The sequence below is a fragment of the Salminus brasiliensis genome, chromosome 5, assembly GCF_030463535.1.
Source record: "Salminus brasiliensis chromosome 5, fSalBra1.hap2, whole genome shotgun sequence".
Lineage (NCBI taxonomy): Eukaryota > Metazoa > Chordata > Actinopteri > Characiformes > Bryconidae > Salminus > Salminus brasiliensis.
Window position 1 is genome coordinate 26486310 of NC_132882.1, and position 144179 is coordinate 26630488.

The following is a 144179-nucleotide window of genomic DNA, read 5'->3' on the forward strand; positions in this document are numbered from 1 at the left end:
CAAAGGTTCATAACCTCAGCTAAGAGGAATACCCACCACCAGCACCAGATCCCTCCAGTTTTGCTGACCCTTACATAGCTTTCTGTATTACAAAAATACACATTTTGGCAAGCTCATGAGCATTAACAGCAGGAAGAGGAAGTGGGACCTTATAGGTACGTATAATTTATTATAGAACTGTGCAGGAATTTATTTGTAATATTTTGCCTGAGAGTGGAGGACACACCCAATATGCAAACAAATTACGCCAAAAGCCTATGGGAAAGAAAAAAATAATCAGAAAGGTTGTGTTGCAGAGGTTTTATTGTCGTTTTTAATCCAATTTTATTTTATTTTTGTAAATGATTTTTATAACTAGCTAAGAGTCATTGTTTGGGGAATTTTTGCCCAGTTCTCCTTTTAAAGGCTTTTGGTCTGTGAGATCCTTAGGCATGTATGCCCTTCTTTACTGAGGTGTTTTTTAGGCCCATACAATGTGGCAAAATATATACTGCCATGGCTTCCACTTTGACAACTAAATCTACCTCACTTTTATGCTGGAGTTGACCAGTTGGCAACACACTCCACGTAAAAAGAATTGATTGATGGACAGCAGTAAAAGCAATCACTCTTTTCCCTAATTGATCCACTAAAGGGAAATGGCAAATGAGTTGTTTTTGAAAGTCAAAGTTGGGCCTATTGCCAAATGGTTAATACTGTTGTCTGAATGTAAAAATATCCTCATTACATTTCACCAAAGATACACTACTGTTTTAGATAAGTTCTCCAGCACTCTTCAAGATGGTGTTGTGATTTAGATCTTAATATCATAATATGTTTCAAACATGGCTGAGCTGTGTCATCACTTATTGCACATATACACTCTTTGCTCTAAAAACTGATTCAATTCATTGTTTAACAAAAAAACACCTGCAGTGATTAAATTTCCATGCTTTAAATCTAACATTCTAACACAGCCCAAAGGTGTTGGCTTCAGGTTGGATTCAGATTTGGTAACTGGGAAGGCCACTGAAAAACACTGAACTTACTGTAATTTTTATTAAACAAGTTAAAGAGACTTTTGCTTTTTGACCTGCGCATCATCATGCTTAAGGTCTCTGTTAGAAAATGGGTAAACTTTGTCCATGAAGGGATGCACATGGTCAGCAAGAATACTCAAATAGGCTTTGGCACTCAAGCAATTATTGATTGGTATTATTGCCCAGATTACATTCCCCTAAACTATGACACCACTTTCACCAGCCTGGACTGTTAACCATGAATTTAAGCTTTTGTTGTTAAAGTCTACCATCTGTGTGTCTCGGCAGTCAATTTCTGTCAATTCCAACCAGTCTGGTGATTTTCTGTTTATCTCTCTAATCAACAAACTCAGAACTGCAGCTTACTGGATTTATTACATCATTCTACTTTAGTACTTAAGAGACTGTTTTGTTGGAAATCTCAGGAGATCAGCGGTTCTAGAAATACTCATATCAGCCCAGCTCTCACTAGAATTTATACCAAACCGAAAATCACTAAGATCACATTTTCTCCCATTCTGATGGTTGATATGAACATTACCTGAAACTGCTGGCCTGAATTTGCGTGATTTGATGTATTACCCTGCTGCAATACGATTAGCTGAGTAAATAATAGCATGAATGTGTGAGTGTGTAGGTCTTCCAAATCAATTGCTTGGTGAGTGTGCATGCTATATACTGCATGTGTTTTCACTGCATTTGCCATAGAAGCATATCACATGCAATATGACACTGTTCCTGTTTGTTAATAGGAAGCATACACACAACTTCCTATTAACAAATCAATTTAAAACTCAATTATGTTCTATACGGGTGTGTGTGTGTGTGTGTGTGTGTGTGTGTGTGTGTCTGAGAGAGAGAGAAACAGAAACTGTGTTTCATTTGCCAGCCTTACCAGCTTCAACAACAACTTATTAGCAAGGGCTTCCATGTGGAAAGGTTCCAGTCCATTGATTTTCTGCACACTGTTTAGTGCAGGATAAAAGCAGCACACACACACACACACTGTAAGCATAAAGAATGGAACCACTATGGAACCGAATTGGCAATAATCTACTATCTTCATGAAGTCTATGCGCATTTCCACTGATATGTCTAACTGTTATCAGCTTTTGAAGAAGACACAAACACACACATTAAAAGAGTCTCAGAGGAAATACTCAATTGCAGTAAACATGTTACCCATTAACATGCTAACTCAATATACCTGAACCAATATAAGCATCCATAAATAATTAGACTGTGACACTATTTGCTTGTATCTGAATTGAAATAATGACTCAAGGTGACAGTGTAGAATGCCATTAGAGCTTTTGGGGTGTCCTCCAGCTTTCCTGGAAGGTTATTAGTAGCGTAATCCAGCGCTGCTAATGTTTTTTTATATTTTTTGTCATTTATTAGCCCTTAACATGTCCACTTTTAGGGAAACATTGTACTAGGATTGCTTGTACATCCGTGTAAGGATTTGAATGCATGATTGCATTGTCATGTGAGCAGCAGTGAGGTCAGGTACTAGGACTCTAAATGGTCCAGCGGACTGAGGCACTGCAACTATGACCTGAGGATGGTAGTGACTGCCCAAGAGAACACAATTGGCCTTGCTTTCTCCATATGGGTGGATGGCTCTCTCTCACCAAATCACTCCAGTGTGATGCTGGCTGGCACAGGCATCTGCTAGCCGATGTATCAGAGCCATTCTGTTGGTGGTGCTGTTGTATGATTGTAGCTGAATACATGTATCCCAAATGAATGTCTTTAAGTAATTGAATTAGAAGAGGTGTCTCCATATGTTTAAACAAATAGTGTTTGTATTAAAAAGCTGTTATATGAGATAATTAATTGAAATGTAAATGTTCTGAACTTATAATCAGTTTCATTTGCATTATATGCTTGAGTACAGATCCAGAACCACAAAGACTGCATCACTGTCCAAATTTCTGACAGACATTACATGGACATTATATGGACTTCAGCCATATTCCATATGGGAAAGTTGTGGAGTTGTACATAAATTGCTAATAAATAAGCAGTACATATTAATTTATTGATTATTCACAGCACATTGGGAAAGTGTTTGCTTTTAATGTGAATTTTTCACATATATTACATACATATATTTAATTAATTTATTAATTTTTTTGATTGTTGCAGTAAAATTCACCTACCTCCTTCACGTCTTTGATTCTGAGTGGTAATTATCCGGTAAAAAAGAGTTTATCTTGCATGTAGCAGTTTAACACCATCTTTTTCAGTGAAGAGCATTGGCACCATTCAGTCCACCCACTGAAATAGATTGTTTGGCTAATTTTTTCTGGGACAAAATCTGATTGGACTGGTGTTGCCTGGGGTTTAAAGATCTTAAATTAAGTGATTTAAGTGAAAACAAACCTTAACAATGAAATAAGACTATTACTACAAAACAAACAATACAAGCACTATAAGCATGCATATGTTGTTTAATAAAAATAAATGACTTTACACCATTTGTATTTTACAGTTTCTAAAAATAATTTGGCCATCTTTGAAGGTTTAGAAGGCCCAGAGGGTTTCTCACTAATACAACCAACTTTATTTCAAACACTAACCTTTGTTTCAGATTATTGGTAATAGTGAAGTCATAGTCATTGGTTCACTATTAAATACTGAGTAATTATTTGTTGGAAAGTAATGATGTATGTGTCAATGCAGCACTATTCATTAGTTCCTGCTTAGCCCCAGCATAGTAACCTAATAACTACTAACCAGTACTGTACAGTGTTACCTGTAAAAAAAAAAGTAGTTTTAGCTTCATGAGAACTTGCTTGCCTGTCCCTTACAGACCACAATACAAGATACTAATCAAGGAGGGCGTAATATCATGGAGGAGCTCGCTACTGGTGGTATTGGTTGTTTATGTTATTAGGTTAGTTTTAGGTTATTCTGTTCAATTGTTTCTAAAGTGTGTTCAGTTTCAAGTTATTAGTTCAAATTAGTAGTCAGAAATTATTGAAGTGGACTGATCCCCTTTTTCTTCAGTGTGCAGGCCCAGAGATGGGAGGTCCAGTGCAAACTAATGCTGAAACTGTACTGCCACTCGCTCCTGTAGTGATCCTACCTGGTAAGGACAGTTCTTCTTTTACAATATGTCCAGACTTGGCAGGTCTTGTTTGAGTAAAACCCTCTGTGTGAGCGTTAACTGCTCCAGTGAACTGTCCAGCTGTTTCCTTTGTCATTCTTAGTCTTTTCAAATAATGCAGTAATCCAGTGCTGTGTGGTGTTGAGTATATTTCAAGTACATTAGCTGTATCAAAATAATCACACAGAAGCTGTTCAAGCTTTTAATCAATCCATTAAACTGTAGTTAAACCATTTCAGAGCACTGGTTTCAGGGTAGGATAGAAATGATACTCATTCCGAGAACTTTTAGTGAAGTCGATTTTGAACCTTTCCCGATCTTTCCCGACTAAAGAATGCTGTGAGCCTGTTAATCAAGGAAAGAAGAGGCAGCATGACCAGAAGTTTCTGCTGCGCTTCTGGGTTTCCAGTGCGAACATGAAGAAACCTTAAGGCCAGCTACACATCCCTGGTGTTGTGTTGGACAAGGTCAGGATTACACCGATACCGTGTTGGGCAATATGGTGTGATGTATGTCTGCAGCATTGAACAACTGCATGCATTATAAAACATGGATTATGCAAACTTTAGACAGTCCTGCACATTACAATGAAATATAAGTAAATAAAGTGTAAAAGATTTTGAACTGATCCTGAATACTGCTTCATTCAGTCTATTATAATAATGTTTGCATAAATTGCATAGTAACAAGAAGTTGATTAAATTGCATTATGCCATTTATTTAATGAAATGATCTTGTCTTTAACATATGTTCTTCTTCTTATAGTTTACTGTCGCAAAAAACGTAGTAATCATATTTATTAGTTCAGTTTTTGTTATGATATTCTGCTTATTGTTCATTCTGACTTGCTCACAAACACCAGAAAGGCACGTTCTATTCTGGTCCTTTGCTTTTACCACTGGGCTGTTGTGTTACATTTCCTTAAATAGACTGTTTATTATTGTACTCTTATTGTGGCCATGTTGTCCACCCTACACACCAGACTGCATTCTCTTTTCTGTACAACCAAATGAGACTCACTTGCAGCCTTTGGAACTCGGTCGGCTGAAAAACTGTGGGCCCATCTTCACCCGCTCGTGGATGTACACTAGTAAGTTGCGCTTTGAACTAAAGTATAAAAAAGAAATTGTATCTACCTGTACAAATCTGACTGGATACGTCACTTATAAATTCAAATACAATTCAATTTAACTGACGAAATGTTTTAGAGGGAAATACTCTTCAGTAATCTTCCACAGTAAAACTTAATTACAGTTTATTGTCAAATTATTAGCTATTACATATGTTTTATCGTGTGGTGTTTGTGCCTTCTCTGTAGCCTCCCGACCCGTTCCGCTTTATGTGGGGTCAGCACAAAGAGCAGCACAAAATCATCACTGAACAGCAACATCAACCTGAACACAGAGGAGAATGATTACAGAAGACCAGCAGGATGACAGAGAGATGATGAAGACCAAGGAGCTGTACTGATGTGTCCACAGCATCCTTAATAATTTTAATCCTTTAAAGTTTCAGCTGCTGATGAAGCAGCTGACTGAGCTGCTCATTGACACAGAGGAGAAACTGAAGGGTCATCAACTTGGTGTCCGAGAAAGCCATCGCAGAACCCAACTTCTCAGAGACCAGACCCAACGATGACAGTCAACTCAGCAACATCACTAAGGTAATGCCTCCAAAGGGTCATGTAGTGTGTGAAAACAGTTACAGTTCCCAAAATATACTGTTCACTCCCCCTGTCCGTAAATGAAAACAAAGCCAGTTTTAAATCCCTTGTTTTATTATGTGTACATATCCATCACATACATCATCCTATTCAGCCTACAGCAGTTAAGCCCCACCCATTCACATTTTCATGAGAAATGTTTTAGCCAGGACTGCAATTTGAAAAAGTCAGTCAATCAGGAAAGAGCTCATTTAAATATATGAGTGTTAAAGGTACAGTTACAGCTTGTTTAATTTTAGGGGATGAAGCGAGGTTGGTAAATGGGTCTGCCTGCTGAGAAGACATTTATGCAATGTAAGGGTCTTCTTTTCTTCTCAATCTTCCCAAATAATGCAGCAATCCAGTGCTGGGTGTTGAGTATTTATCAGGAATATCAGCTAGCAAGGATATGAGCAGTATTGCTTGTGTATGTAATCTTAGTTTGTGTGGGTCTGTGTTTAACTGCATTCTCTCTCTGTCATGGTCAATAAAGTGTGTGCAGGACCAAAACAGCACCTCTCAGTGTAACGGTGTGGATCCCACACAGGACAGCAGCACCCTTGCCTGAGAGTCCATGGGTCTTTCGTTCCAGCCGTTGATCAGCGCTAGCGTCCTACTCAATGACTTGTACTACAAAGGGGTGCTGTTGTATAATTGTATAACAGGGCTTGGTGCTTTGTATTAAAGAGCTAGTCTGGCCTAAAAGCAAATGTATCCAGTTTCCTGTCTTTCTGTCAGCAAAGACTGTTTACTGACTGTTTACTGTCAGTTTTACACTAGAGCTCCATGGCTAAGGTAGCTAACAAATAATTGGAGTGGAAGGTAACATGGTTCTTCCATTACTATTAATAGAGAAGGTATTGGTAGCTGAGGTCCTTCACAGATCAAAACCATGTTTGTGTTCACCTCTAAAGAAGACCTCAGCAACAAGAATCCACTACTACACCACTAATACATTTCTAAAACATTACTAACACATGAATAATAATCAGGTTATTTGTCAATTAGATTTCAATCGCATCACTCTATCGCCTGGCCAATGAGCCACCCACTATAGCCAGAACAGTAATCTCCTAATGAAAAATCACAACTTAACACCTTTACTTTTACCTCTTTAGCCTGCAGCATTTTAGACTCATTAGCACTGGCATTATAAGAAGGTCTGATTCTGGTCTGAATGCTCTTTCAAGTCCAATACAGGGGAGCCAATCAGAAAATAACTCTTTTTTTAGAAATCCACTGACCGACTGACTGGATACTTCTGAGTGCCAGCTTCTGAATAAAGTCCAATGCCAACACAGCTCATTTTCCATCTAATTTTTATTTTGCTTGATTTTGTTTTTCTATCTTCAGTGTCTAATTCCAATAGTTAGTTTTCCCTGTGCTAATATTGGCACATTTTATACCCCAGAAATCAGTGTTTAATGTTACTCCGCTATGTTGTAAGTAGGCAGGGTTTCGCTTACGAATGAAGTGACTGACAGTCTTGGTTGAAGGAGATGGCCTGCAGGACCTGCATCACATGTTTTTTACATTAAGTAGTTGAGTTGTAGTTGAAGTTAGATGAACTGAACTTTACTGTTGAAACCTTACACTTACTTTCCAGTATTACAAACAGGGAATTCAAGGGAAACATCTGCTCTGCTTCTGCACTGTAAGCTCAGTGAAGGCAGTCTGAGAGATACTAGGAGCAGGGGCTGGGTCTACTCAATGTAAAGGCAAGTCTGGCTCTGCCTCTAGACTTTACTTTGCAGACTCTGGTTCTGGGTCAAATTTGACAACATGGCAGACAATTTTGGCTTCATTTCTATATAACAATATATAAATATGTATTTTTAAAGAACTTGTGAATAATACAACAATGCAATAAAACAAATATTAACTGATTTGAATATACTGTATAATGGGAGCATATGGGCTTCTCTAATTGGTATAAAATTCTCATTAAAAACTAACCCCACTGTAACTACAACCCAAAGATCGCTGGTTCAAATCCCAAGTCACGGCTGCCTGCCATCAGCAGCCAGAGCCTGAGACAATTTGCCTTGCTCTCTGGGTGGGTAGACGACTTCAGTGTGATACAGGCTAGCATGAACGGCACTTTCCTGTGCATTGGTTGCCCGGTGACTTTGCATCGGCGGCAGTTCGCAGAAAGGCGGTGGCTGGTTGCGCATGTGTCGTAGGAAACAGGTGTCAGTCTTTAGTCTCCCAGTATAGTGAGCATTACATGTGATGGGAGGAGAAGAGAGTACTAACGAGTGAGTTGGGTAATTGGCTAAAAACCTTAAAATAACCAACTAACCTCACTGTGTGGAGGATGTTCTTTAGCCTGGCTAGCTAGAGTGATCCAAAAGATATAGGTATGAATTCTGTAGCGTATGCACTCAAAAAGTCAACACTTTTATTACACTTAACACTGTAATTGTACAAAAAGGTTGCATTGAACGTTGGATCAAAACAATATGCAGCAGCGCTGAGCTCTTGTTATCTTGCAGAAGAGGAGAACTCATAGCGCTCCGTCACTTTATGACAAATGGTTTCACAAAGAGAATCTAATGTCCAGATGTTATCTGCTAGGGACTAAGAAACAAAACAGAACAGATATGTATTTGCTCCAGTCTAACATCTTACCAAACAAGGCTAGAAATAAAGCAGAAGTGAATAATGGCAGTCTTAAGATTTGGTCCCTTGTCCACCTCCATTCAGTATTTTCCCCTGTCACTTGCTTTAGTAATGAGCTTATTAATATTGTGAGTGTCTCGCCTATGTCTTACTGCTTTACTATAAAGATCTGGGGATGTTTTTTGGGGACTGAGATGCAATTAACATATGCAATAAACAAAAACAATGTCCAAACATAGATAAATGGAGGCAAAGTGGGCAAACAAACCAACAAAATCACAGTCCAACTGAATTACATGGTTTTTGGCCTGGACCCCATTTACACACATCACTGCTTTACTACATGCTTACAGCTTTACTTAAATGGCAATAGATGGCTAATAGTGTCAGTGAGGGGTAATGTGTGAAATTCAGCACAAAGTATTAATAGAACACAGCTTCAGGTCAAAGCACTACACATATATGCAGTCTGCACACACATACACACATGCAGACACATATATGAAATAATTGCTGTGTGCTAAAATAATAATTTCACAGCTCTTGCTGAAATCATGTTGGTGGTTGAACCTGGTATGGTGATGGATTAGAAACTTTCAAGCCAATGTAATGAGCATGCTTCTTGCCCACAGACCAACACACAGTCCAGAAGTATTTGGATAGTGACAATTTTTGTAATTTTGCCTCTGTACACCAACCCAAAAGATTTTACATTATACATCAGCTTCAACTCAAGGTGTTAACTGCGATTTTTACATAGCCCCTAAATGTTATCAGGCTCAAAAGTAAGTGGACAAACAAAATATTTATAGATGAATGTCTGAAGTCTGTAACCCATGGATACAAAATGCTGTTTCCTGTATTGAGATTCTTTGTCAGGCCTTCGTGCAGCCTTCAGTTGCTGCTTGTTTGTCAGTTTTCCTACCTTCAGTTTTGTCTTCAGTAAATAAAAACCATGCTCAATTGGGTTGAGGTCAAATGACTGACATGACCATTAAATAAATGTTCCATTTCTTAAAAAGCTCTGTGGTTGCTTTCGCTGTATGTTTTCTGAACAGTCTGTACAGTGGCCATCCTATCAGTTTTATAGTGCTCGACTGACTCTGAGCAGTGACCCATTTCCATTGGCAGTCATACATCTCATGTCCTAACTGTGCCTCCACCACGTTTGACAGATGATTTGGAATGATTTGGACCATAAACCTTTCCTTTCCTTCTACATGCTCAATGCTATAATGGTTTCATCTGTACAAAGAATCATGTTCCAGAACTGGGCAGGTTTTTAGATGTTTTCAGTCAATGTAATCCGATGTTTTTGTTCTTGGGCGTTACCAGTGGTTTGCATCTTAAAGTAAACCATCTGTACTTAGAGTCTTAAAGGTGTCTCTTAATGGTTGACTTTGGCAATGATACATCTACTCCTTGAGCTGTCCTTGGGTTGTGGTTTTTGCACCCAAGAAAAAATCATCCACTGTCGTTTTTTTTCCCCTTGTCTTCCAGGATTGTTAATGTACTCCTTCTTTTTAAAGTAGTTGTATTTTCTAAATATTTAATAGGATATTTTTGTAAAACAAAACAAAAACGGAACTAAAGCTGGAGGATTACACATAAATTGCATTTTGCTTGCTTCATTTTTAATCTACTGCATTGAGAGGCAAAAGTACCAAAAATTGTGTCATTATGCAAATACTTACGGACCTGACTGTAAATATCTTCATGAGATGCAGTCAGTCATAGTTAAGGCCTCATGTGATCATGGCATAGAGGTACAGTTTAAAGGCACAGTGCCAGTTGAATCATTGTGTCATGTCTTTGAGAACTTTCTCCTCCAGTTCAGCATATCTCTTCAGGAGAGGCCCATAAATCTACAAAAACACCAAGCAGAAAACATTATCAATAGATAGCACATAAAGTACTGCAAGTTGCAAATACTGCCAGCTTATTATTTACTACTACCCTGTATCTACATCTAACAGCTATTTTACAGCATACCTTACTGGACTAACATGATGTTGGTGGACAGTGATGTTTATTGTTTTGCTTTGTTGCTGGAGTTTAGACCTTAATAGTACCTTGTTGTTGTACAGTCAGAGATTATAGCTCATTCTTCTCCATGCACTGTTTGCGTTCACTATTCTCTTATTCTTATAGCCCAGGGGTGCACAAGTCCAGTTCTGTGCAACTATCAAACTTTGCTGGAGACTGGCCTTCCAGGACTGGACTTGTGCACACCTGTTCTTGCCTGTTAACAGTGGTCAGGTTCTGATCATAAGACATGGATCCTGGATAATGATGATTGGTAGACTGTTCTCAACACAGCAGTTCTCAACCCACTGAGGTGTTTAAACTCTAACAACACCACTAAGAGTGACACACTGTTACCACTTTAACACACCACTAAAATGTTGGGCTCTGCAGTGGTGGTCCTTTCCATTAACAAAGCCGGATAATTGTGCAGTAACCTGTAGACTACTGTAACTGAACATCTACAAATTGCTATGGTGTGTGCAGCTGATAAAATGAGCATAGGTACTAAATAAGCTGGCAACTCTGGGTATATACTTTGGTTTAAGCATCTGTGTTAGTGTAGAATGATTTTTATTTTAAGATGAAAGTCTGAACCAAACCAATTAAACACAAATAAATAAAGTCCTATAGAAATTAACTAAGGTTGCATAATGTTGGAGCCTTCAAAGGCCCTATTGCACATGGCAATTTCACACTGTGGCAAATTCTGGTATCAGATATTACTGTTCAGCCAAAGCTCAATATGCATGAAAGACCGACCTATGTGGCTATACAATGTGCACTCGCCGTCGTAGCTGTAAGATCATTTAGGTTGTTTTGATTCAAGTTTGTCCTTAAAACTACATTAAATACCACTGACCATCACTGTATAGACCTGGCCTTGGAATAAACACAGGGCATTTTTGATGCTTTTAATCATCCCACACTGGCCATCCGAAGTGTCAACACTAGTCCTCGCTCACTGATTTGATGCCTTGACTCTTTGATCTTATTTATTACTATGATTCATTCTTACTGTGGCTTTTAGACCACACCAACTAAGAGCTGCATGGAGTCTTCAGCAATAATGTGAAATAAATCAATAATAACTCCTGACACGCAGCACAGCCTCACAGCCATTTATCAAACCTCTTTGACTTTACATACCAAAGTATGAATATGTGGGTTGAAAATACATACAGATGTCTGAATGCACAGATTTCATCAATTTGTCACAAACATGCAAAAAAGAAGCATGCAGATCCTGCTAGACGACACACTGCAGTGGCCTTGATATGTGGACTAAATAATGAAATTATCGACACAATGCTTTTGAGGAATCTGCCTAATAAATGTACTACTGTGTAGTGTGCAATGTGTATGTTTTCTGCAAGCTGTTGTCATGTGATGATACGTATATATAAATAGTAAAAATAATAAATAATAAATAGTAAAACATGCATGGTAAATAATGCATGGGGAGCTAAGCTAATAAACCATTTCCTCGTAGACAGCCTACTACTGCAATATCGAGAAACTAGACAGCAGCAAAATGAGAATTGGCCTAGTAGGCCCAAGCCCTTCTTCACTGCTTAAGTTTACATTCAGTATCAAAATCTTACACCAATCAGCCATAACATCAGCACCACCTGCCTAATATTGAGAAGGTCCCTCTTGGGCTGCCACAACAGATCTGACCATTCAAGGCATGGACTCCACAAGACCTCTAAATGTGTCCTGTGCTATCTGGCATTTAGGAGCCCACCCTGTCACAGGTTCACCAGGTATCCTTTCTTGGTCCAGTTTTGGTAGGAACTGACCACTGCATCCCTGCAGTGGTCCTACAAGACCTGCCTGATGTTTTGAAGATGTTCTGACCCAGTCGTCTAGTCATCACAATTTGACCCTTGTCAAAGTGGCTCAGATTCTTATGCTTTCCCATTTTCCCTGCACATCACCTTCAAGAACTGACTGTTCACTTGCTTAATTTTTTCTTTAACATTAATCAATCAAAACCCCAGATTAAGCGATAACCTTAATGGTGAGGTGTTTGCTAAGCACAGTTGCCTCCTGAGCCATACTTCAAAATATCTCAACGTACACTCTTAAAATTAAAGTTGCTACAAACAGTTCTTTAAGTGATGCCATAGAAGAACCACCTTTGGTTCCATAAAGAACCATGGTTGTCGTAAAGAGAACCTTTAAAAGACCCCCAAAACGTGCTCTTGATGTAAAGGTTCTTTATCAATTGAAAAGGTTCTTCATGAAAAAAGTGGTTCTTCTATGGCATTGCTCAAAGATTATTTTGTAGCACTGTTATTTTTAAGATTGTGTGTTCAGATATTTTGTAGTATGGCTCAGGAGGAATGAAGAACAATCTTAATGTGAAACAATCATCAAACATTCCATTAACCCTGAAACCAGCTCAGTGTTTTATCTTACTTACTACATAAGCACAAGATTCAGTTTTGTTTCTGTTAAGTTCTGGGCTTTATGTCCTCTGGTCATTCAGCAAGTTGGTGTCTACTACTGTAGCTTTTATCTTCTTCATCGTTATAGAGATTTTGAGGTAAGATTTGACATGGTTAACCTTTCCAGGCTGCCTCCATTTGGATCAGTGAAGTTAGGGTTTCTACCTGTAGCTTAGTAACAGGCCCAAATGCATCACCAAAGAATCTCACAGTATGAGTGATGATCCTACATCAGTTTTTATTACGAACTAGGACATCAAAGTCCAAAACAGATCCTAGATCAGCAGCTCTAACTTGAAAAGGTTTCACGCTCTGGTCCACAGGGTTGGTCCACAGGGTTGGTCCACAACTTGACCTTTCTTTGACTTTGACTGTCTGTGTGGCATGTATGGTATATATGTACCGAAAAACCAAAGGCCTTTAGACTTATATTAAAAAAATCCTCGGCAGGCACAGGTCAGGGTCGGCCATTTTGTCTGTTCAAGGTGGACCTGTGTTTTGAGTTGGGAGAGAGCACATTTCCCTCCCTCTGCCTCTCTCTCCCTTGGTAAATTGCTTTCTGCCCCTTGACATGATCCATCCATTTTACGCTCTGGCAGCCCATCCCTGGGGCATAGCAAGAGAAATATGCTGTGTGTTACACGCCAACAGCATCCTCAATATGAAACTGTGACAGACGCCCAACTGGAAGTGAGACGGAGCAAATGTGAGTAAGATGGAGAGGTGAGGGAAGAAACACATGCCAATTAAAAAGTGAAAAATTGGTGTGGACCCTCTACCTCCCTCCCCATCGACCGGGGTCAACCTCAATAAGGCCAGTTAAAAAAAAATGGGCTTGTGTTTCCAGAAGGCAGTATGTTAGAGAGTCACTGGATTAGTAATCCAATTTACATTTGTATAGCCAGAGAGGATGTTTCACTCTCAAAGTCTATCAGAGCGCTGGACCCCTGAGCTAATCTCTCAAGTCTGGGTCGGCATGGACGAGGTGAGGAGGTTTTCTCCAGCCGGAGGTGGGCCACACTAGAAGAAATGTCATTAACTAGAAGCTTTTCTGTAACCTGTATGATTCTAAAGCCAGAAAAGTGGAGCACTTTTGGACACTTTTGCGAGCACTAATTAGGCTTGGTAATTGATTCAAATGGGGCAATTAATATTAAGAATAAAGAACAAACAGGGAGTATCCCCAGGTATAGAATACCCACCCTCTTGCACTGACCACAGTATTGCGGGCTATACGGTTAAACATCATACATCAGGAAAGAAGTCTCAAGTGGATCAAATTGGCTATATGTCATCGCTGTTATAACAAAATCTCTAGGACAGCTTTGAAGTATGAACCCAAAGGTAAGTCTGACGTAATATAGCTCGGCAAAACCCAAATGTCACACTACCACTCTAAATAGTATGCAGAAAATAGTTCATTACCTGTTATTTACCACACAGGTGCCATGGATTGCATTTCTTCAGTAGTTTACAACGTTTTGTACAGCATATGATAGCATACTATAGCAAAACATTGCATAGCTTTATTTTTAGCATTGTAATATGAACACTTTCTTTTTTGTAATCATTTCTGAGTCTTTCTAAATACTGTTTCTGTCCTCTGTGTCCTCTTGGCACAGTGTGCAGTTATCTAGCTGAGGAGATTGTAGCAAGTCGGCCAGGGTTAGCTTTTAGCCTAGCATGGATACCCGCGGCGGCCCTTCTTAGAGAGGTGCTTTTTCTTGCCGGCTGGGATTCTGTTATAGCCTAGCATGGATATCCACAGCAGCCCACCTGCAAGCTGTGCTTCCTTTTGTTGACTACAGTTAGCTTTCAGCCAAGCATGGATACCTGCTAGCTTCCACATTTTCCTGAACTAGCTGTTGCATTTACCGTGCCACAGCTTTGAATTCACTGGTGGCCTGAGTGTATATAAACTTTGATGGCGTAAATATAAAAACAGCTCTGTTTTAGTTATGCAAGAACTTCCTTTGAATCAGGTTCATGGTATGACACTTTCAAGTACCAAGCGTTTTATTCGACTATGCCAATAAAGAAAATTACGTTTTTCTCCATTGTAGGACATCTAATACAAGGAAGCTGATATGTCTAGTGGAAAAGGCTACTGGGCCTTCATTGATGTTGGTACACCATTTCTAAAGTTAATACAACAGGTTTTAATTGGTCCATCCATAATACATTTGCTATACAATGTATATAATGTGCCCATTATTTGAGGTTTTAATTCAATAACAATAAATCAATAAAATAGAGGCACACACACACACACACACACACACACATACAAGTGACTCAAACAACAGTTTTGCTCGCAGGCTATTTCCTTTACATGCCTTTCAGGCATGCCGGTGAACTGCAGGTAGCTGTCATGTTTGTTTTCTGCATATTTATCATCTGTGGATTATTTCAATTGCTTGGTTAAAAAAACATAATAAATAGTAATCTAGCACAATTCACTCCTTCCTGCACTTTAATGAGGCATCAGCATTCTGACACCTGAACATATTTCCTTTGGATAGGAGCTGACACGCAAGCTGCCACTGCAGTCCCGCTGGGGTTTGGCGAATATAGCACAAAATATGTCAACACGCAGCAACAACTCCCTATGTCACAGCTTAAAACTACCCAGATAAGACAAATGAGTGTCTCTGGCAGACATCCGCGACCCGCCAGTATTTCCAAGCGGCGCATTCCCTCCAAGAACTAAAAGTGATTGTAGTTACTGTAAGCTTCCCACGCAGCTTTCCACATGTCGGTCTGACATCAGTAATGCGGCTGCTGAAAGCAACGGCTCTCCAGGTTTCATGCGGACGGGCCTTCACGTGGAAGAGGAATTGAAAGCGACAATGCCATTAAATATCAAAAAGGGCCCTTCATCAAAAGGGTGCCTGGAGTGGCACACACTCTACTGCTGAGCTACAGAAGGAGAGAAAACAGGGCTGAGAGAGACAAATTAATAGCAGTGGCAGTCATTTCCCTGTAGGCTTCAGTACACTGTGTAACGATATTATGAGAAATAATCAAAGGCGCGAGAACAAAGTGGCCCATTTTATCCAGTCTCCAGCTCAGGGAACAGGTTCAGGCTAAGGTGAGCCATTCGGGCGATGCCTTTCCACCATTAAAAAAATAAACCCACTCACCACCTGTGATGCACTGAACAGCAAAAACAACAAAAAAGACATTTCTAATTTATGTACCTCAGAAACCATGCAGTATGTGCTACCCCATGCATACTGTATTCTAGGAAGGGTTTAATCTCTCATTGTTATTTATGTATCGTGCTAAATAATGCACACAGACACCACACTGTGGTAAAATGTATTCTCAGCAGCAACACAGTAGAGTTCAGTGCGAAAACAAGCCAGTCTACAGCTGCATTGGACATACCCTTCATTGTGTCTGTATTAGGAATGCATGATTCAGGGTAGAGTGGAGGTCAAGCTAGCACATTTTGGTTTTTGCTAAATATTACAATAAAGTTGTGTTTGAGCAATTATAGTCATATTAGTACACATGCAAGCTCCAAAGAAAATCCAGACATTTGCCTACTGATGACAAGGTTCGTGAGCAATCAGCACAGATGTCTTCATCCCTTTGCGTCTCTTTGAAATTAAGAGCAGCTGTGCATCCTCTGGAGATGATGATGATAATCATACAGAAGAGATGAGTCACATGCCAAACTCGCAGCTCACTCCCACGGGACGCCAGTATCATGCTTCTGTACTGATCTACCTTTGTGGTGACAGCAACAGCTAACTGCTTGTTTAGCGCAAGCCGCCATCGCAAGATCGATCAGCACACTGTGATGCTTCTGTCGCGCTAAGAACATGAAGAAGCGCCGAGCGGTCCCTCTTCCTGACGCAATCCAAAGAGGCGACCTTCAGTGGTGAACACAGACGAAGCATCAACATAGAACAATAAACATGATTATGATGTTTGCCACTGAGCTGTCAGTGGGGAAACTCATGCATAACGATGAGGCTTGCGTCCAAGTCCACCTCTGCCATGCTGTTCTGGAGATACGACGGAAATGTATTTTTTTTTGGTGTTTGTCAAATGGAGTAGTCACTCCATCACAAGCACGATCACAGAGCAGCCAGTGACAGGTAGGGGGGTTTTGACAGCGGAGTCCGACATGAAGGGCTAAGCAAACTGCAAAACTCTATATAAAATTGTACAATTCGCTCAAAAAAAGGCTTTCGAAACAAAAGGATCTGTAAGGTCATTAAATCAGAGATTTGAGAAGTGCAGAGCTGCTGCAATTCGCTTCAATTTTGGGAGCATTGTAGTTTAGTAGGTTAAAATCTGCATAAGCTAAAGCAGAGTAAGCCAAACTTTACCCATAAGTCCATGTGTGGGTATAAAATCTAAGGAGTTAGTTTGTTACATTCATTATTCTCCAACACTACATTATAGCTAGCACAACTGCGTGGAGGCCATACGTCAGCCTGATTAGCTCTTACTGCTTCCATGCTTCAAATTTGCACAATATCCGCCAATCTCTTTGCAGACATGCAATGATTCAAACTGATGACTGCTTAACACTCTCTGCTCCAGGTGTTTTTTGTACTCAATGTTAACAAAATGAATGAGTGTACAAATTCAACAAAATAAAAGTGTATGTTAAAACATATAGTTTATATTGTAACAAAATAATAGCATAATATTTAAAATATTAATAAAAGAGTGTATATTAAAACAAAATGTAACTTATATTTTTATAAAATAAACAGCTGTATATGTTAATCAAATAGGAGTGCATATTTTAACAATATAAATGAGTGTATAACTGGCTACAGTCCGTTCTCACATTCCAAAATCATTGCAGTTCAGTCACCACCAGACTGATGCATCACAATGCATTTTTACACCTCTAATGGATATAGAGTGAATAGATCGGGTCTACTGCCAGTCTTGACACACAACCATCCATCTGTGATCATCTTTAATGCTTCCGAAATGAGCCTTTGCTAATGAACTGTATACGATGTGCACTGAAGCCACATTCCTTCCCCACGTAATTAAAGCATGGAAGTGGCAACATGAGCATTTTTTAATTGGAGTCTCTCTTTCTGCCACACTCCTATCAGTTGATTATGTGTGCCCTCAATGCAGTGGAATGATATGTGATGCTTGGCAGAGTGAGAAACGCAAATTAATTTTCATCACAGCACATAAAAGAATTATTTCACAGTCGAAACTGGGGTAAGAATAGTCAGAGCCGTAAGGGAGAGGGCACAGAAAACCAATTCCAAATAATTTCTCATTACCACTGCTAATGTCATTATTACTAGTTTTATCAGCACCATTAATGGGGTAAATGCATGGTTATTCATACAGTGTAATACAGTGTAATCTAATGAACCCATAATAAATCTTAAAACCTTGTTTTATGGTTGAGAGCCTTACAAGTAATCAGATAATCTACTGATAATGTTGTTTAATTGAGCAATCAGGGTTTTGCAAAAAGAATAAACAATAAAAAGCTTGAATAGAAACCATGATAGACTCAGTGGAAGCCACACACAGCTTTTCAATTATTCTAAAATATGCAAATGGATAAAGATAAACTAGGGATCCTTTAAAAAGACTTAAATAAAATATATAAAATTAATGTGTCCTTCAGAGGCTGTTTCTTACTCTAAGACAGACTAGTAATAAATGATCTTTTTATAAATAAAGTCTAGTCAAATAAACTGTAAACTGGACCATTCTAATCTATCAAACTCTATTCCACTGCCTATCGACACACACTCTAAGCAAAAAAGGTTTCTACATGGTACTGAAAAATGTTCTTTGACTTGTATCCCGTTTGGTGCTCTATAGAACCATTCGCTTTAAAAAGGTTATATTTAGAACCATCTATGATGAGTTTTCCAACAATCTGAACCATTTAACCAGGCTAAGACCAATTAAAACATCCTATACAGCATCCTACTGGATACTGAACCATTGCCTTTACTAAAGAACCCTTGAGCTCAAATCAAATACTTTTTTTCCCACAGTTTTTCAAGGTATACGACCATATAAGGCTGGGATACAGCAAATCTAGTCTCCTACAGTTTCTCCATAAAATTCCAGTGTATGAATAACACTAGTAACTCTGTTCACTGGTGTAGGAGAGAGAGAGTTGCACATTAGGGCGGAATAATTACATTAATCACAAACAGCAAGAACTTATTCAATTAATAGGATTTTCTAATAGGATTTATGTGAAAAAGGGTTGTTGCGCATCAGAACTAGCAGAGAGCGTCTGTCAACTCATCTCAGAGCACAGATTGACTCCTCGCTCTATCTCTCGCTTTCTCTGATTGACTTTGATTGACTTTGATTTTGTTTGCGTGTGTATTTAACTGAGTGGGCGAGACTAGCTGTGTAGCTGTGTAACTGTCAAACACAGTAAAATTACATTTCTGATTCTCAATAAAGTAATTATGAGTACTAGAGGAATATCACAATAAAGAAAACTGATCAAAACTGAATGAACTGTTAATGTGGCGAATGGTTTTAATGGCAGGAATGGATTATTAGGGTACTACAAAAGAATTTGTACAGTTTGGAGGCTGTAAATATAAGGTGTTTCATCTTTAAAGGTTAACACTTACGTAGGTGGTGGGTTTGGTAAAACTTGGGCGGCCTCCACTTTTTTTAATGCTGTTTCTCAAAATAACACCGAACAAATTTAAGTCTGGCTGACTGAAAGCCCACTTAGATGACTAGAGAGACTGGTGACTAATGGTAGAGTGACTGCTGTTGAAAGGACAGAAAGGTGAAAGATTTTTCCCATGATATTGCATCTGTATCCCATTCGCTAGATCTAGCCCAGTGCAACTGCTGTTGGCTAACTGCTCAGACACAAGTTGTTATCAACAACGTGTCAGTACTAGCGACTGGTGTTGGGAGTAGCATAAAGCTGAAAAGAGAATGGTTCTACCATGTTTTGACCCGGCTATCTAAGCTTAGATAAGTTAGTTACCAGGCTAAACAACACAGGACAGACCATGTTCCAGCTAACTGAAGGAAAGCCTCTGAGAGCGCAGAGTGGAATAAATGGTCTTCTGAGACAGTTTTCGAGCACTTTAGTAGACTGGTTCATCCAAGTTTGCTTGCTCTGTCTTTTGGCTGAATCGCTAAACTTGTAACTACAGTAGGCTTGTTTTTTTCCCCACCTGTTTTCAGAGACACCAATAATCACCCACCACGCCCCCACACTGTGACTTTCAAATACACATGGGGGAATGAGCTTCTTTGGCCATGTATTAGTTACAGATATAACAGAAATCTGGATAATCAGACAAGTCATAATTTTGAAATACCATCTTGCTGAGAAGCAGGCAGGTCTTCTAGTAGTCAGTCTTCCGTAGTCAGACAGCAATCGGCATGAGCGAAACTTAGCATGGCATGTTGCTATTTTGCTATTGGTACAGTTGAAAGTTTCCAGGTAGAACTAGTGCTTGTAAAAGTTAGTTTATGCATTTAGGTTTCTGCACATTGTTTGACTGCATACACCAAACCACCACACCCCCAATGGTGAAAAACGTACAATTAATTGTAATAATAATGAGAGCAAGGACATTTTTAACGCAATTCCAACAATCCAGATCATACACAAGAAGGACCCATGATCTGGTTGATCTCACTGATTAGATTACCAATTTCAGTCACTTAAATGAGAAAACTTTGCAGAAGGTTATATGAATAACAATCTGTAATTTACTGTCTTCAGAAACAGGAGCAATGTGTTTATTCATTTTTATTCCTATTAACAGATGGGTATGGTTAGTACCATATGACGAAGTGTCTAAGTGGAAAAAGACTTATCACTCACTTACTCACAGACACACTCACTCACTCACTCAGGCAAGCCAGGCTTCACTGCTGCTGTCAGCCACCGTCTGTGTGAGGTCAAACCATTTACATCCCAGCACTGCATCGCTCAACAGGGGATTTGCAAATGCAAGGTGAACCGCAACCTGGCCGAGTTGTTTTACCCCACTGACCCCTATGCATCTCTCCAATTACACACCAGTCTTTATCATAGCATAGCCTTGATCATCACCCGTGAGCCCTGCATTCCTGGGGGGAAAAAAATTAAGTGATCAACATCCCTGTGCAAATCTATTCAGCATTCCCCCTCCATGCTTTCAGATGCCATTTTCATCCTTTTTTAAACAGCAAACGCACTACCATTTAATTCCACACTTTTCTGTAGGCACAAAGGCACACACCTAAATCCAATACCGTTTAGCTTGTATAAGTGCTATCGTCCTCAGATGACCCACCCCCTTCTGCATTCTGAAATGCAGAAGACCGCTCTGAAAGAATGCAGAGCGGTCAGAGGTTGGCATGTAATTTACCTTTACAATCCCCACTCTAAAGGGGATGAAGCCCTTAATGAAGAAGCAGTGACTCATAAAGTAGGCCAGTGAGCTGAGACAGTGGGGGAGTCAGGTGGCGGGCAATCAGGTTTCATCTGCTATGGATTCTGGGACAAGTTGTGCTGCTGTATAACTCTACTAAAGCAGAGAGCCGGTGTTGTGCTTGAGGCAATGTTTTCAGCATGTTTTTAACATGCCCTCAAGAGCTTGCCCTCCCCATTTGCCTTTGGGGGAATCCCCAACGTCATTTTAAAGGTGCCCTAGAATACAAACTTGGCATAGTCGACTAAGAATAGTTTGTTACATGGAATTGACATACTGTGCACCTCAACAGCACTGTTGTCTTCAAGGCAATAAATAAAAAGAGCAAATTCCAAACCCCCAAAACTGTTACATAACAGTCTTAACTCATTATATATATACATCCCCAAACATTTACATACACCCAGACCATTATTCAAAGCCTTTTGAGGGCTAGTCAAAGCTGCCACACAGAATAACACAGCGGCCGCTTCGGGAGACCACCAGATCAGAAAATGGGTTGCTATGTGAACTAGGCCTTGTGACTGCAGCTTTCTCACATTCTCTCACAGTCAAGAAAAATCAAACTCTAAAGCTGAAACTGGGGAAGCAAGCAGGTATCCGTGCTAGACTAAAAGCTAATCCTTTCTCAGGGAAGAGAAGCAGGTATTCGTATTAGGCTAAAAGCTTACCTTTGAGACCTAAAAGCTTAACTTAGACTCTGGAATACTCCCAATGCTTTTGTTACAGTGCTGAAAACAAAGCTATGCTATGCTATTCTAAGTGGATTCTGTGTGCACCCCTGTGGCAACAGATAAATAAATAAATATCTCAATTAAAACACAAAACAGAACACCTTAAATAATTTAATGACACCAGTTCCTTACATTTTTAATCTTCCTGAATCAGCAGGATCCCTAAAAGTTGTTCATTATGTTTAATGGGAACTTTAAGAAGAAATACTTTTTAAGATTGTTTGAGACTATCATTTCCAAATCCTTTCAAACTAATATAATTACCAAAGTAAGAAAGTAACAAGCCAAGAACTGATTTATAAATTACAGTACACCAATGAATGAGTCTACATGCCAGTAAGGGCAAAGCTACTCTTTCATAGAGAACACAGTCATAAGTCCAGTGTTTGCTAACAATGTTAGCCTAGCATCTTCTGGTCTAAACTAAAGAAGCAAACTGATATCAATCACGTCTTGCCTGATTGACAATACCTGGGGTAAGTGATAAATCATGTACATTTTTCCTTTAATCCCAATCTGCAGCCTTAACTCAGGGTGTCTGTGGTTTCTTGGCAACAATGAAACACAGTAAAGGAGCTACATTTTGATTGGAATAATTGTTTATTACAGTTAATTCTAATAGCATAACACATTTATTGAAAGTGTATATTTTATATTGATGTTTTTATTGAATCTTGATTTTTTATGGTGATTTGATTATCATTCTGTTCCCTGTTTCTGTGACTTTTCCTTGTGTTACAAGAGGGAGTTGCAGACTGTTTACTTTACTTGACCATACTGTCCTGTGTATAGACTGTATTCTGTTTATTATCAAAACCGGGGTTTAATTTTGCACTGGTGTGTACACTGAGCTGTAATTTAGTGCTGACATGCACGTCTTGCTTAATTGCTCAATGTGTAATCTGTCCCTTGGTCAGACTATGATTTGTTCCACTGTATTCCTGCATATGAAATATGAAAGGTTCTTTTTGAGCTTAATTGTAATACAACACAAAGAATGTAATAGCAGTGGCTCGCAAATTTTCCTTGGAAAGCCTAATTGTTATTAAATACGGTGATGACACCATCTATAAGTGCCTTAAAATGCAGGCTGTGTATTAGTCCAGATGAAGCTTTGTGAGAACTCAAAATAACATAATGTCAAGGACACTAGCTGCCACATCTGTGCCTATTAGCTTAGAGTCCATTTTAAACACAGTTCTGGATGGATAGCAAATGTTCTATGGTGTTATTTACTGCCTGAACACATGCTTTCATTGCCTCTGCATCTGTTACTCATAACCAGGGAACATCAAAAGCTCTTAAAACTCATTTCAGATAGAGAAGACGAGCATTTCTGTGTGTAGTGACTATAGGGACGATAGTGATGAGATCACAGCATGCTAGCTATTGTTGGGTCAACTCTTTCATTTTATTCTTGCGTTCCAAATTAGAAATGAAGTCATGTGTTACAAAAATGCTTTAAATGAAAATATGCACATGAATTAGGCCTGGGCAACAAGGCAATAATCATATAATGCGATGGTAATGCTTCAATGACATTTCACACCATCATTCCTTTTTAAACAGCTCACTACTTTCTATAAAATAATATGCATATCATAATGAATGGAGCAACATGCTCAAAATGCTTAAAATGACTTGGAATAAAATCTTTTTCGAAGTTGCCATTTTTGAGAACTGAGATTTCTGCGTGACAGTGATGATATGCAACATTCTAGTTCCATATCAATAGGTTAAATTAATAAGATGGCCCTCCCAGAGGGTGACACCTCTCAGCATTTTCTATACAGAATAAGCATCACAGTGTAGTTCATGTGTATTTCCTGCCCCTGCGCTCCAGTTACTGCGCTACAGTTGGGAAGTGTAATTCACACTTTGAGCCACCATCTAATTAACGGACACGCTTTTCACATGCATTTCCGGACAGGCCGAGAGATACAGAACCAGGACTGAAAGTGAAAGAGGCATGTGGACTGATGTGGTATAATATTACACACAGTTTTTGATGAGAGTAGTCCGGCTGGCAGCGACAGAGACAATTAATTCTCGATAATAACTCTCATTTATGCTCAATGTACTGTGTTCATTTCGTCCGTATTTGTTTCTGATATCTTGCAGATACAGACAGAACAAAGCAATACACTGGAAATCATGAGGGCAGTGAAGCCAATAGTTCAAGAGATTAATAGTTCAGGAGATTACCACAACCTCTACCAATGTCACCACAGTTGTTGTCAGCTATCAGCAAGCAAGACACCTTTGTGCATCTCATTTAAAGAGAATTGGCACCAGCAGCATCTCATTAATGCTTGTGTTTGCAGCCACTAAACAAGTCTCGTTCAGGTGGAGCGGTTTATTACCAAAATATGCAAGGGAGAGGGTGCTTAGATGATCAATAATGCTGCCTTTTAATCAAGAAAATGTGGTAATTATTTACTGTAGGACTAACATGCATGGGTGAGAAAAGCGGGGTCATTTCAGACAGACACGTAGCAATGAAATACTTCCATTTGATCGATAAGTGAATTGAATTTTTAACAGCTCAATCTTGCAATGGAACCAATTCAGGCTTTGCTGCTGGATGAATTTCTCTTACCTCCTCTGCCCCTGAGGTTGGGGTCACGGCGAGCTGAGCTCCTGGGGCTTTTCTCACTGCTTCTGCGAACGACAACCCAGATGCAGCAACAAGTCCTGTACAGAAACAAATCAGTCAGTGAAGCGCTAGCCGACAGGTTTTACATGTCCTTTATGTCCAGCCAGCTTCCATTCAATACCCGCTGACCTTTGGACATATCCACTCTCTCAAATCACTGGGCGCAGACTCTCAGCAGAAACAAAAATGAGGAAAAGAGAACATTGAAGCAAGGTACTAAGTACATGCTTGATAAGCCTCTGTGATGGTCGGTATGACACTTTGATGTACTTACAAGTCAAGCACCAGCCAAGTTAATACCAGCGAGCTAATAATAGGTGACCAAGAAACAAAACACAAAAACTTGCAACTTGCACGCCATAGCACATCAGTTGGAAACTAAATGGATGAATGAAACGTACAGTACTGAGTACGGAGACTCAGAGATAAGTCCAGTCAGGTGAAGGTACAAATTAAAGCAGCATTGTGTGAGAATTGGCACTTCTTGCTTCAGGTCTAGTAATAGACCTATAGTAATATTACTAGATTTCACATAAATATGACTTGGGTTTTGCAGCTTTATGCCGTTCTCGCATTTTCCTGCCCACTTTAAAGAGTTACACAGTGCAGTTCGCTGTGTGGCAAACCCAGAGTGTCAAAGATAAAGAGCTATTCTCCCTATTGCAGGCCTGTGGAGCATCACAATGATTTTAAAACTGTAATTTTAAAGCAGAAAATATCACATAGTGTTTCTTTAAGACGGTAATGCTGAACCATGATTCACTTCCTTTCTCCTGTGAAGTATCACATTGATTTTAAAGCTGTTATTTTAAGCTAAAAAACATCACATAGTGTTGCTTCAAGGCAGCATTGCTGAACCACATTTCAGTTCCTTTTGGAAAAACAGCATGATCAGCGGTAAAGGGAGAGTTTCAGATATGCAGATGCAGTACGGTGTTACTGGAATTATCTTAAACCAGCAAGTCATAGGATCTTGTATAAAACATGTGAAGACATGAACACAGAAACAGCCTAAGGCAAGCAAGGGGTGCTCCCTCAACTTAATGTAGGTACACAGAGAGCACGGATACTGATAAAAAAAAAAAACACAACTGAATAGCAACAATAAAATAAACCTACCTTAATTACTAAAATGTAGCACAAAGTGCTTCACAAAGAAAGAGGTCAATAAACACCAGCATAAAGGCAGCATTTATTCAGATTTTTAACATGGTGGAATCTTCACTCCCAGTCCAATGCATTTTTACCTTCTGTGCTCTGTAAACGAGCTACAAACTACAAAGCTCTTATGCATTTCCACTCTTTCTATTTCTCTATTCGCCGCCCACTTTTGCTCTCATTAATCCTCCTCTACATGATTGCTCATTAGTGAGGTTATAGTTTGCGTTCTTTGTGGACATGAATAGAGTAGAATGCACCTAGGTATACGGCTACATAAAGTGACTGTGAAGTAATAAAGAACTGACCGTCATTCCTCAGCCTTTCAGCCGTGATCCGCCACATTTTCTTCAACCTCCGCATTTTTATAGTCAGTGTGTTGTTTGTCATATAAGCTTCTGTGACAGAACAAGAACAAGATGAGTTGTTCTGCCACCGTCTTGATGCTTGATGCTTTGGTCTGCAACCTTGACAATGGAGCTCTGATTGGTCAGTCTTATTGTAACACATCCATACGACGCAGAAAATAGAGCAGTCTCTAACTGAAACATTTACACAGCGCAGTGTAAAAACTCGGACTTAGTGTGAAAGACATTCTTTCCACTATGTGTGTTCATTTTCAAAATTTGATGCGTTTCTTTCGACTGTAAATATGAGACTCTGTGTGAATAGACCTTAAGAAAAGAACAGAATACAGAGGCAACAAAATCATCAAAAGTGTAAAAAAACAACAATAATAAAATGAAACAAATAAAATAAACAATAAAGTCCCACGTTCTGAATACCACATTTTTTCCAGCCATTATGTCTCCTGCTCTGTATGTTTGTGCATGCAATCTTAAGTATGTGGTTTGCAATCAGTTACTGCGCAACATTTCAACAGTTTGATTGTTTGCCACTCAGCTCATTTGCATAAAGTTCCTGCAGAAGCAGAGTGAGCAGGGTGAGCAGTATGTCATTTATATGTGTATATTTTAGTCTCTTGCCACATGTTAGCATGATACAGAGGGCAGCCATGGCCTTAAGGTTATAGAAGCAGGTCTGGGACTGACTGGAACTGAAGGTGGGGGGGGGGGGGGGGGGTAGGGGAACAACGCTTTCTCCTCCCTCAACATTCATGGTTAAAGTACTCTTAAGCAAGGCTCTTTTTAAGCAAAGCAAGACCCCCAAATGCTTCCTTGATGCTAAGGTGGCTGTGCACCGCTCTGAAGCTGGGTTCTCACGGCACTGCACGGATGGGTTAAAGACCATAAGAAACATACTGCTGTGAAATGGAAAAATATTAATTAGATAAGATATATCTATTAGAAAAAAAATTATATTATTTTACATTATATTTACATTATATCTTGCCTTATTTAGAAAACAGTCCAGGATGAAACACATATTATGACTTCAATGGAAATGGGTGAGGCTAAACTACTGTAGACTAAATAGGTAGATACAGGTATATCCACCTGGCTTTCACTGCATTACAAATAAATATGAAGCTTCCATTTATGGGTGGCATTTACATACTACTTTAATCTCTTTTATTTAAAATAGTAATAAACAAAAAAGTAAAACTTGCAGACGTCCCTCTAAAGAGCTTCCCAATCCAAATAGAGCTTTAGTTTTCAGTATACTGAGACCTATAACTTGAGATCTCAATATATTTAATATTATCTTGCCCTAAACATATTATTATCTTGTAAACTCTAAACATTATCTTGTTGACTCAAATCTTATCTTGGGCACCAATGTATTATCATGTGGCTTCAATTTATTATATTGTGCCCTCAATATATTATCCTCTGCTCTCAATATATTATCTCATGACTCACAATATTATCTTGTGCCCTGAATATATTATCTCACGCCTCATAATACTATATTGTGGCTGCAATATATTATCTTGTGTCCTCAATATATTATCTAATGCTCTCAATATATTATCTCGTGACTCTGAGAGTATGCTTAGCCTAATGCATTATCTTGTATCCTCAGTAACAATATCTTAAGGCCTCAAAATATTGTTGAAAAAATAAGTAAGGTTTTTACACTTTAGCCTCCAAAGTGAGCTATAGTACAGGCGAAATTTCAAACACATTTTAGTTTGACTTTCTAAAGGAAAACCACCTAAGTTTGTCATGTTTTGGGTATGAGTGATACATACAGAGAAATTTAGAAACAACAAACGACATTAGTTGATGTGATGTTAGTCAGCGAGTTTCATTTAATGTGTGAAACTAAACTGTGAAGATCTCTAGCTTTTCAAAAGGTCATATAAGTGTTTGTGTAGAACACCACAAAGAGGCCAGACAGTCAAGGATGATCAAACAGACTCAAACATTCAAGCTCAAAAGGTTTAGCTTGAAATAGCAACTGCAGCAGAAGACTGTGAAAACAAAAGACCAAATATCTCTATATGTCTACATGTGGCAGTTTCAGCCATCAAAGCTAACAGCCGCCGCATTAACAAAAGACTGCAAGAGAAAAGACTCCCTCGTTCATGTGTCACCGTTGCCTATACAACGCATTATGGCATGGTGACCTTCCGCAGGAGCTAGCGGCCACCTCTGTAACATCCACTGATTCCACAAACCCATTATCACCCTCAGCTTTTAATGAAAGGTGAAGGTTTGTCAAGGCTTTCTTTAGTGCTGTGAAATGTTGCTACCTCTGAAAAGAAGCCGCAAGTCATGGGCGAATGTTGATCTTGTCACATTCTCAAGACAGGTTCTATACGCTGTTGTTGGATGTAATAGATCCAAGTTCATTCATGCAGAGGTCTGGATATGGTTTGTGCAAGAAAGGCTTTATATTGTATCTTATTTTTTAGCATATCATGGAAAACCATTCTAACTTCCTTTTCAATAGCTAGTTTATACAATTCACATTTCAACTAAACATCAACTAAACAACAAAAAAACATCCTGTTTTGAATTTACCATGGTAATTGTGTCATAGCCATGAACCTCCATGACTGCTCCTTCAGCCTGCAACAGTTTAGCCCACTCATTCACACTGTAAATACATGGTATAAGCCTGAGGTCAAGATATGGCTCTACATCACTAAGTAGCACTGCTCTTAAAATAATGAATCTTCCACACAGGGTTAATTCTAAACCTATACATAGTATATTAATATATTCTCACAAGTCTCACAACAGTGTACAAATTATTTAAAAAAATAAAAAATGATTGCAGTATTATTCTGAAATAAGAATGTTGTCACTAAAGTTCAATTAATTCATTTAGATTGACTTATGTATTAAAGGTGTGGAAACTGCATTTACCTTGGCATATTTAAATAAGTAAAGTTTGGTACATGAATGTGGCATACTATGAACCTCAAACACTGTTGTGTCCCTGTAAAACAGAACTATAAATTCTGCCAACATGTACACACACTCAGCTCACTAGAAAAAGCTTTTTGATGCAAAACACAATGGCTATTTTATGAGAATATGGACGCAAGGCTAAAAAGACTAAACAGATTCCTGGGTGAAGCACCACTCTAAGAAAGGTCAACCGGAGGAACCACCACTGCAGTGGCAGTGAAGTGAACAGGTGCAAGGCTAGAAGCTAACCTTAGCAGACCCTTACATAATCTCTTCAACAGCACACTGAACTGAGAGGACACAGAGAGGACAGCAACATTATCTAAAAAGCTTGGGAATTAGTACAGAAAATAATTACTATTTTGCTATAAACAAAACTAGGCTATATTCATGAGAAAACCTAAAAAGACCTTTGTTTGTGAGTTCTTTTCACTTTTATTTTTTGATGTTTTGGTGGTTTTACTGTATATACCTGGTATTTATTATTATTTTTTCTATGACTGGGACATTTAGTTTTATATGTTATACTATTTTTTTCAAGATTACACAGAATATAAAACTTTAATCATGAAAACTAGTGCATCTACAAAAATGAGAAAATTGTGAAGGTTCATCTTTGTTCAGAATTTAATTCAGAAAGGTAAACGGTCATATTTTCTATTCAGTACACGTGAAGTGACATATTTCTAGCCTTTTTGTGTTTTACTTTCCAGTCTCTCAAATTATTAGAATACTTCATAAGATCAAACAGAAAAAGATGTGCAATACAGAAATGTCTAACTTCTGTCAAGTACATTAATTTATATACTCAATACTTAGAGCTTCTTTACCAGCACTGTAAGCAGGTGCAAAGATCTGCTAGAAAAAAAAACTTCATAAAGCATTTCAGCAGATGGAAGCATTAAGTGCTCTAAAATCTCCTGGTAGATGGCTGCGCTGACTCTGGACTTGATCAAATGTTGTGTACCAGTACCAACAGAAGACATGGCGCCCCAAACCATCACAGTGGAAGACAGACAGTGGAAACCTCACATTGGACTTCAGACACCTGTGATTCTGTCTCTCCTCTCTTCCTACTTGATTTTCAAATAAAATGCAAATATTATTTTCCTCCAGTTCTTTTTTTGCTGAGAGACGATGTCTCTGATTCAGGAATGCAGCAGTTGTAGCCCCTTTCCTTGGAGATGTCTGTGTCTGGTGGCTTTTGATGCACTGTCACCAGCCTCAGTCCAAAATCTTGAAATCAACTTTTCTTGACAGTCTTCTCATAGCTGAGGTCACCCCTGCTGCTTGTGCAACTTTCCCTTAATATGCTTTGATACAGCACTCTGAGAACAGCCAGCCTTTTCAGCAATGACCTTATGTGGCTTATTCTCTTTGTGGAGGGTGTAAATGATCGTCTTCTGGATAACTATCAAGTCAGCAGTTTTCCCCATGATTGTGGTTGCGTGTGCTGAAGTAGACTGAGACACACACGGTTTTTATACAGTTTAAATAGTAATTTACTCAAACTCTATATTCAATATCTCAATAATAATATTCAATAACTCAATATTCCAATAATCTGAGATACTGGATTTCTGCTTTAGTGTTTGCTTGGTCCCACAAAATAACATAATATAGGAAGTAATCAGTTTGCAAGAAACAGTTGCAGAATGTATTTTTATATAAAAGAGTTGATCAGTCAAAATTCCCTTGGTTTTCCTTGCAGTGGGCGGTATAGGCAAAAAATCCAGAGTATGTTTAAAATGGACTTAAAAAACGAATGAATTGATTGGCTAAAAATACAAACCTATTTAAAAACAGTAGGTATATCTTTGTATGTCAACAGCGACTCATTGTACTATAAATACTGAAGTGTATAACAAAACACAGGTAAACACTGAACAGGTGAAGGTGTTATTACTGCACATCTCTTTAAAACACATATTTTGAAAAATTATTACAAAAGGGTTTAAAGCGCAGTTTCACTCCAGAAACTCATTTTTCAACATTACTGTAGTGTGCTCCGAAAGTGTTTGGTACCCACATCCAGGTGTGTGAGTGTGTGTGGTTTTGATGTGTCAAAATTATGCTGGACTAAATTTCATTCTGCGCTTTTTTTCGCATAATGGTCTAACAGTACGTAGGAAATGCAGACCATAGGGCAAATTTGGTATACAAACAGTATACCAAATGAACTGGCATTCCACCCAGTACTAATGCACACACTCACAGACACACACACACACACACACACACACACACACACACACACACACACACACACACAAACACTAACCACTCATGTTACCGTCTCAAACACACAAAGAGAACCTTGGCTCTGACACACTTATTAAATTAAGCCCACCTTAGTTTACATTTTGCAGACATGCTTATTAGTTTGAGTCTGATTAGAACCCCTGAGAGATTTAGTTACTCCAGCAAAAGCAGAAACAATAGGGGTCCGCTCAAAGCGGATCACCTGCACAGCTCTCAGTGTCCCCAATCTCTCCCTGGCCATTAAAACCAGCAGGACAGCAATACTGATACTAATGCTATTAGGTCAAGGAAAAATTGAGACAGCAGTTTGCTATCTAAGTCGAACCTGTTCCACCCATCTCTATTCTACACTACTGACAGCTACTGCTGAGCATAATAAATAACCACTTACGATTAAAATTACGAGTGCTGGATGGAATAAAAATAGACTTGCATCGACCAGAATACCAACCATCCTCTATTGTTCATGAGAGGCCACTTAATGATGGCTGGGTCCAACCTAGCTCAACAACTTTAAGTTGTGCCTCATCTCTCCTCTATATAACAGGCTTATGATAAGGTCAGATGGGAAATGAGGCAATAAGAAAGCAAAGGGATGATTAAGTTGATGCGCCATTCACCTGAGGGTTTGTGTATTGATAAAGCAGCTGAGATTGTGAACATAATTTGTATTTAATGCCGGGCCAAATATACTGTCACACAGTATTTAATTTACTTGAGGCTTCAGATTGCAATTAACAATTCAATAGCATGTGGACATTCCTTCTAATGAATGAGCAACACCCTTTTCAACATGCGCATTCAAGCATACATCTATACTGTCCACAGGTAAACGCTGGCAGTAGAAGCGTAAGAGCTCAGTGACTTTCAACTTGGCACATTCATAGGACGCCACCTTTCTAACAAGTGAATTTGTCAAAGCTAGAGCTGCTCTGGTCAAGCGTAAGTGCTGTTATTGTGAAGTGGAATCGTCAGCAACAATAGCTCAGCCGAAAAGTGGTAGGCCCATAGACCCCACATTCTGAAGTGCAGCGAACATAAAAATCTGTCAACCTGGCACTTGCTGGAGTGGTGTAAAGCATACCGCCACTGGACTCAGTGCAGTAGGAACACATTCTTTGGAGTGATAAATGAAGCCTCAGTATAAGTCTAAGGGATGAATCTGGAGAGTGACGCTTTTTGCCCAAAAGAACAGCTGAAGCTGTAAAAATAGGTTTGGTCTAAACAACTAGATGAGAATGAATGCGACTTTTACGTCAATCTTCATTATACTTTCATGTGAGGGGGTAACAGACTCTTTACAGCAATGTGTGTGCGGTGTAAACAGATCAGCACAGCACTGACTAACAAAAGATATCAAAGTACTAGATACTCAAACGCAGGTTTACTTCAAGAGTATTTTGAACAAAAAAGAGTCAAAGGAGTTTCTTTAGACAGATCAGGTCTTTCATACAGTCTACAACGCTAGCATTCTTGTTCACAGCAGCCGAGCTTCCTTTCTTAGTCCTCCACTACGAAAACAAGCAAGGAAATCCACTGTTCCTTTGTGCACGTGAGAGTCAGTTCAGGCATATGATTGGCATATGAAAATACCTGATTTGAATCAGATTTGATAAGTAAACCGAACTTGAATAAAATCAAGCTTTGTCAGGTTTGATATACTTTTATAGACATTTTTTTTCCTTGTGATGCTAAAGGCAAAGGCTACTTTCAAAGAATATAGAAGTGCGGCTAAAAGTAAATACTAGCCATTGCTAATCAATGTTCAAATGTGAACAGCCAACATTTTGCCTGAAGTCTGAACATCAGTCATTTACATTTACATTTATGGCATTTAGCAGACGCTCTTATCCAGAGTGACTTACAAAAGTGCTTTGCTATTTACCCAAGAAAACCTTAGCTAGTTAGAATAGACTAATAATTAAAACATACCTCTAGCTTAGGCATTACTAAACACAATACAATAAGGTGACCATAGTACTCTATTCGGTTGGTGTGGCGCAACAGATAACACCACTACCTGCCACTGAGTTACAACACCATGTGGGAGACCAGGGTGACTATGCTGCGCTACACCAATAAGAGTCCTTGGGCAAGACTCCTAACACTACATTGGCCCTTTTCTGTAATATGAATAACCTTGTACGTCGCTCTGGATAAGAGCGTCTGCTAAATGCCGTAAATGTAAATGTATTCGCTATTCGTCCAAGTATTCTCGGAAGAGGTGGGTCTTCAGTCTGCGTTTGAAGACAGCGAGCGACTCGGCCGTTCGGACACCCAGGGGAAGCTCGTTCCACCACTTTGGTGCCAGGACAGAAAAAAGCCTGGACGCTTGTCTTCTGTGGATTTTGAGGGATGGCGGGTCGAGCTGAGCCATACTTGAAGCTCGAAGGGCTCTTGGTGCGGATCGGCTTTTGACAATTGCCATCAAGTATGGAGGGGCTGGTCCGTTCTTGGCTTTGTAGGCCAGCGTCAGGTTTTTGATCCTCTATATTTTTATCTGTATATTGAACAATATTTTTGATGCACCCCTTGAATTTAAGGAGTACACTAGCACTTAAAAGAAGCCAGAAGTGAAACTAGAAGTGAAACTAAATTTGTGAAACTAGAAAACCCCTCTGCTTCAATGCTGCTGCATACATCCAACCGTAATGGAGACTGCACAAATTGCAATATCAAGCTCATCACGACGTGGCTTTGATCCTGCCTTCTTTGCCAGTGGCTCTGGGCAGGCTGACATTAAAGACAGGTTAATCAGCACTGAGGTCGTCAGCACTTTCAGGCCACAGCAAGCACAGGCTGAGAACTACGCGTTAACGTTAGGCCTCCTGTGAATCACTATAGAGTGGGTGCCTGATGAAACCGGTGATTAGGACATTAGACGCTGCAGCTCGCAGGAAGCTGTTTGAATTAATCGACCACAGAGTCACACGCTATTACATGTTGAACGTTCCAGCACCTCACTGTTTGGTGCCTTTGTCAGGATGAAAGTACGTCAGCGCAGCACAACGTACATAATCATTTTCCTGCCTACACTACAGTGGCAAGGACAAAAAGCTAGTTAAGAGAAGAAGCTCAGTGTACAAAACATGTTCCGCTCAGGGTGACACAATGAGTTGTTATGTAAGAAGTAACACAGCTGTCTACACATGCTGTAGGACCAAAAGCTTGTGGACACCTGTCCATCCAGCATTTCTTCTGAAATCGTGGGTATTAACAGAGTGTCTGTCTCCGCATTGCTGCGGCAACAGCCTCTGCTCTTCTGAGAAGCCTTTTCACTACATGTTGGAACGCTGCTGTGAGGTTTTGATTGAATTCAGCCACAACAGCACCAGTGAGATCAGGTACTGATGTTGGGGCATTAGTTCTGGATCTGAAACACCACTCCAACCCTTCCCAAAGATATGGAAAGGAGCGTCATCATTCCTTTGCTCCACAGCCCAATTTTGGGGGCTTTATACCCCTGTGGCCAATGTCTCTCATTAGGTATAATGTGGTGCTGCACCAGATTGTCTCTTTCTACAGGCGCCGTTTTCTATGGAGATTATACAAGCCACGTCTTCGCAAATGTATGGATCGCTGTCCTTTTGTGTACTATTTCATCCTAGAATCTAATTCTATCTCTGGTCATTGTGGAATAGGGCATCATATTTGCATCCTCAGAAACCTGCCTTTTCAATGGTATATTTTTGGATGAATACTGTGAGTGGCATGTTAAAAAGTAAGAATTCACATACTGAATTTTGAATTATGTGAATGTGAATTAACAAGCAACAATACCTCTATTCTCAGAACACTTAACCTCTAGCTCAACTGTGAACAGTTCCGGCAGAAAAAGCTAAAAAATAAAACTTATTGATTTCCAACATGGACTGAGCACATGGATGCAGATAGAAAGACAGAGTAAGAGTTGAATCAGAGGTGTACTTTAGAGCAGGAACTAACAAGGAATTGTTAGTTCTGGACTCTGGACCCTCACTCACTACAATACACAACCATGGCTCACGGAAAACACACTACGGACAACAATGAAAATATTTCTTTTTAACTCACACATACACTCACATACAGATAAATATGTACATATATATATATATATATATATATATATATATATATATATATATATATATATACACACACACACACACACAGACACGCACTATTTCATCTCTGTATATATATTTGTATATTTGTATTCTGTATTTTTTTTTTTTTTGCTTATATTTCTATGGGGGAAATGGTTGCTATGATGTTGGCAGGTTGTTGCTTGGCAGTTGCTATGATATCCCAGTGGTTACTATGGTGTCTCAGGGGGTTGCTCCTTGGCCTGCAGGTTTTAGTGCTTTCCCTACTCCCAACACACATGATCCAGCTACTCAGCGCATTAATTAGCCCTTTCAGAGTCAAAGGGGGTGTGTTAAAGCAGTGGGTCCACTAAAATGTGCAGGGAAGGGCGCTTCTACGACCGGGGCTAAGAAACACGGATGTAGTTTTAAGTGAATGGTGCAGTGTGGAGGCAGTGTGGGGGTCAGGAGTGCAGATACATCAGCAGTCTCCACGGAAATGGCGTGACATTTTCCAAGCAAAAGAATCGCATCTGTTTAGTGTCTCCAAGTCTTGCTTAATTATCACAAGCATGATGCTGGGAATGTTTCATAGGATTCAAAAAAGAAATCGTGACCTATGTGGCAAGAGAGGCAAAAACTAGTCGTTTTTTTGTGCAAGAACACTGCCAAACTCAATGGAAAAAGAACAACCAAACAAGTCTAACCCAAGAATGTAGCTCCTTAAAAGCCCTTAACTCAATTACCACAATTAAGAAGGAGGGTGCATTCCATTTGAGCGGGCAGTTTTGGGAGAGCACGCTGGGGGTGGCTCAAACAAGATCAGTGAGAGCTTTAAAAGACTCTCTCCATCATGTCATATTAACGTAATCAGATTGATGAGCATGTCTGGATCAGACAGTCACTCCAGAATTATGATAGAGCACTGGTTATGATAAAGCACTGGTAGGAAGCACATTAGAAACTACAACAGAATTCAACCTCCACGTTTAACACATCCATGGCAGAGAACACACACACACTTGGTCACCTGAAGCGGTGGGCAGCCATCTCAGTGCCCAGGGAGCGATTTAGGTTTTAAGAGCCTCGCTTAAGGGTACTTCCGCCATGATTTTTTGAGAAGGCAGAAAGTGCTGTTCCTTCACCCTCAACCTGCACCTCCTGCCAGTCCAGGGGATTGAACCAGCGCCCTTTCAGTTCCAAGCTTTCTAATCTTTAGACCGTGCCTGCTTATATGCGACCGAGTAAAGGGAGAGCATATGGTACACTGCAAAAAGTAAAACTGGCCATTTTTAAGGATTGTACTGACAAATAACAAACTGCTTTGCATTGCTTTACATATAAAGTATATAATATGATATAGCTGAACTGACAACACAACTTTACATTGTGGGTTGGGTTGGAAAAGAGACCTTTAAAAGGCTCATAACCAACATGCATCTTGTACTTTTTCCTGAGGTCCACTTGAGATGTTGTGGATTTTTGTCATAATTCACCCTCATACAGCCATTTTCCAACCTCTCTTCTTTTTTTAAATAATAATTTATATAAAAAAACTACATTAACACGTTAACGAACACAATTAATCTGCTACATTAACGAACACAATTAATCTGCTAACTGTATGTGTTTACCTTTTTTACACAAATTAATCATCTCACCAAGTTGTAATCATCTTACTCGTAAGTCTCTGTCTTAACAGAGCCTAGTGACGTATTACAGCGTCGCTACTGCTGAGGTCGGGGGGGTAGATTACACTTTATTTATGCTGAAATATGGATTAAATCTCATAGAATCTCATGATTACCTTACCCCTTCCTCATCTCCCTCTCCAGCCCAATGACTGATCCATCCATTTATCTCTTAAAAAGTTATTGAAGCAATTAAAGCTTCTGATTCAATTAAACTGATCTTGGTCATGTTCGAGGCAAAAGTTCTCAAAACTTAGAGATATTATACGGAAAAACAAACGGATATCTCCAGTTTATTAGGTATTTACACATTTATTTGTTCTCCTGCCCAAAAATTCAAGGATGTGCTAGCTTGCTTAGAATATTGTTGTGATTAATGTAATTTCATCTTTTTAATAGATTTACAACACTAATAATAATACAATTACAATCATTTTTGTTAATGTGCCTATATGGTTCATTAAAAGAATTATGAAATAAAACGCTAAACTGCTACTGGCTGTATAGGCAGATACTTATAATATGACATCAAGACAACAATGTGTTGTTTATGCTGCTTAATTTTCATATATGGTTTGTTATGGACTGGGGAGTGATCCATATGTTTAGAAACATATTAGATACACCATTTATTTGAGCCTTTTTTTGTTTTGAAAATAGTAATGGTAATGAGTACCTGAAATCACCACTTGACGGCATCATTGACAGTACGTCCATCAGAATCACATTTTTTCATTATTTGCAGTCACTCACTCTTTTTTTGCCAGTTATTATAAATTTGACATTTACGCTGCTAAAAGTTGCAGTAAACACTTTTATTATGAAGATCCTAACAGATATGTTTATTGGTTAAATATGGCTGTAGCAGTGTAGCTGTAAAATCTTACCATGTATAGCTCTGTAGGCACCTCCCAGACAAGCAGAGTTGGCCACATCAATAGTGTAAACTGGAGCGTTGAAAACATCAGATAGAACCTGGGACATTGAGAAAAGATCAAAGTTTACATGTAAATACATATCAGATATTATCAATAAAAAAATATTATTAAAAAAGGGTCTAATGTTTTTTTGCCTGGACGTTCAGTTTTGGGAAAGTGAACTGACTGGTACAGAACCTTAACACTACGTGGAGGTTTATTAAACACTAGTATAATAAGTCATGATTTGACCTAGATTTTTTACTTTTTTACCAGATGTTGGCAATCAGTCAATACATGTTCAGTCTGTGTGTCCCTTTAGTTTAGAATAGGAGCAGACGAGGCTAACGCTGCTGTCAAACACTGGCCTTAGACTGACACCAATCCCATCTCTCATTTCTATATAAAAAACAAATTCTCATCATAGTTGAATAGTTGGACAGCTATTCTAAGAAACCAAAACAATACAGTTGGATGCCGATGATAAGGTAGTTCTAATTTAAATAAATATATGAAGAAGCTATATCCATGCAGCTTCACAAAATCATTTTATGATTTATATACAATCTTATGATTTAATATAAAATTTTATGATTTAATATACAATTTTGTAAGTAAATAATTTCAGATTTTGGTCTATGTTTACTGAGATTACACTGTCCAGTCTAGTGTTTGTTAGCAACATTAGCCTGGTATCTCCCCCTGAAAACTAAAGAAGCACACATGAGAAATCAACATGTCTTGGCTGATTGACTGCATTTGATCGAACACATACTATATTATCATCACTTGACATCCTGCTGAACTACTCCTTTAAAAGAAATAGCCATGAAAGATTCTTTAGGTGAGATAACTGTACCTCAGAAAGTCAGAATGCAGGTTACATACACGCATAATGCCAATTAGTTTGCCATATTAAGCACTAAAGCTTTCTAATAGCAATAGAACTACACTCTACACTGCGAGTATAGTAAGTGTAACCACATGCAGGCATACACCACCCTGCTTCTGATGTAGGCTTGACAGTAATTAAGTTATCCAAAGAGATGCTTTGTGCAAAAACTCTCTTTCATGCTTTGTTATATATGAACTGATAATGTAATGACCAAGAATCAACTAAAAAGATAATGGTGCAGTTACTCATTGTTCTTCGGGAACAGGGCTGTGAATTATACACCCTTTAAAGCAGATTAAAGCTTTAATTATTAAAGCAGATGCTCTGCAGAGATGTTCATCATAGTTTTAGCTCAATGTGCTGGAGAATGGAACCAACATAGCAAAGTTGTTGCACAGTTATTGGAAAATGTGCTAATGCACAACAATCTTGCCCAAAAAAATGCCCCAATTGCCACATTCATTCATACTAGCACAACATTAAAGCCTACATTAACATTTACATTTACTCCTTTCATCCTTTTATCTTTCTTCTGAGATGGTGACACTTTCTTCCTTCCTTCTTCCCTCTTGGCGTCGTTCTAACATAATGATAATATAATATGTGCCATAATGTGTTGCAGTTTAATGGTGCTTTTTTCACAATTTACAGCTTTTAACAACTGCATAAAAACATGCAACTGTTATTAGTTGTTTTTCATATTTGATGGCTGTCTTACTACCATAAAAATAGTGAAGACTGAACAAGCCCACACAGTTTACCTCAGATACATGCTAGTTATCTGCTTCTGAAGTGCTATATCAATTCTTTTGACAGTAGTTGTCTTGTCATTGATGGAATCTGGGTGGTTTAATTAAGATTCCAGGGACAGGGAACTAGGTACTACCATCATCAGTCAGAAGCCAGAATTTACACTCTCCAAAACTCTACCCAGTGCACACTGCCCAGTTCCATGTTCGAATGTTGTCTCCAATCCTTCTTATAGTGATCTTACTATGTGCAAGTTTCAACTCCAACCCAGATCTAACATGCCTCATGCAGCCAATCATGGACTTATGAAGGTAGTAATTATTTGGTGAGGTGGATTAGGGTTGGATTCAAAACCTGCTTGAAGTTAGCTCTTCATGAGCAGGGTGGAAGACCTCTTAGAGAAAAAGTTTGGCCACAAAAAAAAATACAATCAATCAACACGGATTACAACAACATAGGATGAAGTGGATTAGTCAAAACATGTTTGATATCTGACATAGGCTTCTCTGTTCTCTGTTGTAATAAACTGTGATGTCCAAACCAAAGTGTAAACTGAGCCCAGATGCAATGTCCCCAGGCAACCACCGCGCTCAGAGGAAAGTGCTGGGTATTTAGTTCTGATGCATCAGCTAGCAAACGGCTGTGCTGATCAACATCACATTGAAGTTATGCGGGAAGAGGGAGAGCCAAGGGAGTGAGGCCAACTGTGCTCACTCAGGCTCTGGCTGCTGATGGCAGGCAGCACGATGTGGGACTAGAACCAGAGGCACGATCCTTGGGTGAAGTCTCAGTGCCTTAGTCTGCTGGACCACTCAAAGCCCAACTGTACCCTGACCTATGTACCAACACATCCCTAGTCTATATCCTGTGGGCCAAGTTCCATTACTTTTTACTGTGTGATAAATCTCCTGTACTTCACCTATGAGATATGAATGCTAATAAATGTAGTGTTTAAACAACAATACACTGTAGCCACTTTATATCTGTGTTCTTCGTTATACGCTTGGGGACACATCTCACTCTAAAGCACATGCAAAAATATGTACAGTACATTCATAAATATGTATGCATTAAAGCCCACGGTCTGCTAACAAAAGAATACATAAATGCATTCAATCACAGCAGTGAACTCCACCCTTCTTTCAGTATGCACAGCAGCATCAGCATGCAAACATACATCTCAATGTATGAAGAGTAATATCAGGTGAGGTCAGGGTGCACTGCTTTCAAACTGAAACAAGCAGAGTTATATTCAGGTAGCACCTCAGGGATAGAAACAATCACAAACAAACACACACACACTCACACACATACCCACACAGACTCCTGCTGTTCGAGTTTCTCCATGGAAAACAACAGTTCAAAGAATGTAATTTTCAATCCTGTGAAAAGGAAGTACTGGGAAACCTACAAAACTGAGCTTTTCAGAATTTGTATCGGGGTCAAAAAATAAGCACGTATTTGTCAAGCTATTTTTTCAGTGTTTTGTTGCATACCTGAAGGATGTCCTTGTTAGACGAGGCCCCTCCCGTCGCCAGCACGCGCGTTCCTGGAACTAAAAAAACAAGAATACATTACGGTAATGTCAAATGCAAACCAGTGCCTCAGGTGTACAGCCTTCTGACTCCTCGTGCATGTGTGTGTGTGTGTGAGCACATTTTATTCCTGTATTGTTTGATGTACTGATTTGGCTGATATTTTGTAAGGGCTAAAAATGCTAATTAAACTTTATTCTATACCAGCAGCACCAAGAGAACTGTAATGAGATAAGGGCCACAAAAGTGAAGGGCAACATTCCTGACAAACATCAGTGGTATGAAAACTAATCTGCTACCAGATAAAGCAGACCACTCAGCTCTTCAGATATTTTCTGGCAGACAAAAGGCTTTAATCATTAATTGGTGCCATTAATAGCAGTAATGTATTACTTTATACTAGTATTGCATTATGAATATAGTAATTGTTTACATCAATCCATTCACCATATGTTTTTAGATATAATCACTGAACTGAATTTTAAATGTCACTCAGCAACTTTAAATTTGTATATTCAGAATTTGAATTACAATTTCATGATGAATAGACCAATGGAAATGGTCCAAAATGAAAGTTAAGGCAACATTATGCAGCGTTTTTACCTTGAAATAAAACCTTAAAAATGATTGTGATGCTCCACTGACTTCACTAACTGGGAGAAGAGGATCTCTATCACTGCCACTCCGGACTCGAAACATTGCTAACTGCTCTGTGTAATTTTGGTGGAGTGGGCAGAACAAGGCTTGTGAGTACTGTATAACGCTGCATGTGTAACCCAGGTCATACAATCCTGTAAAATCCTGTAATATAATTGTCCCACAACAGTACACTCTCAGATTACCCAGAAATGCATGTTTGGAGCATGCCCTTTGGTGGTGGCTCAAAGCACAAATTACCTGCTTCACTGTGGGGGGAGCCCATGAGCAAGAAAATACAAATTATTGCATAATTCTGCTTTAAGTCGGGCCAGCGGCTTCAGGTAATGTACACATGAACTATCAGAATGAAGGGGAAATGTGATCTCTGTGATTGTGATCCCAGAAGGCCTGGTTTAAGTGTTTCAAGCACAACAGTCTGTACAGTTTATTTAAAATGGTGTAATAAAGAAAAACATCACATGAGCGGCAATTCTGCAGGCGGAAATGCCTTTTTGATCTCAGACCTTGATTCCACTTTTTGCCAGGAACAGAAAGCTGAGGATGCAGTGGGCACAGGCTCACAAACACTGGAAAGTTACACAGCCTGGGTCGATGAATGTCAGCATAGACAACATGAATGTTTCCAACATCTTGTGGAAGATACATACACTCTATGTCCAAAAGTTTATAGACATCTGCACCCCCAGAGTTGATATTGGGTAATAACAGGGAGTTCGTTTTCTCTTTGCTGCAGTAACAATTAACACTAGATATTGGAACACTGCAGTCAGAATTTGATGGCATTTGGCCATGAGAGCACAAATGAGGTCAGGTACTAATAATGGATGGATTAGTAATAGATCAGAAATGCCACTCAAACATATCCCAAAGACATTGTCTGGAGCTCCAGCACCCTACAGAAGTCATTCACCGCTCCACAGCCCAGTGCTGCAGGGCTTCATATCCCTCTATCTACTGCATGGCATTGGACATGGTGACTTTAGACATGGCTGCTCCAGAGCATCCTGTTCTATTGGCCAATGCTTTCCTATAGTGATTAAACAAGCTGTGCATGCACAAATAAACATCAAATGTCAGTAATGAGTGCACTGCATGGCAGCTAAACTCCTCTAAATGGAGTATCAAAATACTTTGATGTGTAAAGAAATTCCTAAATCTCCAAATGTTTCACATAAATCAAAGACAGCAGCTGCCCTTTACAAAATGAACAATAAAAATTAAAAAATGGTCTAATCTGACTTGAAATAAAATTTTAAGAACATTTACTTCCACTAGAGAGAAATGCTGCAGGCACCAAAATACTGAGGCATGCATGGACATGCAAACCTCTGGTTTAGAGAGGCCTCATCAGTTTAGAGATGCCGGGTTCAGAAGAAGCACCTTATTTCTCCAACATTCTGGCTGCTCATTCTTTTCTTGCCCTGCGGTTCTGCAAATCCAAGCATAACTGTGATCCCTGTACACCGGCCTCGCTCCCCACCCGAGCCGCATGAAAGAGAGCGAGGCCCACAATGGCTTTTCTCCTTCTTGCAGCACATTATCATCACCCCGCACAGCCACATGGCACTACCCCTTCCTGCGTGCACTATTAAAACCTGTCACGCCGACGAGTGTAGCCTTGGGGTGCCAATAAGAATGAAATGGATCCAGTCTGAGCCTTGCACGATTGATTTGTTGCTTCGTTCCCGCTCTTTCATTGACCATCAATGAAGGCTGTACATCAAAGGTCGGAGTAGGGAGGAAAACCAATTATAATTACACAGAGAGAGGGATGACAACTGCACTAGCATGTAGGAGTATGGATAAAGCAAGAGAAAGAAAGAACGAGAGAAAGAATAGAAGAGAACATAAAAGTCTGCGTTAATGTAGGGCTGATGCGAGGCTTTGATGAATGGATGTGGCGATGGGGGAAGGGCTGGAGCTAAATCTACTGTACCAGGAAGAATAATAATAATAATGTAAACAGGAGAAAAAGAGCAAGTTCAAGTTCAAGCATCTGAAGCAGCACAGTTGAATGCCTTATTCTGAAGGTCATACAAAGGCATGGAGGGTCCTAAAAACTGCTTTTTGTTTATGAACAATACCAGAGCAGATTACCAGAGATCCAGAATCCAAAAGGACATTTGGGTAGCGGACACCGTTTCAGTCTTCACCCAGCGCACTGTCAATAATCTCCTGGCTATTACTATTGACAGACACAGCAGCGAAGTAAACATGTGACCACACCAAGCTGTTTACCTTTGCATCTTTCATCTTCTGAGAGAAGGAAATCGATACAGTGTTGCATGTAGGAACACAACAGCCGCAATGGCGATTTCAACATGTTCACAGAAAGGGCTTTATTTAAGCTGTGTTGGACAACTCATACTGAATATTATTCCACAGCTCATTAGGAGAAGATAAGTGAAAATTTATACCAGACTTCAAATAAAACAACAAACCAGTAATCTTTTTGCAAACAGCTTGTCCAGATATTCACCTACTGTGAAATCATCAATAGGCCACAATACTGTATTAATCCAAATGGTTCCATTTAAAACTTCTGGGATAAGCTGGGAGGTTAAGGGTGAGGTGATGTGGTGATCATCCAACATCCTAATCTCACTAACACTCTTGTCACTAAAAGCTCTAAAACCTAGTAAATGTCTTCCCTGGACAGTAGAGACTCCAACAAAAGAAAGATAAACTATTTTTAATACCCTTGATTTCAGAAGAAACAATGAATGAGAATGTGTCCCAATAATTCTGTCAGTATAGTGTAGGTTGTACCAGATCAATGTAAATGTAAATTTATATAAAAGGGTTATCTAAGGCATAAAGAATCAATGGAACTCTGTCTCCTCATCACGTCTAAGCGACCCGGCATGTTGGCTACCTGGCAATGCTGCATTGGTGGCGGTTCAAAAAAAGGTAGTGGCTGGCTAACTTGTGTTAAGTCCTTACCTTTCTAGTATCAGGAGCATTGCTAGTGCTAGAGGTGGGTTAATTAGACCCTTCAGACATGAGAATACTTTTGCAACCCCAAGGACATAAACTCTACCTGTACAGTCCTACCTGTACACGTAGAGGGACACAGGTTTGATCGCTGAACTGACACTGGAAGGATTTGGACAGTTCCACCAACAGCTCAGCTCACCTGATTTACTTTAACAAAGAACTGATTACACTGGGGGCCCTTTCTTACACCCTTACACGTGATACTCATCGCTATCTTACACCCCGCCAATAGTTATCTCTACGCCTTCTGCCTGCGCTGTTTAAATAGCAAAGGTGCTTGCGAATATATATATGCCGATGGGTGTGGTGGTCTTGAAATGAGGTGTTTTCAGGTAACTTTCTGGTGTATTGCTATTTTGGCAACAGAAAGCACAGGTGTGCCACTGACTGAAAACAACCTAAGCAGACGCCAACAGTCAGACGTTCATTGCTATCTTGGCAGTGGATTGTCAACACAGATGCGTACAGCCAAACATGCGTACACCCTAGCTTTGCGCCACAGAAATAACAATCTGCCAAAGTTAGACAGCACCTGTCTTCTAAAGGAAATGGCAAGTGACACGCTGATTCCTTTATTGCGTGCTATGCCCAAAACACACCCGTGATTAATTAATAGACTTATTGCATGTCTTTTGCATGTTTCGAGTTGCGCAAGGCATACCTTTCCCATCGTTACAATAGTAAAGACATACTGACACGCCCTAAATCAAGTTGTGCGGTGCACGGTTGACAGCTCGCCTAAATAACGCTAATATAGGACCCTAGATATTGGATGACAGCTGCTAATATCAGGGCTTCTTCAAAGAGCAACGCTCTCACATTGAATATTTAAACAATAAACACTGCTTCTTCTGATTACAGAAATATTGCCAACATGTTAGTGGTATGGAATTGAGTGACACTATGTAATAACTTTATTAAGCGTGGTACTGTACAACTGTCCATTAGCAGTTAGTCCTGAGGTCAGAAACTGACCACTGATGAGCAAAAGTGCATGCCAAAATTATTGCGAATGCTGGAAACAGGCCAACCAGCACAGACTGACAAGGAGCTTCTCAGATCTTCTCAAAGCTTCTAGGATCAACCGGGATGGCCCGAGTTAACCTTCTGCAAAAGCTCAGAGAATTAAGCAACTCCAGGCTGCTCTGAGCAGAAAACGCGAGTGAACAGAAGGAGGCAGGGACGGGTAGTGAGGCTAACAAAGCCAGCTATTCCTGATTATTCCTGCCTTTTCTCTGAGGAAAGCTCCCGTAAGAAGCCTACTGCTGCGCACACAGAGTGACGGAACGATTGAGATCACCCTTATTTGCATTAATCAAATATTTATGAAACCCGCGCCGCGCTGCTCTCTGCCAAGTGTGTTTGTGTATGTGTGTGTCGACACATTCACAGCCTTCGCAGAACACGCACAAAAACGCACAAAACGCCAACCAGGCCAGCGGTGAGTAACACCAGGTCACTGCATAATCGCCAGACCATCATGTGCACTCTTATGAATGAGCATGTCGTCAGTGGTTCCTTTTAGCAGAGATGTCAGTGACGGTGCGATACACAGGCAGACGGTGCAGATATTATACATGTCATGCTTCAACACTGGCCGTGTCTGTGCTAGCCTTGGCTCTGGCATTTCAAATTAAACACACCACTGAATCTCTACAAGCTGAATTCTGTAGTACCTACTGAATAGCCAAAGGAAAACAACACAACAAGCAAAGTGCACAAAGCTCCAACAGGCAATTTGCCTGTGGGAACAAATCTGAAAAAGGCCTTTGCTGTGGAAACATGGGAAATGAAATCTACAGAATAAACAACACAAATCACCTCATAGATCTTTAGGGGTTAATCCTCTAAAGACAGAGTAATATTAGCTAGTATTAGGGTGAAATTACAATGATATTACAATGGTAAGTGTGGGCAAAAGGGATGTCCCAAACAGATATGCACTATATGGACAAAAGTATTTGGACCTCTGTTCATTTATTTCTTCTAAAATCAGGGGTACTGATTTTACTGAATTAATCCTGCTTTTCTTGGAGCAACTGTCTCTACTGTCCAGGGAAGGCTTTCTACAAGATTCTGGAGCACAGTTTTAAGGATTTGATTGCATTCAGCAACAAGCCCAACTTCTCCATAATAATGGATAGTGCTCCATCCAATAATTTGGGGAGAGTTGAAAAGAGACAGACCCACTGCTCCACAGCTCCATACTGGGGGGCTTTAATCCCAGTCTCCAGCATACGCCTGGCATTGGCCCACTATATTTGCATATAGTAGCGACAGTAAGTTCGACTGAAAGACAAAGTAAGGAAACCTGGAAGGAAACCACTGCGCCTGAAAACAGTGGAAAACACTCCTTAGGCCATTCACTTGACTTTGTGCTCCCAGATATGAGGCTTTATCCTTTAAACCTGTGTGATTTCAGCCCCAGTTAGCTGGAACATGGTCTGCGCTGTGGTGTTTAGCCTGTTAGCTAACCGGTCTCATTTCCCCTCCCAACAAGATATACTGTTTACCCTGATATTAATTTGAGACGGTATAATGCTATGAAAAAAGTGGATACCACTTAACCCTACGGCCAATCCAAGCATACAAGCAAACATACTTGGAAAATGAGGTCTAACCCTGACCGCACTCGACATGACCTCTGGTTTTCTACACAGTTTTTGTGGTTCCCATACACTGATTGCTGCTGTTGGTACTCCTGCTGCTGATACTCCTGACAGATACTGTAACAGAATTAATCACCATAGTGATACCATCATATTCAGTCATACTGCCCATCCCCATGATTAGGCCCTATAAAAAACAACACTGTCAAGAACTGCATCACAGCAAAGTGAATACGCTTTACCAAGCAGAGAATCTGTAAACTTGAGTCAGATGGAAGCACTAAAACACTGAACGTTGAGTCTAGATTTTGACCGTAGCCCTTTCCCAGTAAATCCAAATGCTTTAAAATATACACACAAATGCAGCATGTCGACAACTCGCACTGCTCACTTTACAATTTATTTCATTCCAATCAGAGGAAGATGCCACATGTCTGCCAGTGAGCGACAGCGTATGTCATCTTACAATAACCCGACAGGCAGTGTACCAACATTCAGAGTAGCTGACAGCGATTTGTTGTATGGTTTGTGTGTGTTTTGTACACTGCTAGCAGCACCAACATAAACTGACATACTGTATGTGTACTCATCTGTGTGCTCTCTTCATCAGTACCGCAATTAATCCTAATGCTTTGGCAACACTCTAATTTTGACAGTCACACCAATAAAGCTGCTGAAGTCAATAAGGAGAGGATAAGAGAGTGAGAGGGAAAGAGAGAGAAAGACAGAGAGACAGAGAAAGAGAGAGAGAGAGATGCCTGACCGAGTGACTAGTGCAGATCAAAGAGCATGGTGAATTATTTACAGAAACATCAGGGGGGAGAGGGAGAATCAATGTCCCTTAACCAAGAGAGGGATATATAGCACATACGTCCCATCAGGAGGCCACAGAGACAGGCTGGAAATAGAGCAGGGGATATGAGGCTGAATCCACCTTTTTTCCTTCATCATTGGAAATTGCAGTCATTATTTTCATCATCATCATTATAATCAACCCATCACCACTCAGTGTAGATGCTATTTTCCTAATTTCAGGGTTGGGAGGGTTACTTTAAGAATATATGTGTCTGGTACAGATTACGGACTACACAGACTTCACTCATTAAAAAGGTGTTGTGTCAAATGGTTCTTTGAGTAGAGCCATAGAGGAACCATTTTTGGTTCCATTAAAAACCATGTTTGTAATAGAGATGTGAGACTGTGAAAACCTTTAGCATCAAGTAAATGTTCATTCTAGGGCTTTAAAGGCGCTCTATAATGGAAAATTGAATTTATCTTGGAGTAGCTAAATAACCTAAATATACCCTGGAGTAGTCATGTCTTCCCTGAAAGGAAAATCCAGCATAACTAAAACTCCAAAACCCACAAACTGTTACTAATAACAGTCTTGACTCATTTTATTGACTATTCAAAGCTGTGATGCAGAAAAAACGTCACTTTGGGAGAATATGGGTTTCGTTTTGTACAGATTCCTACAGTTTTCTGAGACAATCTTTCCCCAAGATGGCCTTTACCGCTAGATTCTAGCTAGCTGTCGGGACTGTGGCTTTTATTGTGCCAGTGTCCACAAAAGAGTAGTCTAATTTGGCAAGTGAGAGGAGAGAGATTATAGCGGTTATAAGGCTAAAAGCGAACCTTAGCTTAGTGGAGGCACCAGGAAAAGTACAGTTTGGAAGAGCACAGCTGACGTCCATGGATAGAGCAGCATGTATCGGCTAAAGTAAAATCATAGCTGATTAATTATGAATCACTACAATATTAAAAAAAAAAACAATTACAATGTTATTGGTACAGAGCTAATAACTATGCTAGGTTAGGCTGGGCTCTTGTGACCCTGTCTTGGCGTTCCAATAAAATTGATCTGTATATGTATGGAATTAATACTTTACTATATGGTCTAGATATTGACAAGATATGACAAGACATGACAACCAATTCTATTGGTCAGCATGACTCAAAAAGAGTCAAAGAAATTGCTAAATAAAAAAAATTATAATGAATATATATTTCTTTATGTAGTAATAATAGGTGATGTTACCTTACACTTAGACGAACATTCCCAAGAAATTCCACACAGAGTGACTGAAGTATATTGTCCATGTATTGCCAGCAGAACCCATCCTAACTTTCAATGGAAGTCAGTGCAAAAAGATTTTATTCCAAGACATTCTGGCTTAATTTAATTGGTCCATTCGTCATGAAAGTTTAAATGTTAAGAACAGCTGTGAAAAAAACAAAGACAAAATGGAGATAGTGACAGTGTTTTTACATGACAGCAAGGGTATTCTAAAGTGAGTGAATCAGCAATGGGACACAAAAAGTGTGATCAGTGCATTCCTAAAAAATAAAAAGGCTGTACAGCCTATTAGACACAGACCTGCTTCTGCAGAAACGATCATGAGACTTTGACTGACATGTGTATAACTGTCCCGTCCGGGCTGTATTTCTGTATTAATTTCCTAAAGGTACAATATATCATTGAGATGTTTGTATACACTCGCAAAAGATTGCTCAACCACAGAGTGCATTATTGATAACTATTGATAAGGTGTTAGTGAGCAATACTTTTAGCTAAATCCTCCTGTGAGAGCCTGACTGACCTTCAGCTGAGAGAGAGAGGGAGAGAGAGAGAGAGAGAGAGGGAGAGAGGGAGGGAGAGATTTCAGCTATCTGCTCCAGCTCCAGCTAAGAGCCCTGCGGCAAGCTCAAATGTCAAAACACCCTGAGCACAAATCAATAGACAAAGTGGCAGTATGAAAAAAATGATCAAAAAATCCTCACTGCTGTACCTTCTGCTGGAGAGATTTTTAGAAAGAGGTTTTTCCCTGATTACTTGTTCTATTATTTATTATTACTCTTTATTAAGAGAAACAAGAAATAAAAATAGTTTTGCTTATAGACCATAGTTAGACTGCATCTGCATTACAGCGACCAAGTAATGTAACATAACAGCTGTGTTGAGCTAAAGAAGAGATATCTAATAAATATGCATGACAAAAATTGATGTAAATCATACTAATAAACCAGATACTGAAAGCAATGGTTTAAATACGTTTGCCCCTCCCAGATATGTACTACTGGATCATTTCCCTTAAGAAATAAATGATCATGTCTAATTTGTTTGATTTGGTTCAAGTCATGTTTAAGCAGAAATATTGGAAATTCTGGACATTCAAAAACTTTCAAGCACAACTGTAGTACTGGCAATAATGTGATTATAATTCTTGAGGAATCATAACAAATTCTCAGATTTAAGATGTTTTTACATTTTAGATTTGATTACTTTGGGAAGATACAGGATCATTTTAAAAATCAAATCCAATTAAATTTGTATAGCACTTTTTACAACTGGTGTCACAAAGCAGCTTTACAGAATCAGTAATTAGTAAAAAGACAATAAATCTAAAAAAAATAGTAAAAAGACAAGAAAAAGACAGAAAAAAATCTAAGACCCCCGCTGAGCAAGCCAAACGTGACCATGGCAAGGAGAAACTCCCTCAGTGCTGAAGGAAGAAACCACGGGAGGAACCAAGACTCACATGGAGGACCCATCCTCCTCTGGTCAGAACTCTGTATAAATTATTGATAAAAGGCACAAATCTGAACACCAAGACTGTTATACTGTTCAAGGTATGAAACACTGAATACAAATGCTATTTACAGACTTCTTTACTATAAAATCAATCATGAATTGAAATTGTAATGATAAAGTAATTGAATTACTATCTAAAGCATTCCCATCATGCCCACCATCTCTGGACTGATTTTATCCCTCTGCAGTAAGAAGGATAGAAATAGGCCTGAGGAAGAAAAGCTACAGGGGCAGAGAGTTCCTGCAACAGTTACAGTGGGACTGACTGCCTCCAGTCTTCCCACTGTAATTTAGGGAGACTTTTTTTCCCCGGAGTCAGTGAGAAGGAGCTGCAGAATGGTTCTAAATGTTAGAGAGAGAGAGTGTGTGAGTGAGAGAGTGAGCGAGCGAGAGAGATGCAGCAGCAGAGCCGAACAGTGAGCAGGTCAGCTGGTAGTTAGAGGAATTTTCTCTCAGGCTGGGACAAACTCCCCTCTCTCAGCACCTGATCACGCTTTAATTAAAGTGTGTTTGTTTCGCCGGCTGTCGGCAGCAAGCCTCCCTGCTTGTAATGTAATTACCCTCACTGTGATTTCTGCTTCAACAAAACTGACGGGGAAAACCGAACACTCACGTACAATATAATGAGAAGAAAAGGTAACAGCTGTGCTTTACAAGGATTTACAAGGGAGTCACGAGTAAAAGTAGGCATAACAAACCCACTGTTGGCCAATAACGGGGTGTGAAGGAGGCCATTTTGTTTAGTGTACTGGTTGCAGGTTTGAGCTGCTTTAAATTTCCCTGCAGAAAGCTCTGGAGTTATACTGCATTAGGCTGCAGCGTTTGAGAGCTCTACCCTCAGCCAACAGTTCCACCTACTGCAGGTGCATTGTTGTTAGGCCTGTTTTGTGTGTGTTTGTAACAGACAGAAAGACAGAGAAACAGATGTATTGATAGTTCCTCAGACGGACAAGACATAAAAACAAACTGATATACAAGGCAGACACACAGACAAGACAGACAAGATAGACAAGACAGATCCACAGACACAAATTGTCCAACAGACAGAAAAGACAGGTCTACAGACATAAAAAAACAGATACCCAGACATAAAAAACAAAATCAGATAGACAGACAAAATAGATCAACATACAATAAAGACAGACCCACTGACAGAGAGACAAAACAGACCCACAGATAGACAGACGGGCCAGACCCACATGCAGACAAGACAGATCCACAGGCAGACAAGACAGTCCCACAGGCAGAGAATAGATAGACAGAAATACAATACTAATAAACGGATAGACAGACAAGACATGGCAGACAAGACCGATCCACAGACAGACAGACAGAAAAGACAGTTACAGACAGGAAAGACAGACCCACTGACAGAGAGACAAGACAGACCCACAGGCAGAGACACAAGACAGACAGAAATACAAGACAAATAAACAGATAGACAGTCAAAACATAAAGACAAAGAGACATGACAGACAAGACAGATCCACACACAGACAGACAGATAGATGGACAGACAAAAACACAGAGGTCCACAGACGAAAGGACGAAGAGACAAGAGGCAAAGAGGCAAAAGAACGGACAGATCCACAGACAGACGGATGGATTTTGGGAGCTTTATAATAAGGTGGGAGAATAAAAGAAAGAAGAGGAAAAGAGGAAGAAAGCAGCTAAACAAAGTGAAACTCTGGAGGAAAACTGGAGTGAGGGGAAAGAAAGAGTGAGCGAGAGAGAGAGTGAGTGAGTGAGTGAGTGAGTGAGTGAGAGAGAGAGAGAATTGCAGAGAGACAACACAAAGAGATAACACACGAGAAAATGAAGCTGAGATAAAGTGTGAGTGAACACTTACTGATCTTATAGCCCAGCTTTTGGGCATGCACCCTCTTTGCCAAGAACTGTCCTTCAACCAGAGCTCGAATTTCCACCTCCCGGGTGAAGGTAGCTACCTGTGCAGGGCCGAAGCACAAAAGCAGGCTTTAATGCAGCAGAAAAGACTGATTCCTGACTTCACAAAGCTCTCTTTCACTGCCCGGGCGTTCCCACAGATGAGCCGGGCAGCAGCAATGACCCCAGCTCACACTATAAGGCAGCCGTAAATCCCACTGTTGATTGAAGCTGCCCTTTCACACTGATCTGAGAGCGGTTTTCAGCTCTGAGTCTGAAATCGGACAGGGTTGCAGTTAGGGCAGGGCAGGGCGGTCCTAGATCAGTGGTAAAGGGCAACTTTTACCCAGCAGTTCACTCACAGTACAGCGGGCAGGGAACATATGGACATAACTGGCTGTGAAGAAACTACTGATGAAAACCTACTTCTACTACTGACAGATCTAATGAAATGGGAATTGCTCTGGTAAGAATAACAAAGAGGATAATTTTAGCCGGAGTGCACTGTGGTATATTCTGCTGATGGTTGGGGGGGAAAAAAGAGATAATATTTATTTATTTTTTATTTTTATTTTTTATTATTATTTACTTAATACATTTCTTTCTAATTTTACCCAATTTTTTCCCAATGTAAAAGGCCAATTACCCCCATTAATGTGAACTCCCCTATCACTAGCAATGTCCCCAATGTCTCCTCTGATGCATGAAGCCAGTCATTGCCTCGTTATTATATTATTTATATCTTTATAGTCTTTCATCCAGGGAGGTCCTGATGTAATCTGAGTACTGTATTTATGAGTACCAGCCGATGCAGATTCAAAATACAGAATAGCTTAAATATTAAACAAATATCCAGATGCAAACCTTTCAGACTTTTGCTATTATCAGTGCAGATTTAGTCATTTTATTAAACTACTTATTTTTTTTGAAGATCCAAACTGTCTACAACTGAGTAGATTCTGCTAGAGACTTGGTGACAGTACACCAAGTAGAGGATATGGTCAAATGGTGTAGTGAAATTTCATACCCCCTAGGTATTCCACTATCGACTATGAGTGGTGTTATTGAAAAGCTGAACCACAGCAACTTGGGAACCACAGCAACTTAGCCATGAAGTGGCAGACCACATAATGTTACAGGGCGGTGAGTACTGAGCACATAGCGGCCATAGCGCATTAAAGTAGCCAACACTTTGCTGACTCAGTAAACCTGCAGTTAGAGCTGCAAATAGGGACTCCATATTAATGTCTATGGATTTAAAATGGGATATCATAAAAGCACCGCTTCATTTAGTAACCAGGAACATTTTTATATGTGCATGATGGGGATGGTTTGTTTTATGGACTACTTATGTCAAATAACCATGGATATGCAATGATTTCACAAACCCAATCCATTTAAACATGCCTAGATTGGCCCTGATCCCCTGTATTGCATCAGGACATGCCAAATATCAAATACCAATTATACAAGTACCTACTCGTTTGTCATGCTGATCAAATCTGTGAACCCCAACTGCCGGAGGTGTGATCTCCATTGCATCAAAATAAATACCTGAACAAAAATGTGAAGGAAAAAAGAAATAAATAAATGCATGAGGTTATGGTTGATTAGTTTTATCTCATTTATCACCCCTCATTCACTGTGGCTCCTTGATGGGACCCTGACATCCCTGTGATGCGCATGAATACATCTGACCCAGTTTCTCTGTGATTAAGCCAGAGAGCGATTCACCAAATAAGCATGATTATCACTCCTCTAATGCGCTCATGGGTTACTGATGTTTTTTTAAATGTAGAGTAAATGGTGTGGAACGACAGTCACCTATGTTTTCATTGTTTCCCATAGGGACAGACCTCAGGGCGCTGGAGAAACCTTCCCATGATCCTCCGGCACACTCGTTACGGATCCTCTCTCTAGTCAAAGAGCCATTCTTATAGCTGAAAAGAACAGGAGGCATCACAGACGACAGGTTACAACTGAGGCCATCCAGGTGTATGCTAATTAACCATCAGTGAAGGGACACAATGCATTTCTATAGGTTTTTGATTACCTATTGTCAACAGCCAAAGACCAAGAAGTAAAAACAGGAAAATGGGGTAATTTTAGGGGCCATTTGAGTTGACGTAAAAGAAAATGAACGACAAGACCATCTTAGGCATTAAAAGTCAGGAAAGACTAGCGGCTGGCGGTCAAATTGATTTTTCCAGTTGCCAGTCTGGAACAATAAACAGGACAACTATCCGAAAGCTCCCAGATATATCTAGACATCAGTGGGGTACTAGCAGCCACCACAAGACTACTGCTAACACTCAGTAAAGCTCCTTTTACACATGCACTTTTGCCTGGGAATGAAGTATTGAAGTATTTACAGCAAATACACAGGAAAGAATAAAGGTTTAAGTGTGAACGTGAATTAAAATGTTGACATACAGTGGCATGATTTTCTTTATTATGCTCCTCTGCTCCACAGTTTCACATTTCTAATCAAAGGTAAGGTTTCCTTTTCATGACTCTTCCATGGAGATTTTGTTTGTGCAAGAAACTCTGTGCACCATCACTCTGGACCTTCCTGCAGGTTATTATCAGTCTTTTTTTTTTTTTTTTTTTTGGGGGGGGGGGGGGGGTTACCTCCCTTCAGCTTATGAACAGTTCTCTTGAGTTTCCTTCTTGCAGCTCCCCTGAACTGCCTTTTCCTAAAACATTCCTAGATATTACTGGTAGAATTTATTCTATTATTACTGGTAGAAATTACAAGCTGAAAATGCTTGGTGGTCTTCTTATAGTCTTTCTCTGCCTTGTGGTGATTTTTTTTCCTTTTCAGATCCTTAGCTGGTTGCTCAGAAGCTTTATAAATGCCTTGACTCCTCAAACCTTGTCGCAACAATCATCAGGAATGGAGTCCTCTAATCAGCTGATTAGCACATTGAGAATTAAAATAATTGATGCCCACATAGCAGGAGAAGATAGCAAACAAACATTTTCAGGTAGCCATTTCCTCAGTTTATAATGCAATTAAGAAATGGCAGTGAACAGGAAAAGTGAAGGTCAAGCTGCATAAACTATAAATCTCAATTTGAGCACAAAAACTTTCAGGAAGATTTAGTAGACTCTGGAGTGATGATACACTGTTCTACTGAGCAGCAACATTTGCACAAATAGGGCCTTCATGGAAGAGGAGGAATCCCCACCGAAAACTTGTGGGAAATGTTGTCAAATGAGTATGTAAACAATCATGATGCCCTTTGAAAACAATTCCTGTGGGCTAATGGATGAAGTTAAAACAGAACTTTATGGCCTCAATGCGCAAATATATGTTTACGGGGGGAAAAGGGTACAGGATTTCATGATAAGATCACCTCTCCGACTGGGGAGGACTGATCATGCTTTGGGCTTGTGTTGCAGCCAGTGGCACAAGGGACATTTCACTGGTAGAGATAAAAACAAATTTAATTAGATAAATTAGCTGAGGATGAAAAGAGGCTCCTACAGCAGAGTAGAAGGGTAGTCAAGATCCTAAACACATCACGGAATCCACCATGAACTACCTCGAGAGGTGCAAGCTTTTACAAAGGCCCTCACAGGGCCCAAATCTGAACATCATCTAAAATCTGTGAATAGATTGTCCACAGAAATTCAAAGATCTAGAAGCCTCAGTGCCTCAAAGGGCCTTTTTTACACCTCAGTCTTGTTGAGCATTTTCTGCTCATCATCATTCAAGTCATCCCAAACACTTTTGTTGATCTTGATCGCCTGGATTCTGAGGTGGTCAGTCCATTGCACTGAGAACAGCAGCAGCTTTCAAACCTGTCTTCTTCTCACAGTGGAAAGACAGACACAAACACTTACAGATTTTTCGGATCTGAATCAAAAGTGGAGTTTGTTTTCTCCTCTTTGTACTCTATATGATGGATGCAGTTTGGGGAGTCTTCCAGATCTTGGATAGTTGTTAGGAGTCCCATCTTCCCAACTTTTTCATTTCTTGTGACTTTCCCTCTTTATGGGTTCAGGCTACATGATTTTAGCCCCAATTTTCAAGTAGACTGTTTTAGGAAATCACAGACACAAATTTGCTCAGTGCTGGGTAAACTGCTCAAAGACACAATCAGAGAGGTCGCAGAGTGATCACTGATGCCTCGCAAGCTTCTGACAAATATTAAATTTCTGGACCTGTTGGCTACTATAAATCCAGTAGTGTGAGAAGTGTTGTGACTGGAAGTTAGTGCAGCAGCTAGCTACAGCCAATGAGAGCACGAGACACTGGGTTAGGAGAAAAATGAAGGTCGGGACATCCTTCTTCGTAAGGAAAAAAAACGTCTCATGCATGGTTTGTTTTTCAGGAAAATCGTGTAATTCTTGACCCTGTGACACAGATCACTAGTATAGTGATCACTAAAAGATTCCTGATTACTAGACAACAAGGTGTGTAGTGTGAAGAGTAGAACCATCTGACGACTCCTGCAGTTGTGTAGTGTGAACCTGGCGATACCTACTGAATTGTATCTAATTACCTCAAAAAGATCTCTTACAAACATGGCATTTGTATTTACTGGCCATTTTGCCATTTGAAATTAAATTAATGAACATTAGTTCATTTAGATTTTCAAAATATTCCATTGCTAATTATACATAAAGGCCCATCTGGTTTAAGTCAGTAGAGATTGAACTCCACAAGGTCGCCACAGGGATAGTGATAGTGACTTCTATAGAACAAGAAGACTTCAAAAATGCTGCATGGAGACATTCATTCAGCATAACAAAAGAGTATCTATCAAACTGCAGTCTCTTTTCCTAGCTATACGACGGTGAACTTTACTGTTGTCTCAGTCAGCAGCGAGCTTGATATTTCTCCACAGTCAGTCATTCATACACAGTGCTGGAGTTCTGAGCACTTCAATTACTCTGCTGCTTCATGCCTACACAGCGACGAGAGACTTTACAAAACCACTCACACACACACACACACACACAGCCATTTTACTGCGATGGATGAAAATTCTTAAAAAGAACGACCGCTGTTATAAGGATAGATGTTCTCTCTTTTTCTACTTCATCAGAACTACAAATAACATTATAAAAATATATATTAAAAATTATCCACAAAAATGACTAAAACATAACATTACGGACAGCCACCTGGACCATGGGGGTATTTTTAAAGGACCTACAGTGAGTCCAAGAAGTATTTGATCCCTTGCTGATTTTCTTTGTTTGCCCACTAATAAAGACACTATCCTTCTGCACTTTTAATGGTAGATATATTCTAACATGGAGAGACAGAATATCAAGACAAAAATCCAGAATATAATTTTAAAGAATATATTTTAATTAATTTGTATTTCAATGAGGAAAATAAGTATTTGATCCCTCTTGCCAAACACACTCAATACTTAGTGGCAAAGCCTTTGTTTGCAAGCACAGCGGTGAGACGTTTGTTGTAGTTAACCACAAGTTTAGCACACACACCAGGGGGAATTTTGGCCCACTCTTCTTTGCAGATCCTCTCTAAATCATGAAGGTTGGTGGGCTGTCGCTTGGCAACTCTGACCTTCAGCTCCCTCCATAGATTTTCGATCGGATTGAGGTCTGGCGACTGGCTGGGCCACTCCATGACCTTAATGTGATTTTTCTTGAGCCAATCCTTTGTTGCCTTTGCTGTATGTTTAGGGTCGTTATCATGTTGGAAGACCCAACCACGGCCCATTTTCAGATCCCTGGCAGAGGGGAGGAGGTTGTCCCTCAGGATTGTGCGGTACATGGCTCCATCCATCTTCCCAGTGATGCGGTGAAGTAGCCCTGTACCCTTGGCAGAGAAACACCCCCAAAACATTATGCTTCCACCTCCATGCTTGACGGTGGGCACAGTGTTCTTGGGGTCATAGGCAGCATTTTTCTTCCTCCACACATGGCGGGTGGAGTTGAGGCCAAAAAGTTCAATTTTGGTCTCGTCTGACCACAAAACCTTCTCCCAATAACTTGGTTCATCTTTCAAATGATCATTGGCATACTTGAGGCGCGCCTCCACATGTGCTCTCTTCAGCAGGGGTACCTTTCGGGCACTGCAGGATGTGAATCCATTGTTGCGCAAAGTGTTGCCAATTGTTTCCTTGCAAACTGTGGTCCCAGCTGCCTTCAGGTCATTTGCTAACTCCTGCCGAGTGGTTGCAGGACGATTTCTGACTGTTCTCAGCATCATTGCCACCCCACGAGGCGAAATCTTCTTTGGAGCACCGGGCCGAGGTCTGTTGATTGTCATGTTATACTCTTTAAACTTTCTGATAATTGCACCAATAGTTGTTACTTTCACATCCAACACCTTACTAATCTTTTTGTAGCCCATTCCAGCTTTGTGAAGGTCAACAATTCTGACTCTGAGGTCCTGTGACAGCTCTTTGGTTTTACCCATGTTGGAGACTTGAAATCTGTGTGATCTGTCTGATTCTGTGGACAGGTGTTTTTCACACAAGTGATTAGTGAGAACAGGTGGCTTCAGGTCAGGTAACAAGTTGATTGGGAGTGTCTAACTGGTCTGTAAAAGCCAGAACTGCTAATGAATACTAAGGGATCAAATACTTATTTCACTCCATGAAATACAAATCAATTAATATATATTCCTTAGATTTATTTTCTGGATTTTCTTTTTAATATTCTGTCTCTCCATGTAAGAATACATCTACCATTAAAAGTATAGAATGATCATGTCTTTATTAGTGGGCCAACGAAGAAAATCAGCAAGGGATCAAATACTTCTTGGACTCACTGTATATCCTACACACTTCTTGTACTTGAACTCTACGACAAACTACTCCAGCTCAGGGGGCATACATCCACCCGCCAAAGAAATGCCAACTTCCTCACAGGAAGATCAGCAGGTGAGGTCATGAATATTATCTTCAGGCACTCGAGGATGAACAATAGAGGATGTCTGTATTCTCCACAGCTCTTCTTACTGTACATCAATGACCGCACCTCTACGGACCACTCTGTTTAAATTCTGAAGTTTACAGGTAATGCTACAGTCATTGATTTCATCCAAGACAATGATGTGTCTCTGCACAGGAAGGTGATTGGACAGCTGGTCCTCTGGAGCAGTCACAACCATTTGGAGCTCCACACATTCAAAACTGTGGAGATGACAGTGGACTTCAGGAGAAGTCCCCCACTGCTAAACCTCAAAATCTTTGACAAGACCGTGACAGCTGTGGAGTCCTTGAAGTTCCCGGGAACTACATTAACCAGGAAACTGAAGTGGGATATCAACATCAATTCCATCACAAAGAAAGCCCAACAGAGGGTGAGCTTCCTGTGCCAGTTGAAGAAGTTCAACCTGCCTCAGGAGCTGCTGGTACAGTTCTACTCAGCCATCATAGAGTCTGTCATCACCACCTCCATCCCAGTCTTGTGCAGCTCTGCCACCAAACAAGATATTTACAAACTGTAGTGCATCATTAGACCTTCAGAGAAGAGAACCACAAAAAGCACCTTTACTTTTAAGAGTGCATACCTAACCTTACTTAACCCTGCACTCAGCACTAAAAATGTATGTCTGTGTGCATGTCTACAGGTATGGATGTGTAGTATGGAAGTACAGAAGCCTGTATTAGCTCAAGGTTCCCACATTGCTGTGAGAATCTGCCAGCACTCGGCCACACAAAAGTATTAATACTGATCAGAAACTCCAGCTCTCCCCAGAGGTATTGTATGGAGCTCTGCCACTCCTGTGAAAGCAGTTCCGCCGCTCCACAGATAAATGCTATGGGGCTTTATACTGCTCAAGCAGATGTTTGGCTTTGAGTCTGGTGACCAGAGCATCTCATTCAACTGGCAGAGCTTTTCTATGGACATTATCACTGTGTGGGTGCAATTGAACACCTGTGACAGCAATGAGTATACCTTAAAGTGAAAGCAGCAAATGCTGAATTCAGTATTTACAAGGACTGTCTGGATAGTTTTGGACATATAGAATATACACTATGAGCAGGTGAATACCGATGGTCTTCTCTCAAGGTCTGATGATGCACTGCAGTTTGTATCTTGTCATTCATGTAATTTACTTGTCATACATGTAATTTCCTACTGGGTGTACCTGTATCAGGGAGATATATATAGGTTTTGTAGGTGAATAGGTTCAGTTCTGTAATGGTTTGAATAGAGCAGTCATAAGCTACTGGATTCTGGAAGAAGAATAAATACACTGTGTTGCACTGATAATATCGTGGACAACACTGAATGGCTGCTGTAATAATTAAAATAATAAAAAAAAAGAATAAAGAATGTCCATGAAAGCAGAGTCGTTTCTTACTAGAAGCAGTCTTAGGAAGCCTGAGCCACGCTTTTATATATATACTGCTTGGATCAGTTCTAACATTGGCCGGTCATTTATTTAAAAAGATTTAATTTAAAAATTTTAATCTTGTCACTACAGTTATCAGTAGTGGGATTGAGTTTTAATTTTGATGTTATTATTTTTTACTTATGTACATTAAATTCAAATATTTTAACTAATTCTTAACTCTTTTTCATCCTTGAACACGGAAATTATATGATTGGGATGGATGGACAGGGCCTCAAGTAGGATGAGAAAAGGGCATAAAAAAGAAAATTGATGAAAATGATTTTTGTGTTGTGGTACATGCATGGTTGTGTGTATTAGGCAACAATGTACACATTTTTATCTGTATTTTGAGGAAAAAGAAATAAATACATGACCTAGCTAGACCACAAGTATGACCAAGCTGGTTGACCACCAAGACCAGGATCACCAAACTGGTCAACCACCATGACCAAACTGTTTTTGCCTGGATGACCAGCTTTTTTTCCACCTTAACAAAGACCAGTTTAATGTTTCTGAAACCAACTAGCAGCAAAAGCTGCTTAAAAATACTCATTTAGGGTTATCCTTTTTTGCCTGAAAAAAGGAATGGAAACACATGAACTGCATAAATACTTTAAATGGGAATGTAAAAGAATCACAAGACCAATCAGGGTTTTTTTTGTTTTTTGTCCAATTAAAGCCTGACAAAAGAGAGCAGGTACCAGTAATGTTATGTTAGCTAGTGTGCTCTTTCCACCACCATTATAAAAACCTTACAGCAATGAGCTACAAATCAGTAATGCTTTCTATGTAGACTTGTTTCATATTTTTCACAATTGCTTTCATATGTGTTGCACTAGGGTTTTTTGATTCCACCCTGAGAATAAGAAAAAATGGAGAATTTTCTTGCAATATTTCCATTATTTGATTCAATACATTTTAACAACTGGATGGAAACCTGGCTACAGCTGCCTACCTAAATGTTCCTGGGTCTATCATCTCAGTAATCTAAAAAAGTAACCCAGAAATGTCTTAGCTGTAAGCGGTTAGGACACTTTACCAGATCAAAGCCATGTAGGACAGACAGTCCACAGGGTTGCAGAAGATATGGCCCTCCACAGTAGGTCTCGGTTCCTTGATCCAAAGGAAGACAGTATCGCTTGTGCCCAAACTCACCTGTCAGAGGAAAAGAGGTCAGATGATATCAATGCTGCAATCTACTACTCTGCATTAGGCCGGCACAACATGGGCAAAACCGTACTGTGATTACACTGATGATTACACCAGTGATGTCCTGTGATTGTCTGGCATTGCTTTGATCATAATCTTTTGTTTTGTGGATTCATACCTGCATTTACTAAACCATGCATAGAAACAGTCGTCTGGAATATCTGAGATAGGTCATGATGCTCCCAGCTCACAAAAAAGATGTGATTTGCTAGAGGAGCAGTTTAATTAGGGATAATGAATAACCCATGACATACTGCGCTGTCATAGATCTCTGATTTGTCTTTAATATTATTACATTATATAAAAAACCAGCCCAGGCATTCAGCTCAGTCATGCAGGGCCTCAGTCCAGCGAAGTTGTGGGATTTCCCTTCCTAAATGCACCTCACTCAACTAATGTTTCGTTAGGGTGTTTGCACCAAAAGAAAAGCACCAAACTGCACTTTAGTTGCCCAGGACTAAACGCTGAACACCCCTGTAATAGCACAGATGTACCTTAAGTGCCTTTTCCAATAAAAAAGAACTAAACGGTCAGAATTTTGAGTACAAACACTGTCAGAGTACTTTCAGTCACAAAGAATGATTTCACTGTATTCTCTCCAAGAAAACATGTATCATTTTTATATAATAAATTTTATTTTTTTTCTGTTCTTCAAACGGTACACCTTAAGCCCATCCTAAAGCACCATTATGTAAGAATTGGCATGTCTTGCTTCTAGGCTCCCCCTACAGTAAGGAAGTGGATTTTGTGTCTTGAGCCAACCCTAAATGACACAGCCTATACATGCTTTTGCTGACAAGCTGAGAGATACAGACGTTAAAGTAATAATACAGGATTTTACACAAATATGACCCAGGTTACTCAGAATTGCCAATTCTCACAATCTTTCCCTGCAGTTACATAATGCAATATCCAGCATTCTGAGCCAGGGGTAGCAACTACAGAGATGCCTCATTTCAATGAGTGGAACATGAGCATGATTCTGAAGCTGCTATTTTAAAGTACAAATGCTACACAAACATCATTTTGGTGGACAAAATAACAAAAATGATACCTGAATAGTATCCTTTTATCTATGTACACTATATACTAATTAATTGCTGTAATTAATTTTTAGAATTTCTAGTCATATTTGGGCTACTAGCAATATTAATGTTTCTACATCTAAATAAAACCAGTAGCAAAGCTTCTTTGCTATGCAAAAAAGTACTGTAGTTATTCTAACTGCACAGTACAGAGCTCCAGTCTGACCTGACTAGCATGCTCTCACTCAACTGCATGGAAGGAAAAAGCATTTAACATAATCGTAAGCATGTGCAGGGAGCTGCTAGATGAAGGACACTGAATTTGAAGAGTTCTTTGATCAAATGAAGTTCTTTAACAGAAAATACATTAACCATTAACCCATAGCTCAAGCAGTTTGATGTTATGAACAGAAGTGTCTTCTGCTCACTGAGCTTACGAATAACATATCTGCTGGCTGGTTCTTTTAAGCAATCTAGCATCTATAACGTAGCACTCTGAATGTTTTAATCACACCTGCTGTGAGTGAAGGGTGTGCTTGAAAAAACATGGATGAATCAGATCAGCAGTGTTGTAGTTACAATTCAATGCTTTCTCAACCTTTCTGAAATCTATCAGGTTCTACTAATCAGCTCATTCTCACTTGCCCTGTTTACTGTATAGTGCACTACTTTCCAGCATTTTGTAGTGGTTTCGTAGTGCCAATTTTCAGTGCACTATAATAATCCCACAATGCACTGTAATGTGCAAACGATGTACACTAAAAGTATATGGAATACCCATAAGTATGTGCAGTGACACTCAGTATGTGCAGTGACACTCAGATAAAGGCATTTATGGAGCAGTGTTGCCAGAAGTTGGATGGACAGCTAAACCTAAAGCTGCTGAGGAGATCTGCCTTCTTAATGTAATAACTGGTTAACCCTGCAGAGAGTACATGGTTCTGCTGCTGGAAAAGGGAATAAGCAGTGATGCTGCATTGCTTATTGCCTGTTTATATGCTTAGTTATACTGCTTTAATTGCTTGCAAGTTTAATCTTATTTATGAACATTTCTGATTGCATAGAGCCATGCTTCTTATCATAAAAAATGCATTAATAATCTACCTAGAAAACATTTGGGTTGTGCAGTTTATCAAACTGCTGGTTTGGTTTACTGTTATTAAAATGCTGAACATCAGTATGTTTGCTTTTGGGGGGTTTTTGGGTAATACATTGTGTTGGATTTTCAAACATGTTTATGCTGGAAAGCATGAGGAAATCTGGCAACCCTCTATGTGACATACTCTGCTGTCTGTCTGCAGTCCGAAATCATTCACTGCCTTGTCGAATTCTGTTCCCTATAATAGTGTTCTATATAATGATCTGGATTTTCACATGTATTGGAGAGTACATAGGGCACAGTTTTGGACACAGCTATGGTTTCTCAGATAAAGTGGGTGTACTGGAGCTAGGAAAACACAGAAATGTGAAGAACAAGGGTACTGTAGGACCAGGGCCAGGGTTGAGAACCAATGAAATCTAACCATCTAACAAAAAAGAGATAATTCTGACCAAATTAAGAAAACACTCACCGCTATATCCCCCTCCTGAAGCCGCATCCCAGCCAGTGATCCTGAAATGTGAAAATCAAATTACTCTACCCACTTATTTTCACAACTGTCACAAGTAAATGACTCATCTCCCAATCTGGCTGTTTTCCCAAACTGTCGCATTCTATTATAAACATTTTTGTGCAGATGCTAAGAGAAATCAATCTCATATACCATCTTGGCAACCACAGTGATACTGACAGACAAGCACTGGGAACGTGGGGGAAGAAATGTAATCATGTTTCCAAACAAAACCTTACTAATAAAGGTGTGTGTGTGTGTGTGTGTGTGTGTGTGTGTGTGTGTGTGTGTTGGCTCGAGGGGGGGGTATCAACTGCCTACTGACATCTTTTACATGTTTTAATTTGAGCGGCAGAGGGCGGACTTGGTTAATATTTAATCACAGCCAGTCTTTCCATTGGTGACCTTGCAGGAAAAAGTGCACACACACACACATACACATATACACGGATGCTTGCTTCTGTGAGGCTAATGCTTCTCAAGAAAAATGATCCTACAACAGCATTTCAATACATCAGGAGGGAAGCTGGGGTCCATTCATTCTGGAGCAAAAAGCAATGGTTTTCAGCACGTCCTTGCTAGCACTAGTCGTCTAAACTCATCTTAAAGTGTAATGTGCTGTGGTCATTATTCAGCTCCTCTCTGCTTGTGTCACCATTCTGTAAATTATACATGGACACTTCAGCCACCACTGTATACTAGTTCCAAAACTGACAAAGCAGCAATTTATTATACACAGCAAAATGTTCCAGTGAACACATTTTTAAGCATTTTGAGTTTGAAACACTACTTTATTACACTCTTCTTGTTTGTTCAAGGTAGAATGTTTATTTTTTAGAGGAAGGCATCTTTGCTGTCACTACGGATTATATTATTAATCAATTTGTCTTGAATGATTGATTTATTTATATCAGTTGGACAATTATTTTGATGGAGCTCAACTGGAGTTTTTTTTTTCAGAAAAACAATATTTGCAAGAACAATAACAACAAACAATGCTTGTCTAGCTAAAGCCTCTAAAATACCTACTACTTACTACTACTTACTATCTCCAAAATAGCAAAATGAAAATAGCAACTTTACAGGAGCAGGAATAAACCAAGCCAATATATGCATGTATATATGTCTATATAGATAGGTAGATACACACACACACACACACACACACACATACAGAGACACACACAGACATGTATATAGACAAAAGTATTGGGACATCTGCTTATTCATTGTTTCTTCCAAGATCACAGATGTTAAGAGTCTCAGTGCTTACTGTCCAGGGAAGTCTTTCTACTATTCTTGAGCATTGCTGTGAGGACTGGATTGCATTCAGCAACAAGCACTGACAAGCCAATGAACACTGTTCCAAGGATCTGCAGCACAATGCTAAGGGGCTTTATACCCCTTTAGCGCACAGCTGGTATTAGGCATGGTGCCAATAGGTTAATATCTGCTCCAGAGAGTCCTATTCTATTGGAAGTTCTAATTTACAGGGACTCAATAGAAGGGATGCCCACATACATCTGGGCATTATTTAGCTCTCTATTTATCTGCATAATACTTACAACTAATACTTGCTAATCAAGAAGTTTGAATTTAATATCATTTTAATTGAGTTATGGTGACAGCTCTATACTACCCTATAACCTTATAGAAACAGTATGCCACATCCCTTTCAAATACAGTGGTGAAGCTCTCTCACAGGCTGGGCATCTTTCACATTTTTATTGGTCATAAAGTCCGTTTTATGCAGATTACCCTGCTGAGGCTAGATGCCATTGGTTGCTTGGTGTCAGGGTCACTTTTATGTTTATGCCTGCCAATGGTGGATTGTAATTGAAAAATGTCACCCCACCCTAAGGGAGTAATGGGTGTAAGAGAGAGTCAGGCGCTTGGCCAGGAGCCATCTGCTGTTTTCTTCATCATTCCCCTCTTTTCACTCTCTTGGTTAATGTGCGGTTTACATGCTGCTCAGAAAGAGGACGTGACCACAGCCCTCACAGGAATCATCCAAGAGGAGATGCTGGGGAGGGGGGTTGAGGGTAAATAAAACAGTGCCGTTATAGTGACATCTACAGGCTGTATGGCCACAGTGGGTCGAATGGGTTCAAAAAAGTCAACAATCAAGGCAGAGATCTGAATGATGTACCTACAATGGCACTGGCACATTATCTATTATACAGTAATGGTTCACAATACGCTACAACACAAGGTCACTTACTACAACATGACTTCACGTATGATAGAACTGCCTACTGCACTACCTCCTTTGCAGATGACATTCATATTTTCTTTTATATCAAACAGTATAAACTGCATCTAAGCAACAGAATATTTGCGCCGATATCACTGGGACTAACAATTACATGGATTATAGAGCAGTACGAGAGCGTAGAAGAGAGAAGAATGTTAAATAAACAAACACCACATTTTTATAGGACATATAGGTTAAACTTACCAGGGTTGTCTCCAGTGAAAGCCACCACTTTACAATCTTCTGGAAACCCAAAGCGCTTTACAAAGTAGGGAGAAACAGAGCCCTACGGAGAGGAAAGAAATACAAACAGTCCTATAAACAGGCACCGTTTGCTATATAGAGCTATCCTTCATTCAACACTGCCCAGGTTGCAAAATTAGCTGGAACTAGGGGTTGGCAACATTATGCCATGACACTCCATCCAAAACATCTAACAACTGCATACATCATAAAAATACATACATCATAATAAACTATTAGAGAGCTTGGAAACAACAACAAACAGGATACCCTAACTGTACAACCTGCATAACTGCCAGTAACCTAACCATTCTTGTGAGTATAGAATTAAAACTGTAATTTTCTCTCTGGTATAATATGACGACATCTGCTGGTGAGCACTGAAATACTGCGTTTGTAATTGATTATCTTGAGATAATTATCCAGACATCATTCTTTTACCCATTTTAAACCCATGCCATTTTTCCCTTTATGTACTTTCAGGGGATCCGTAAGGATAAAATATGCTAATCAATTACTGATGTTTTGGTTGTACTGGGATGGGTTTTGGTTGTTGAATGCGTCTTAATGAGGGATGGATGAGGAGAAGGAAAAAATGCTCTTTTGAATTGAAGTCAATGTAAAATAGTTTTCTTCAAGTACATTTGAGCATTTCTATTGGTCTATTCATCCAGAATCATTGAACAGTATACAGGAGCAGCTACAGGATTCCAACCATGGTGGAAACTAAAAAAGGACAAAAATGGAGAAACATGTTTTTCATTGGACAGCAGCAATATTCTGTCATGGAAATTTCGAGTGTTAGCATATCATCCACTTTTGATAATGTTCTAAATCTAACATCTGCATAGCTACACCATCACAAGCCAGAAGAAGAACAAAAAAGAGCACAATACCAGAACTGCTGTGGATGGTTTGAGGTCATTCAACTTCTCTGCCAACTCAGGTGCTGTGGCTTTCAGACACGGCTCTGACCACTGCTTGGTGAAGATGTCCATTAAATTCATCCCTGAACCTTAAAACAATCAACGACAAAATTTAAACACATTAAAGTTGGCCTCTGCTTGTAACATGCCCCAAACAGAGTAAAAGCCTGTCTGTACATTTTCAGGGACATAGAGAATCTTTTCGGGCCCCAAACGTCACTAGACAGAACACTTCAGCAGCAGTTCCATACAGTCAGTACATTACACTCTTGACTTTGACTGTTAAGTTAACAGGGAGAAAATCTAATAGAGTTTCTGTAATCTAATCACGATGGTACTGGATAAGCGTGCCACAGGTTAATAGTTCTCCAACTTGCAAATAAACATCAAACTCTCTTTTATCAGGTCAACACAGCCATATCTTTGTAAGCAATTTAATGTTTAATGTTAATAAAACATAATGACCTAGAAAACTAAACAAAATTTATGCTATAAATTTTATAAAAGATGAAAGACCAAATAACATAATTAGGAGTCTGGAGCACACTCTGTAAATGTACACTACATAGACAGAAGTATTGGGACACCTGCTCATTCATTGTTTCTTTTGAAATCAAGAGTATTAAAAAAAAGGTTTATTCTGCTTTTTTGGAGTAACTGTCTCTACTGTCCTGTGAAGAAGGCTTTCTACTAGATTATAGAGCCTTGCTCTGAGGATTTGATTGTATTCAGTGACAAGAGCGTTAGTGAGGTCAGGCTGTAGGATGACCTCATCCCAGAGGTATTGGTTGGAGCACCATCATTCTAGAGAGTACAGTTCCACTGCTCCACAGCTCAATATTAGGGGGGCCTGGCATTAGGCATGGTGTCAATAAGTCCATGTTTATCTGCTCCTATAGTTGTATTCTATTGGCAATACTTCATTACAGGGACTAGACAAGCTGTGTGCGTGTGCATTTGCAAATGTGTGTCAACAATGGATGCAACTTGAAGTAGCTGAATGGGGTGTCCATAAATGTTTTGCTATTAGCTGGTGGATAATGCAAATGTATAAAATACACCCCACTTTATATTAAGGTTTGTGTGGTTAGAGATTAATAATCCATGTAATTACAATGTTACTACTGGTGTATTTATTGTTACAAACACATTACAGTAGCAGTCTGTGTATTAGCAGTCTGTGTATATTTATTTAAAAGAAAAAGAAAGCTAAGAAATTATAATAAGACTGACAGAAAGCTTATGTTGCCTTACCATCACTGTAGTCAATTGCTGCATAGTCTCCAAGAAAGAGAGATGCAGCAAAACTACTGATCAATGAGATTCTCTAATGAAAACAAACATAAAAACAAAAATATTTCAAAAAGTGCTTTTGTTGACATTTAATATATTCAATTTAGTAAATGGCTTGCTTGGTGGAAAGCGATTTGTGCATATTTAAAATTTTTTGAGAATTCGCTCATAATGACCTACCTCTGTTTCATTGTATTTATCCATCTGGAACTGGTGGATCTTGGCAATCTGATTCCCAGTGAAACGCTATAAGGCAAGAATTTAAATACATTTGATTACACAATATAATTAATTAATTAATTTATTTTTTTGTGTATGTGTGTTGGGGACATTACACAGCAGAAATTAAGTGAAGCTGTTGAATAAATGGTCAGAATTTTCTCTCATTGCAGTGTCCATGTAGATATAAGTAAGCTAGTGGTGAATATATAAGTTGCCAAAATTCCTCATCATGACCTCAAAATATGTCTACACTGTCCAGAGCACGTGCCTGGAACAATGGACCCATGTGGTCTGCAATGTAGTAGACTATGTAATCCATACACACCTCATAGGCCCGTGACCCAGTGATGTCAGCCAGTTGTTGAGCACCCCCTACTGCAGACTCAAGGCACTGACACTGCTCTGTAGTACTGGAGTCCATCCACACTGGACTGTCTTGGACTGCAAAACTTCCCTAAAATAAGAAGAGATGTTATTTCAGGTCACTTTTCTGTTGGTCCACACAGCCATTAGCCATCCAAAAGTTTTGAGATGAGGTGGAATGGTGATCATCCAGCATCCTGACCCAATGAATGAGCAGATTTCCAAACACTTTTCCCCATATAGTGTCATTTCAGGAAATGACAGCTTTTTCAACTGGTTTAAAAATGAAATAGAAAGGCCTTAATATATAGATGTTATATTATAATACAAGCTTACATTGCAGCATTAAATACATCTTTCCAAATTCCGCCTGGACATTAGACTAAAAACATTAGATTTCCTCTACACATCTAATCAATATGGACTAAATCTTTCTCCTATTGCTGCCAGTTCTCTCCTCAAGCAGTAGCCAGGGCTCTTAAATTCAATAACAGGAAAGGAATCCCCCCACCCCACCCCACCCCCTGATATTGACATAGTAATCGATAGGATTTTAAAGCATTCCAGACCAGGGCATGCCCTTTCCTCTTATTCACCCTGTGAAACATGTTTCTGGCTGCTTTAAATACTAACACTCAATAGTTAAAAGTTGTGTAACAGCATTATGCAGGTCCAACAGGACAGATGAACCCTGAGCTCTCTGAAAGACAAGCAGGCAATGGGAAGTCAGGTTAAACATCCCCAGTGGAATTATTGATCAAAACGACCACTACCTGCAGCAAGCTGTGCAAATCTCTCCCTGGATCAAGATGCTGCAGAGTTTGCCTTGCTCCCTTTCTCCAGTACACACTGCCATGTTGCTGCAAACAACAGATAAAATGGTTGAGCCTTAATAGACAGTTACTCATCAAACGTAATGTTTAATACATTTCAATGCAGGAAACTGATCAAGAAATGTACCTGCCCACTCCCTGAAATTGCTTTTACTTTAGAGAAGTCAAAGCCAGCATTCGTCATCTTCTCAAGGATAAGGTCCAGCGCCTGGGGTCACAATTCATCACTCAGTAACATGTTTCATAGTAAATCATTGTGCAAAGCTAAATCAGGAGCAAAACAAGGCACACAAAACAGCTGGGAAAAGAACCACAATTCTGGAATCTGTCAAGTACAAGCTACAGAACTCGGGGAAAGGCATGGTTTGCAAACATACTTATGGCCATTTGTGGCATTTAGTGGATGCTCTTATCTAGTTTGACTTACAGTTAAATTGTGTCACACAGGTAGGTAAATGCCGTATTAGGAGTCTTGCCCAAGGACTCTTGGTGTTCTGTGGTGTATTTGCCTAGTGGCGGAATCAAACCCTAGTCTGCCATGGGGAAGGTGGTGTTGTTACCCGCTACACTACACCAACTGCTACGGTTGGTTTAAGGCATGTAGTAGGCATGTTCAAGTTGGGACTTAAAAGGATCTATATTCTACATTTGTCTTGTTTTGAAGTTTATTTATACTTATAATGCTTCATGGCTTGATGACCCTGTTAACCTGGTAACTTCATGCATCTTGAGTATCAGAATTAGTGTTAGAACAGTTAGATCAATTAGTGTTTGAGCCACATGTTGAGCCACAGTGTAAACACATCCATTTCTCCAAGAGACATTCCACAGCCAAAACCCCTCCCCAGCACAACCAAACACCAGTAATAATGGCCATGCAACGAGCGAATTTGCATATTCTGTCCCACACAGCATTCAGAATTCAGTCTGACTAACCAGAGAAGCATCTGACTACCAAGTGTAAATGCATGTGGCTAAAATCTTACCAGGATACAATCCAGATACTTGTCACATGATGTGACCAGTTGTAAACAGGGTCTATGTACCAGAAACAGCAAGTAATCAAGCTCAAGTCAAGCATCCACTTTTACGTCTACAGTTATTCAGTCATTGGTGAAGGCCGGGGTGTAAAAAGGGCACTCGTGAGCATGATCATAGGCGCCATCATCAAAAACTGCTGCTATGTAAACTGTTGGTGCATATGTTGCAAAAGGACTTAGTTTTAGTTTGCGTGTTAAAGCAGAGAAAATGGCAAACTCTGCTGGATTCCAACCCACAGTTCCCTACTCCTGCAGTAGGGTGCCCTATTTCTCCTTGCAACGTTCAATAGGGTGCTCACAAACTTTCTCTGCGCAACCTTTAGTGAGCCTTTGCCAAAGACCACATCAATACTGTCTCAACAGTAGTGTCTTATCCTAAATTCCGATACAGGCAAGGGCCAATCATAGTGAAAAAGTTTACTTACAGCTGTCTGACCAACATGACAGACAAGAAGATATGTGACTTATAATGTAATCCTGCCTCATATCGTTATTCACATTGATTTGTCCAGTTTGTCCAATTACTCTTAATTTAAATGAAATCTACTGGAACTGCCATCAGCAGTCAGAAAGAGCACAATTGGCCGTGCTCTCTCCAGGTGGGTAGATGGAGCTTCCCTCATTACTCTTAATCGATGTCTGGGGACCCAGAGCTTTCCTTAGAGCATGTCAGCTATACAGCAATGCTACATTGGAGGCAGTTTAAAAACAGGCGATGGCTGGCTGTGCATGTATCGGAGGAGGCATGTGTTAAAGGGAGCTACGAACGGGTGGGTTAACTGGCAGTACCAAATTGGGAGAAAAAAGGGAAACATTTGACAAAAAATAAAAATCTAATTTGGAACATAAGTTAGTGTGCTACAAAACCATGTTAAAACATGGCTCACCAGCATAAACCAGAAAACCCAGGGTTAGAGCAAACTTAGCTGGCTAGGTAATACATCCTCACACCTGATTGTACAGTGGAGTTCAAAACTCTGAGGGCAGATATGGAAATGTCTCTATTTTGTAATGTTTCTAATCTAATGTGCACAAAACGGCACAACCTTTGATTGTTTTATTTCCACGGTTAAATGAAAAGAAAATTCAAAGCCCACTGAACCACATGCCTCACATTTGAGCAGTTGGAGTGTATTCATAAAATAAATCTGCAGGGGTCCATGGATTTTTTTTCCTCACACTGGAAGGGGTCCCTGGCTGCAAAACATTTGAGAAGCATGGCTCTAGGAGGTGCTACTGGGGATAATTTCTGCCGACTGCCATCAGTCTGCACAATGTTCCCTCTCAGCTTGCCACCTTATACACGGCCCCCAGAATAATGGGACTGAATGTTTCCATGCAAATAATAATTCACATGAAACACCTGACTGATTGTGCCATTGAATGTGGACCTTCTGGTCTTCTGCAGTTTGTCTTGGCTGTGCACTGATGCCTTTGCACTGTGTGTGCGCGTATGTGTGTGAATATGTGTGGTACATGCATTTAGGTGTTTATTCTGCGTTTATAACATTCCACCAGGGCACTGGTCACTTATAGACGAACTGCGGTCTGGGTCCTTACCCAGATCTGGACCTATAACCGGTTATAACATTTTGACTGAATGTGTCTATTATATCAGAATAACTTTTCTAGCCTTCATGGTGTTGTAAATATCACACATGGCCTTACTCACTCAATCAAAGTGAGTGAAACTGTGAAGTAAATGCAAGTAATTTATTAAACATAAAACAAAACAGGAAGAAAAAAAACACAAACCTAAGAACAAAACTAACAAACGAAAACAACAACACAGGACAAGCAACACACAGCGACCTGTCATTTAACACACACAAGACCAGACAAGCAACATTAAAAACGAAGAGGCTACACAGACCAACTAGGAACACCTGAGACTAACAAGAGGGCAGGGCTACAAAAGAGACACAGATGGGAGCGCTAATGACAAGGCGGGCCTAAGGCAGAGACAAGGAACACTCACAGAGGCACGTGCTAAGTAGCACATTGGGGGGAAACCCAAAAAACTGACAGATAGGCACAATCAGGAGGAAAGTGTGACAGAAACATGTACAGGGAAGATGCGAGAGGCAGTGATCAAAGACAGTGAGAAAGTTAATGCACATGGAGACTCTAAAAACAGAGCTTTTAGTGAAGAATGGGCTTGTACATGTTTATTATGAAAGTGTAACCATACATAAATGTGTCCATGGTTATGACATCACAGCCTTGACAAGTTCAACTCAAGCTTTTTCAACAGCTTAGCTTAGCTTCCATATATGGATTTGGGAATAGATGCTACATTTTAAAACACATGTTAACCATGCTTATATAATATAGAAATATATACAATACTAGTCAAAGGTTTGGAGACATCTGGTTGACTGTGTACTGATCATTATCATAAAAATATTTGATCCAAAAGCTAAGATGATTATCTCTTTGTTTTCAAAAAAGAGGACACAGTGGACACCAGGGTATCCACTGTAGTTAGGATGTTTTGGCTGGGATGGGGCGTTTCAAGTAGGCCTAAGTTGTATGATTTGGTCACATTAAGGATATTTATTGATCTTGATGAACGAAAAATGTTTATGCATTAATGAACAATAACGTACTGTAGTGGCATGGTTTGGGGGTATTTCTAGCCCCACACATACACAATGTCATGCTCCTCCAACTTAAGCAGACTTAAATCCCCCAGCTACGACATCCTAACTACGATGGATACCGGTATGTCCACAGTGTCCTCGCCTTATAAAATGAAAATATTGTCACCCTAGCATTTGGATCAAATGTTTCTAAGCTGGTGATCAGAACACACTCAACCAGCTCTTATGATTAATAACATTTATTTAAAGATTATTAAAAGGGAAAGACAACCACCATAAAAAAGGATGATACACTACCTTCACCCACATGTGTACTGGAGAGGTTACTGTCAGTCGGTCCTCATGAATGTGCACTCCCCCCTGAGTCCTGTTGAAAACAACACACTAAATCAAACAAAAATACAATAATACATACCTTTATGTTGATTTATTACATCACAATAAGTAATAACCATGATTACTAGCTACTTGGATTAAGTGCACTGTGTGAATCAAACAATAGAAAATACATACATAAAGTGTTTAAAATATTTTTTTTGTGACACTGCTGGTTCTTTTTTATTCTCTTCCAACTTACTGAACAACAAAAAAGGAAATCATGCATCATGAACCTTAAGTGAACCTACCAAACTTCCCAAAACAGGTAATTGAAGTTTAATACCAAAAAAAGTGATCTATAAGTAACATTTGGGGCTTACCTAAACTCCCGCAGATCACCATCAAACTGGACATTGCTCTGGTTAGTAACCTGAAGGTTTCCATCAATAGCGACCACTTTCAGCTGACAAAATAAAGTGAAAGTTGTCATGTTTACGTATCTAAATTAGTGTGCTTTATATTTTTCTAACTTAATCAGTCCTGAAATGAATGGTCAACATCAAACAACTTTTCAAGCATTATTTTAGACAAATTTCCTGTTGCAGTTAAATTTCCAATGTTGGATCATGCTTGTCTTGACAGAGTTGCAGCGCTACCGTCATCTCCATCATTTGGTGTAAGGGGGTCAGGATAGCTGTCTTTTAACTCTTAATTCTAATAAAATCAATTTACCAATAAAAACAACCGTGCTTAATATTACCACAGGTTTTTAGTCTTGGCTCATGCGAATTCCAAACAGGAAGCACCTTGCCATCCCTGTTCATTTAATCAGGGTCGTGTTCACAGTCTGCTGCAATTTTTTTTTTTAGGTGCATGAGAGTGTACATTTGGCCATGCGCTTTTCCCCATCACTCTTATTGTGATGCTAGGTGGCACAGGTATGCTGGTGATCAGGCACTTTCCTCTAAGTGCACTGGCTTTCTAGAGAGACAGTGGCTGACCTCACATCTATTGGAGGGGGCATGTGCTTGCCCACACAAAACTCTCACCTGTGACAAATATGTACATTAATATGGAACATATAGATGTATTCGCAAAATGCACATTCATAAAGCTCTGCAATGATTCACCCACACAAGCTCACAAGAAAGAGAGAGTACACTTTTGCATGCATTCTTTAATGTAAACATTTTTGACTTTATGGAAATTCTTCTTTCAGATGTGTCTATATTTTTCAAACACACTAGTGATCTACATTTGTAGTATTATTTCATTCCTATACCCCATGAGGATATGGAGACCAGGTCAAAACACAGTGATATACTGTGTGACTGTGACACAGCCACAGAGGCACAGGAGAGCCTCTCTCCTCTCCTCAAGGGAACAGATGAAGTATTTGGAGTGCTTGTGTACAGTTTGGTGACATTGTCCTATGCAAGCTCTAAGAACAGCAACTCCCTCTAATTAAATACTTGCAGAACTACCCTGAGGTGTCTATTCATGACATCAGGGGAGATGTTTGGCACAACCTCTGAGAAAGCGTTGGAACACTGAGTACTAAAATATCTCAGTATGCATCACCATTTTGGTCCAGTGTCTAGTCTTCACGATTGTTTAGTAGCCTCTGGAAACTGCCTTAGGCTAGGAAAGGAGTTTCATTCCTTCCAACGTATAGGCATTTCCTCCCAGGGGCATTCCATCCCTGAAGAATTCAACAGCCCTTAAGTAAATGCTCCAAACTGATTGGATTTGAAAGTACTGGTGCCTCAAGGCATGTTGTGAACCTGGATCCTGACTTTTGTTTCAATTTGTCCACAAGCATGCATTCATTGGTCACTTCTGACTCAAGTCTTTAGCATGATGCCAAACATCATCTATAAGGGTAATACCCCAGTTATCCCAAGTGGAGCAGTGCTACTGTGTTCTTTTTGGGAGTTTGCAGGAGTGTGTTGGGAGTTGCACCTGTGATCCAGAACTGAGCATCCAACTTCAGTAACTGACATTACTAATCCTTCTATGGCTATGCAATGAAATCCACACAGTAGTCGTCCAAACACTAGGGGGTAAAGGGGACAACCTCCCTATTAAAACTGTACGCTCTGGAGCATCCATACCGAAGCCTAAGCTCCCTATGGCCGGTGACAGGCAGCGGAACCGTGTCCTCTGAACTGATTGAGCTCCATTCAACAGCTTTGAGCTAGAGTGGTATCTGTGATCCACTAACACCGAACCTCAACAGGCAGTAGAGGCTGTTAGCGATGCAACCTCCCTAATAATACGCTGGATCCGAGCTGGCGTCCACTTTTTGGGTTCTGTCTTATCAGCAGGAGAAGGCGAGTAAGGGGTAAAGTTCTTTGCTTAGGTGGTCGATGACCCTTTCATTTGCGAAATCTCCGCACGATCAGATATGATATGATATATGAGATATAGATATATCTTTAACATCAACAATCTGCGTAGCTCAGAAGAAAGGCAGGACAGTTACTCCTGAATGGTTCAGGTTCAGGTTCAGGTTCAGGTAGGTGTTACAGAGTTACTGAGCTCTGTAGTTCCTCCACTATACTGAAGTCCACCGCTCCTCTTCCGCCCCCTGTTCACGCATGTCTGCTGCACAGGCGCAGTCGAGCCTGATCGCTGGAAAAGAAAAGAATAACATCGATGTTTTCTCTTACCTGCTGAGTGCTGAAGTCAAAGCCTAAGTAGCGGCAATCTGCCGGTGCAGCCATTGTGTGTGTGTGTGTTTTGCGGGACAGTTTAACGCTGGTCACACGCTGCTCTCCTGCATTTAAAGTGACAGTACACAGCCTGATTTTGCTGAGCAAGCTGTTCACTGAACTTTAACCAGAGACACACACACACACACACACACACACACTCTCTCTCTCTCTCTCTCTCTCTCTCTCTCTCTCTCTCTCTCTCTCTTTCTCTCTCTCTCTCTCTCTCTCTCTCTCTCTCTCTAATCTTCTCAGTTCTTCTACTTTTTAACTTCTTCTAAAACCATCTAAATCAGCCTTGCTGAAAAATCCAGGACGAGCTTTTGCTGGTCATCCAGGGGTAAACATACTCTAGCCTGGCTGAGCAGTTTAGCACCGGACCAGCGTAGTGGATGTTTTCATTTAAATGGTTTAGCTGGTCATACTGTTTATGCTTGTCAACTAGCTTGGTCATTCTGGTCATGCTGGCTCAACAGCTTGGTCGTCCTGGTTGACCAGTATGGTCATACTGGTCATGCTGGTTGACTGGCATTGAAATGGTGGTAGACTAGCTAAACCATCAAACTCAATCAAAAACATACCCCAGGCTGGTCAAAAGCTAAACTGGTCAACCAGATTCACCAGCTTGACCCGCTTGAGTTGACCAGGCTGGAGTTTTCAGCAGGGAGGAAATTCATGGCTCGTCTGAAACAATTCATGGAAGTGCAAGTGGGGGTAACTACAGGGCACTGTGGTTGAAAGAAGCTTCCTTGTCAATGTTTTGGAGCATCAGTGAAAGCTGGTAAAGAACCTCTCTCTTAAAACCCCTAGAACCTTATAAGCTCCTACTGTGTAATGTAATTTCATTGAATGGGAGTTGAGTTGACTTGACTTGACTTGAGTCTACACTGAATAATCAGCTGTGCACACAAAGCTTGTGTAGCCTCCATAAAAATGCATTTCCAGTAAAAGACAGACAAGCCAAGCATATTTACCATTAGTGTTGGACACAGGTGGAATTTGGCCTCTGCCTTTAACACATCCATTCAGTGAACAAACACATGAACACTAGTGATTGAACACACAAAGTGACAGTGAGCACATGTGTCCGGAGTGGTGGGCAGCCATTGCTGCGGCACTCCCTGCCAAAGGGGCAGGCCGCAGAGCCCAGGTATCGAGCCCACAACCCTGTCATCAACAGCCTGGTGCACTAACACTGAGCCACCCATGAACTGATGGAGCTCCATTCAACTGCTCTGAGCTTTGAGCTAGAGTGGCATCTGCGATCCACTAGCACCCAACTTCACTTATGATCTTGTGTCTGAATGCAATCAAATTTGTTGTAAAACCCTTATAGAACAGGCAGTAGAAGCGGATTAAAGTGGATTACCAGGTGCATACCAACTCTTGGATGTACAGTGTACATCAAAGAAGAACTTCAGGGGGAATCATATTATCCTATCCACAATTTATGTTAATCTATATTCAAACTATCTATAATAATTAAAAACAAAACTCAACACATGCTCAAAGTTTGTTTTGAAGGAACGCTATAAAGACAGTTATTTCTATCTATAAATGTCCTCACCTTATATGTAAATGACTGGACCTTTACTCCCATATGCATATGATTATTTTGACTTAGGTAATGTGTGATTTTATCTTATTCACCCTAATTGCGTGATTGGTTGATTTTTTTAACACTGTGAAGGCATGGCTCCCTTCTATACCTCCACTACAGTGCTGGGAGAATGAATATATGTGAATGACAAAAAAAAAAAAAAAAAAAAAAAGGTTAACCATGCCTTTAATGACTGTCATCTCAGGACTCACCCATTACTTCAACAGTGCTGTGTCAACACTGGTCCTCTAAAGCCCACTACTTCTGTCCTCAACTCTGTTGCAGTGCAAAGACAAACTAGACTTTCTTCCACTGAATCAGATATATTTGAAGTAAGAGTGCGGTTTTAGACATACCACTATCACATCCAGAGCTTTCTATAAATTAGACAGTTGATTAGTCTTCCCAGTGTGTAGATCTAATAAAATACAGGCTCATAACCAGTAAACCAAACCGAGACTGAACTGATCATAATTGGGGCATTATAGATATGGGTGATGTTTTGTGCTGTACAGCAGTGTAGTATTATCATACTGCCCTCCACTTGTGATACTAACCCCCTTGTGTAGATTGTCCCAAGATTATAGAGCAACCTTGAATTGCCCTCCTTTATTTGCACATAGTCTCAACGGTGTACCAGCGTGTCCAAAGCATACAGCCACTGACTTCACACAGCACAGGTGTGCAATAAAGAAGCATTTATGATAGAAGATCAATAAAGCGGGTGATTTAAAAAAAAAGATCCATGCTAGCAGGATGTCGTCAGGCTGCTGCCCCAGCTCGGCGTGTCTGTGTGAAGAACCTGTGATAAGATCCGGAGCAGGGCTGGAGGAGGAAACGAGCGACGACGAGGCTCCAACCAACATGGATATTGCGCTTTTAAAAGAGCAGTATAATTCCAACAGAGACAAACAGAAACTGGAAACCCGAGTGATATATTTCAGAAAAGGTAAGAACTGCTCGTTTACGCCGTGAAAGGTAAGTTTGGTTTTTTTCTGTGTGAAGAATGGTGTGTTAGCTTTTCCCACTGACTGGAAGACTTCTCAGGTTTCCTGTTGGAGGAGTTTTAGCCTAGCCTGACGGTAAACTTTTATTTATTATTATTTTTTTTTTTTTCTTACTTTTTTACGCCATTTCTAGTGGTATATAGTAGTTTAAACAATTATTAAAACTACGGTTTAACTTTCTTTCAAACCTTCAAAAAAAAAACAAAAAAAAAAACGAGTCTACAGGTGTAGTTGTTGGTGTTTGTTTATGCAGTTCCGCACCTTACGTTCAGCAATCCCACTTTCTGTCTTAATACCACAGTATAGCTTAAGTTGAAGTTATGATGCTTTTGGTCGTATAAATAATACTATTCACTCATTGCTGGTTTTTATATTGCGTGAGATGTGTGCAGTTGCGTCAAAAGCTTTTCTAATAAGACGTCCTCATGAGTCATTGCTGCTTAGTGTAGGTGTTTGTCATGCACTTAGAGATCACTCCATCACTTGTCAATAAGGCTTTTCCAGGTGGTTAGCCAATGCCTTATTTGTACTGGCCTAGGTGAAACAATTATACCCTCTGTTCAACTGTTTAACTGTCCTTACATTAGCCCCTTACCTTTACTGGTCACATGGTTGCCACATAGTGCATGGAAATGCATTAGCCTAAGTCCATTGCTTGAAGGCACGTGTTCATCCAACGCATCTTGTGAAATCAAGGGTATTTTGGGGGAGTTTGTCCTTCCTTTGCTGCAGTAACAGCTTTTAGATTTCTTGGAGGCCTTCACACTAGATGTTGGATGATAAGTCCTTAATCACAAATGCCTTTCCAGCTCATTCCAGATGCACTGAATGGAGCTCCATCACTCCACAGCCTAATGCTGGGGGTCTTATGAGGCTTCTAGCTGATGCTTGGGGATTGGTGACCTTAGGCTCATGTGTGGCTGCTCCAAGTTGTGCCAGTCTTTTGGTAGTGCTACTCTAATAATGCAAATTATCCAAACTCTGTGTGTGGAGTTAAGTGCTTGTGTTAGTGTTGTGTACTTTTATAACATAGTGTAGTCCAATACTGGCCTTAATCCCTTCATTTCAGCCTGTAATGTGACTCACTTCAGACCCTTTATAAAAACACATATACCCCAGCCTGACGACTTGAATCTGTTGTTTCTCATTTAGGCCTTTTTATTAGAAAAAACACTAATTGTCTTTTGTTGTTTACTTTTTTTTTTTTTTTTTTCAGCTGCATCAAACAATGAGGAGATCTCCGGCAAGGCTCTGGTAAACGTGGTTCCCATGCGACAGGCCAGGCGCTCACTTATGAGGCAGGCATCTGTCCAGGACACTCGCTTTGATTTTGTCAGAGACCCAGACTGCTCCCCCTGGCGTACTCACTTGGGAATGTACAGGAGGACCTGCGCAGCAGTTGACGCCAATCAGCTTCAACACACCAAGGTCAAGACCAGCACCGGAGACTCTGCATCATCAGCATCCGTAGGCAATGGGGAACGCAGTGTGGAAGTCACAGATTCCAGTGGTCATTTATCTGAGGAATGTGAAGAGGTTGATGGTGACAAATGGCACAAAGACTCTAGCTCTGAGGAATCCAGGAAGTTTTCTGCACCTGAAATTTTGAGCAGACGGCTGAGCAGCGGTAGCTCCCGGTCCAATCACTCCACATCAAGCTCATACCATTACCCCTTCCCTCAGCTCAAAAGTCCCAGGAAGTCTGAGGCTGCATGCAGGCTTGGACTTTACTCTTCATTCTAATGAGACAGTTTAAGGGGGGGCAACAAGGGTTGTGCAATAAATGCTATGATACTTAAACACTGATCACACAGATTGTGATGTACTATATGTTGGTACACCAGGGGCTGGATCCACAAAACTTCCTTTTTCCCAAAATAAAACTTTATTGTAATATGTAAATATTCAGCCTTATTCATCATTGTCCTCGGAAACTTAATTTCAATCTCAAATTGGAAACGTCAGAACCTCCTTTTAAAAAAAAACAAAAAAACAAAAAACCCAACTGTAAGTAGAAGAAATTTCTTCATAAGATTGTTCAATGATCACTGAGGCCCTTGTTATTTCTATGCGTAGAGACTGACCCCCAGTCTGTACATTCCAAATAAGGACAGTAAGCTGCAAAAACCAACAACCCATTCATAGAAACAACTGTATTTACATATATCCACCTGTTCAGTCTATAGCAGAGTAGCCCCACCCATTTGCACAAAATCATGAGGCGTGATTAGGACAGCTAATCAAAACAGTGCTTATTTGCATACGTCACTGTTTAAAGCACAGTGATATAAAAAGCTGGGTTATTTTAAGAGATAGAGAGGTTGGAAATGGTGATGTAAAAATAAAATCCTGAGTGTTTTTGGAATGTAAACCCATTACAAAAAAAATAGTATATAAGTCTATATAAATAATGTAGTCTGCTACAGGTTATTTGTCATGTATTGAGATTTTGTTTCATTTTACATCTGAATTGCTGTGTGGTATGTGTGTTTTTTTTTTTTTTTGTTTTTTTTTGTAAACAATTTTTAAATTTTTTTAACACCCCCCCCCCCCCCCCCCCTTCAGTTCCTGGAAGTCTATATTGTAGTAGAGTTTGATCAGGTCGGGACCGGCCTTGTCTCAGAGGCCTCTGGGTTTTTCTCTCTATCCAATTATTTTTTTGAAAATCGTTAGAAGTTACAATTTTAAGGGCCTGCCTTTAAACTCAGTCAGTATTTTTTTTTTCCCAAGAGTGGCACTTAAAATTGTTCCTTAGACATAATTAATAAAATTCTAATATTTTTATATGAACTTTTTGTTGTGAAAAAAAAAATCCTGTTTAGGAAGTTTCTTTCTTTCCTTTCTTAAAACATGTGAATCCCGCCCCTGAACTTCAGTCATCTACAGTGACAGACTTCATTTTGCTCTGCAATGCTTAGTTGTAGAAGTAACAGCGCTGCAGTCTTGAGTGCAACAAGTGCCTGGAAATACAGAGAAGAAGAAGAAACAGCCTTAAAACGTGCACATTTTTTGTCTCAGCATAGTTGGATAATGTAGTTTTTAAATTCTGTGTATTCCATAATGCAGTAGTGGTCCAAAAAGGAGGTCAAGCATTTCTGTTTGTACTGTGTGTTTTAAACAAGCTCTTCACATCAGCAAATAATTGTCAGTGAGGTTTTTTATTTGGTTTGTAATTTTCTCTTCAGTTTCACTCTAGTTGTCCCGTGTAAACTGAACTTGCTCACAATTATCTTTCACTTTTACTGACCTCTAGTGGTTTAGTCCTGGGAAATCTTTACCATCTTTTCCTGCTCGAAGATGGGTTTTCCAAAAGCATCTGAGCGCAAAGATGGCTTTTAAATTGTTGAGTGAACATCACACTGAACACTCACTCTAACAGTTAAGATGATTCAAGCTAAGATGCTTTTGTGAAACAGGGAACTGATTGATCTGAGGTGCACAAGCCTGATCTGTAGTCTTGAAAATCTACCAAACCTTGGAATGAAATGAGGAGTTGATTCTGCAGGGAAATCACCAGCAAACTGTGCTGAATCCGGCTTCCCTGAACCAGAGTTGTTCCTGTTAGAAGAATTGTCGACAGTTATATCAGAAGTAAACATAGGTGAAAAGAAAGCAGAACCAAACTCCATATTGAAATAGAAGTACTGTAACTTTAATTAAACAATGACATAAATTACATTACACATTACATTTTTTTCCATTAAAAAAAAGAATAAAAAGTAGCATAATGTAGAAACTTGCAAAGAAGCACAAAAGCACAAAATCTGCTGAAGTAACAGAACACCTAGCACAAAATGAGAGGTGTGAGCACTCTGTACTCAATAACATGGGAGCAGTTACTGCCCCCTTCTGAGAAGACGTGCCACCAGCTATAGTTTACAAACAGGCAAGATGCTGTTCAGCATTTTAAAAGACATGAATCAATGGCATCAATTTCTGGACTTCAATGATAAACACTCAGTGGGCAGTAAAACAGTATATCCATCCAGCTAATTACTGAGAAGCCTTGCCTTGAACAAAGAGTAGAGCATTTCCTATGTGCTCAGCTGGAAGCAATTTGGCACCTTGTCAGTGCTACCTAGTACGTCTTACATGGTATCTGTGAAAATACCAAGTAAGAGGCTTATTGTTTCATATATTCCAGTGAACCTGACATTTGTCATGCTAATTTAAGTTTCACTTTCACATACTTTTATAAAATAGAGCAGTTGGGACTAAATGCACCTGTTTTGCCATAACAGTGGTTTCCGATATAAATCTAAACTTCACAAATACTGATCATTTTTATAGAAATGGTGTTTTTGTTGCTGCTCGTCCCTAAATGTTAGATTTTGTTGAATTCTTTTGGTCTGAAGACAGTATTACATGCAGGTACAGTCCAGCCTCTAGGGATCAGCATCCCAACTCTGTGAATCCTTATTAAGACAGGCCTTGGGTTCTTAACACTGGAACTACATTACACTGTGCGTTACACTGTCCATTAAGATAAGATCATCTTTTATTAGTCCCACAATGGGGAAATTCACATATATACACACAATTTAAATAAATAATAGAAGTCAAAAGCTCTGAGGAAAAACAATATTATTTAAAGATAATTTACAGATAATTGCAAATTATCTGACAGGATGTGGGCATGAATTATTTAAATAAATGTAAACTCAATAAAAATAAATAAATAATAATAAATAATAAACTAAAATGTGTTTATTCTAGGTCCCCTTTCCCGCTCAGTACACTAGGTGGCGTAAAATGTCACACATGAACTCTGTTTTCAAGCCACACACTTCCATGATACTACCAGGATTGTCGAGAACAGACCCAAAATAGTCCTGAACCTTATTTTTTCCCCCTCACGTGTACTTATTAGCGTGGACCACAATTACACTATACACGTGCTGGGGGTCTTTTTGCTGTGGACATGCCTGCTCTCCACGTAGCTATTTTCCCAACACAGCGCAAACAGCACGCACGCTAAACGCATGTGCAGATCTGTAAACCATCCACCGTCTCAACAGTGCGTTGTACACAGTGACCCGTATGGAACACGATGATACGAAGATCAGCGAGTCTGCGCAGATCTGCGTGAGCGAGCCTGGGAGTCGAAGGAGGAGGGGGGCGGTATACCACAACAACATCACATGGCGTATGTGGAGTGAGAGCGTAGCTAACTTAGCTAATAAAACCTGAAGTAAAAGAATAACAAATGGTGGTTGAACATTCAGAGCTGCGAAGAACATAGATCCTTCTTGACTTGAGGAGCTGACAAACGGTCAGGCTAACGTAGACTCTCCCTACAGTGACTCAGTCGCTTTAGCTGAGCTAAGCTAAGGTAGGCTAAGAATTCCCCCAGTCGACCGATTTCGCTTCGTTACTTTCGTTTTCACTTAAGAGTCCGTGTTATACCTTTCAGTCTGAAAAATGGCCGAGCAACACATTCAGCCGAAGCTGGTTTCGATGCTCAAGCAGGAGAAAATTCAGCTGTGGAATCCACCTTTCACCAATACTGACACCAACGAAGCTGGGACTGCACACCTGCAGGTAAGAAAATGCCTTAGCTGGCAGGCTAGATCAGCCCGCAGTGTCTTAGCTATACTTTAATATTCAATCGTCAGTCCAGCCATGAAACCCCCCATCCCAAAATCCCCAACCAAGGCTAGTTTTTCACTAGCTAGCTAAAGTGTTTTGGAAAAAAAAAAAAAAAAATAACTGGGCCTCATACATCAATGTCCAATTAAACTTGGTTCTTGAGATGTTAATTTTAAGCCATATTCCATCCAATACTGTCCTTATTAGCGCCCTTGTCGCTGAATGCAATCAATTTTTCACAGTAATGCTCCAGAAGCCAGTAGAAAGCCTTCCCAGTATAAGAGAGACAGATACTCCAACATAAGCATTTTATATACACTTTATTAGAGAAGAAACAACGAATATGCAGGTGTCCCAATACTTATGTCCAAATAGTGTGTATAGCATAATGCTGGATCCCATTGTCCAGCTCCCAAATATGACAACATTGATATAACTGTGTATGTGGGCTTCAAGTAGAAATGTCTTTCTAAGAATGATTGACGATTGAGGCCAATTGTTCCTAAATGTTAAAAGAAGCATCTCACTGACTCTCTGTTTCTCTCTGTTTCTGTGTTTTTACAGGAGCTCGCTGTTAGATATTCTAAAGAGGTCGGATTTCCTCTGCCTGATGTGGAGGTTGCCCTGGAAGACATCAGATCCCAGGCTGTCAAAAGAGGGGAAAGCAATAAGACCTACAAAGAGACAAATATTGCGACTCTCGAACTTATGTTACCTAAAGAAGTGAGAAAGGTAGAAGACATGTATCAATGTCAGTCAGTCCTGATGCTGTTATACACACTTATACACTATGGCAAGTGGAAATTAGCATTATATAATGTTTTTAATGCTAATTATTAGACGTGGTAGAGCTACAGACAGTATGCGTGCCACACAGCTCCAAGGTCTGAGGTTGTGGGTCTCTGTCAGGAGTTTGTTGTGTTCTCCCTGTAACCTCTGTGGTGCTATGCTGAATGTGCCCCTGGACATGAGTGTGTGTAAGGGAGTGTGAATGGTGAGTGTGTGTGGTACCCTGTAATGGACCCTGTCAACAGGATTTTTTTGCCTTACGCCCAATGATTCCACGTAGGCTCCGGACCCACTGTGACCCTGACCAGGAAGAATCAGCTTTGAAGATGGATGGGTTGAATTAGTCATTTACAATTCCCATCCAAGAGCTAGAACTCCCCCTGTCACACAGTGCATGCACACGTGTCACACAGTGCTGGGAGAGCTATAGCTAGCATATGCCTCCTCTGAGTCACATGAAGAGAGCCAGCCCTGTCCTTTAAAACTGCTGCTAATGTAACATCACTAGACAGCTGAATTGTTGCTTACATCAGCTAATTGATGCCTGTACTCACTAGCATCGCCCATGGGCAATTTTGTTTTCTTTAATTCCAATATCCGATCCAGAATTTTTGTGCTAATATCAGCCCAATACTGATCTTTGGGATCGGATCAGAGCCATCTCTGATACGCCATAAAATAAATTCATAAGTAAATTAGTATCCGCTAATACACACCATATCGGGATACACACCATATGTTTTCTAATATCATTTGTTTCTCTAAATAGGATAATAAAAGAAAACACCTCATAGAGACCAAGCTGGATATTACCACACAGGATCTGATAGATAGGTAAGTGTGACCCGCTCTTCTTTTTTTACAAAGTCTGATTGCAGTCACAGTGCCAGTGCTTTTAGTTCTAATAACGTTTGATCCTTTTTTCTGCAAGAATCACAGGAGAGTTTGACCTGAGACATGTAATGTTGATTGTGAAGGGAAAGACTCTGCCTCATGGTATGTATCTTAGGCAGTGAGTTGGTATCTGCCTCTTTATGTAATTGTGAAAAGCTGAGAGTGTGTTTCATCCTGCTTCTTTCAGATAAGCGACTATGTGAACTGAATGTGAAGAACAACAGTAAAATCATGATAGTAAAGCTTTGCGAAACAGAGCTGAGAAATGAAATGGTAGCGAAAGAGGAAAAGAAGCGTTCTGATGAAGAAAGCTTGCAGAGGACTCAAAAAGGTTTCCAGATTCTGTCAGAGAGAGGTGAGACCACAAGCACATTCCTTATGTGTTTACTAGGCAAATGTAAATAACACTATAATGCTACAGATGCTTTCAAGGCCATACAATGCTTTTAAGTCTTACTTAAGAAATGTGTTGGTGTATTTGTTCGCTTGCAATGCTTTGTTGCACGTTTCAGATGGTAGTGAAGATCCAGCAACCACACCATTTCTGGAGATAGCTGATCAAAAAGGCAACCCTATCCAGATACCACCCGCTGAGAAAAAGGTGAGCTAATCTTTTCTTAAGGGTGATTAAAGCAAAAGTTTTAAGATCCCTGTTAGTCAGAGTGAAATTAGTCCTCCCCAAACAATTTTGTAATCTGGTGCTTCACTTCAGACGCACCAGAAACCTCAGATTGATCAACATGTGTCATGTCCAAAATGTGCTTTTTTAGTTTTTTCCAGCAGACCTATGAGACTGTTTTAATAAATGTCACAACAACTGTTATTCTATAATTTGTATATATATATTTTATTTATATATTCTATATTTTTATATAGATCTATAAAAGAGTTTTCGCCAATGTGAAGAACACTTTAACCAGCCAAAAACAAAAAGCATCCAAATGATTCTTATTAAAACAATCGGACATAAGGGCGAGTGTGTTATCGTGAAATATCAGCGTGGCTGTGATGAAGCAGGTGCGAGATAAATAAATTGAGCTGTAAACAAAGCATTTAGTATGTCTTAATGTTAGCATTTCCTTCTGCCAAATTATAGTTCCTTAACCAGCAGCTTGTTGCTACGTCTCAAAAACAAACTCCACTCACTTCCTGAACAACCTGAAGTTCCTTCTCCAGCTCCTGAAACAAACACTGTTTCTTTTTCTCATTTCACTCATTCATTCATCTCTCTGTGGTGTTATGTAGGCTCTGATACTGGCCATGGGCTTCCATGAAAAAGGCAGAGCCCTAATGAAGCGAAAGGAATACGACATGGCTCTCGGTCACCTGCATCTAGCAGACGAGCAGTTTAGGTACAGCCTCCTTCAAAAGCCTGGAACAGATTACAGCCTGTGAATGTAATAAAAGGTACCTTTAGTTTTTATTGTTGACAAGTGAGACAGGTTTGTGATTAATCCTGTTTTTTTCTTTTTCTGGTTATCCAGTAAGTGCGGGTCTGCACTGTTGAACACTGTGGATAACTATGCAGTATTGCAGCTGGACATCGTGTGGTGCTACCGCGCTCTCAAAGCACTGTCCTGCCTGGATGATGGCAAGCAGAGGCTGCAGAAAGCTGAGGAGTGCTTCCTCAAGTGCTATGGAGAACAACAACAGAGACTGCAGCAAATTAAGGTCTTCATTGTTGTCCTCAGCCTTTTTACAATTGGGAACTTCCTGACACTATAGGAGTTCTTAGATTCAGAAGATTGGGGAGCTGTTCCCAATTCAATAACCTATTAAATACTACTTTGGCAGGGCAACACAGGAGGAGAGGAGGTTCTGTTCCTCAGGCTCTATCTGCTCCAGTCTCTGCTTGCCTATCTGGATCACAAAAATACCCAAGCTGTCGAGAAACTCAGAAAGGTATTTTGTCAGCTCATATAGCCCCCACTGAAGTAAATTCACTTCATTTATTTGTTTATTTATTTTTCTTCTTCAGCATCTTATTCTGTTATTTCTGTCTCTCTGGTACTCTGCAGGCTGAAGACCTTTACGGTCACCTTTGTCTGGATCCAGAGAAGATGCACCAGTTGATGAGTATGGGCTTTTCTGAGCAGGATACTCGGCTGGGCCTGAGAGCCTGCAGAGGCAACGTAGATGAAGCAGCCCTGCACATCATCCGGAGAAACAGTGTATGTCAGATAGATAGATAAAAGTGCACACACACACACACACACAGATACAGATAGCACAATCAATTATACACAAAAAAGTGATGGAATTGTATTCTCTGAACACTTGTCATTTATATAAACCTTTTTAAAACTAGTTCTTTTTAGCGAAATAGTCCCATTATGATTGCTTTTTTTACAACTAATATATGGAGCAAAATGCAGTGTCAGTACTTATTGCAGTAATTCTGCCCTCAATGTGGCTTTAAAGACATGAAGTGCAATTTTTATGCCCAATTGTGATCAAACCATGTGAACCATTGGTAAGTAAAGTTACATTTAACTGATACAGTTTCTTGTGTACTCTCTTAGGAGCGAAACGACATAATGCAGAGGGAGAGAAACAAAAGAAAGCGACGTCTTGAAGCTATTGAAACTCTGGTTGAAATGGGCTACAGCAAGAAAGATGCAGCCAAGGCCCTCCATGCCACCAATGGAGATGTGGATGAAGCCTACAGGGTGGGAGATCCCACCACGATCACAAATGTCCACACACCTCTGCTTAGTCGTAATTACTAAAATTTCCTACACAGTTCCATGTGGATTATTTATTTATTTATTCATTCTTTCATTTATTTGTAGCATCTTCTCGATTTATATGAAGCCAAAAAGTCAGACATACAGACCAAAGTGGATCAGGTAAGCAGCACACCTAGTAAAAGCTCCTCTTTAGTAATTATTATATTATTAATGTTGAAGGCAGAGGAGGTGATTTGTCTTAAAAACACATTTTTGTTATATTTCTGGTTATATAATCTTTACATCCAGATTGCAGTCAGTAATTCAAATGCTATTAAGACCACAGGACTTTTGAGGCCACAGGACTGTAAGAATGTTATTCTTCAGTCCGAATGACGTGATTGGGTGGCATACCCACCTGTCTACCTGCCTACCTCATGGCCACACCCTCATATATGTGCTCAGACACTCTCCAACACGCACACAAACAGTGTGTTAGGAGCTAACTTACAAGCTTGCACTGCTAATGTCAGAAAGACCACATTAGAAAAGCTTTCAGCCCAAAAGAAACTGAATACCTTTTAAATATTCAGAGGTCTAGGCTGGCCGGCTCACACTAGTTTTTTAGAGTTGGTCTTGCAGTTTTTGCATGTTTATGTCTTGTGTGCACTAAGAGATTTCTTAGAAATGCTGCTGGAGAGAAAAAAACTATGCTATATAAAAAATTACAGATTACAAGTTTGAAACATGAAATTAGGAGCACTTCTGCACTTCCTTTGCCTGCGCTGAGGGTAGAGGGGCGATGTTTTACAATGTCCATTTGTCTAAACTGGCTACAGGGCTAGGCACTATTGTTTTGTATACTGACAGATTTGGTAAAGGAGTGAAATTCAATAAATTTAGCAGTACCAAATTTCGAGACCCTTGTAGTCAGTCATTTCAGCGTCACTGGGCTGATAAGTGTTCTTGTACCAAGATCGGTCTTTTTTTATATTTTGCAAGCATTGTAAGCATACAGATTTAAAGTATGTGAATTGTGTTTCATGTTCCTTCAAAAAGCAGCTTAAAAAGAGTTAAAACATAAAACAGTAATAAATGTTACCTAATATAATATAATGTTATACAAATAGATAAATATGTCAAAAGAAAATATTGTTGCTCTCCAAAGAATAACATGTATCTTTAAAACCGCAAATTTACAGGAGGAGGAAATAACTTTCTAAACTTTCAACTTTACACAGGGTATGGGGCAGCTTCAGGGTTCAAAGGATGGTGAAAACTAAAAACGGACAAAAATGGATACGTGATTTTACATTGGACAGCAGCATTTTTATGTATTTTTGTAAAACTACATTTTTTAGAATGATAATATTTATAAAATATATAAAAAAAATACCAAGGTATCTTTGCTGGTGTTGGTAGTCCTGGTAGAAGACAGAGATGCCTTTGCTACGTCATCACATAGCGACATCAGCTCACTTCAGTCAGAATTATTAGTGCTGTTAAACATATGCATTTGATAATACTGACAAATAATCAAATAAATAAATACTGATTTTAGGATGAATTCTTATCAGCCATTAAATTATGTTAAATAGACTACTGCACAATACTCTCTTATTTCCTACTCTCAGTTGTGTGTTCCTCTGTACATTTGTTTGCCAATATATGAATGGATCTATAAATGGCACACCTCAACTTCCAGAGGGAGGCGGTGGAAGCGGCTCTGAGGGTTGTGGAAGGTGACGTTGTTCAGGCCACTCAGATTCTGCTGAATAATCAGGGGCTGCTTCCCCCAGACTTACATTCACCCTCATCTCCATCTTCTTCATCAGAGGAACCCAGCACCTCTGATTCTACAGGTTAGCAGCCAGTAAAGATGTGTGATTGGTTTATTGATTGACTAACATATTTGGCAATGACTGTGATCTCCTGAGTCCTTCTAAATGATGTGCTCAGTTGGCATTATTTATTTACTTTGTCATTTCTTCACAGTCACTCAAACCTTGTATCTCCATTTTTAAAATTTTTCATGTTTTTGACGTGATGTAAATCAGGCAGTTGTGAATCTGGCAGTTGTACTCATGATGAAGGAACGGAATTGAAATGCTCCATAATTGCTTTGAGTAAAATCTTTTTACTTCTATTGAGCTCTTTGAAAGTTTTTATGGGTTTGGAGATACATGGTTTTTACATGTTTGCACAATTTATTAGTGAAGATCCTGTGAGTTCATAGTTTTGCACATAACGACACACAGTATGTCACAGCCTGGAAACTCACATGTAAATAAATAATATACATAGATATTGTTTTTTTATTATGTATTCTAAGTGCTTTCACACCACAAGCATAACTATAGCTGAGAGATTTAGAACTAACAGCAAAAGCTTTATTTATTGTATCTGTATCAAATACATTTATGTTGTGGGCAGCCTCAGGTTCGAGTAGCCTGGATGCAGACTTGGTGAATGAAGTGTTGGAAGACATTCCCAGACATGAAGAGGATTACCTAGACGTGACTCTGGAGGAGGAGAGCGAGCTCATTGCTGTACTGAAGTCCTATTTAGAGAAGATGCTTACATCCTCTACTTGAGAACACATGTTTCTTTGAGTTGGTGTTGGACGTCAGATTAGAGCATAATGTTATCAATAGCAATGTTCTTGTTAGGGACAGAAGTTTGTTCCTGGATCATGTCCCAGTAATTGAAGCAATTTCAGAAGTAATTGAATTAAATAACAAAGTATTTTCGGGGGATTTGATGGTTAGCTTTTGTTACTCTGAAGTTCTGACCTTGATAAAGTGGGGCACATTTTGTTAAAAGCAAAGTTTAACCATAATATAATAACACTATGTCAAGGCAAAATATATAATAAATAAATATTAACTAGTAATATTTTCGGTACGCCCCAGTGTACAAGGTACATCTTTTTTTTTCCTCAGAGTCATTTTGAATGAAGTATGGCTCTTTAAATAATTCATACTAAAAGTGATTTTTTTTTATTTACCTGAAATTAGAAGTGCAGTTAAGACTTGCGATGAAAAATGCATGTATCTGAGTTGATCTTTAGTGTTTGTACTTTTTTTTTCATCCTACTTTTAATCTTGAGTATCTTATGAAGTTAAGTTTCACTTGATTTGATTATTCTGGTCAAGTTTACAATACATTTGTTCGATAAAGCATTTCTTAAATATACAATAAATGGCAAGCTTTGAGCTTACAGTGGCAGTATTTTCTGTTCATTTCAATAAATCCTTTATAGGACTAAACATTAATGCAATTAAACTGCTTAAGAATTGGTTAGTCCATCATAGTTTTTCATAATCTTAATTTTGAAATGTTTAAAATGTAGTGCCTGTTTCAGGTTATTTTGTAAGCTAGTTAATGTGGGCAAACTGTCTGCTATTTCTGTGATATGACAGTTGTAGTACCGTATAATTTGTGCACCATAATGAAACCCTGTAAAATGTGAAAATACATGCAGGCTGACTGCATTAACAGACACAAAGACACATCTTTGATAAAATACTGTGTTTTTGTTGTAGAACTTCATCGTTTATTTTACATGATGTGAATTGGAATAGTCACAGTCTGAGGCCTGGCAAAAAAAGGAGGTATGAGTGAAGAAAATGAAAAAAGTGGGATGGAGGTTTAGAAGTAGTTGACAACCCTGCGGATGGACTGGATGTTAGGGTTCTGGGCCTGCCACTCGTTGTGGCTGCAGTAGTTTCCTCTCTCCACGATGTACATACGGCCACGGAAGTTAGGCTCCTCGTACATCACCCAGCTTCGGACGAGAAACACACAGGATTAGAAGACCACCAAATCATGAACAAACAAGGTTTCATTAAACAACTGAAAAAGTGAAGAAGACTTTTAAAGCAGAAGAAAACTCTTAGGTTTATTTTCTGGTGAGCTTACTGGTCTTGCACGTCAGCAATTTTCTTTTTTCAGCATGCTGCCATCGTTGTTGTAGTGTATCAGGCAATTAAACAAACACACTCATCTTTCTTTCCTTTCTTACATACTGGTCAGTCTAGGGTCAGTACTCCTGACCCTATATGTCACAAAACCAATAACCCTAATTTTACAGGATGTTTATAGAATGACAGAAGACAGACAAAGCTGTCTATTTTTCAGATTGATCAATTATCAGATTATCAATTATTCCAGTCAGCTTCTATTCATTTTAACGTGGCATGAGCACAGATCATCTATGTGTAAGGTTTTCATGGGGGCACTTACGCTCCATCTCCAAAGACCCTGACGGAGTTCACGCAGCTCTTGCCGAAGCCACGGCTCTGCAGGAAGGGGCAGTCGTCGCACATCTCCATGCACTGACCCGTGTAGTTGCATCCCTCGAACAGCTCAATCCTGTAGTGCTCACCATGCTGTGGGTACACACGCCAGCACAAGCCATGCATTACCACAGTAGTCCTTCACAAAATTCCTCTTCACACAGTCTGAACTCTGTTTTGCCTTGAAATCACTTTAAATGAATTTCTTTCTTTCCATTTCGCATTATCTGTGTCAGTCTCTTGTTCTGTCCAAATTAGAAAACTAATTAGAGCAAGGGCCTTGTACTGAGGGAAATGTGTTATTGGAGTGACGGGAAAGCCGGTCCAGTTCTCTCACCATCCTGATGGGCTTGCAGGAGCCCATGTGGTCGTTGTGGGAGTTCCAGCGCTGGAACTCAGGATACTCTCCACGCTCCAGGATGTACTGCTGGCCCCTGAAGTCAGGGTGGTCATAGCAGATCCAGGCTCCGCTCTCCACGCGGATGGAGTTCACCCTGTTCATGAAGCCGCGGTCCTGGAAGTTATCACAGTCTCCATAAACCTCCAGCTTCCTTCCAGTGAAGCATCTTCCCTCGTAAAACACTATCTGAGGAAAAGAATGAAGCGTAGGAAGACAGAGTAGGAAATGCAACAGGAAGGGTGGTTTGGATGTTAGGTTTCCGAGTCAGGAGTGGATATAAAAAATTAAAAAGTGCTCAGCTGTAGCGCATGGACTTTGGCTGAATCTTGTCGAAAAGATAACCTTTTGCAGAACCTGTCCAACAGGCCATTAGTAGATGAAGGCCAAGAGCTGAGAACATTCATCCTTTAGCTCACTCCGCCATTTAATGCCATTTTTAAACACGAGGAAAAGAACCAGAACCAGAATTATGATATGGTTATTAGAGCAAATGGAAACACAAAAACTAGCTGTTCAACTGAATAGATATGCAGGTTTCCTTGGTGAGTTGGTGAGTGCTACCAATGCTGTACCAATGTTCACACATCTAACTACAATGCCAAAGGATGAAAAGTGTTGTTTTTATAACCTTCACCCAACTCCAAATTTTCACTTCTACAGCATCCAGTTGAGAAACTGATAAGAAATGCCTGAGACGCCATGCTGTTGGGGTGTAATGTGTGTGGGCCTGACTGGCCTTGGATGCTTACCTTTCCAGAATACTGCGACATTTTTCCACTGGATACAGTCCAACCTGACCCGCACGTACGGAAGTGTGACAGTGGAAAAAGTTGGACACCCCAATATATATGGGTAGCCGTGTGCTGGGCAGTATCGCGATGTTTGCCCAACAAAGACTGTACAATGGACAGCTTATGGCTTTTGCTTGCTGGACACTTTCCGTTCACTCTTGGCACTGCTGATTCTGGGCTTTGGCTCACCCATGAGTACAATAGATTTTGCTTTGCTTGACTTTGTGGGGGCCATTTTGCCTAGGCTACGCTTCCCTTCACAGTGTTGAATGATCAGAGGGAGTGTGTGAGAGAGATGTATCCAATAGGGAATTGCATGTGTTGGGCTCTTTTTGTGGGATGGTTGTTAATATTCCTTGTGTAACTATGGCAAACAGGTGAAAGACTGTTAATAAAAAGGTCCCTTGTTCTAGTCTTATAGTAAGTTATCTCACTTTCACTGTGTTCAGTTTCAGAATCTGTACAGCTTTATAGTTAGATATCTGACAAGCGTAGCATTATAGATGACTCATTTAAGATTCATTTAAGATTCAGTATAAAGAAAGAAAGAAAGAGGGAATGTGTTAAAGAGACAAATCTGTAGAATTGTTGTCATGGGAAATATGTTTATATTTAAAAATGTAAATGAGATGAAGATCCATATAAATGCAAAAAATGTATAATGCCTTTAGGTATATATTCTGTATAAGCACATAGGGTTGTTCATTGACAGTTTTCCATCATATACAAACTAGCAGGTATTCAAACACTGCAATGTTTTTAAAAGGGTTGGTGGAAGGGGGACCAAAAAAAAGAAAAACAGGAAACTATCTGCCATGCACTGCATTATGGTGTTGGATTACACACTCTGAAAGCAAACATGCTTTAATCGATTCCCAGGGCAACTCTATTAGCAGAGAAACCCTTCTCATCTACAGTGCATTGTTTCTTGAAACAGTTTTTTAAACTAGAGTACTAGAAATGCTTGAACCCACATGTAGATATTTAGCTTTATGTGTTATGATAGTTTAGAAAGGATTAATATGATTTATATACATTATAAAGATAATGTATTGGTTATTTTCACTTTACAATAACTAAAAGTTACTAGTTTACTATACATATATAATTATTATTATTATTATTATTATATGGCTTTAAAATATGTATTTATAAAAAAAATCCAAACTAAATTGGGCATGCAGAACCAAATGGATCAATAACAAGGCACTGGCAAATCACTTTTTACTACCCATCCATGATTTTGTAGTATATTTAGATTATTATATCGTTCATATTTTGTCATGCTCATTCAAAACCTTTTTATTTTTAGATGTTTATTTTTTGAAATAATTTGCTTCTGAAAGTTGTTCGTTATATTGTGTACATTCTTTTCTTCTTCTTGCATGACAGAGCTTAATCTAAGGTTTTCTGTTTCTGTACACTCTTAGTGGTGTTTCAGGATGAACAACATGCCTGAACCCTCTTCTTCCAATCTAATGTACCTATTTACCTTGTTCACATGCCTATGACAAGTCTTCACAACCTCCACCACCCAGTCACCTCCCCTTCGCTCTTAACAAATCTTACTCCTGCCTCCATTTACCACAAACAGAAGCCACCTGAACTCTACCTCAAAGTTCTCTCCCCTCTCTTCAGTGTCCTTACTAATCATCATATGCTGATGGCATGGTCCAAGCTAGCAAAATGTCAAATATCACGCTGCATATCGTACTGGCCCATATAACAGAGCATATTCTTAGCCTCACGTCCTCTGTGCATGTAGGTGACAGAAAAGCGGGTATCTAGGTGAATCGTTGTGCTTTATACGTTGTGTATATCAAGCTCATGTGTATTTCCGAATAAACAAAAAAGGCACAGTGAACAACTCCGGGTGTAGTGAAACAAAATGCTGCTTTTAATGATTACAATCAAAAAAGTTAAACATCATCCATTACTAAGGAGAATGAATGCTGGAAACTTTATTGGCCATAATTACTGTTTAAGAAATACAATATACAAATTGATAAGGGTTTGGGAGGACAGAGGCAGGTAGAAAAGAGATGAGGGGAGCTGGAAGGCAGGGAAGTAAGGCTTGATATTTCACCAGGTTTGGTTTGTAGTGGAGAAGAAGAGGAGACTGGGGGGGAGGGGGGGAGAGAAAGAGAAAGAGAGCGAGAGAAAGAGAGAGAAAGAGAAAGAGAGAGGGAGAAAAGAAGGCAGATAAAGGGGAATGGTGGTGTTTATTCCTATAGTGTTATCTGAGGGCTTTTCTGTATCATCCAAAAGAATATTTAAAAAAAAAAAAAAAAAGAAATATTACACAACAGATTTTTTTTTAAATGAAATGAAGAAGTATAAAAAAAGAAGGTTAAAAAGAAAGAGTCAACATTTCTATGGAGGAAAACAGGCAGTTAGCCACTTCAAGTAGAGGGATTTCCCAGTGTCCAGTGTTGTGGTAAGGTAAGGGTAAGGTGGCTGCAGGAGGGTGGACTCCAAACAGACTTTTCTGGTAAACATTTATCATTAGCTGTGCTTTACCCTAAACCTTAGTCTCTTAAAGCCCAACTTTAAGCACTAAACAAACCCTCATCCTAACCTAGGCCAAAAAAATACCCTTACACCCCATTATTACACCCTAACCATAAGATTGTATGACAACTGTTCGCCAGAAAGGTCAGTGTGTGTCCTCCGGTGGTTGGGGCAGGCAGTGGGGAGAGGGCGTAGGCTGAAGGGAGGGGAGGGGGGATTTATCTACATCAGCGAGCAGGATGTCCGCCCTTGGGGGGCTCCACCGTCCATCTTCTCAGCCTCTAAGATTATCCTCTTGAACACTTCCACTGCAGTCTGCCATCAGAGAAGCAAGAGATATCAGTTACTCACAGCTACACCCAATCTGATACACAACCAAATCACTTCTGGACCATTGCAAAAAACATGTTCGCATCTGGAGCACTCCTACTAGAGAAAAAGGGTACTCAGTTAGCCAGTTAGCTTTGCCAATCACTGCTTATAAGTAGTGGGAATAATAGCAGCAACAATTCTGTTAAAGGTAGCTTTTATCTGCCTCACTTTTTTGAGACTTGCACATACACCGTTGGGTAAAAGCGTTAAGACCATTCAAAGGAGACGAGGTTATCATGTTAAGTTCTGGGATGCATGACAGTTCTCATAGCCAGAATGTTGGATGCAGGAGAAATGTTCAGGCGTGAAGACCTGAGTGACAAGGGCCAAACTGATATGGTTAGACAACTGGGTCTGAGCACCGACCAAAACAGATAGATTTGTTGGGCTCTCCTGTTCAACAGTTGTGGGTTACCATCGACAGTGGTCTTAGAAGGAACGCCTTGGTGCCAGATACAACAGGGCATCTTCACAGGTTTTGCTGAGCCACCACTGCCCCAGCAAGATCTTCCCAAACGGCAAGACAACAAATCCATCAGTAACAAAGAGTGTGGCCACGTTCCTCTGTATTCTGTAACCCTGCCATGAACACTACTGCATTCTCACTCAGTGGACCACAGAACTCAGAACTGTGATTTTCAATTATCAGTTTGCAAGCTCAATCTCTCTGTGGACTTTATCAGCTCTCAGAAAATAGATGTGTGTATGGGATCAGGGTTTGAATCCAGGGTTTCTTCTCTACTTCTTACACCTAAGGCTGGAACTCGAGAGCAGCAGGACAGGCTGGGTATGAGTTTACATAACAGCTAAAGCCCACAAGGGAAACTGAGGCTGCAGCACTGTCACTTTCATGTAACTGTAAATATAAAATGTCAGGGATTTACTCGGATGAATACAGACAAGGATGTAGTTTCTAGTCTAGTCTGTTTACATGCACAGGACATTACTGATCTTGCTGATTTGAACAGAATCTCTGGTATGCTTATTAACGATATGGATTCTAAAAGCAAGCTGAAGAAGCGAAGACCGATAACAAGCAACCTCCGACTCAGCACTTGTGGTCCCAGTCACGTGTAGTATACATCCATGCTCACTCCTTCCCTCTCCGCGTCTCACACCGCAGTGCATCTCAGCATGCTAATGTATGACCTCATTACCATAGCAACTGCTTAGCAACCAACCCCTGCCCTTCAACCCCATTTCTCTCCACTGACTCAAAGCACTCACTCTCTTCAGAAAGCCTCACACACACTATAGAAGTATTTGTAAGTATTTGAAATCAATAGCAAAATTTGAAATCATGGTCCTGTATGATCTTGATCTCTCTGATTAACCTCTGTGCTAACCTGAGATAAGCAATTCCTACATAGCTCTTTCTATTCCCTGTGGAAACTCGAAACACTCCAAAAGTACTGCAGACCAGACTGAACATGCTGGGTGAGAGACGAGTCTATGAAGACAGGTCCAGGGACTTGGAGTACATCGCTTGCCTCCACTTAATAAGCTCCAATGTACTGATGCTATTTGCTCAGTAATACGTAAAGGGAGGAATGACTGCTGGGGCTACAGGGAAAAAGGTTTTTGGCATGAAACTTGACCCAATATGCCATTTCGGATGAATTTTAATGCTCATACCATCACTGCGGGAATGTACTGTCCCCTGTCCCATATCCAAAGTGTACTACAGTCAAAAAAACTTGCACAAACTTTTAAAACTGACAAATTGAGTTCATTCAAAGAGGATGAGCTCTGCTAGGGCAAGTTTCACAAGAAAAGCACGATTAGAGAGTGTCAGAAGGACACGGAAGGGCTGTGTGTGTGTTTGTGTTTGACTACAGGGCTGATGAGAAATTTGGACGTGAAAGAGACAGCTTGTTACCTGGTTCTCTTTTGCAGAGGACTCCATGAATGCTGCGTTCCATGATTCAGCCAGCGCTTTGCCTTCTTCACAACTGATAACGCTAAGAGGGAAGAATGCACATGAAGTTAGAGCATGTGATTAATGGTCATCTGATGATGCTACATGTTGGCAAGGTCTGTAACCAAGCAAGTAAATAGCCATATTAAATGTGATGCAATACAATAAGGTTTTAATTAGAGGTGAAAAAAATCAGGTCCAAAAAGTAAAAATCCACTTCTGGACATACATGTTCTGATGCCATAAAATAGTTACCATATGCACAAAGTAAAAAGGAAATTATTTTATGGCCACATTTTGGACCACATGCACCCTGTGGCTGTATTATCTACATGATTCGACGGGACTATGTATCAGTAGACACTCTGGATTAAAGGATTTGCATTAGAATCAAGGTGCCAAAAAAGAAAAACTACATAAATAAAGACAAGAAAAAGAAAACACCTTTTTGACACATCCCTGCTGCATTGATAATGCTTTATTTACATATCTCGTCTCTTCGTCGTCTTCTTCTAGAGCAAAACCCTTTTTTGATTGCTCACAACATAGCTGAGTGACCTTTAATAAACTAGCCTCTGTAGAGTAGAAGACCCACTCTAAAGCATGCAGTATTGCCGTGAGGTAGCAGCTTTAGAGAGCCCCTGCGGTCGGTCCACAGTCCTCTCTTCATTACTTCCCCTGCTGGAGGAACTGCAGATTGGACAGCAGATAAAGCTGAATGTGGCACTCTATATGTGTACTGCTTTATGTGGCCTATTGACAAAACTCTAATGGAACTATTGATTCAGTAAGGCCGTAGAGAACATGCACATACACGCTAAAAACACACAGACACTGGCGCACACACTCGCACTGCAGTCAATGTGGAAACCGAGCAGGTTCAGCACACTGTTCAGTGTACTTTTCAATATGCCCATTACAGAGCCTTGAGTAAATAACACAAATCAAGACTGGCCACAAAAGCAAGATGATTATATTTATATATAAATAATTATATTTGACAAGGCAAAGTTAATATCAATCAGTAATGTACTATTTAACTAAAACCGAAAACTAAATCTATATACATACATATAAAAGTATATCATCTGAACTTTAAAATCTTTATAATATCATACAAATTATATCCTGCTAAAATATGACCCCCATGAGATGTGAGTGTTCTGAAAGCCAAACGATGTATTTCTGGTCTGAAGTCCATGTCAACACAAGTACTGCAATAGTAAGTATTTGGGATATGCTGATCCAATCTAGGTATATTTTAATAGACTCAATATCGGCTATTTTAATCCCAATCCAGATCAGAATCTTTCTTTTAATCGCGGTGCTCAGAGTGCCATCTGGAAGCTTTAAGTCCTCAAGTTGAGCGATTCTGCAACTCTCAGCAGACTCTCTTATGACAAGAATAGTTAGCTCAACAGGCAAGCAAACCTACACTATATGGACAAAAGTATTGGGACACCTGCTCATTGTTTCTTCCAAAATCAATGGTATTAAAACTAGTTTCTTCTGCTTTTGTTGTACTAACTGTCACTACTGTCCATCGAGAACTAGATCTACTAGATGCTGGAGCATTGCTGTGAGGATCTGATTGCATTCAGTGACAAGATCGTTGTCAGGTCAGGATGTTGGATCCCCAATTTATTCCAAAAGTATTGAATGGAGCACCATCATTCCAGAGAATACAGTTTCACTGCTCCACAGCTCAATGCTGGGGGCTGTATACCCCTCTAGCCCACACCTGGCACTTGTCTTGGTGCCCACAGGTTCATGTTTATCTGCTTCAGAGAGTCCTATTCTATTGGCAGTTTTTCCCTGCAGGGACTAGACGTGCTGTGTGTGTGCACAGCTGAACATGTGTGTCAGCAATGGGTGCAACCTAAAGTAGCTAAAGTGGCTGAAACAGAAAGCCATTCATTAACAGGGGTGTCCAGAATTGACTAGTGGGCCAGTTTTGTCACATAAACAGACATTAGACACAGATGTTCATAAAAACAAGGAGAGCAAAAGAGCTGCAAACTGAGATACTGTACAACTGTAGGGTGCAAACTCTAAGTGTAGGAACGCTGAGGTGGATGTGCTGCCTGCAACAGTCTCTCTTCTGCATAAAACAGCCAGAGATCGATACAGTACAGGGCAGAAACTCCTCCATCTACCTCTCTTATTACACTCTCAAGCAAAACGCCTAATCGAAGCATACAGCTCCCAAGTGCTGTGCAAGTTAGAAAGTGAGAAGAGGGAAAGAGAAAGACAGAGAATATATATATATGTGTGTGTGTGTGTGTGTGTGTGAGCAGAACGCACGCATGTGTGAGGATGGTGGTGGAGCAGAATGAGAATGAGGACTTAGACCAGAAATTATTTAAGTGGGAATCACAAGTAATTTAGCCCAGGGCCAGGCTTCTGTGTGAGGATTGTGTTGAAATGGGGTTTTTGGTTTTCAGCACAGAAAAGGAAAAGAAAAGGTGTGAAGAATCCAGACACAGGGCAGCCTGTCTCCTCTTTAATGAGGGGGAATTTCACCCATTACTTCATATCCGGTGGAACAGTATGGAGAGTCAACCCGCAGATATTCTATTTCCTGTTTACCCCCTTGTTGTAGTACACGTTTTTGGAATGTACCTTAGCAGCCTGTTAGGTCAGACACAATGAAGAGACCCTTTGGAGACACAATAGAGTGACTTCATGCAAAGGTTTTCAGAAAGCTTTCTCCTGATGCAGATTCTTACCATGATCCGTCCATTATGAGACTACAGGGAAAAACAGGGCACAATCCAGCACATTTTGGTTTTGGCTAAATATGTCAACAAGCTTAATAAACAGTACTGTGAAGAGGTTTTAGACACCTAAGCCCATTATTTAAAACCATTTATCATGGCAATGAGCGTGGGTTTGCTTGTAAAGACCCCAAATCACATTAGAAGTAAACATAAATACAGTAAAAAGAAAAGTAATTGAGATTATGTGAGCTAGTTTGAAAAACAAGGCTGGACTGCAGATTTTTTCTGGATGCTTCCAGCCAGCGCATGGACGTGTTCAATTCCATCACCAGCTCATCTGATTTAACATCATTAAGCACTGATTTACTGAACCAGGTGTTGGATGACAACTACAAATAATCCTGGACTATCATTAGGAGAGCTCTGGAGTTGTTTGAGTGAACACAGTGATGTAAAACCACTACTTTTAATATGAATGTTAATTGTATTTATTCTAATTAGAGCTCAATCGGCCGATCACAGATGCAAATCGATGGTGGGGTTGGATGCCCTGTTAACCTTTCCAAGCAGACGTGGCAATGCATCACCGTGCAGGGCTTCTGTAATGTTCCTTACAGTGTCTCTCAATATGAAATGCGTATTACTTTACTTCTTGGAATCAACCACATTTAAAATGCTGTGGAACTGTAGAGCACCAGCTGTAAGAGTCTGTGAATTCCTGTATAGAACTGATCTGCGCTCAGAGTAGAAACCCAGCCAAAAACTAAACGCTTAAAAACTCCATCACTGTGGAAGTGATTCTTTTGACTTTAGTTTTGTGACTGTTGTTGCTGTACTTTTGGTAGTGGTCTGCACAGTTTGCTGGCTGTTTTGTGAGGTTAGTGGTGCTGGCTCTGCTGTGTTCTGATACTCACTGTACTGGGTTGAGTGATGTAGTCTCAGTGTGTATCTGGTTAGTGGTGTTATTCTGCTTCCCCCACAAGGTACGTTAGTTTTTTTTAAATTTGACACATTCTACAAATATTTCTGTTTGAGTCAGATACGGTTTGCAGAAAACAGCACTAGGAGCAGAGTACAACACTGCAGTGCACAAGCTCCATAGCTCCATCTAGCAGTTAAACAATGAATTGAAGTGTCCTGTGACCGAGTCTGATTCTGGCTGAAAATCGACAGATACTAAAACATATCCCATTGGGTTTTCCATTTCTAATTCTAATATATAAGTGTTTTACTGAGTTAATAAAACACTTACTGCCCAGATAATGAGCTTTTTATTCAAATTTTCACAGGTATCAGTTTATTTTCAACATAAGCAACATGCACATTCTGGAGGAAGTGCAAATCTTACAACTAAATGGGGTGGGACTACTTGTAAGAGTCACAAAGAGGTTTGCCAAAATGATGCAAAACAAACAATTAATTGTAATACAGGTATGTGATGTTAGAAGCAGAAAAGCTTTCCAACTCAAGTATATAAGAATATTTCAGAATTCATATGGGGGTTTATGGACTTCTCTTAATGTTGACTCCACAGTATGGAGGTTGTACTTAGCCTGGAAAGCTCTGACTAAAAGTTATTTAAATACTTCAAAATGATACTGTTACATGCACGAAGGGGGTGATTAGAATAACAGATATGATAAATTTGTGATCGGTAATAAAAAATACAGAGTAAATGTTAAGCTATATCGTGGATTACTGTAAACATTCACTGCAGTGAATGTTTACAGTAATCCACGATATAGCTTAACATTTACTCTGTATTTTTTATTACCGATCACAAATTTATCATAGTGAATGATATTTATCTATATGAATATGATAAAGAAACCAAAAACTACATAAACGCATTTTACCAAACATTGCTGGTGCCCTGCTCTGCAACAGATAAGCTTTGCTGCGAACTCTGAAAACAACCACCATCAATAATTCCCACCATTAGAAGACAACAATTCACCATCAGCCAAAAACAGTTGCAGCACGTTCCCTGTGTGTTCTGGGAGCTGATGCTGGGACTTGGTCTGACCTATTTATGGGAGCACAGGAGCACCAGACAGCTCCTCCTTCCTCTCCCCCAGCTACATATCTCTATGCGTACATCATGGACCTCACATGTAGACGACAAACTGCACAACCCAAACAGAAAAGGCCTGACTTGATCTATGATGGTGGAAATCTGTTTTATGAGTATATAGACAAATGTGTTCAAATGGCAAAAATAAACCCTATTTTTGTGTGCAAAAAGCTGATTTCTCTGTCAGCTTGTTAAGATTCAAATTGAATCATGAGAATTGTCACAGTACATACTTCTATCTCTCTTGCTTGCTGCCCCTTTCTTCCATTTAATAAGCTCTCTGTGACCCTCCTTGCACCAATATATCGACGAGTCAATCAAAATGGCTCAACGTAACATTTCTTAATGGAATTCATTATTGCCAACAGAGAGTTAAATGCTAATTATAAAAAGAGCTCATTGTTTTTAAATGTATGGTTCACAATCACAAATGGCAATAATCCAGTTATCTGTATTAATAGAATTAATCCAATCCAACCTAGTGGATGAGTGTTTCAGTTTGATTATAACGGTCCACCTATGCCCTTTTCTAGGTTTAAATATTGTGGTACCATGCCATGTCTAAATAATGGTGTCATGTGACCTGGAGGAGATCATTTTTGTGGCCGACTATGTACTTCTCTCATGTGTAAAGTGTGCTAACATGACTTACCGCTCCATGTGTAGATCTTTTTTATTTCCCACCAGCATTATAGGTACTCTAGAGTTAGATATAGAAGATATGATAATCAGTATCAGTATGTATTCTTTTTATATAAGCAAAACAAAAATCTTTCACAAGAAACTGAATAATAACATTTGCTAGAGATCAAAATAGCATTTACATGTACGGTAATAACCTGTAGCAAGTAGTAAGTATAATTCAGATATTACAATGTGATACTTACTGTACTTTACCCACCATATCCAACAATTTTTCATGAATAACTTTTACTACTTCAAAACTGTGAGAGAAACAGAAAGGACAGGAATTAGCAGCGTGAACAATGAGAAAAGCCCCACATTCATACTATAACAGAAGACATTTTCAATTGAGATGGTGATCACAAGGTCATCAGTAGCTGCCTGCTAAAGAGAAAACTCTTGAATTGCTTCCAATTCTTGAATCCACAACAACCAAAACTACAATCTTTCCTACTCTCAGTAATAGAGAGAAAAAAGAATCTAATTTCCTACAGCATAGTCTGTTTATGAGATTTGTAGACACGCTTGCCATTGCAGTAACTGTCATCAAAGTACAGTATAACCTTGTCTGGGTCAAAACTGGATGCAAGAAATCAATCAATAAAGTACAGCATATCCTGTGAACTGCAACCATAAGCAAGTTTCTCATGCAGCAGATTACCCCACATAGTAGCCTGCAAAATCCTAAGAGAATTCATTTCCTGTATTATTTTCTTTGTGATCTATATGTTGTATTAACAAGTAAACATACAGAGCACAAGAACTTTGTTCACCAAGGCCAAGATATGCCCATAGGGATTTTCACAATAGATATAGTATAGTAGTTCATCTACTATGAGCCAATACCAATAATAAGAACAATAATGATGGCAGTGATTGGTTGAGTGTGGTACACGCACATAAGAGAAGATGTTCATATTGATAAATAAATAAATTAACAATAATAATAATAATAATAATAATAATAATAATAAATGATAAATCAATGAACAAGCTAACTGTCATTAAACATCGTTATGCTGTCATTACTGATCGCTCCCATTATTTGACCAGCATATAATTTGTTCTTAATACGGCTCCATATATTTCTTGGCAATTGTGCATATCAGAACTGTAATGTCCTAAAAATAAGTAAGCCAAAGATATCATGAACCATAAACCATATTTTCAATTATTCAGAAAAGACAATATCTGCATTTTCAATTTTACAAATGATGTACTGCATTTTAATTGTAACCCTACATAACTGTTACTCTAGAGCTGGTGATAGTGACGATTTCTACATCCTATAGATATTTATGCATCGGCCTCAGCAGATATGCACACAGAAATGACTGGATATTGCCCCGGGCTCGCCCTGTAATTCTCACATTAGTGCAGCTCTACTTCTAATCTATGTTGGTCTTAGTGTGGCACTGATGATAGACATTCAGAATCAATGTTAACACTCATAAAGGCACATCAAAACAAGTTCAACTGTGTTCTGACAAGGTTCCCCAGCAGTTCTGCATTTCCGGAGAAACCATCACACAGCACGGGGTAGTTAAGCATGTTTCAGTGGAGACAATTTGGCCATTTATTTGTCGCTACATGAATCGTCCCCATGGAGTTAAATGGCAACCTTTCTGCATTAATGGCCACTGAGCTCTCATTAGGAGAAACTTTACAGCATTTTACAGCATGTTTTTCCAAGTAAATTAAAGTCTGGCTTAAATAAAAGGTCTCTGCTGGGCCAAGCTCCTGTTGAATATTTCTCTAGAGAGAACTATGACTTTCCCAAAATGTGACTCGCTGTAGAGATTGCAGTTAGTGCCGTTTTACACAGTTCTGAGACTTGGTCTTATTGCTTCGTCCTTTTACTCAACCTCAAGACATCCATGCCACTCTCCCCATCCAAATAAAAAAACCCAAAATCCTCCACCTGGGCTCACAAACTTATAGCAACATTATGTAGCAATTTTACCTTAAAACAAGACACACATCACTTGAACACTTAGAATGGCGTATTCATCATTCTTGCTTTCTGCACTATGTAACTTTGGAGGAGTGAGCAGGACTTGTGAAAACTGCTGTGTAAAACTGCAGAATCTGAGTCATATTTGTGTAAACTCTGATAATATTACTCTACTGTGTCATTCCACATGCTTTTCACTTTAAATGACGGTTCTGTATAAATGTGTGGAGTGTGTCATTCGGATTACACTTTCCAACTGTAGGGGGAGCCCAGAAGCTAGATATACCTTGCATAATAATGCTTTAATTCCCAGTGGCTATGAAATCAGTTTATCTGAACAAGCTACTTTGAAGTCACCAAGGCAATGCCCCTTTCTAATATTATACACAGCTAATTTACACTAAATTTGTGATACAAAACCACCTATATATGTCTACATATTTCTTTCCTTGAGGCCCACTTAATTTTCCTAACCTTTCATTATCCTAAACGTTTGTTTGTTCCTGTGCCTTTAAAACAGACTTAAGATAAATGAGCTATATTACAACTGCCATTCAAAAAGCACTCCTGAGACCTGCGGTATGAACAGGCAGAGCTAAACTGCAGTTGGTAGAATAAGTGGAAATATGTAAATTGAGTTTTTTTGTGTGACATAAAATACAACAGTGAATCCAAAACGCGCTGTTTTTGCAGCTTAGTTTCCATATATGGGCTGTACGGTATGGGGAGTGTTTGGTATGGTATGCATTAAAAAAATGCAAGGGCAATACATTTTTCCATGGATATGAGCCCTTTGAGAAAAGAGCCTAGCCTCTACTTTTTATCATCAGCATTATGACCTTGCCAGCAACTGTTTTTTTCAAGGAGAAGCAAGGCAGTTGCAGAAGCACATAGCTGACATGTATTTTAAAATAATGAAATGTATGTTTTATTTATAGATGTGACTACTATATTAATATTAAATGTCAATAGTAATCACCATTGCACAAAAGAAAAGAGGCCTCCTCAAGTAATCAGCATCCAAAAAGTTAAATACGTTGTCCTTTAAATACAACACCATCAAGGCCAAACATCTCATATGATGGCTAACGGATGAAAGAATGAAACAGCAGTCAACCTACCTTTTATTTGAGGTGACTGAATAGACCAAAATGTAACCGTTGATATCTATGGAATAGGTCTGAGGGAAAATGGAGTATTCATCCTGAGGAGAAAGAAAAGGGTCAGCAAGGGAGTAAACAACTGAGAGAGTTAATCATATAGGGTCAATGCATGACATCAGTCAGCTGACTGTCAGAGTTCATCAGTTCAAGGCTTCACTGCGCTGCACTGCCCTTTTATATGGCCATGCTGGGCTTCCTTACGGCAGCGCATCTCGGCTCACTCAGCCGTGTGACTTCTATTTCCAGCTCAACCACCCCTGCTTTGATTGAATTTGAACCCATGTCAATTGGTGGGCAACATAATGGGATTCCTGGGCCACATATCTAAATCTGTTACTGTGTGTGTGTGTGTGTGTGTGTGTGTGTGTGTGTGTGTGTGTGTGTGTGTGTGTGTGCGCATGTGAGGAGAATTCTTGGTCAATACACATTCTTACCTGCCCTGCTGTGTCGACCAGCTGCAGATGGTACTCTTGGCCATTGACTGTGATCATTTTAGTAAATGCTGAAGAGGAGAGAGAAAAATATGGGTTGGAGATGGAGAAAGAGGGAACGAGTGGTCTGAGCTTTCTGCAGAATGCAGAGAGAATCAATACAAGATCAAATTCTGAGGTAAAGAAGAAGAAGAAGCAGAAAACGGTATCAGAAAACTGGTCTCTTGAACATGCTCCATTAAACTAAAGCCTACACTGAAAGCCTATACTTTAGTTCTTGTTCCAGTGACCTAAGCCTAAATCATTTCAAAGTGCAGATTATTTCCAAGTCTAAGAACTCATTTTACAATCAGAGCTGGAGAGCAAGTGTGTGAATGAACTAAATCCAAGATGGACATGCAAACATGCTGGCACTGGAAGATGGTCTTAAGCTGTGCTTTATACGCAACAAAAATCACTTTGCATAAAAAAGTGCAGTACCTTACAGCCTGAAGCTGCGACTGCGATTTCTCAAAGGGCTGAAAATCTGAGACACAGCCGCATACAGCACTTTGAGGACATAGCACATCCCTGAGGACAGGGCTAGCCGCCAGCAGCAGCCAGCCCGACAGAACATGGGAGAAAATAGCTCAGCATGGAGCCAGTACAGCTAATGCCATTACTCAAGCCTCCAGACTCATTGAGAGCAAATCACTTCTAATACAACACAACCCCCACCTAACCACCTCCTCTACCTCCTCCAAAGTCAAATTAGCAAGTAAAATTACCAAAAAATAGGAAGTCAGTCACTGGCAATAACGAAGCTACTGCCTACTGCAGCCAGGTTAGGCTTGGTATTTCAAACATATGTGGCATGGAGAAAAGTGTTGAATGGCTCGAAGGAAGGCATGGGAAAATTGCTATTTGTATAACAGAAGAAGTCTGCCCTTCATTGTCTCTTTAAGATCATTCATTTACATACTTGAATGTAGAGGTATGAGAAAATTGTAACATATCAAAGTATGTCTGTAAAGTAATACTATTAATTCTCAAGAACACAGCATAGCGCTTAAAACGTAGACTCTTTCTTAAAATGAATATAAATTAAGATTGTATTGCCAATGGTTCTTGCCAATACACAGCCTTAATGCAATAACTGTCCATGATTACAAAAAGTGAATAAGAGGAGCCATGTTTCAATAAAGGTTAAGTCACAAGCAAACAAACTGTGACTTTAAATGACTGTCCATGTGTGTAATTTACAGTGTGTAAATACACACCCAATACAGGCCATGTGAAAACGGACTTGTGAAATGCAACATAAACATGTACACAACTACCTTGTCAACGTGGATGTCTAATTGGGGACGTTTTTAGTTGCACATCTACACTTGTTCTTGTTCTACACACCAAGGGTTATCTGAAATGAGACCACTGAAGAGAGCATTCTCAAACAAACTTGGCCCTAATACTTGAGACCGCACCCAGAATTGATTCTAGGCTCATTATCAAAGCAGAAGAATAACTTCTGAACCATGCATCGATCCATATGCATCCCATCATCAAGATCTTTAGGTACCAACACTCCAACCACAATGAACAGCAAATATTGCTGGGTGTGTGAGAAATCCTCCTGCAGGAGCATGAATCTTTCTTGCTTGAGAAAATTTCCTTCTAGCCCGTCATTCAACGCACAGTGCTACAACCAAACCTTTTTTCAGACATGACGCAGTCCACGTCAGGGTTCAGTTGACACAAACCCCAGACCACTATTTGCAGGAGGACTGAGAATTAAATCTCTTGGCCACATTTAGGCTAAAGAACAGCTTCCACACATGACCAAACATACCAAACTTGAAGGCAAGGGTGAAATGCCCTTTATATTTTATTCTGATTCTAGTATGAGAGGAGGATAGAAAAAAAGCACTAAGCTGACATCTCAGTCTATTCTCTACATTACAACAACCACCATCATCATCACACTGCTGAGGTCAAGCAGCCCAGGACAGCAGCCACTTTGGACAATATACAACTAGTGTTGCATTATGTATTCAGTTTTGAATACGTTTTATTTATTTATTTTTCTTTATTTAAAGAAGCAAACACTACACGGTCATTGCATCCCTGTACACTAGTCTGTACATGATGTTACCATTAGCATAATAAAGCAGATAAGTATTGAGTAACACATCGGATGAATGGCAATACAGTGTAATGAAGGTCAATGTGGACAAAAGTATTGGGACACACCTCTTAATCACAGAATTCAGGTGTATCATTCCGTCACATTGCCACAGGTGTATAAACTCACGCACCTATCCTGGCATGCCTTTACACACATTACTGAAAGAATAGGTGGTTCTAAAGAGCTCACTGAAGACCAGTGTGTTGCTATAATAGGATGCCACCGTTGCAACAAGTCAGTTCGGAAATGTCTTCCATCCTAAATATTTCACCATCAACTGTGAGTGATCGAACTAAAATGTGTAGGTGGTTAGGCACCTCAGAAAGTCAGCAATAACGTGGCAGACCACGCAAAGTTACATAGCGAGGTAGGCGAGTGCTGAGGTGCATAGTGTATAAAAGTTGGCAACGCTCTGCTGACTCAACAACTGCAGAGGGGGAACTAACTCCATATTAATGCCTGGAGGTGTAATGTGTAGGTGTCCCAATTCTTTTGTCCATATGTTTAGGAAATACATTTTTAGCTTTTCCATCAGATCTAACCCAGCCCCACAATTTTTTCAAAGTTTGCTGTTCTTTTTTCAGCTGCTTTGCTCCACTACACTCGGTCTTGACTCTTACATCATTTTATTTTACTTTTCCTATCATGAAAATGGTATAAATAGGCACCTGAGAAAGCGAATGCAGTTTACCTTTATGGTACACGTTGGCTTCAAAGACCATGTTGTACCGTTCAGGGTACACTGCCATTGTTTATACCTCAGTAAACAAAAAAGGCCCTGAACGGCACATTCTTTTTCTGACAGTGTAAGCTGTATGTCTAACACTGTAGTGTGCAATTTCTTGTGTCGCAGAATTGAGGCTACAGTGATCTCCAGCTCTCCGCAATGCTTGACAGTCTCCAAGATGAGGTTCATTACTCCAACTGCAATCTGTGCACCTCCCACAGCACACATCAAAATATGTTGTAATATTTAAGTGGCATCCCATAATTTAAGATTTGTGGATTTACTGATTAAATGTCCTATATGATACAATGTAGCAATTCAGATGATGAAGAACAAGCAATAATGCATTCTGTAATGTCTATGTAATGTTTCAGCATCTGCCCAACATGTGTGCACAAGGATAAGTTTAATGATACACAAACTTTGATTTAATACAATATGGTGATGTCGTCAGATCATACATTGACAGCATGTCCCATATAACTTCATATGTTCATATGTTAATGTTAAAATGCTAAAGTTGCTTATTTTTGTATACAACAGAGACATGCTGATGCACATTTTCATGATTAGACATTTTGAGGTTGGGGTTTAATTTTCGATATTTGGTATAAAAATGATTCTACAGGAGATCATAAGACAATTACTATAATTCTACAGTGTAGTTTTGCTCACCTGCCACCTGGACCTCTAACAAAATACTCCAAAAAAATTTGGAGGTCCTTTGATGTCCTTTGTATACAATGTAAGGTCCTTCACCTGCCTGCTCACTTTACTGACAGGTTGCACTAAGATGCCTAGTTTTGATCATTCAAATCTGTTTGACACAAAGCAGCTTTACACAATCGGTAATTAGTAAAAGACAGAAAAAAAGAAAAATAAATAACATAAGACATGAAAAATATAAGACACCCAGTGAGCTAGCCAACGGCGACAGTGGCAAGAAAAACTCCCGCAGAGCTGGAGGAAGAAACCTTGGGAGGACTAACAAGGGGGACCACCATTGACTGTGATTTAAATAAAATAACTCTTGCTTAATTCAGATTGGCCTCCCTGTATACTGTATATGCCTGAATGTTTGAGGACTTCTAATGAATGCATTCAGCTACTTTATGTCACACCCGTTGCTGACACAGATGTGCAAATGCACACACACAGCTTGTATAGCCCCTGTAGAAAAGCACTGCCAATAGGACTCTCTAGAGCAGATAAACATAAACATATTGGCACCTAAAGCCACCCCCAAACAGTGAGCTCTCCATCCAATATTTCTTGAATGAGCTAGGGAGTTTGGGAGTTGGAGGACGAGGTGGGGTGCTGATCATTCAACATCCTGACCTCACTAATGCTCACAGCAATGCTTAGAAATCAGTAGAAAGCCTTCCCTGGAAAATAAAGACATTTACTCAGCAGCATAGACTTGTTTAATACCCTTGATTTCATAAGAATGAATGAGAAGGTGTCCCAATCCTATATAGCGTATCTGTACTCCCAAATGTTCACTTTTACTGTTTCTTGCAGTATCTCTCCCATGTCCAACAACAGGAACAGAGTACCTGTTGTCTGACTGATGCTGGAGCGAATCTTGTCAATGCTGACCGCAACTATATGCTGCAGCATGCCTGTCCTCTAGACCGGTTTCTTCTGTATGCTCCTGCAGTTTGAATTCTGTAATCGGCAGAACAACTTAACCCTTAACCCTAATTATTCTCTGTTCACCTATCTCTCTCTCACTTCGAAATGACCTGTTACTGATGTTTGCTGCCCCAACTAAGTTATCTACCTCTTTGATGGCTTGCGGCTTCGATAACGTTCTGCTCCAGATCCTCACGTTGGTTTGTCCACAACTGGATGATGCTGCATAGTTGTACATTTGACTGTTCTGCATGGCCAACAGTTTTATCCCCTTTCTTTCTACAACAATACTTACTATATGTCCAGCACCAACCTTTATTCTCACAAACATGGCTTGCCACAGTTCTCCATTATCTCACTTTATTCAACCATTATTTTACTTCTTATACTATTTCCCGGGTTAACGGGTTTCCCTGAGTCTCTGTAAACCTGCTTTTGGACACCCTTTGTGAAAAGCGCTATACTAATAAATTTAAAACAAAGTTTTCACAAAGATGCCCTATTGTTTAAAAGCTGCATGTTTGTATTGATGTTGAATTTAAAACAAAACTATTTCTGACAGTATTCTTTTTTGAGAAAGTCCCAATACTGAAAACTTACCACTCTCAAACAAATTCACTGCATTGTGCATTAAAGCATTGCATTGTGCATTAAATTTTTTCAGCTCCAAGTCGCCAAACCCCAATGCATCAGTTTTAAAACACCAAGCAGATACGCAAGACCAGAGTGGAAGGGGCAGAGCTTTGTGTAATCACTACGCACGTGTGGAGGAGGTGTTGCTGACCCACGCCCCTACTGTATTAGGGGTCGTGTGGAACTTTGCGGCGGGCTGCCTTATTTAAAACTGTGTCCGACTAATCCATCTGAATCACAGCATTACCTCACAAAGCCCTGCACACTACTTGCTCTGAGTAAAACTGTAAAATAGCCTACCAATAAGCCAGGCAGTCACTCTAGCTGGCTTAAGGCAAACACTATGAGCCCATGAAGGATTTTCATGGAGAAAAAATTAAAGCTATTTTTCAAAAGCTGTAAAGCTAAAAGGCTAAAAATAGTCCAATGTTACCACTCTGTCCTCTCTAGGAGTAAACCTACTGCAGGTACTTATCATGAGCAGAGGTGCAAAAATGTGTCAATGACTGATCTAAATGTAGGGATTTAATTGCAACAATTTGACAAAAATGATAAGTGTTTACAATCTATTACAGTAATAAATAAATTATATATGTTTTGGCTAAAATCAATTATGAATAATTCTGAATAATATAAAAAAACAAGTTGCATCCTGGAGATATAATGTGATCAAAACTAAATCAAACTGCCATGACGCCAGAGGTTTATTGTCCTACTCAATACGGAGTTAGCACTTTAATGTGATACTGAAGGCTCATGGTTTCATAATCTCCCTAACCTGTATTCATACTGTGAGGGAATCACTCTGGGGTGACTGAGTTTAAGGACAATGCCAGTAGTGTTTGCATTAGGTGGCTCCTCAAAGCCATGGCCAAACTGCATTAAGAAAAGACACTTGAGCTGGTCCATGCTGTGCTGCTGCTGATTTTCATGTTAATAGTTGGTTACCAAACTGCCTCCTCTGCGCTCCCTAATGAGGAGAAGAAGTGCTGATTGTGCCAGAGCAAGACAGAGCCAAGGCAACACTGAACCTTACAGTTAGCCTCATGCTGCCATCATATCCACACTGTTGCCTTCAGTGAAGAGCACAGGACTGAAATACACCTGGCCTTCCTCCAGGGTCTGCAGACAACCACACCAACAATCACATCATAAAGCAGCAGCAAAAGGAAAATGGGGTCTGCTGGAAGGTGATCTGAGCAGTCATTTTCATTATCATGCATACAAACAAACGAAAGAATGGGTCTCATCCATTTCTGAAAAAAATCTAGCCTATAACATCACACTCTTACTGTGTGATCTAATCATTAGCTTTGTGTTTCTTCTTGTGGGGTAGCTGAGCAGTAGTCCATCTTAAGAAAAGTGTTTCACTTTAAAAGGGCCCAAATTATGATAAACCCATCTTTCAGTACTTGTGCACAGGCATTTAATTATGAGTGCCTGCCAACCCACAAACTGAATTGAGACAACCCAGACAGTTTTTGTGGGTCAGATTTGTCTCAGCTCCCTATGTTACAATCTAATTAGAATTAAACCGCCTTCACCCGATCTGAGTAGCACCACCCACTAACTTTGCAAAGACAGAGTTTCAAAAGGCAAATGCACCAACCCTGATTTGAGTATCTGGAATCCCAAGGACAAAAAGGCAGGTACAGCAGACTACAGAACGAAAGAGATGTGAACTAAAGGTGAAGTAAATGTTAGCTAGTTAGTATAGTACGGGAACAAATGAGAACAAACATAAAACAAAGTCTAATAATCTAGAAACGCATTATAAAAAAGCTCACAAAACACATTAAATGCGTTTACATCTTATTACTGTAAGGCCAGTATTGCAATAACAATTAATAAACATTGCACTACCATAGCCTATGAGACCAATTACTGGATGACTGGGCAGGCCCTCTTGTCTTTCTTTGAATCTGTCCTGGTCTGCTATATTAAATTATAAATATACACTTACTGTTTTCTATGGTTGGGTCATATGAGTCCACAAATTGGCCTTCCACAAACTGTATCGTCAATGAGGACTTCCCTACAGAAAAAAAAAAAGAAATCATTATGAATGATCAATAACATTTAAGTCAGTCCATTCACAGCAGGCTACATTCACACAGCCTACACAGAAAACACTCTCAGCTGAAGCTTTAGGTTCTGGTAAATGTCAAGCGTTGCCCAGAGACCTCAGCGTTATGTAACCCATTTCTTAGCTCTCCCAGTAGCCTGACATGTGGGTTAACAGCTTAGACGCTGCACCGGGGCTAGAATTATCGCCACTGTTTCATATTACTAATGAAGGTCGAATAAGGTGTAAATAGCATTTTGCATATTTCATATATTAATATATATATAGAGCAGTGTTGTCTTTATCATTTGTCTGCTTCCACAGCTAATTCATGTGTAGCACAACAGTGTAGAGCTGTAGTAGCAGCAGCAGCACGAGATGTTTCACACTGATGTCTGCTGCCCAGGCGTGTGGGCAGAAATGTCCTGCAGCCTGTTGCTATAACAACCGCTCGCTCACATCGGCATTTGTAAAATGCGAGTCCTCATTCAGAGGGAAAAGCCCACAGGAACACAAGGGCACTCAGAGGAAGACTCAGCTCACTGAGAGCTGAAGCTAATTTTTGCACAGAGTGGGAATGAATGTAACTGCAGTCTATTAGCAGGTTAGACAACAATGTTAAACGTTCAGAGATTCTGTGCTGTAGAGCTTGAGCAAAAGACAGGATGAGCGAGTCAGATGGAATTTAAAGACTAAATGTAAGACTTTTCAAAACCTGAAGGTCACTACATTTACTGAATCGGTTAGGCTTAATATTTCTGCAAAAAAATTCAACCTCCTAACTGTACAGCGGTAAATGACATTTCAGAAAACAGACTTTATTTTCCAAATTCTGGATTCAATTAGTTTCTTTACCTGGTTGATTCTAAGCATTCATACAAGCTGAAGTGGATCACAATAATAATTTGCTGATATGACTGCACTACAACCAAAGAAATTTGTTTTTTGATTCCACGAAAACATGAACAGTACATCAGATCTGACAACTTATCAAAATGTCACCACATGCAGCAATTCCTGACACAAGCTAAATTTGGAAATCACAAAGGTACTGGAGTCCTTCGGAACCTGGAACCTTTAATGAACACGCATGTTAGTTCGAGCATCTTTCTACCTATAAATAGGCACTGCGACAAAGTTGTTGGGAGGGAACGGAGCATATGGCTTAGACTGAAGAGAAAGGCCAGATGTGGGAGGGAGCTTACAAAAGGCACCACACAATGAAGGGAATGCACAAGGAGCAATTGTACAATGCCATGGAAAGTGAAAGAAACTTCTCAAATGACTGCAGTGTTACCATATTGTCAACAGATGTTTAAACATATCCACTGAAGTCTGGCCTCTACTTTTCCACTGAAATGAAGAATCTCAGCCAGGTGATGAAAATATGCATCAAGTGATGAAAAACAAGCGTCAGGGTCCAAGCATCATGTAGCTAGCTTTACAGTTTTCTTCAAGTACTGATGATATCTAAGTTGACCCACTTACTTATATTGTCACTGCGTGAATGGAGCAGAAGCTTGTGGTTCTGCCTGAGAAGTCGGTTGTCAGTGCTGGGGTGCCACAAGGTTCCATTTTAGGCCTCTTATTGTTTATCATCTATATTACCAAACTAAGCAAAAATATTTACACTGCCACTAAGAACTTTTATGCAGATGATACTATTATTTATAGCTGTGCTTCATCACTAGCAGAAACGTTTTTACATTTACAGGAAGCATCTGTGACTATTCAGTAAAATCCTGATTAGTTCTTAATGATCACAAAAAAAAAACCCAAAATATGTGGTGTTCTCCAAGAATTCTCAAATGTACACACTTTTATCTTATAAATATTTGGGGTTTTATGTTAGATGATAATCTTTGTTTTAAATTGCATGTCGAACACAAGAAGCTAAAGATAAAACTGGGATTATATTTTAGGAACAGCTCTTGCTTTACTCAACAGGATAAGAAAGAATTAGTTGAAGCTACATTTTCACCAATTTTAGATTAGGAGGATATTTTACATAGACATGTCCCAAAACCAACACTGCACTCCCTGGATTCTGTTTCTAATACGTGATGGTTGTTCAACTCATCAGTGCTAACTCTATTAAATGACTGGTTGGGTTCCGCCTTCAGTACAACAACAAATACACTGAGCTTTTTTTGCATATAAAACAATTACTAGTCAGCTTCATTCATACTTGTCTGAAATCATATCAACAAACATCTGGGTGTATAACATTATGTACAAATAACTGTATAAAATTTGACTTTCAAAGAAAGCGTGTGCATATCCCTTCTAAATAAAGCGAGGACAAATGCAGGACATATATGCAGGAATTTTTTTTTTCTAGCAGTGTTCAGACAATCATCTTTCATGTTCTCAAAATACACATGCAGCCTTCACATATAGACACCAGGGCAGAGCTAGGATCAAACTCTGACTGGTCCAAGGCCCAAGAAAAATGTCTGCAGTCTGTTTAGGCCATACTAAATCAAGTATTTTGGCTCTCTACGGAACAGTTGGGCTGCACTAGGTCACACCCTAGCTGCATAGTTGAGACATATCCAAGTATTCCTCCCCTAAAGTGAGGGGGTTTATTATGGGAAGTCTCCTGGGACTCTACCGTTGGCCCTACCTGTAGCGATGGCTTCTAGAGCTGTGCTGTCCCCAGTATTCAGCCTCACATCTTCCACCACTACCATCACACTGTGGATCACTGAAGAAATCCTCCCACTAGCTATTCATGCAGCAGCTCGTACACGAGGAAACACAGCGTCATCCGGAGATGGGAGACCATATAGGGTCAATGTAGGGTTAATTCTGGCTGCTAGTACTATACAGATATGGCCAACCCGCAAGATGAGGGGTATTTCATGCAAGGTCACAGAAAGCACCGCATGTCGTTTTACTTGAGGCCACTGCTCTTAACAGAATCACTTCCATTTACGTAGACGCACCTGGGATGTAACGATACCCAAGGCCATAAACTAGCCAACTGGCTATACACCCATGGTGGTAACTCCAGGTCCAGAAAGTAGGAATCCACCCCTGGATTTCTGTTCCGACCGTCTGAACATCTCTGCAGTAGCAGAGCTGCCCTGGCAGTAGGAACAAAATCCTGGGGTGGAGTTTTATTTTCTGGCCCCGCATTTGCCACCCCTGTGGCTAACTCGGACACATCCGTATATCCGTCGTAAGCGGTGAATCCGCAGCGATATTGCTCAGACAGTCGAGTCTCAGCAAGACAGCTAGCTAGCTTTTTAGCCAGCTAGCTGAATTGCGCACTCACACACAGGGGCGCGCGCGCGGCTGAGGCGGAGTGTGTTACACACGAGTGACATTCAGCTGATTCCGTTCATCACAACAGGAATCAATGAGCGGACAGCAGACGTGAGAATCTGACTTAAGCCAACGTTAGTCCTGTGTCTCTCGTCTACTGGGTCAGTCTGCTAGTAGCCCTGAGGGCGGCCGAAAACGGCCCGAAAACGGCCAACTGTCTCCGGTCCCAAACACATCACTTACCCACGGATCTGTAGCCCAGGACGGCAATTTTTCGAGATTTTGGCTGCGGCATCTTTTTTTTCTTCCCCTAGCAGCGACACCACACCAATATCGACATAAAGATGGCTTTCTGGAGCCGCCGCCTTTACATTTACTCAGTCTGCTCCGTCGACTTGAAACAGTGAAAGTTGAACCACGGAGAAACGCGTCGCTTCTTCCAAATTGTCCGAAATTCTGTTAAATTAACGGGAAAGTATTCGGGCATCAGTATCCTCTCTGCGTCACTCCCCGAAGCAATCCTGCGTAAATTATTCAGGAATGTCTGCACTTGGTTGGTTGCAGGCACACTAGGAGGCGGGACTTTCTGTCCTCCTCACACTCCTATTGGGTGACGTGTTCTCCTCGTTCTCATTCACGGGGAATTCATTGGACGTTTTGAGTTGTCATTGACGACAGCAGTAGCTTGCACGCACAGCTATGGTGTACATACACACGCACGCACGCACGCACGGCGAGTAGCTGTTTTGATTATGCATTTAGCCAAGCTGTGTTGTGTTCCTACAGGCTTGGTGTACATACACCAATATTTGTAAGATTTATAATAAAAATAATGCTGTACAAAACATCACAAATTCTTTATCCACAACACATACTATTAAAACGAACCGAGAATCCCTTCCCAAATGAAGGTGTCATTGAGTTCATCAGATGTAACCCTTTACTGGCTGTGCCATCGCAGTGCAGGTTAGTTAATAGCGTAGCTGACGGCAGAGCTGTAAATACTTTGACATAATTCACTCACAGTACAGAGTTTGAATTATTTACCCATAAACGGACATTGTTTTCTTGTTTTGGTGCTTTTATTGACTAGACAAAGATAGAGTGAATTCAATTACGTTGCGTCAGATTTCATGCAGCTTTGGAAGAAGTAGTCTTTGCTGACCTCTACCGGACATACTCCACCACACAGGTTCCTTTGTACACCTTTTCTCTCACATGTGAACTTCCCAGTGGGAGGTTTTTTAAATAAAAAAACACTAAAATCTCTCGTTAGTCCTAACCTACACACCAATAGTCATGCATTCAGTCACCACACGCACACACGTCGTGCATACATGTCTGCATCTATAAAGAACATTTCTGTGTGCGCATCCTAAAGCAGCCGGCATGTCAACCAGGACCATCTTAAAGCTGCCAGAACACCACCCAGCACCTCATAAAGCAGCTAGCAGGTCAACCAGCACACCCTAAAGCAGATCACCTGGCACATCTCAAAGTAGCCTGCAAACCAACCAGCACATCATAAAGCAACCAGGTCCTCACCGGCATCCCAAAGCAGCTGGCACACCAACCAGCACATCCTAAAGCAGTCCGTATCCCATCATTTTAGTTTGGAATGTAAAATTGTTTTGAGATACTTGTATAGCATGAGATACAGCATGTACTTTTGTTTACATCTCAGCATACGTAATTTCTATTTTTGCTTTTTTTTGTTATAATATAAATCCGGCAGTTATTTTTTATATTGTGTTTCATAATGTCCTGATGAATGAACCAATAGAAATGCTCGGTACTCAATCTTTGTATGCTGACATTCAATGAAAGTCCTCCTGTAAAGTTCAAAAGATAAAATTATAAATATGATGATAGATAAGAAGTTCAGCTTTTATTCCCTGATATTTACAGCTAGATGCATTAACCAACCTGGAACATGGTACCATGGAACCAACCCATTTAAAAGTGAGCAAAAACATCAGAACATACAAAAAGAACATAAAAACATTTCTTTATGCTTACACAAAACTTGCAACTTCTACTGAAAGTACAAATGTTAACCTAAACCAATAAAATTACTTCAAAATAACTTACATAAATTAGGCTGTTTAACCACAATGATTATATTGAATGTATTTTACTTGTGTTCATCCAACTTAACATTTTTTTATTAAATCAACAAAGATTGTGGAGAGTTTTTCCATCCAATAGGACTGTTACTACAACACAAAGTAAAACCTAATACTTAGGAATCACATTAATAAAGTCCATGCTGAGCCTTAATGTGATGTTTCCAAGAAATAAACAATAAAAAATACAAATACAAAATTTGTATTTGAATAAATTATGCAGTCAGTGCTTAATGTTAATGTGAAATAATTAATTTAAAATTTATTTTAAACATGGTCAGCAATATCAGAATGGCTCAGACCAAAAGCATAAGCTTTCCAACAGAGGGCAGAGTGGAAATGGTTGAAAACTTCTGAAAAAAAAAAGTTTATTTAAAAAAAACAGTAGTATCAGATCCACACTAAGTTTTAATTAGTAAAATACATTTTACAAAAACTGCAGATCTATTTTTAATGTCAATAGCAAATGAAGGTAAACAGAAACACATTCAAATAAAGGGTGAACCAAAGTAATGTCACATAGGAATTATTTCAAAATAAAATAATAAAATTTAAATATTTTTTCCTTCCACTTCAGTAGTGTCAGAAAGTGCATCACACAGCCAGAACATTTTCAAAACAGTACAATAAACCTGTCATGCTAAAGAGATCACAAACAGCAATGTAAAATATTCATCTTAAATTGGTGCCACTGGGTTTTGCTTCAGGCTCACTCAATATCTCCACACATAAAAATGCAAGCAGACAGTTTTTACCTGCTGAGCCCATCTCTATTTTGTGAACATTAAGTTTGTTAAAACATCAGGCAAACAAACAAACAAAGAGCATGCTGCATCTTACAACACAAAACCATGATAGTTCAACATATTGATCCAAAAAGATTGTTTATTTTGATTGCCCTAGCTCCAAGCCTCCCTCCCTGCAACCTCGTAACGTTCAACTAAACAGCTACTCATCTACTAAACTGTTGAAATTGCAATTTTTTAGCACTAAAGACTTTCTTGAGAGATGTCTGCCATCCAGTTCCATCAAGTGTTTGTAGAACCTTAAATGTGTACTTAAGGTTGGTTGGGTAGCTCAAGTCCAATGCGTACATGAGGCCAAATAAAACAGTGACTGCATTTGCAATGTTACCAAGGTCGCAAAGCACTTCCACACCTTTGATGATTATTCAAACATATTCCAGCTCATCTGTGGGTTCTGCACCTTCCTTCTTTATGGCAAAGACTCCTAGAACCGTCTGCTCTCTCTCCTGGTTGTCTCAAACATCCTCAAAAATAGAACAAATAAACCTTAAACCAAACATGCACAAGCCACAAGAAAAAAAACAACAAAAAAAACACCACACTGTCAATAGAGCATCCATAAATCATACCTTCAAATATACTAGAAACAGCAGGCAATAATGTTATGATTTTAATTTGCAAGTGTGGCAAGTATCTCTCAGCCGAAACAAACATGGCAATTTTTTATATTTCAATGTGTTACACCACTGCACTGGGTGACATTCCTTTATTGTGAGTTTGTTAGTTTGTTCAGAGACGGCTCCAAAAAGCACAAATAGAAAAAGGGATTCTCTGGAAAAGCAGAAGCCAAAATACTCATAAGATACTCCCTTATGAAGTTTTCAGGGTCTTCGTTGAGGTAAACGATCATTGTCTTCAGTATGCAAGCTCCTTTTGTTTCAATGGGATTATCCTGCAGCAAAGAACAAGGGAAATGTATAATCGTTATAATATTGTATTGTGCGGCATTTAACACCAGAGATGCATGACCACACAAGCAAACTGTTTAGGTTCCTATTTTTTTTTTGTGCAACTCCATCGCCCATCAGAATCAGGACAGTCATCGAGGGAATGTTCACACCTGGCATTACCATGCATTTTTGTGATCAGATCATGCTCTGATCTGATTCGTGTTGTTTGTCCACATGAAAAGCAAGATGTACATCAAGCATTGTAATTTTTTTCGCTCAAACCACATTTGGAAGAGGTCCGAGACAGACTGTAAACATTTAATACAAGTATAAACAGAATTTGTCTTCTGTGATCGCATCCTGTCAGGAAAGTTGACATACATTGGTCGAAAAAAAAAAAAATAAATAAATAAATAAATTATATAATATAATATATATATATATGAGTAACTATTACTGTAGATCTTGGCTTCTGCTGTTTCACCACATTGGAACACCCCCATTATTATTCTAAACTGTTTAAAGGCTCAATAAGAAGGAAACTTTTGATGAGAAACAGAGAAAAACAAATGTACACAGTGGTGTGCTTTTTACAAAGGAAGTAAAATCAGATCATGTGTTCATGCTGGGGACTCATTTTAGTGACAAGTGTAAACAGAATCGGGTCTATGTATATCCAGATACTCTCTGGATACAAAACACTTGTTAACACCAGGTGTAAACAGACCCCAAGATTACTCAAATCTTAGCATTTAGTCAGGAGTAAGGTAAGAAAAACCCACAATGGTCACAGAAATAACTTAAATCTGACAAAAATTAAATGAAAATGAACAAATGAAGATTTTAAACCATGCTTCAACAGAATTATTAAAAAAAATAAACTCATGAAACAGGCCTGGACAGAAATTATGGTACCCCTGAAAATAATGTGACCAAAAAGACATGTTAAATCAAGGTGTATCCACTAATTAGCATCACAGGTGTCTACAATCGTGTAATCAGTCAGTGGGCCCATTTATAGGGCTACAGGTAGTCACTGTGCTGTTTGGTTACATGATGTGTACTACACTCAACATGGATCAGCGAAAGAAAGAGTTGTCTCAGGAGATTAGAAAGAAAATTATAGACAAGCATGTTAAAGGTAAAGGTTATAAAACCATCTCCAAGCAGCTTGATGTACCTGTGACTACAGTTGCACATATTATTTAGAAATTTAAGATCCATAGGACTGTGGCCAACCTCCCTGGACATGGCCGCAGGAGGAAAATTGACGACAAATCAAAGAGACGGATAATACGAATGCTAACAATAGAGCCCAGAAAAACTTCAAAAGAGATTAAAGGTGAACTTCAAGCTCAAGGAACATCAGTGTCAGATCGCACCATCAGTCATTGTTTAAGCCAAAGTGGTACTCATGACTTCATGGGAGATGAAAAAGGAGGACACCATTGTTGAAAACAAGTCATAAAAAAGCCAGACTGGAATTTGCCAAACTACATGTTGACAAGCCCCAAAGCTTCTGGGAGAATGTCCTAAGGACAGATGAGACAAAAATGGAACTTTTTGCCAAGGCACATCAGCTCTTTGTTCACAGACAAAAAAATGAAGCATATCAAGAAAAGAACACATCCCTACTATGAAACATGGATGAGGCTCTGTTATGTTCTGGGGCTGCTTTGCTGCATCTGGCACAGGGTGTCTTGAATCTGTGCAGGGTACAATGAAATCGAGGGATTGTAGAGAGAAATGTGCTGCCCAGTGTCAAAAAGCTTGGTCTCAGTCGCAGGTCATGGGTCTTGCAACAGGATACCCAAAACGCAGTTAAAAACACCCAAGAATGGCTAAGAGGAAAACATTGGGCTATTCTGAAGTGGCCTTCTATGAGCCCTGACCTAAATCTTATTGAGCATCTTTGGAAGGAGCTGAAACATGTCGTCTGTGAAGGGCACCCTTCAAACCTGAGATAACTGGAGCAGTTTGCTCATGAGGAGTGGGCCAAAATAGCTGCTGAGAGGTGCAGAAGTCTTATTGACAGTTACAGGAATCGTTTGATTGCACTGATTGCCTCACAAGGTTGTGCAACAAAATATTAAGTTAAGGGTACCATAATTTCTGTCCAGGCCTGTTTTATTATTTTTAAAAATAATTCTGTTGAAGCATGGTTGAAAAGCAATGTCTGACTTTCACTGGTTAATTTTCATAGCATTTTTATTTATTACTTTTGTCAGATTCAAGTTATTTCTGTGACCATTGTGGGTTTTTCTTTCATTAACCAAGAGGTACCAACAATTGTCCATGTGTGTATCATTCTGTCCATTTAACTGCATAAATTGTGAATTAAACTCTGGTGAACAGTATTCTTGATATAAAATAAAACTACATAAAATATAATAACTTGTTAGAAATAGGGCCATTAATAACGTTTAATAAACAGTACTTGAGGTTCTGTTAACTGCATAAAAAACATTTAAGCTCAGTTCTAATATATAAGCCAGGTGGGAAACAAGCAGGGGAGCATGTAAGTTTATTTAAACTCTGGATGTATGCTTTACTGCTCATTGTATTAGATTCTAGATACTATTAGTTTATGACGTGTGTTGCCTTCTAATTTCCCGTGGTCACTCTTTAAAATCTTTAAAAGACTTCCTGACGTACCCTCTGCTGGATGCCGCTTCAATAGAAATTTTAAGCGACTTTCTTTTGTCATATCCGATATTTGGACAAGCGGTAAGATGGCGCCACAAAATCAGTTTCCGAGTCACAGAGGGTCGGAAGAAAAAAGCTGTAACTTTTGGGGTTTCTGGACGCAGCCCAGGTTACTTTTGTGGCTTTGACAAGTCTTCGGTTTCCGTTAAGCCTGCCGATGTGGACTCGGTTAAAACAGCTCAAACAGTTCATTAAACAACATAAACCACTTGCATCTTGGAGGTCCTTAAAAATACTTAATTCAACTGCACTATGAATAAAACACTGTTAAACCCAAAACATAGTTGGCAGTTCACACCATACACGAAAGCTTGTAAAGTAAGTGCACATAAAATTTTAATATACATTACATGAGGTTACAACATGCCATGAAATTATTTTTATTGCTTTAAAATGTGAATTCCAATCTCAATAACCTTTTATCCGTGGTTGGTGTGGTACAACAGATAACACCACCACCTACCATTGTGTTACAACAACACCATGTGGGAGACCAGGGTTTGATTCCCGGTCTGGGTGACTGTGCTGCGCTACACCAATAAGAGTCCTTGGGCAAGACTCCTAACACTACACTGGCCCACCTCTGTAATACCAGTAACCTTGTAAGTCGCTCTGGATAAGAGCGTCTGCTAAATGCCATAAATGTAAATGTTTTAAACCGGGAGGTTTCTATTACCAAAATGACCCACTTTACACTACATTAAAAAAAACACACAAAAACGACAACTACTCACCACTCTTACACTACTTCTGACGAAAGGTAACTGGCGTCGCTGAAAAAAAGAGTTAATAGATAGCCACGAATGTCCCGGATGAATAAATTACGGAAGCCTGTTGAGCTTACGTCACAGTGTCGCTTTGACAAAATATGCACTAACAACTGCATTTCATCGAAACAACCCGACTGACTCAAGTTTCGTTCTCTAACACAAATTTGTTAAGTAACATTAGTGAAAGAAAGTTAAATAAAAACAACAGCAGCATATTTTTTTTTGAGTCGCAGGAGTGAATGCCAGAGAGTTTGTTCATAACTTTCTCCACGTCTTCATCTCCAAAGCTCCCAATTCTAAAACAGATCAACAGAACAAAACTATGCGCAACGTATCAACGTATGCTGATTTTATAATGATTTGGGGCTTGCTGTCCAGTATGGAAGAGCTGGAAACGCATTATTCACTGGGTTGTGCATGTTCGGTGATGTATAATTTTCCAATCGGCAGTACACCAGTAGAGAGCGGACGTCGCAGTACTGATTGCCAGAGTTTGTTCATAACTTTCTCTTTTTACCTGTTCATAAAATAAAAAAGTAAACAAACATGCTAATGAGAGCAAAATTGAAACCCGAGTCTTCCCGCTCTGACCAATTACGTCCGCAGAGTCATAATTATTAGGGGCTCGCTGTTCAATGTAGCATATTGAAAACCAATATCTACAGGTTTCACGGTGTATGTTTTTCAATCGGGGAACAACACGCATGCACAGTTAAAGGCGGACCTCCCCGCAGCGTGAAAAAGAGTTGGTTCATAACTTTCTCTTATATTTTCCATTCATGAAAAACTAAATAAATTTGCCAGGTCGAGGTGGTTGTACATATTTTATTGAACTAGTTATTGCAGCCGGGAATAAGAGAAGAAAATATTTTATTTGTTTCTTCACAATATTCGCAATAACTACTCATGTACCAACATATTCGAGGAGTAGTAGTCAACAGCCGTTTGTGGTTGGTCAGATTCTTCCGAACGTGCTATTGAGCGCTCTGATGCGTAAAGACAAAAGCAAAATTGAAACGACAGTCTTTCCGCTCTGACCAATTACATGTAGCATATTAAATACCAGTATCTACTGGTTTAACGCTGGTTTTACGAGTTCTTTCAATCGGGAGAAAAACACGCATGCGCAGTAGAGTGCGGAACTCGCCGCATCGTATGACAGACAGTTGGTTCAAAACTTTCTCTTATTTTTTTTCCATCGCTTTTTAGTCGCTGCACCTGGGAATAAGAAAAATAACATTTTATTTGTTTCTTCACAATTTTCGCAAAAACTACTCACGTCCCAGCATATTTAAGGATTCGTAATCAACAGCGGTTTGTGGTTGGTCAGATACTTCCGAACGTGCTATTGAGTGCTCTGATGCGTAAAGACAAGCTCAAAACTGAAACGAGAATCTTCCCGCTCTTTCTCTTATATTTCCCATTCATGAAAAACTAAATAAATCTGCCAGGTCGAGGTGTTTGTACATATTTTATTGAACTAGTTGGTGCACCCGGGAATAAGAAAAGAAAACATTTTTTTTGTTTCTTTACAATATTCGCAATAACAGCTCATGTACCAGCATATTTGAGGAGTCGTTGTCAACAGCGGTTTGTGGTTGGTCAGATTTTTCCGAACGTGCTATTGAACGCTCTGTTGCGTAAGGACAAGAGCAAAATTGAAACGAGAGTCTTTCCGCTCTGACCAATTACATGAGATGAGTTATAATTATGTGGGGCTCACTGTTCAATGTAACATATTAAATATCAATGTCTACTGGTTTCACGCTGGATGGTTTTCAGACACTGAAAACCATCCAGCGTGAAACCAGTAGACATTGATATTTAATATCAATACAACACGCATGCGCAGTTAAGGGCGGACCTTTCCGCAGCGTATGACAGAGAGTTGGTTCAAACCTTTTTCTTATTTTTTTCCATTTATGAAAAAAGTAAATAAATCTGTCAGTTCGAGTGGTTATACATATATTATGTAACTAGTCGCTGCACCCGGGAATAAGAAAAATAACGTTTTATTTGTTTCTTCACAATTTTCGCAAAAACTACTTATGTCCCAGCACATTTAAAGAGTTGTAGTTAGACGGTGTTTGTGGTTGGTAAGATTCTTCCGAACGTGTTATTGAGCGCTCTGATGCGTAAAGACAAGAGCAAAATTGAAACGAGAGTCTTTTCGCTCTGACCAATTACATTCGCTGAGTTAAAAATATTTGGGGCTCGCTGTTGAATGTAGCATATTAAATACCAGTATCTACTGGTTTCACGCTGTTTGTTTTTCAATCGGGGGAAATACACGCATGCGCAGTTAATGGTGGACCTCCCCGCAGCTTATGAGAGAGAGTTGGTTCATAACGTTCTCTTATATGTTCCATTCATGAAAAAAGTAATAAATCTGTCAGGCCGAGGTGGTTATGCATGTTTTATTGAACTAGTCGCTGCACCCGGGGATAAGAAAAAAACATTTTTTTTTGTTTCTTCACAATTTTCGCAAAAACTACACATGTCCCAGCATATTTAAGGAATCGTAGTCAACAGGGGTTTGTGGTTTGGCAAATACTTCCGAAAGTGCTGTTGAGCGCTCTGATGTGTAAAGACAAGATTAAAACTAAAATAAGAGTCTTCCTGCTCTGACCAATTACATCAGCTGAGTTATAATTATTTGGGGCTCGTTGTTCAATGTAGCATATTAAATACCAGTATCTACTGGTTTCACGCTGGATGTTTTTCATTTGTGGAACAACACGCTTGCGCAGTAGATGGCGGACATTGCCGCAGCTTATGACAGAGAGTTGGTTCATAACTTTCTCTTATATTTTCCATTCATGAAAAACGTAATGAATCTGTCAGGTCGAGGTGCTTATACATATTTTATTGAAGTAGTCGCTTCACCCGGGAATAATAAAAAAAAAAACATTTTATTTGTTTCTTCACAATTTTCGCAATAACTACTCATGTACCAACATATTCGAGGAGTAGTAGTCAACAGCCGTTTGTGGTTCGTTAGATTCATCCGAACGTACTATTGAGAGCTCTGATGTGTAAAGACAAGAGTTTAAATTTAACTCGAGAGTCTTTCCGCTCTGACCAATTACATTCGCTGAGTTATAATTATTTGGGGATCGCTGTTCAATGTAGCTTATTAAATACCAGTATCTACTGGTTTCACGCTGTGTTTTTCAATCGGGGAAAATACACGCATGCACAGTTAAGGGCGGACCTCCCCGCAGCGTATGACAGAGAGTTATTTCGTAACTTTCTCTTACATTTTCCATTCATGAAAAACTAAATAAAGCTGTCAGGTCGAGGTGCTTATACATATTTTATTGAACTAGTCGCTTCACCCGGGAATAAGAAAAAAAAACATTTTATTTGTTTCTTCAGAAATTTCGCAATAACTTCTCATGTCCCAGCATATTTAAGGAGTCGTAGTCAGAAGGGGTTTGTGGTTGGTCAGATTCTTCCGAACGTGCTATTGAGCGCTCTGATGTATAAAGACAAGAGCAAAACTGAAAAGATAGTTTTCCTGCTCTGACCAATTACATCCGCTGAGTTATAATTATTTGGGGCTCGCTGTTCAATGTAGCATATTGAAAACCAGTATCTACAGGTTTCACGCTGTATGTTTTTCAGTCGGGGAACAACACGCATGCGCAGTTAAGGGCGGACCTCTAAATAAAATAACATTTTATTTGTTTCTTCAAAATTTTCGCAAAAACTACTCACGTCCCAGCATATTTGAGGAGTCGTTGTCAACAGCGGTTTGTGGTTGGTCAGATTTTTCCGAACGTGCTATTGAACGTTCTGATGCGTTAAGACGAGTTCAAAACTGAAACGAGAATCTTCCCGCTCTGACAAATTACATCAGCTGATTTATAATTATTTGGGGCTAGCTGTTCAATGTAGCATATTGAAAACCAGTATCTACAGGTTTCACGCTGTATGTTTTTTTTAATCGGGGAACAACACGCATGCGCAGTTAAGGGCGGACCTCTCCGCAGCGTGAAAAAGAGTTGGTTCATAACTTTCTCTTATATTTTTCATTCATGAAAAACAAAATAAATCTTCCAGGTCGAGGTGCTTGTACATATTTTATTGAAGGAGTCGCTGCACCTGGGAATAAGAAAAATAACATTTTATTTGTTTCTTCACAATTTTCGCAAAAACTACTCACGTCCCAGCATATTTAAGGATTTGTAATCAACAGCGGTTTGTCGTTGGTCAGATACTTCCGAACGTGCCATTGAGTGCTCTGATGCGTAAAGACAAGCTCAAAACTGAAACGAGAATCTTCCCGCTCTGACCAATTACATCAGCTGAGTTATAATTATTTGGGGCTCGCTGTTGAAAGTAGCATATTGAAAACCAGTATCTACAGGTTTCACGCTGTATGTTTTTCAATCGGGGAGCAACACGCATGCGCAGTTAAGGGCGGACCTCTCCGCAGCGTGAAAAAGAGTTGGTTCATAACTTTCTCTTATATTTTCCATTCATGAAAAACAAAATAAATCTGCCAGGTCCAAAACTTTCTCTTATTTGTCTCCATTCATGAAAAAACTAAATATATCTGTCAGGCCGAGGTGGTTATACATATTTTATTGAAGGAGTCGCTGCACCTGGGAATAAGAAAAATAACATTTTATTTGTTTCTTCACAATTTTCGCAAAAACTACTCACGTCCCAGCATATTTAAGGATTTGTAATCAAAAGCGGTTTGTCGTTGGTCAGATACTTCCGAACGTGCCATTGAGTGCTCTGATGCGTAAAGACAAGCTCAAAACTGAAACGAGAATCTTCCCGCACTGACCAATTACATCAGCTGAGTTATAATTATTTGGGGCTCGCTGTTCAATGTAGCATATTGAAAACCAGTATCTACAGGTTTCACGCTGTATGTTTTTCAATCGGGGAACAACACGCATGCGCAGTTAAGGGCGGACCTCTCCGCAGCGTGAAAAAGAGTTGGTTCATAACTTTCTCTTATTTTTTTCCATTTATTAAAAAACTACATAAATCTGTCAGGCCGAGGTGATTGTACATATTTTTTTGAAGTAGTCGCTGCATCCGGGAATAAGAAAAGAAAACAATTTTTTGTTTCTTCACAATATTCGCAATAATTACTCATGTACCAACATATTCGAGGAGTAGTAGTCAACAGCCGTTTGTGGTTGGTCAGATTCTTCCGAACGTGCTATTCAGCGCTCTGATGCGTAAAGACAAGAGCAAAATTGAAACGAGAATTTTTCCGCTCTGACCTATTACATGAGATGAGTTATAATTATGTGGGGCTCACCGTTCAATGTAACATATTAAATATCATTATCTACTGGTTTCACGCTAGATGGTTTTCAGTGGGAAAACAACACGCATGCGCAGTAAAGGGCGGACCTCTCCGCAGCGTATGACAGAGAGTTGGATCAAACCTTCCTCTTATTTTTTTTCCATTTATGAAAAAAGTAAATAGATCTGTCAGGTCGAGGTGGTTATACATATTTTGTTGAACTAGTCGCTTCACCCGGGAAAAAGAAAAAAAAAACATTTTATTTGTTTCTTCAGAAATTTCGCAATAACTTCTCATGTCCCAGCATATTTAAGGAGTCGTAGTAAGAAGGGGGTTGCGGTTGGTCAGTTTCTTCCGAACGTGCTATTGAGCGCTCTGATGTATAAAGACGAGATCAAAACTGAAAAGATAGTTTTCCTGGTCTGACCAATTACATCCGCTGAGTTATAATTATTTGGGGCTCGCTGTTGAAAGTAGCATATTAAATACCAGTATCTACAGGTTTCACGCTGTATGTTTCTCAATCGGGGAACAACACGCATGCGCAGTTACGGGCGGACCTCTCCGCAGCGTGAAAAAGAGCTGGTCCATAACTTTCTCTTATATTTTCCATTGATGAAAAACTAAATAAATCTGCCAGGTCAAGGTGCTTGTACATATTTTATTGAACTAGTTGGTGCACCCGGGAATAAGAGAAGAAAACATTTTATTTGTTTCTTCACCATGATCGCAATAACTACTCATGTCCCAGCATATTTAAGGATTCGTAATCTTCAGCAGTTTGTGGTTGGTCAGATACTTCCGAACGTGCTATTGAGCGGTCTGATGCGTAAAGACAAGAGCAAAATTGAAACGAGAATTTTTCCGCTCTGACCAATTACATTTGCTCAGTTATAATTGTTTGGTGCTCGCTGTTCAACGTAGCATATTGAAAACCAGTATCTACAGGTTTCACGCTGTATGTTTTTCAATCGGGGAACAACACGCATGCGCAGTTAAGGGCGGACCTCTCCGCAGCGTGAAAAAGAGTTGGTTCATAACTTTCTCTTATATTTTCCATTCATGAAAAAGTAAATAAATCTTCCAGGTCGAGGTGCTTGTACATATTTAATTGAACTAGTTGGTGCACCCGGGAATAAGAGAAGAAAACATTTTTTTTTTTTCTTTACAACATTCGCAAAAACTGCTCACGTCCCAGCATATTTGAGGAGTCGTTGTCAACAGCGGTTTGTGGTTGGTCAGATTTTTCCGAACGTGCTATTGAACGCTCTGTTGCGTAAAGACAAGAGCAAAATTGAAACTAGAGTCTTTCCGCTCTGACCAATTACATGAGATGAGTTATAATTATGTGGGGCTCACCGTTCAATGTAACATATTAAATATCATTATCTACTGGTTTCACGCTGAGTTTTTTCAATCGGGGAACAACACGCATGCGCAGTTACGGGCGGACCTCTCCGCAGCGTGAAAAAGAGTTGGTTCATAACTTTCTCTTATATTTTCCATTCATGAAAAACTAAATAAATCTGCCAGGTCGAGATGCTTGTACATATTTTATTGAACTAGTTGGTGCACCCGGGAATAAGAGAAAAAAAACATTTTTTTTGTTTCTTTACAATATTCGCAATAACTGCTCATGTCAACAGCGGTTTGTGGTTGGTCAGATTTTTCCGAACGTGCTATTGAACGCTCTGTTGCGTAAAGACAAGAGCAAAATTGAAACGAGAGTCTTTCCGCTCTGACCAATTACATTTGCTGAGTTATAATTGTTTGGTGCTCGCTGTTCAATGTAACATATTGAATACCAGTATCTACTGGTTTAACGCTGAGTTTTTTTAATCGGGAGAAAAACACGCATGCGCAGTACAGGACGGACCTCGCCGCATCGTATGACAGAGAGTTGGTTCAAAACTTTCTCTTATTTGTTTCCATTCATGAAAAAACTAAATAAATCTGTCAGGCCGAGGTGGTTATTCATATTTTATTGAAGTAGTCGCTGCACCTGGGAATAAGAAAAATAACATTTTATTTATTTCTTCACAATTTTCGCAAAAACTACTCACGTCCCAGCATATTTGAGGAGTCGTTGTCAACAGCGGTTTGTGGTTGGTCAGATTTTTCCGAACGTGCTATTGAACGCTCTGTTGCGTAAAGACAAGAGCAAAATTGAAACGAGAGTCTTTCCGCTCTGACCAATTACATTTGCTGAGTTATAATTGTTTGGTGCTCGCTGTTCAATGTAACATATTGAATACCAGTATCTACTGGTTTAACGCTGAGTTTTTTTAATCGGGAGAAAAACACGCATGCGCAGTAGAGGACGGACCTCGCCGCATCGTATGACAGAGAGTTGGTTCAAAACTTTCTCTTATTTGTTTCCATTCATGAAAAAACTAAATAAATCTGTCAGGCCGAGGTGGTTATTCATATTTTATTGAAGTAGTCGCTGCACCTGGGAATAAGAAAAATAACATTTTATTTGTTTCTTCACAATTTTCGCAAAAACTACTCACGTCCCAGCATATTTGAGGAGTCGTTGTCAACAGCGGTTTGTGGTTGGTCAGATTTTTCCGAACGTGCTATTGAACGCTCTGTTGCGTAAAGACAAGAGCAAAATTGAAACGAGAATCTTCCCGCTCTGACCAATTACATCAGCTGAGTTATAATTATTTGGGGCTCGCTGTTCAATGTAGCATATTGAAAACCAGTATCTACAGGTTTCACGCTGTATGTTTTTCAATCGGGGAACAACACGCATGCGCAGTTAAGGGCGGAACTCTCCGCAGCGTGAAAAAGAGTTGGTTCATAACTTTCTCTTATATTTTCCATTCATGAAAAACTAAATAAATCTGCCAGGTCCAAAACTTTCTCTTATTTGTCTCCATTCATGAAAAAACTAAATATATCTGTCAGGCCGAGGTGGTTATACATATTTTATTGAAGGAGTCGCTGCACCTGGGAATAAGAAAAATAACATTTTATTTGTTTCTTCACAATTTTCGCAAAAACTACTCACGTCCCAGCATATTTGAGGAGTCGTTGTCAACAGCGGTTTGTGGTTGGTCAGATTTTTCCGAACGTGCTATTGAACGCTCTGTTGCGTAAAGACAAGAGCAAAATTGAAACGAGAGTCTTTCCGCTCTGACCAATTACATTTGCTGAGTTATAATTGTTTGGTGCTCGCTGTTCAATGTAACATATTGAATACCAGTATCTACTGGTTTAACGCTGAGTTTTTTTAATCGGGAGAAAAACACGCATGCGCAGTAGAGGACGGACCTCGCCGCATCGTATGACAAAGAGTTGGTTCAAAACTTTCTCTTATTTGTTTCCATTCATGAAAAAACTAAATATATCTGTCAGGCCGAGGTGGTTATACATATTTAATTGAAGGAGTCGCTGCACCTGGGAATAAGAAAAATAACATTTTATTTGTTTCTTCACAATTTTCGCAAAAACTACTCACGTCCCAGCATATTTAAGGATTTGTAATCAACAGCGGTTTGTGGTTGGTCAGATTTTTCCGAACGTGCTATTGAACGCTCTTTTGCGTAAAGACAAGAGCAAAATTGAAACGAGAGTCTTTCCGCTCTGACCAATTACATGAGATGAGTTATAATTATGTGGGGCTCGCTGTTCAATGTAACATATTAAATATCATTATCTACAGGTTTCACGCTGGATGGTTTTCAATGGGGGAACAACACGCATGCGCAGTTAAGGGCGGATCTCTCCGCAGCGTATGACAGAGAGTTGGATCAAACCTTCCTCTTATTTTTTTTCCATTTATGAAAAAAGTAAATAGATCTGTCAGGTCGAGGTGGTTATACATATTTTGTTGAACTAGTCGCTTCACCCGGGAAAAAGAAAAAAAAACATTTTATTTGTTTCTTCAGAAATTTCGCAATAACTTCTCATGTCCCAGCATATTTAAGGAGTCGTAGTCAGAAGGGGGTTGCGGTTGGTCAGTTTCTTCCGAACGTGCTATTGAGCGCTCTGATGTATAAAGACGAGATCAAAACTGAAAAGATAGTTTTCGTGGTCTGACCAATTACATCCGCTGAGTTATAATTATTTGGGGCTCGCTGTTGAAAGTAGCATATTAAATACCAGTATCTACAGGTTTCACGCTGTTGTTTTTCAATCGGGGAACAACACGCAAGCGCAGTTAAGGGCGGACCTCTCTGCAGCGTGAAAAAGAGCTGGTCCATAACTTTCTCTTATATTTTCCATTCATGAAAAACTAAATAAATCTGCCAGGTCGAAGTGCTTGTACATATTTTATTGAACTAGTTGGTGCACCCGGGAATAAGAGAAGAAAACATTTTATTTGTTTCTTCACCATGATCGCAATAACTACTCATGTCCCAGCATATTTAAGGATTCGTAATCAACAGCGGTTTGTGGTTGGTCAGATACTTCCGAACGTGCTATTGAGCGGTCTGATGCGTAAAGACAAGAGCAAAATTGAAACGAGAGTCTTTCCGCTCTGACCAATTACATTTGCTGAGTTATAATTGTTTGGTGCTCGCTGTTCAATGTAACATATTGAATACCAGTATCTACTGGTTTAACGCTGAGTTTTTTTAATCGGGAGAAAAACACGCATGCGCAGTAGAGGACGGACCTCGCCGCATCGTATGACAGAGAGTTGGTTCAAAACTTTCTCTTTTTTGTTTCCATTCATGAAAAAACTAAATAAATCTATCAGGCCAAGGTGGTTATTCATATTTTATTGAAGTAGTCGCTGCACCTGGGAATAAGAAAAATAACATTTTATTTGTTTCTTCACCATGATCGCAATAAGTACTCATGTCCCAGCATATTTAAGGATTCGTAATCTACAGCGGTTTGTGGTTGGTCAGATACTTCCGAACGTGCTATTGAGTGCTCTGATGCGTAAAGACAAGCTCAAAACTGAAACGAGAATCTTCCCGCTCTGGCCAATTACATCAGATGAGTTATAATTACTTGCGGCTTGCTGTTCAACGTAGCATATTGAAAACCAGTATCTACAGGTTTCACGCTGTACGTTTTTCAATCGGGGAACAACACGCATGCGCAGTTAAGGGCGGACCTCTCCGCAGCGTGAAAAAGAGTTGGTTCATAACTTTCTCTTATATTTTCCATTCATGAAAAAGTAAATAAATCTTCCAGGTCGAGGTGCTTGTACATATTTTATTGAACTAGTTGGTGCACCCGGGAATAAGAGAAGAAAACATTTTTTTTGTTTCTTTACAATATTCGCAAAAACTGCTCACGTCCCAGCATATTTGAGGAGTCGTTGTCAACAGCGGTTTGTGGTTGGTCAGATTTTTCCGAACGTGCTATTGAACGCTCTGTTGCGTAAAGACAAGAGCAAAATTGAAACGAGAGTCTTTCCGCTCTGACCAATTACATGAGATGAGTTATAATTATGTGGGGCTCACCGTTCAATGTAACATATTAAATATCATTATCTGCTGGTTTCACGCTGAGTTTTTTCAGTCGGGAGAAAAACACGCATGCGCAGTAGAGGACGGACCTCGCCGCATCGTATGACAAAGAGTTGGTTCAAAACTTTCTCTTATATTTTCCATTCATGAAAAAGTAAATAAATCTGCCAGGTCGAGGTGCTTGTACATATTTTATTGAAGTAGTTGGTGCTCCCGGGAATAAGAGAAAAAAAAAACATTTTTTTTTGTTTCTTTACAATATTCGCAATAACTGCTCATGTCAACAGCGGTTTGTGGTTGGTCAGATTTTTCCGAACGTGCTATTGAACGATCTGTTGTGTAAAGACAAGAGCAAAATTGAAACGAGAGTCTTTCCGCTCTGACCAATTACATTTGCTGAGTTATAATTGTTTGGTGCTCGCTTTTCAATGTAACATATTGAATACCAGTATCTACTGGTTTAACGCTGAGTTTTTTTAATCGGGAGAAAAACACGCATGCGCAGTAGAGGACGGACCTCGCCGCATCGTATGACAAAGAGTTGGTTCAAAACTTTCTCTTATTTGTTTCCATTCATGAAAAAACTAAATAAATCTGTCAGGCCGAGGTGGTTATTCATATTTTATTGAAGTAGTCGCTGCACCTGGGAATAAGAAAAATAACATTTTATTTGTTTCTTTACAATATTCGCAAAAACTGCTCACGTCCCAGCATATTTGAGGAGTCGTTGTCAACAGCGGTTTGTGGTTGGTCAGATTTTTCCGAACGTGCTATTGAACGCTCTGTTGCGTAAAGACAAGAGCAAAATTGAAACGAGAGTCTTTCCGCTCTGACCAATTACATGAGATGAGTTATAATTATGTGGGGCTCACCGTTCAATGTAACATATTAAATATCATTATCTACTGGTTTCACGCTGAGTTTTTTCAGTCGGGAGAAAAACACGCATGCGCAGTAGAGGACGGACCTCGCCGCATCGTATGACAAAGAGTTGGTTCAAAACTTTCTCTTATATTTTCCATTCATGAAAAAGTAAATAAATCTGCCAGGTCGAGGTGCTTGTACATATTTTATTGAACTAGTTGGTGCTCCCGGGAATAAGAGAAAAAAAAAACATTTTTTTTGTTTCTTTACAATATTCGCAATAACTGCTCATGTCAACAGCGGTTTGTGGTTGGTCAGATTTTTCCGAACGTGCTATTGAACGATCTGTTGCGTAAAGACAAGAGCGAAATTGAAACGAGAGTCTTTCCGCTCTGACCAATTACATTTGCTGAGTTATAATTGTTTGGTGCTCGCTTTTCAATGTAACATATTGAATACCAGTATCTACTGGTTTAACGCTGAGTTTTTTAATCGGGAGAAAAACACGCATGCGCAGTAGAGGACGGACCTCGCCGCATCGTATGACAGAGAGTTGGTTCAAAACTTTCTCTTATTTGTTTCCATTCATGAAAAAACTAAATAAATCTGTCAGGCCGAGGTGGTTATTCATATTTTACTGAAGTAGTCGCTGCACCTGGGAATAAGAAAAATAACATTTTATTTGTTTCTTCACAATTTTCGCAAAAACTACTCACGTCCCAGCATATTTGAGGAGTCGTTGTCAACAGCGGTTTGTGGTTGGTCAGATTTTTCCGAACGTGCTATTGAACGCTCTGTTGCGTAAAGACAAGAGCAAAATTGAAACTAGAGTCTTTCCGCTCTGACCAATTACATGAGATGAGTTATAATTATGTGGGGCTCGCCGTTCAATGTAACATATTAAATATCATTATCTACTGGTTTCACGCTGAGTTTTTTCAATCGGGAGAAAAACACGCATGCGCAGTAGAGGACGGACCTCGCCGCATCGTATGACAAAGAGTTGGTTCAAAACTTTCTCTTATTTGTCTCCATTCTTGAAAAAACTAAATATATCTGTCAGGCCGAGGTGGTTATACATATTTAATTGAAGGAGTCGCTGCACCTGGGAATAAGAAAAATAACATTTTATTTGTTTCTTCACAATTTTCGCAAAAACTACTCACGTCCCAGCATATTTAAGGATTTGTAATCAACAGCGGTTTGTCGTTGGTCAGATTTTTCCGAACGTGCTATTGAACGCTCTGTTGCGTAAAGACAAGAGCAAAATTGAAACTAGAGTCTTTCCGCTCTGACCAATTTCATGAGATGAGTTATAATTATGTGGGGCTCGCCGTTCAATGTAACATATTAAATATCATTATCTACTGGTTTAACGCTGAGTTTTTTCAATCGGGAGAAAAACACGCATGCGCAGTAGAGGACGGACCTCGCCGCATCGTATGACAAAGAGTTGGTTCAAAACTTTCTCTTATTTGTCTCCATTCATGAAAAAACTAAATATATCCGTCAGGCCGAGGTGGTTATACATATTTAATTGAAGGAGTCGCTGCACCTGGGAATAAGAAAAATAACATTTTATTTGTTTCTTCACAATTTTCGCAAAAACTACTCACGTCCCAGCATATTTAAGGATTTGTAATCAACAGCGGTTTGTCGTTGGTCAGATACTTCCGAACATGCTATTGAGTGCTCTGATGCGTAAAGACAAGCTCAAAACTGAAACGAGAATCTTCCCGCTCTGACCAATTACATCAGCTGAGTTATAATTATTTGCGGCTTGCTGTTCAACGTAGCATATTGAAAACCAGTATCTACAGGTTTCACGCTGTGTGTTTTTCAATCGGGGAACAACACGCATGCGCAGTTAAGGGCGGACCTCTCCGCAGCGTGAAAAAGAGTTGGTTCATAACTTTCTCTTATATTTTCCATTCATGAGAAACTAAATAAATCTTCCAGGTCGAGGTGCTTGTACATATTTTATTGAACTAGTTGGTGCACCCGGAAATAAGAGAAGAAATTTTTTTTGGTTTCTTTACAATATTCGCAAAAACTGCTCACTTCCCAGTATAATTGAGGAGTCATTGTCAACAGCGGTTTGTGGTTGGTCAGATTTTTCCGAACGTGCTATTGAACGCTCTGTTGCGTAAAGACAAGAGCAAAATTGAAACAAGAGTCTTTCCGCTCTGACCAATTACATGAGATGAGTTATAATTATGTGGGGCTCACCGTTCAATGTAATATATTAAATATCATTATCTACTGGTTTCACGCTGAGTTTTTTCAATCGGGAGAAAAACGCGCATGCGCAGTAGAGGACGGACCTCGCCGCATCGTATGACAAAGAGTTGGTTCAAAACTTTCTCTTATATTTTCCATTCATGAAAAACTAAATAAATCTTCCAGGTCGAGGTGCTTGTACATATTTTATTGAACTAGTTGGTGCACCCGGGAATAAGAGAAGAAAACATTTTATTTGTTTCTTCACCATGATCGCAATAACTACTCATGTCCCAGCATATTTAAGGATTCGTAATCAACAGCGGTTTGTGGTTGGTCAGATACTTCCGAACGTGCTATTGAGCGGTCTGATGCGTAAAGACAAGAGCAAAATTGAAACGAGAGTCTTTCCGCTCTGACCAATTACATTTGCTGAGTTATAATTGTTTGGTGCTCGCTGTGCAATGTAACATATTGAATACCAGTATCTACTGGTTTAACGCTGAGTTTTTTTAATCGGGAGAAAAACACGCATGCGCAGTAGAGGACGGACCTCGCCGCATCGTATGACAGAGAGTTGGTTCAAAACTTTCTCTTATTTGTTTCCATTCATGAAAAAACTAAATAAATCTATCAGGCCGAGGTGGTTATTCATATTTTATTGAAGTAGTCGCTGCACCTGGGAATAAGAAAAATAACATTTTATTTGTTTCTTCACCATGATCGCAATAAGTACTCATGTCCCAGCATATTTAAGGATTCGTAATCTACAGCGGTTTGTGGTTGGTCAGATACTTCCGAACGTGCTATTGAGTGCTCTGATGCGTAAAGACAAGCTCAAAACTGAAACGAGAATCTTCCCGCTCTGACCAATTACATCAGATGAGTTATAATTACTTGCGGCTTGCTGTTCAACGTAGCATATTGAAAACCAGTATCTACAGGTTTCACGCTGTACGTTTTTCAATCGGGGAACAACACGCATGCGCAGTTAAGGGCGGACCTCTCCGCAGCGTGAAAAAGAGTTGGTTCATAACTTTCTCTTATATTTTCCATTCATGAAAAAGTAAATAAATCTTCCAGGTCGAGGTGCTTGTACATATTTTATTGAACTAGTTGGTGCACCCGGGAATAAGAGAAGAAAACATTTTTTTTGTTTCTTTACAATATTCGCAAAAACTGCTCACGTCCCAGCATATTTGAGGAGTCGTTGTCAACAGCGGTTTGTGGTTGGTCAGATTTTTCCGAACGTGCTATTGAACGCTCTGTTGCGTAAAGACAAGAGCAAAATTGAAACGAGAGTCTTTCCGCTCTGACCAATTACATGAGATGAGTTATAATTATGTGGGGCTCACCGTTCAATGTAACATATTAAATATCATTATCTACTGGTTTCACGCTGAGTTTTTTCAGTCGGGAGAAAAACACGCATGCGCAGTAGAGGACGGACCTCGCCGCATCGTATGACAAAGAGTTGGTTCAAAACTTTCTCTTATATTTTCCATTCATGAAAAAGTAAATAAATCTGCCAGGTCGAGGTGCTTGTACATATTTTATTGAACTAGTTGGTGCTCCCGGGAATAAGAGAAAAAAAAAACATTTTTTTTGTTTCTTTACAATATTCGCAATAACTGCTCATGTCAACAGCGGTTTGTGGTTGGTCAGATTTTTCCGAACGTGCTATTGAACGATCTGTTGCGTAAAGACAAGAGCAAAATTGAAACGAGAGTCTTTCCGCTCTGACCAATTACATTTGCTGAGTTATAATTGTTTGGTGCTCGCTTTTCAATGTAACATATTGAATACCAGTATCTACTGGTTTAACGCTGAGTTTTTTTAATCGGGAGAAAAACACGCATGCGCAGTAGAGGACGGACCTCGCCGCATCGTATGACAGAGAGTTGGTTCAAAACTTTCTCTTATTTGTTTCCATTCATGAAAAAACTAAATAAATCTGTCAGGCCGAGGTGGTTATTCATATTTTATTGAAGTAGTCGCTGCACCTGGGAATAAGAAAAATAACATTTTATTTGTTTCTTTACAATATTCGCAAAAACTACTCATGTCCCAGCATATTTAAGGATTCGTAATCAACAGCGGTTTGTGGTTGGGCAGATTTTTCCGAACGTGCTATTGAACGCTCTGTTGCGTAAAGACAAGAGCAAAATTGAAACGAGAGTCTTTCCGCTCTGACCAATTACATTTGCTGAGTTATAATTGTTTGGTGCTCGCTGTTCAATGTAACATATTGAATACCAGTATCTACTGGTTTAACGCTGAGTTTTTTTATTCGGGAGAAAAACACGCATGCGCAGTAGAGGACGGACCTCGCCGCATCGTATGACAAAGAGTTGGTTCAAAACTTTCTCTTATATTTTCCATTCATGAAAAAGTAAATAAATCTGCCAGGTCGAGGTGCTTGTACATATTTTATTGAACTAGTTGGTGCTCCCGGGAATAAGAGAAAAAAAAAACATTTTTTTTGTTTCTTTACAATATTCGCAATAACTGCTCATGTCAACAGCGGTTTGTGGTTGGTCAGATTTTTCCGAACGTGCTATTGAACGATCTGTTGCGTAAAGACAAGAGCGAAATTGAAACGAGAGTCTTTCCGCTCTGACCAATTACATTTGCTGAGTTATAATTGTTTGG

At 39.7% G+C, this 144179-nt stretch overlaps 5 protein-coding genes across 6 annotated transcripts; 2 read left to right on the plus strand and 3 right to left on the minus strand.

Moving 5' to 3' along the window:
- Positions 1-8287: 8287 nt before the first annotated feature.
- On the minus strand, positions 8288-78141 carry xylb (xylulokinase homolog (H. influenzae)). The gene is made up of 19 exons (XM_072678889.1): positions 78036-78141; positions 75744-75826; positions 75343-75412; positions 71530-71610; positions 71343-71429; positions 70532-70660; positions 70165-70230; positions 69946-70018; positions 68662-68780; positions 67727-67808; positions 65230-65270; positions 62464-62579; positions 54914-55029; positions 54566-54643; positions 53055-53147; positions 41309-41367; positions 38138-38225; positions 24693-24787; positions 8288-10323 (listed from the first exon to the last, which is right to left on the minus strand). The coding sequence occupies exons 1-19, from the start codon at positions 78087-78089 to the stop codon at positions 10255-10257; spliced, it is 1599 nt and encodes a 532-aa protein (XP_072534990.1). The 5' UTR covers positions 78090-78141; the 3' UTR covers positions 8288-10254.
- Positions 78142-80433: 2292 nt separating this feature from the next.
- On the plus strand, positions 80434-83223 carry LOC140555611 (uncharacterized). Its single transcript, XM_072678890.1, has 2 exons — positions 80434-80626; positions 81901-83223. The coding sequence occupies exons 1-2, from the start codon at positions 80434-80436 to the stop codon at positions 82425-82427; spliced, it is 720 nt and encodes a 239-aa protein (XP_072534991.1). The 3' UTR covers positions 82428-83223.
- A 2582-nt stretch (positions 83224-85805) lies between these two features.
- Positions 85806-93828, plus strand: nub1 (negative regulator of ubiquitin-like proteins 1). 2 transcript variants are annotated; one of them, XM_072679989.1, is made up of 15 exons: positions 85806-86016; positions 86098-86225; positions 86838-87005; positions 87832-87896; positions 87994-88058; positions 88144-88311; positions 88469-88557; positions 89202-89308; positions 89441-89627; positions 89751-89858; positions 89975-90127; positions 90479-90625; positions 90749-90805; positions 92331-92487; positions 93059-93828. In XM_072679989.1, the coding sequence occupies exons 2-15, from the start codon at positions 86106-86108 to the stop codon at positions 93217-93219; spliced, it is 1752 nt and encodes a 583-aa protein (XP_072536090.1). In that variant the 5' UTR covers positions 85806-86016; positions 86098-86105; the 3' UTR covers positions 93220-93828. The 2 variants fall into 2 exon arrangements, with proteins under 2 accessions (XP_072536090.1, XP_072536091.1); XM_072679990.1 differs by having other exon boundaries at positions 86838-86996.
- Positions 93829-94171: 343 nt separating this feature from the next.
- On the minus strand, positions 94172-96093 carry crygn2 (crystallin, gamma N2). The gene is made up of 4 exons (XM_072678891.1): positions 96073-96093; positions 95261-95509; positions 94871-95016; positions 94172-94412 (listed from the first exon to the last, which is right to left on the minus strand). The coding sequence occupies exons 1-4, from the start codon at positions 96091-96093 to the stop codon at positions 94277-94279; spliced, it is 552 nt and encodes a 183-aa protein (XP_072534992.1). The 3' UTR covers positions 94172-94276.
- A 1895-nt stretch (positions 96094-97988) lies between these two features.
- Positions 97989-120950, minus strand: rheb (Ras homolog, mTORC1 binding). Its single transcript, XM_072679991.1, has 8 exons — positions 120679-120950; positions 117064-117135; positions 109945-110012; positions 109469-109551; positions 106597-106653; positions 106362-106409; positions 100877-100958; positions 97989-98940 (listed from the first exon to the last, which is right to left on the minus strand). The coding sequence occupies exons 1-8, from the start codon at positions 120728-120730 to the stop codon at positions 98848-98850; spliced, it is 555 nt and encodes a 184-aa protein (XP_072536092.1). The 5' UTR covers positions 120731-120950; the 3' UTR covers positions 97989-98847.
- Positions 120951-144179: the final 23229 nt, after the last annotated feature.

Bases quoted from the DNA above. Each gene is read 5' to 3' on its own strand.
- nub1 (XM_072679989.1), top strand. From the start codon at position 86,106: ATGGCCGAGCAACACATTCAGCCGAAGCTGGTTTCGATGCTCAAGCAG. The intron at 90,626-90,748 runs GTGGGAGATCCC...ATTTATTTGTAG, and splicing joins ATGTGGATGAAGCCTACAGG to CATCTTCTCGATTTATATGA. The intron at 92,488-93,058 runs GTTAGCAGCCAG...TGTTGTGGGCAG, and splicing joins CAGCACCTCTGATTCTACAG to CCTCAGGTTCGAGTAGCCTG.
- xylb (XM_072678889.1), bottom strand. From the start codon at position 78,089: ATGGCTGCACCGGCAGATTGCCGCTACTTAGGCTTTGACTTCAGCACT. The intron at 70,231-70,531 runs GTGTGTATGGAT...CTTGCCTTATAG, and splicing joins CTGGGTCACGGGCCTATGAG to CGTTTCACTGGGAATCAGAT. The intron at 24,788-38,137 runs GTAAGATTTTAC...GTTTCTGTACAG, and splicing joins TGCCTACAGAGCTATACATG to GACTTGTTGCTGCATCTGGG.
- crygn2 (XM_072678891.1), bottom strand. From the start codon at position 96,093: ATGTCGCAGTATTCTGGAAAG. The intron at 95,017-95,260 runs GTGAGAGAACTG...GTGTACCCACAG, and splicing joins CCTGCAAGCCCATCAGGATG to CATGGTGAGCACTACAGGAT. The intron at 94,413-94,870 runs GTAAGTGCCCCC...TCTCGTCCGAAG, and splicing joins AGGGTCTTTGGAGATGGAGC to CTGGGTGATGTACGAGGAGC.
- LOC140555611 (XM_072678890.1), top strand. From the start codon at position 80,434: ATGTCGTCAGGCTGCTGCCCCAGCTCGGCGTGTCTGTGTGAAGAACCT. The intron at 80,627-81,900 runs GTAAGAACTGCT...TTTTTTTTTCAG, and splicing joins AGTGATATATTTCAGAAAAG to CTGCATCAAACAATGAGGAG.
- rheb (XM_072679991.1), bottom strand. From the start codon at position 120,730: ATGCCGCAGCCAAAATCTCGAAAAATTGCCGTCCTGGGCTACAGATCC. The intron at 109,552-109,944 runs GTAAGAATGTGT...CTTTCTCCTCAG, and splicing joins TGGTCGACACAGCAGGGCAG to GATGAATACTCCATTTTCCC. The intron at 98,941-100,876 runs GTAACAAGCTGT...CTCTGATGGCAG, and splicing joins CCTCTGCAAAAGAGAACCAG to ACTGCAGTGGAAGTGTTCAA.